A 104,867-nucleotide genomic window follows, 5' to 3' on the forward strand; every position below is an offset into this window, starting at 1 on the left:
TTGGTAGAGTGCTTGCCTCGCATGCACCAAGTCCTACGTTCAATCCCCAGCACCACACACACACACACACACAAAAAAAAACATAGAAATCCTACTCAGGGCCAACACAGGTGAGCTCTGAAAGGGAAGGGTTGGCTTGAATAAGAGGAACAAAATGTAAGCAAGCAGTAGCTTTTTATAATTAATCAGAAAATTAATGGAAGACAAAATCCCACTCATAAGGGTGACAATAACTATAAAATCTAGGAGTAACTTTATAAATTCGTAAGATTTATATTGGATGAATCAATAAAACTAAAGTCATTTGAGTCAGTTGAATGAAAAAAAAAAATCTAGCTGGGGTTGTAGCTCAGTGGTAGAGCACTTGCTTAGCATGCACAAGGTGATCCCCGGCACCTCAAAAAGTAAAAATAATAGTTTTCCATCAAAAGGAATACTTGAATAAGCAAAAAAATAGTAACTGGTTCTTAGATAAGAAGACTCTACAAAAAATGTCAATTTTCCCATAAATTCAAAGCACCCTCTAAATCTCAAAAGGATTATTTGGGAAACTTGATAAAATAATTTGAAAGTTCATCCAGAATGATGAGAAAAACCAGAACATTCTGAAACAGGAGGGAGTATGGGACAACCTGCCCTACCAAATACTAAAACATAAAAATCACAGCATGCTGGTCTTAGCACAGGACTTGCATAACCCATTAGAACAAATAGTGCAGAAATAACCCCACAAGGCACATGGGAATTTAGTACTTGTATGGTAAAGGTGGTATTGTAAATCAGTTGGGAAAATATTAATCAATAATTGTTTCTTGAATAATTAACCAGTTAGTAGGGGTGGTGTTGAAAGTCACATCTCTATCTCATTCATTAATGCCAAAAGACTTAAATGTAAAAATGAAACATTAGGATGTAGGGGCTGGGGCTGGGGCTCAGGGGTAGAGCACTTACCTAGCACGTGTGAAGCAGTGGTTTCGACCCTCAGCACCACATAAAAATAAATAAACTAAAGGCATTGTGTCCATCTACAACTAAAAAAAAAAAAAAAAATCTTTTTAAAAAAGACAAAAAAAAAATTAGGATGTAGCTCAGTGGTAGAGTGTTTGTGTGAGGCCCTGGGTTTGATTCCCAATGCTGCAAAAATAAATAAATATTAAATAAATAAATATACATTATATATGTATATGAAATTACATATATACATTATATATATATGAAAAGATATATAAATAACCTTGGGATGCACAAGGCTTTCTAAGAAGACTGAAAGCCAAAAACAAACCAAAAGATTTTAAGTTTGATCATCTTAATAATTAAAACCTCTAAGGGCTGGAGTGTAGCTCTGTGGCACAGCTTGTGCTTAGATGTGCAAGGCCCTAGATTCAATCCCCAGCACTGAAAGAAAGGGAGGAAGGAAGGAAAACTTCTGTATGGGAAAGTCAAACTATCAACATTAAACTGGGAACATGTTTCTAAGACATATAAAAAAGATTAATACAATATGTAAGAAGGGTTCATGAGTCAATAAGAAACAGAAGCAGCAGCCCGACAAATCTGGACAAAGAATATGAATAGACAGTGCACCATAGAAATGGAAATCAGGAGTAAACATGGTCAACCTGAACAAATATTAAGTAATGCCAAATAAAGCAATAGCAAAATAGACAACACTGAAAAATAGTCCTAACTTTGATCTGGTAAGCATGTATATTCCCAACATCAAACTGGCCTGAGCAGAAAACAAGTGCTCATTGTATAGATGTAAACGAATCCAATCTTGTTGCTTTGGGGGGTTGGTTTCATATTTATTAAATTTTTAGATGTGTGTGGTGTTGACTCCAGAATTCCATTTTCAGGAATGTATCCTACAGAAATAGTTACACAAGTGTGCAAAGCTGAAGGTACAAGAGTGCTAATCGAGGCATTGTTTGAAATAATGAAAACTGGAAACGGCCCCAAAGTTATCAGTGCAGCATTGACTAACGTGTAGTCACAGTGGGAAAACTGAAGCTGGTGAATAGAACGGAGATCATATAAATATTCCAAACGCAAGAAGCAGCTCACAGTGGGTGGCATTGAATGAAGCAAGGTGCCGGAAAGCATAGATAGCAAGAAACATTTTAGAAAAAATAGTTATTTCCAAGTATTTATGTAGAAAACATTCCGGAAGGCAACACGCCAAATAGTTCATGGTGATTATTGTGCTATCTGAGAAGAAAGGGGACTTACTTTTTTAAAAAAATTAATTTATATTGTTTGAATTTTTATGTGTCTATCTTAATTCTGAAATCAGAAAAAACATATATTTTTAAAGAAAAATAAGTAAATTGTTTCGGGGGAAACAGGCGATTATGGTCAGTGTCGTGAAGCAGATGTGGAGCCTGCGTGTGTGGGTTCAGGTCTCAGACTGGCACCTAGACACAATCTTTTCAGAAGCCTTATCTATAAAACAGGGATAATTAAAGGATTGCTGAGGACATTAAATAAGAGCTCAGTGCCTTCTTTGAGGTTGAAGAGAGACAGGGAGAGAGAGAGACAGAGGTGGAAAAGACTAGAACTTTAGCAGAGCTGGAGTGAAAGGCTGGGAGGGGAAGAAGGCCCAAGACCAAAGGCCAGTGCTTGGGGCTGCTTGAGCCAGGGCTGCACAGCCCTTTAAAAGAATTCAGGCGGTGCTGGAATTGGAAACCTCACATGAAGGGTGGAAGAACGCACTCTGCCTGGGAATTCAGCCTGGGCTCTGGTTCTCACCTGGGACTACCTGCCCCTTCCTAGGGTCACTAAGCTACTTCCCATGCTGACTTTCTACGTTTTGAAACTTCAACAAAGCAGGGGACCCTAGGGAAGGCACAGCCAGAGGTAGAAGGGCCTGAGGCGCTCAAGCCAAGGAGACAGGAGCTCCTTGAGGGAGAACTTCCTGGGGGAGTCGAGCCTTGGAGTCCAACGGGAGAGGAAAGGGAGACCTCAGAAACAGTACCCCACTTCAATTCTCATGGCTCATTTCGTCCGTGGAGGTGATATTTCAGCTCTGAAGAGCTATTTCTATCAAAGATTACTAGGGGCATGTCAAAGACTCAGGAGCAAACTTGAAGAGACTCTCAGTTGTCAGGCAAAGTGGTACATTCCCATAATCCTGGCAACTTGGGAGGCTTAGTCAGGAGAACTGCAAATTCAAGGCCAACCTCAGCAACTTCGTGAGATCCTGTCTCAAAAAATAAAAAGAGCTGGGGACGTGGCTCAGTGGTAGACTGCCCTGGTGTCAATCCCCTGTACAACCAGGACAGCAACAGAAGATTCCCAGTGGTCCCAAAATGAGATAATTCAAGCATCAAGAAGGGTAATGACGATAATGGATTAAAAGACAGATTGAAATCCAGGTGTTCATATGATTAAAAACAACAGCTGGCTGGGAGTAGTGGCGCACACCTGTAATCCCAGAGGCTCAGGAGGCTGAGGCAGGAGAATTGCAAATCGAAGGCCAGCCTCTACAGCTTACTGAGATCCTGTCTCAAAATAAAAAATAAAAGTACTGTAGCTGTATCTCACTGGTAAAGTGCTTGTCTAGCATGTGTGAGGCACTGGATTTGATCCTTGGCATCACATTAAATAAATAAATAGATAAATAAATAAAGGTATTGTGTCCATCTACAATTTAAAAAAAAGACAAATAAATTGAAATCCATGATTAAAAGCATATGATTAAAAACAATTGCTTGCCTCTGGGGGATGCTCGGGAGTCAATTCACTTATTTGAAAACTGGTAGGTAAATGGAAAGAACCAAGCATATCTTGGCCTTTATCGAATCATAGGGGAAGGGAAGTTTTCTTTATAGAAATAGTCCAACTAACAAGTGAAGGAAGAATTTTAGAACTGGAACCCTCACCATGACGGAATGGATCCTTGAACTGAGTTTCAACAGCAGCTAACATCACATATTACACTACAAGAGACAACCCGACATTAGGTGCCTCTTGATGGAAAGACACACCAACACCTTCGAAGAGCTCTTGTCCTCTGAATTGGTACCGAAGAATATGATGAAGGCTCTAGATGCAACTGCCACTTACAGAAAATCCAGAATAGAGGGCAACACATTGAATACCACCATGGATGCAAAGAGCAAAATGGAGACTCCGGGAGACGTTACAGGAAAGTCCTCAACAAAGACACTGCCAGGGAAAGGAGATGGAGAGAAAAACTGGAGATTGAAAGAAGCCAAAAAAGATATGTCCCAAATCGCAATCCGTAGAACTTACTTGGATCTTGATTCAATAAAACTCTTCTTTAAAAAGTTTACTTGTGGGCTGGGGTTGTGACTCAGGGGTAGAGCGCTCACCTAGCACGTGTGAGGCACTGGGTTCAATTCTCAGCACCACATACAAATAAATAAAATAAAGGTCTTTCGATACCTAAAAAAGTATTTTTTAAAAAAGTTCACTTGTTACATTTCTGAGACAACTGGGAATATGACTACTGACTGGATATTTGATGATATCATTAATTTTTTAGACACAATAGTGTGTGATGGTTTATACATGTTGAGTCCTTAATGAGGTAACGATGAAATAGTAATAGAAAAAATATTATATGAGGTCTGGGGTTTGCTTCAAATGGGGGGGGGGGAAGTGTGTAGGGGAACAAACGGAACAAGAATGGCCAGCTGATCGTTGAGGTTGTATGGTGGGGACGTGGATGTTCATTAACGGTGTTTTGTCTGCATGGGAGTCTGTTTGAAATTTTCCGCAATAAAAAGTGTTTGTTTTTTAAGTCAGTGTGATGAGTCAAAAAATTTCCTCCTTTGAATAAAAATGAGGACTGGGAGCAGATGATCTAGGAAGTCCCTCGCGGCACACACGCATTCTCTCTAATTAAAAATAACTTCTTATTTTTACAAAAGCATATAGATGCACTGTAGAAAGTAACCAAATACTGAAAAACAAAAATAAAACAACATATTTCCACCATCCAGAGGTTACCACGGAACAGCTTTCTATAGATTACAGAAATCTGTCTATGCATATATGTATGTTTTATTAAACATAACGAGATCTTTCTGCACGTGCTATTTTGAAAGTTGCTGTTTTCAGTTTCTATCTTCACCTCCCGGTGTCAATAGGTTTTCATCCTACCCAGGCCATATATACTTCCCCAAATTGTCCCCCAGACTGTCCTGGTATCTTAGTCAGCTCAGGCTGTCATTACAAAATATAAACTGAGTGACTTAAACAAAAGACATTTGTTTCTCGCAGCTCTGGAGATGGGGAAGTCCAAGCTCAAGGCGCTGGCAAACTTGGCTCTTCTCAGATTCCAGACAGCCATGACCTTGTTGAGTCCCCAAATAGAAGAGAGTGAGAACGCTCTGGTCTCTTTTCCTCTTCTCATAAGGACACTAATTTCATCAGGGGGCCACACTCTCATGACCTCACCTAAACCTAATCGCTTCCTAAAAGCCTCACCTCCAATCGCCATTATATTGGGGGTTAGGGCTTCACCATATGCATTTGAGAGGGACATAGACATTCAATCGGTGATACCTGGCATGGGGGTGTTTACTCAGCTGGGGTCCTATCCAGAAACATGCCTTCTTCCTCTCCTCTAATTTGATATGTTAACTTTGTTTCTTTTGCTTCCATAACCCTGACCTGGGGAAGAGCCTGGGCCAATTGTCCTGTAGAATGCGGAATCCCTGCTTGGTTGGCTTCTCAAGGTGACACCTACAGTTTACAGACAGCGTAAACAGAGATTGTGGTTCAGACCTGGGTGTCCCTCCATGCATGCACCTGTGGAGTGGTGGCCCACCCGAGGGTCCAGATTCCATTGCTCCTCCAGCACCTCCGAACCACCCCAGAATGGGACGAGGGGCTGGGACTCATTCTGCCCACACGCTGACCTCTGTCACCAGCTTGGGGCAATCTTTCTCTCCAAAATGGCTGGGAGCCAGAAACCACAGGCTGGAGAGTGTATCACCATCATTTTTTCAAACTTTCCACTGACCAGGTGGTGACCTTATGCTGATGTTGTTTGACATTCCTGCTTTAATGTCCAGGGATGGGTGGGACCACAATATGTACACATTCCAGAAATTTCAGAGTCATGAGGGGAAACCTGGAAAAATTAGAACTAGAAGGGAAATTTTAGACATCTGCATCACTTACTGCTTTCACTGCCCGTTCTGATCCGAAGCCGCTTTGCTCATCCAGTCATGTAAAATGTATCTTTTCATTTGGGTCATCAACTGTCACAGTTCATCTTAGAGACACAAAAATCCAAAATCTGGAGAACGCTTTTCTGTCCATTTTGAGGGTGGGGCTAGTGGAGTGAAGTGGTCCAGGGAGAAAAGCCCCTTTGCTTTCCTTTCTTCCTTTCCCACCCATATGGGAAGCCCCAAGATAAGGGAATAAAGACAGTTCTGATTAGTAACTTCTTACAGAGGCCAATCCATATGCTTGGTTTGGGAAGGTCCCCTGATAACAAAGAAGAGCTAGGGAGACCAGGTTAGCATCTAGAATTCTCTCCTGCGGTACGTGTTGTCCACCCCCTTCCCGTGACTTCCAGTCCAACCAATCCCCCTCCATCATTACTCAGCAGCGAATGGAGGATTTCCTTCCTTTGACAATTCTGAAGAAGATGGAGGTCTCTGCAGAAGACGGGACAATGACCCTGCCCGCCAACAGACCACTACTCTTTTTACCTTGGAAAGGGAGACCACTCGGGCTTTACAGAGTGTGTTGGCGGACGGGGGAGGCAGGGAGGTTATAAGAGGACAACAGGGAGGACTGCCCTTGCTCCTGGAGCTAAAGACGTGGGAGTAGCCCAGAGCTACCAGATAGGCGCCCTGCCAAGGAGGTGAACAGAGGGTGAGTGAGATGAGCCCAGAGGGCCAGAAAGTGACCTAGGGATGCTCAGTGCTCTGGGTGGGGTCAGTGGACCTGCATCCTTGTCCAGGTTGGTATTTCGTCCCAGAGGAGGCTGCACCACCCTCGAGATGTGCCGAATGGGAGTTAGAGTGTGGTTCTCAATGAGGACAGTCCCCAGAGAACATGTGGCAATATTACTGATCGTCACCACTGAGGGTGGGTAGTTGAGCGGTAGAGGCCAGGGATGCTTCTGAAAACCCTGCAATGCCCAGGAAAGCCCCCACCACAAAGAAGCTCCTGATCCAAATATCAGTAGTGTTGAGGTCGAGAAACCCTGAGTTTGATTATCTTAACCTTCAGAAAGGGCTACCTTGAGATTTCGATCATAAAACCTGACAACTGTATTCCACCCATGAGTGTGTTTTTGAGTGTTCCAGTAAGACTTTTTATTTCTGTCTCAGACTGGGAGGGGGGCCAGGGGAATCATATAAAACCTTCCCTAAATTTAATCTTAGTTGCTTGTGAATCCTTTTTTTTTTTTTTTTTTTTGGTACTGGGGACTGAACTCGGGAGCACTTAACCACTGAGTCACGTACCCAGCCCTTTTTATATTTTATTTAGAGACAGGGTCTTCTAAGTCACTTAGCACCTAGTTAAATTGCTAAGGCTGGCTTTGAACTTGGGATCCTCCTGCCTCAGTCTCCAGAGCTGCTGGGATGACTGGCGTGCGCCACCATGCCGTGCTTGCTTGTGAAACTTTTAAGTTTATGTTATCTCTTGTTGACTGATTATTGACCCTTGATGCAGCTCTGAAATCACATTTTTAAATTATCTTTATTGGGTATAACTTATATACAGCAAAGTGTACTCATTTAAAATCTATAGTTTGAAGAGTTCTGACAACTGCATATTGCTGCATCCTCATTTAAAAAAAAAAAAACACATAAAGGAATAATGTTAGAAAAGTGGACTTTGAAGTTGATCAGACCTGAGTTCAGTTCTCAGTTTGCCAGCTAAGATGGGTTTCCCACCTAAAGGGTTTCTGTGAGCTTAAAGCTGTGATACACTTGGAAGTTCCTGTCCTGCACATGGTGAAACGTTTCACCGTGATTATTCATGTTTTCTCCACTTTCACTGTGTGTCCCCTCCCAAATTCACATGGTGGAAGACTAAGCCCCAGGATGATGGTATTAGGACATGGGGGCCTTTGTGAAGTCATTAGGTCATGGTCAGGAATCAGATCCTCATCCAACATTGAGTCTTCTGGTGTCCCCATCTTGGACATTCTAACCTCCAGAACTCTGAGAAATAAACTTCTGCTGCTTAAAAGTCACTCAGAGGGCTGGGGATATGGCTCAGTTGGTAGAGTGCCTGCCTCGCATGCACAAGGCCCTGGGTTCAATCCCCAGCACCCCAGCACAGCAAATAAATAAATAAATAAATAAATAAAAGTCACTCAGAGGGCTGGCAATATAGCTCAGCTGGTAGAGTGCCTGCCTGGCAAGCACAAGGCCCTGGGTTTAATCCCCAGTACCAAAAAAAAAAAAAAAAAAAAAAAAAAAACCTCACTCAGGCCAGGCACTATGGCACACACCTGTAATCTCAGTGGCTCAGGAGGGTGAGATAGGAGGGTCACAAGGTCAAAGACCCTAAGCAACTTAGTGAGACCCTGTCTCAAAATAAAAAATAAAAAAGTGGGGGCTGGGGATGTGGCTCAGTGGTTAGGCACCCCTGGGTTCAATTCCTGGTACCAAAAAAATAAAAGTAATAGCCACTCCACCTGTGGATTTTCTGTTAATGGCAGCCTAAACAGATGAAGACATGTAGCTACAAGAGTTCTTTTTCTGTCTCTTTCTTCCCGAGATGATCACACCTTTTCTAAGGTTAAAATAATCATATATACACATGTGATTCTCAAACCAGTATTTCCAGCTTTATCATCTTTCCTGGGCTCCAGAAGAACAGGGTGGTTTGCCCTAGGTTCAAAACAGAGCATCAGCAGTTGGACTCATCTGAAATTGAACTCATTGTCCTCCTCCCAACTGCCCGCCCCGTCCTAGACTGACCACCTTACCCAGTGGCTTCACATTCGCTGTCCCAAGGCAGAAATCTCTGTGCAGAAGCACCTGGTTCCTTTCTCTCTCACACACATTCTTTATTAATTAGAACGTCAGCTTAACTGCTTCAAAAAAGACCCAAATAACAGGGGTTTAAACTAGATAGGGGGTCATTTCTTGCTCACGTGTCTAGACATTAGCAGTCCATAGCAGATATGAAGCTCCAGGGTATCAGGGGCTGGGCTCCTTCCTTTGGGTTCCCTGCCATCCCTAGGGTGCTGCCTTTGTTCGACAAGGTCTGAGTGACTTACAACCACCCTTTGTGATTCCTTAGGGTGAAACACACGCTGTGCATTTAATCCTCATACCTCTGAAGGTAGTGGTTTTATGAGGTCGAATCCTATAAATTTGACATTTGGGGGACCAAATATGGTGGGAGACTGGCTATTTTATACAATTCATTCTAATAGTATCTTTACAGATAAGGACTAACAAACAGGGAGGTCAGGTGACAAGGTCGAATCACAAAGAAAGTGAATGGCAGAGAAAGAGTTCCAATCCAGAGCCGCCTTGGAAGCTGGACCCGTGGAAGATTCTTCGGTGGATAGATGTGGCTTCTCTGTTCCCTGCGCACATATAACCTAGTTGAAGAGAAAGCTAAAGAGCAGATGGAAAGAGAAGCAATGGAAGTTTAGTACGGCTGTGTAACAACATCGTAAGGTCATGAGAATGTTAAGAAGTTCAATGCCAAATGGGTGGTAGGATAAGAATTCTTTTCCTAGAGGATGAGTAGCCATAGCAAGGGTCCCAAACTGGAGTGGCCTGGGAGGTTCCCACGAAGGGGACAGATTTCAGCTGGGTCTTGAAAGCAGAGGAGGATTCGTTAAATGCTGCTGATGCTTCTGCTGCTGGTGGTAGTGGAGAATGTCTAGTAATAATCGCATTCCCCACCATTTAACAAAAGTTGGACATGTTATCTATGACGACTTGGGTCTCTATTATTACGTCGTTGTGTATGCACACATGGGTATACACACTCCTGAATCATACCTGTGGATTTTTGGTGGGGGAGTCTCTCCACATTTCTCTTTGTGTTTATGAGTCTGGGTTATGTCTTTCTGGGTCTTGGTATTTATTTCTTTCTCTCCCCTCTATTTCTCTATTAACATTGTCTGCCAGCATCTGTCGCTCCCCGTATCTTTGCTTAAAATTGCCACATATAAATCCTAAGTATATCTTTTACTATTCATTGTGCATATTAAAGAGTTCAGTGTGCCCTGCCCTTAATTTAAAATGCAAAGGAACAGAATATTCCACCGCTCCACCTAAATCTCATTTCCATTTTATTGTTCCTTCCCCCTGACCTTTTATTTAATTGATTAGTTTGAATTTTTGTCAAGTGAGATACATACATGATTTTAAAAATCAAATCGTCCTAAAAGGTTAATCACAAAGGAAAGCAGCTCCATCTCTTTACACTCTTGACCTGTTTCTGGGATGCAACCATTTTCAAGTCCTTTAGCTGTGTCTTCTGGTATGCGCCTCCCGTTTCTAAGTAACATGCTCGTACAGCTATTTCTTGATTTTTCAGTTTTAGATATGATCTATGATTTCTTAAAAAAGAAAACAGGATTTAACTCTTACATCCCCATCTTCACTTTCCACCATCCTTCCAATATGGTCATATCACAAATTTTGGTCTGGCCAAAATTCACTGTTTATGATATTATTATATAAATATTATATAACCATGAAGATTATGATTCTATTTTCTTTTTTCTTTCTTTCCTTCTTTTTTTTTTTTTTTTGTGGTGATGGGGATCGAAACCATAACCTTGTGCTTGCAAGGCAAGCACTTTACCAACTGAGCTATCTCCCCAGCCCCAAGGAGTTTTTTGTTTTTTTTTCTTCCCTGCCCCCACCCCTATCTGAGTGTCTGGGGATTTGAACCTGGGCCCTCGAGAATGCTAGGCAAGCACTCTCCACTACAAGTTATTTCTTCAGCTCCTCTTTCTTTCTTTTTAAAGAATGCTTTACAATGTTGGGGATTGAATGCAAGGCCTTACACTTGCAAACAAGTGTTCTACCATGGAGCAATACCCACAACCACAATATTTATATTTTCTTTCTTGAAGTTTCCTTTTCCTGGAGTTAACTGTCTCAATATTTGGTCTAGTTTTTGGTGTACCTATCACAAATATAATCCATCAGCTTAATCTTTTCCTTGGCAATATCTGTCCTGCTGCCCTTATCCTGTTACTCTCTAGATGGCTCCCTCAAGGCCATGCCGCCACTATTGTCCCAGGATGACCTAGCACCTCTCTCTCCTCTTCCTGAGTTCCATGCTTCTTCTTTCTTGGATTATTCTCTCATTTTCTTGGAGCCTATCTTCTAGTAGCTTCCTGTGAAAGGGTGCTAGGAAGATTGAGTTTTTTTCTGAGACTTTTCATGCCTGAACATGTCTTATGCCCTAGATTGATAGTTTAGCTAGGTACAGAATTCTGGGTTAGCGATCTTTTTTTCTTTTTTTGTACCAGGAATTGAACCCAGGGACACTCAACCACTGAGCCACATCCTTTTTTGACTTTGTTTTGTTTTGTTTTTAATTTTTTTTTTAGTTGTTGAAGGATCTTTATTTTATTTACTTACATATGGTCCTGAGGATTGAACCCAGTGACTCACACATGCTAGGCAAGCACTCTGTCACTGAGCTACAGCCCCAGCCACCCCTGCCCTTTTCTATTTTTGTTTATTTATTTTTATTTTTAAATTTTATTTTGAGATAGGGCCTCGCTAAGTTGCTGAGGCTAGCACTGAATTTGTAATCCTCCTGCCTCAGCCTCCTGAGACCCTTGGATTACAGGTGTGCACCACTGAACCCTGCTGCCATCATTTTCCTCAGATTTCTGAAGGTATTTCTCTGTTGTCTTCCAATTATGTTGTCAAGAAGTCTGAAGTCATTCTGATTCCCTGTTATTTATTTTTACAAACATGTCGCATCTCTGCTTGAGATGTTTTTGGCTTCTGTGTTCTGGAATTTCAAGATGATACATCTTCACATGGATTTGTTATTATCCATCCTATTGGATATATATGGGGCTTCTCCGCCTAGGAATTCAGGTTTTTCAATTCTGGCTATTTTTTCTATAGTTATTTCTTTGATAATTTTCCCATATGACTTTTGCTTTATGAATCTTGGTTTTTTTTTTTTTTAAATTCTTGTAGATGGACACAATACCTTTATTTTATTTTATTTTATTTTATTTTATTTATGTGGTGCTGAGGATTGAACCCGGTGCCTCACACATACTAGGGAAGGGCTCCACCACTGAGCTACAACTCCAGTCCATGAACCTTGTATTTTGATGTTGGATCCATATCCTGAATTGAGTCTCAAAATTTTATTTTTATTTTTTTCTTTCCTATTTTTTCTGTCTTTGTGACTTGTTCTACTGTCAGGAGGCTTTTTTCACCTTTATTTTTCAACACTTCTATTGAATCTTTCATCTTATTTTATTATTTTTTAAAAAACTTTTTCGTTGTCAACGAACCCTTATTTTATTTATTTATATGTGGTGCTGAGAATCAAACCCAGGGCCTCACCCGTGCTAGGGGAACGCTCGACCACTGAGCCACAACCCCAGCCCTGAACCTTTCATTTTAAATACCACATTTTTAATTTTCAAGAGGCCTTTTTGTTCTCTGAATGTTCCTTTGTGGTGGCCTTGCTTCAGGGATAAAATATCCATTCTTATCTATTCAGCAACCAACAATATTAATTTTTAAAAGCTTTTCTTCTGCTCCTTCTCCCTCCAAGGTCACTTTTCTCTTTGTTGCATTGGCTTCCCTCTTTCATGCCTACTTCTGATGTGACCTTCAGCTCCCTATTTGTATACCAAAACCCAGCGGTCTTTCCCTTGGGCCAGTTACTCCAGAAAGGACTCCATCAGTCATCCTTGGGAAGAGGGGGAAGGTGACCTGGTTGAAGGTCTCACTCTTCCTGTGACACACCCTGCCCTCAGCTGCATTGTGTTCTCTGGCCTGGAGTTACCTTACTTAACCTCCCCCAGAAAGTCAACATGACATCTTCAGCCAGCATTGGGAGGGGTGTATCCCCTTCCTCAGAGTAGGAAAGAGGAACTAAGATTATGTTTCTTTTTATTTTATTTTATTTTTTAATTTTTACAGGCTGCATTTTGATTCATTGTACACAAATGGGGTACAACTTTTCATTTCTAAGGTTGTACACAATGTAGATTCACACCATTCATGTACTCATACATGTATATAAGATTATGTTTCTTTTTATTGGGGGGGGGGGGTGCTGAGGATCGAACCCAGGGCCTGTGCTTACAAGGCAAGCATTCTACCAACTGAGCTATCTCCCCAGCCCCCAAGATTATGTTTCTTAATAAACTTTTTAAAAATTGATAAAATATACATTAAGATTATCATTTTCAGTGCACCATTCAGTACTATGATGTATATTCACATTGTTCTACTGTCAGAAAACTCCAGAAAACTCTGTACCCATTAAACAGCCCATGGTAACCACTATTCTACTTTCCGTCTCTATGAATTTCACTAATTTAGATACCTCATATAAATAGGGGGATCCAGCATTTGTCTTTCTGTGATTCACTTCTTTTGCTTGGTGTAATGCCCTCAAGGTTCATCCATGTTGAAGAATGTGTCAAAATTTCCTTCCATTTGGGCTGGGGATATGGCTCAGTTGGTAGAGTGCTTGCCTCTCAAGCACTTAAGGCCCTAGGTTCAATCCCTAGCACTGCCAAAAAAAAAAAAACATTAAAAAACATTTCCTTCCATTTAAAGGCCAAATAATATTCCCTTGTGCGGATATACCACATGTGTTATCCATTCATCCTTGATGGGCACTTGGGTTTCTTTCACCTTTGGCTATTGAGAATTGTGCTGTGATGGAATGGGTGTACAAATTTTCATAAGCCTTTATTTGATCCCTTGCTCATCCCCACTTGGACTCCCACTTTTAGGGATACCTGTAATCTTTAACATCCAAAGCTTTAAACAGTTCCATGATGCCCATGGACTTTCTACTGAGTCCCCTCATTGACTCAGGTCTTATCTAAAAATGAACTTGCATTGCCCATGTGCCTCTCAATTTCAAAATATTTTGTTATTATTTTCTTCTTTATATCTTCTTTATCTGTGAGGGTAAAATAAATTCTCTCTTACCATGGTTTTAGTGGGTGTTTCAGGAGGGAAAAATAGAAAATGGAATTATTCAATCCTCCATATTAAGTAAGTTTCAAAACTGTATTACTTCTGAGTGATATTTTTCTCTTGTGAATAAGTGAAAGGAAAAACGTCATTACTTCAGTGAACAAGTATATGTGATTATAAAAAATAGTGGGGTAGTTCCTTAAAAAGTTAACCACTCAACAAAGAAAGAAAAAAATAAGAAAAGCAAAAAAGTGACCAAACAAAACATTCTTTAAAAAGTTACCGTATTACCATATTACCCAATAATTCCACTCCCAGCTATATACCAGGAGAATTGTAAACATATGCCCACACAAAAACTTAAGCATTCATATTTATAGCAGCATTATGTACAATAGCCAAAAAAAATTGAAGCACCTTAAGTATCCTCAACAGATGGATAAAGAAAATGTGGTATATCTAGGCAATAGAATATTATTCAGACATAAAAAGAAGTACTGACACCTGCTACCACGTGAACCTTAGAAATATTATGCTAAGTTCAAGAAGACAGACACAAAAGTCCCCGTATTGTATGACATTTATATGAAAGAATCACAATTGTCAAATCCACAGAGTCAGCAAGTAACAAGTAGATCAGTGGTTGGAGGATGGGAAGAGAGAGTAATGAAGAGTACTACTAATGATAGTTTCTTTTCGGTGAAAAAAAGTGTTCTAGAACTAGATGGCACTGGTGGTCACATGACCCTATGAATACACAGTACCAGAAACTGCTCACTGCAAACTTAAGACGGTAAAGTGTGGAATCATATCTCAAATTTTTAAAGTTTTTAAAATTTGTTTTAATTAGTTATATGTGACAGTAGAATGCACTTTGGTACATTGTGGAGGTCTCTCAACCATGTCCCATGTGGATGAGAAAAGGGTTAACTGCCGGAGGATGATGTTGGCTATAAAGCAATCAATTACCCATAAACTTATCTAATCAATAAAAAACACAAGAGCCAATACTCTTTTATAAATAAGAGGGAGTGTGATGGATCTGGCCATACCAGCTCTGGTCTCTAACAACATAGAGTAACCCAACTCTCTTTTATTTTATAGACACACAGGAAAAGGGGCCTGGAACAGGAGGAGCTGCTTCTGTGATGAGCAGGATAGGGTGAAGTTAGGGGAGCCATTTTCTGGGGGCAACTAGACAGGGAACCATGTGATTCTGCTAGATAAGGATGGTTTCCCACAATACATCATATATGATGCACTATAATTTCTCTTTCTTCAGGTTATACATGATATAGAATCCCACTGGTCATATAGTTATATATGTACACAGGGTAATAATGTCTGATTCATTCTACTATCTTTCCTACCTCCATGCCCCCTCCCCTCCCTTCACTCCCCTCTACCTAATCTAAAGTAATTCTATTCTTCCCTAGCCCTCACCATTGTGAATTAGCATCCTCATATCAGAGAAAACATTGGGCTTTTGGTTTTGGGGGATTGGCTTATTTCGCTTAGCATGATATTCTCCAGCTTCATCCACTTACAGGCAAATGCCAGAATGTCATTCTTCTTTAAAGCTGAGTAATATTCCACTGTATACATAAACCACATTTTTTTTTATCCATTCATCTGTTAAAGGGTACCTACGCTGGGTCCATAGCTTAGCTGTTATGAATTGAGCTGCTATAAACATTGATAATTTTTTAAATGTGTGTGGTTAAGAATAGGAAGAGTGAGGGGCTGTGGATGTGACTCAGTGGTAGAGTGCTTGCCTAGCACTGGCCCTGGGTTCCATCCCCAGCACCAGGGGTGGGAGAAATAAGAGTGAAAACTAAGGCAAAAGTTTAAAGGTAAAAGACATGAAAGTACAGTAGCACACTGAATTCCCTTTGCTAAGGGATTTTGGAGAGGCAGAATGCAAAGATTCGGTCCATACTGTAAGCAAAACCTCTAGCTCATTCTGTCGTTAACCATCACGTGACTAGGATCTGCGGGATGCTGGGAAAAGAAGACACTCTGGTAGAGAGGAGTAAGGCAGCAAGACCACAAATAGGAACGGAAAGGCCAGGATTCTAGTCTCAACTCTGCTCCGTGTGTCTTCCGTTCTCATCTGCCAAGTGAGGACTTTGGATGAGACCCTCAGCCCTGCCCAGAGATGGTTTAGCAGGACTAGTTTGGGCCCCAGAAGTCTGATTTTTTTTTTAAGCTCCCAGGTGATTCTGTTGCCCATCTGGATTTGGAAATCTTTTTATAAAATGACATGTTCCTATGCTAAAAAATGAACATATCAAACTTTCCAAAACTTCTTTCATGAAAAACCAACAGATTAAAAACTTCAGATGCTCCATCATCTTCTGAGTACATTCACCAATAAGAAATGTGGGTCAAAGGACTTAAAATCAGCATGCTACAGTGATGCAGCCCCATCAATATTCATAGCAGCTCAATTCACGATAGCTAGATTGTGGAGCCAACCTAGATGCCCTTCAATTGATGAATGGATAAAGAAACTGTGGTATATATACACAGTCACAGAATATTACTCAGTCATAAAGAAGAATAAAATTATGGCATTTGCTGATGAATGGATGAAGTTGGAAAATATCATGCTAAGTGAAATAGGCCAGACCCCAAAAACCAAAGGCCGAATGTTTTCTCTGATAAGTGAATGACAATGCATAACAAGGGGGGGTAGTGGCGGAGCGGGGAGAGAAGAATGAAGGAATTTTGGATGGTGCAGAGGAAAATGGGGCAGGAGGGGATGGGGGAAGGAAAGAAAGACTGAGACAGACAGTATTACCCTATGAATATGTATGACTACATGAATGGTGTGACTCTACATCATGTACAACCATAGAAATGAAAAGTTGTACCCCTTTTGTGTACAATGAATCAAAATGCAGCCTGTAAAAATAAAAAAAAAATTTAAAAAGAAAGAAAAGAAATGTGGGTCAGTCTCAGTTATTCTAGAGCAGAACTGGGCAGCATGCTACAGTGATGCATCCACGTCAATGTTCACAGCAGCTCAATTCACGATAGCTAGATTGTGGAACCAACCGAGATGCCCTTCAACTGATGAATGGATAAAGAAACTGTGGTATATATACACAATGGAATATTACTCAGTCATAAAGAAGAATAAAATTATGGCATTTGCTGATAAATGGATGAAGTTGGAAGTTGATTCACCTTGGACCCTTCCAAAGGGGTAAGTAATATGCATAGCTCCTCTTGAGCCTTCATCCTGTTTTAAGTTTCCCTACCCTTTCTTGTACCATTCCCTAGGCTTCAAATACCTTCCCAACCTTTCTGGATTATTCTTACACATCCTCTAAGATTCAATCCATTTCCTTTCCTTCAGAAAGCCTCCTAGATGCCCCCCCAAATAAAGCTGAGTGTCCACTCCTATGCATTCCCTGAACGTTCTGTCTATACCTGCCACCCTTTATCAGTTATCTTTTGCTGCATTACTAATTACCTCAAAGCCCAGTGGCTTACAACGATAGTTTTCATTTGTTCTGTCACCGTTCTATGGTTGGGAATTCAGGGCTGGCAGGATTGGCATGGCTCTGCTCCACAATGTCTGGGGCCTCTGCTGGAAAACTTAGGGCTGGAAGGCTCCAGTAACCTGCTGGCTTGACTGCACTGGAGAATCTGTTTTCCAGATGACTCACTCACCTGGCCAGCAGGTTGGGGCTGGTTCTTGGCAGCAGAGCTCAGTTCCTCCAGTATGGGCCTCTCTACAGGCTGCTCAAATGTCCCCATGACAGCAGCTGGCTTCCCCCACCATGGATGATCCAAGAGAACATGGTGGAAGCAAATGTCTTTCATGACCTGGCCTCAGAAGTCACACACCATCATTTCCATTACATTCTTTTTTTTTTTTTTTAATGAGTTGCTAAGTCTTGAATACGTTCAAGAGGCGGGGAATTAGACTCTTCCTTTGGAGGAAGGAGCATCACAGGGTTTGTGGGGCCCCCCACAACCTTCACATTAAATGTAATGTGAATATTGAATTACACGTGTCTCTGTGTACCTGATACCACTTTGTGGGTACCGCCCACATAGCAGGGCTCCAAAATGGGGCCTGGGATCTGAGGGGGTTCCCAATAGATAGTTGACTACTGCACTGGTATCAAAGAACTCAATTGTCCTGACTCTGGGCAACTGAGAATGGCTTCTGAGAATGGATGCAAGAAACTCAGATGCTGTCTGACCTCTCTTCCAAATGCCTTCAACCTTCTCTAGGAAACCTCTCAGGCTCCGTGAGGACCTTCCTGCAGTTGGGGTGGGATATTAGTTCAAATGCTGCAGAGCCTAAAATCCTATATACATATTTTAGAGACACAGAAAACTCAATGTGACCAAATCACGTGTCTTCCTCTTTATCAAACCTGGAGCACATCATTTTAGTAAGGATGTCAAAGATACGGCCGCTCAGACACCATGTCCTGTAGATGGGAAGGAATGCCCAGTTAGTGCTGCCAGGTACTTGAACCTATGCTCACACCAGGCATTGTCAGTGGACTGGATAAATGATGTGTCTCATATATGTTTCAAATTTATGTAAATAACATATTCATGAAAGTACAAACCCACTTAAAGGCACTACTGGATCATCAGAACAGTCTTCTCTGATTATGTATTTTAAAGATCTATACAACTTTCTTGCTGGGGTTCAGTGAAACTTTTTGGTGTTAAAGAGACCCCCGAAATTAATGCCACAGATGTACTTGTGCAAAATGTAAATATATTTTGTAACTTTTATACAATGGAATACCAGATAGTCATGAAAAAGAATGAAGAACCTCTCAAGAACTGTTATGAAACAATTTCTAAGACATATTAACTGAAAAACAGAGTAGCCAGAACAGAGGGCTGCAAGGTGTATATTTATTCAAACCCACCCAAGGGAAAGCTGGTAAGCGTGGTTTCCCCCAGAGCAGGGAGCTGGGACTGGAGGTCAGGATCACACCATCTGTAAATCAGGGCTAGGAAGAGAGATCTTCCACAATATGCCCTTTTATACTTTTTGGATTTTGAATCAGGTCACTGTTTGCTTGTTTTAAAAAATCGAATTTAATTGAAACTTTAAGAAAAGAGAGTCTTGAAGTGGGGGTATAATTCCATAGCAGAGCGTTTGCCTAGCATGGGCATGGTCCTGGGCACTGCAAAAAAGGAAAGCAGAGTCCTTCAGGTGGGTTGAAGTCTATGGATTTAGATTCCATCTCTAACTCACTCCTGCCCATCCAAGTTTCTCCCTTAAAATCCTCAGGGAGCTCCATTTTGCATCCATTTCAAATTCATCAGCACAGATGAACGGCTCTATCACTTTGGCCCTTTTCAGCTTTATCTCTGCCTTCTCTTCCCCAAACTCTGATTCAGGGCTGCTGAGCTCCCTCCAATTTCCTGAGGTGCCAGTTTCTCGTGCCTGCATGCTCACCTTGCCCGTCTGGAGCACCCTTCCTCCCCGAAGGGCCCCCTGCCTGCATCTATACCCACATTCCAAGATTCAATTCACGTGCTGCCTCCTCTAGGAAGCGCTTCCTGCCCTTCCTCCCAAGTGCCACTGGACACCTTTTCCTACTAATTCAGTCTTCTATAAAGATTTATCATCGTCGCTTCTGTCCAGGAACCCTGATAGATGCCGTCGATACAGCAATTAAAAGCGTGGGAGTGAATTTCACCCCATGCTGGGTGGAAGTGCCAATGGGCCAGACCTTGGAGCTGTCCTTGAGGATCAGTGACCTCAGGCCCCATGGGGAGAGAAAGGTAGTCACCCTGAGCAACTGCCCCACTTTGACCTGGCAATGGAGGTGGAGAACCAGGGCATGTTCAGCCACTCGGAGGCTCAGGATCCCTCCTCTGTTGCTGTGGTAACCCTGGAGATGATGTAAGAAGGAGGTCTAGGTCCTCAAGCCCTCCAAGTTCTTCCAGAGTGTGACCTCCAAGAACACCTGAAGACACTGACAGCATCAATCTGTCTCTCTTGGGACTCCCCACTGATCAGAATTACCAGCAGTACTGGATCCTTGTGATCTGCCGGCTGTGTGCAGGCAGGTCAGCACCCTCTTAGTGGGAACCAGCACAGACTCACCAACCCCTTCCCTGCAGTGGAGCCCAACAAGGGTGGAAAGGCTGGCCTGCGCCCCGCTGTCGGGTTCACACTCACTTCCGTCTACCCCAGCCCCCAGCTGGACCTGTCCCTTCCTCTGCTGCTGCAGAACAAGCAGGGGCTCTGAGTTCCTGTCTGTCTTCCAAAGCAACCTGAAGGACTCCCCTCACTCAGGGCACATCTGATGGTGACCAGCTCCCTTGACTCTTGTTTATCTGGTGCTGTGGTTTGAATGTGTGTCCCTCCAAAATTTTTGTTGAAACTTCAGCCATAATGCAGCAGTATTGAGGAGTGGGGCCTTGGGAGGAGTTAGGCCATGAGACTCCAACCTCAAGGACGGACTGGGTACCTTTAGAAAAGAGTGCTTGTCTGACACGCACAAGGCCTCAGTTAGATCCCCAGCACTGCACACACATAAAAAGTACATATATTAAGGAGGATGCCTGTAATCCCAGCTACTGAGGAAACAAGGGCAGGAGGATGGCACGTTTGAGGCCAGCCTGAGCAACTTACTGAGACCCTGACCCAAAGTAAAAACAGCTGGGGGTGTGGCTCAGTGGTTAGAGAGCTTCCTAGCACACACAAGGCCCTAGGTCCAATCGCCAATACTGAGAAAAAAAGAAAGAAAAGAGCTTGGAGTGCTGAATTCAACTCTTCCACCCGGCCTACCAGGTGAGGACACAGCCACAAGGAGGAAAAAGGAGAACGCCTGCCCTCTCCACGCACTGAATCGCCTGGCACCTTGTGTTCCAGACTCCAGAGCTGCCAGAAGTCAATTTCTGTTGTTTATAAATTGCCCAGTCTCAGGTATTCTGTTAAAGGAGCATAAAGGGACCAAGGCATTTGGGGATACCTCCTACGGAAGGACCCTTCTGCTGGCCATGGGGTTCTTGGCTAAACAAGTAAATATCAGTCTCCATCACCCACGGAAGCAAAAACTTCTGGAATTCTTTCTCATTATTTAAGTGGAAAAGGTCCAGGAGGCCAAAAAGTGAGACAACCACTTGGGTTATGCACAGCCATGACTGGGACATTTCTTACACTGACCTCACAAGGAGCCAGTGTGAGAGAATTTCAAATACCACCTATGCAAGGTCCTGGCTGCAGCCATTCATGTGTGTGTGTGTGTGTGTCTAAGCATAGGGAGTTCTTGGTGACCAGTTGGACTCAGTGTTTGTTTGGTGGCTTGGTGGTTTTGGTATTTTCACATGTTTTTTTTTAAATTTATGGGGCTTTTTATTTTTAGATTTTTATTCATTTTATTAGCTAGCCTTCTTAGTGTCGCTGCTGGGATGCCCAGTAAGTGTAATCAGAGCGGTGGGGGGTAGGTTATGAGAGTGCATCAGGGCCTGTAGGCCAGCTCCTCCTTTGAGGATACCCTCATGTGCCATCTGAGGAACATCAAGCAGGGCAGCTGTGCCCAGGTCCCCAACATAGTCTCATGGAAACTGAAGTGGTCATGCAAGTCACATAGGGCAAGGAAAACGTGCCCTTCATTATATACCAAAATGGATATAAAAAACACTGTGGAACACCCAGATGTGATCAAATTGTTTCATATGGTTGGAACGCTGAAGACATCTACCTTGTGCTGGAGAAGGTGAGTGGGGACAGCCACCACACCACATTCCTGAGGCCACTGGCATGCAGGAGGAGGAAGCCCAGAGCGCTCAGGCAGATCACGTGTGCCGCGCTCTGCTGCCACAGGAAGGGCAGCATGCACAGGATCTGAAGCTGGAGAAGATCTTGGTGGATGATGGAGGAAATATGAGACTCTCCAGCCTCAGCCTGGATTGCAGGTTCGTGGCTGAAGCTGGACAAGTTCTGTAGCACCTCCCCCCCCCCCATACTGTGCCTCAGGGCTGTACAGTGGGTAGAAAATGGTGGCCATCTGGAGTCTGGGTGTCCTCTGGTACTTCCTGATCATGGGGTGTCTCCTATTTAAGAGGAACACCTTTCCACAGCTCCAGGAGCAGATGCTGCAGGAAAGATATGACATTCCCTCTCACCTTTCTGCCCAAGCGCAAAGCATCATCAGGCACTTACTGACTATTGACCTCACGCAGAGGTTCACAGTAGACCAAATCCTGGGGCATCCATGGCTAAGCCAGGTGAGAATAATTGATTCACCCCAGCAAACCCCTCCCCAGCCACACAGACCCCACAACACTAAGGTAATGTGTGTCAGGGTTGTAACACATTTGATACCTATTTATCTTTGGTAAAGGAACAATTTGGTAAGTTGATGACTATGTATCTGATGCTCCAGCACCCAGACAACCTGGACTTGGCGGGGGTGGGACGCACACAATCCAAGTTCAGCCTGGACATCCAGAGGTCAGGCCTTGTCCCTCAACCTCAGATTCTTCCAGTTTCATGCTCTGTGCGGGGAGTGCCAGCGAGCCTGCTCTTTGCACCTCCCACTTCTTGCCCTGTGAGTATCAGCTGGCTGAGGACAAGTCAGGGCAGAAGGGTGGCAGAAGAGCCAGCCTTGAATGTGAAGGTCCCCATTCCCAGCATGCTCCCAGAGCAACCCCTCAACATGTCCCAGTGGCCCCCTCCTGGAGTCTTTGGATGAGCAGCAGTGGGTGGGGGACAAAGAGCAGCAAGTCCTCCCAGGGTACCTCATAAGAAAACTCCCTCTCCACTGGGACACCCACCAGAAGACCACAGCCTGTTCCTGTGACTGGAGCTGGAAGGGGATGATGAGGAGAATGCCACCTGTATTCTATGAATACACACCCTGTTGTTGTGAGCCAGCCTGCAAGACACGCTGGATTCAGAAACAAAGTGGTTCCAATGAAAGGCGACAGCTGAGACACAGACACCACCAAGCAGGAGGGGTGGTCCAGCATTTTATTTTACATATGCTTTTATTAATGTCATTTGCAACTGACAAATCATAACTGCACACATTTATAGATCTATACACTGTGGGATGATTAACTCATGCTAATTAATATTTCTACCTCCTCAGAAAGACAGATCCCTCAGGATCTCGCTTATGTGGAACAGTGACAGGATGGAGGTGCACAAACTGCCTCCGGCTTCTCCACATGGGTTCCAGTCGCAAGAGCATGTGCAGCAGCCTGGAGACAAGAGGGCCCCTCCTCTCCCACCTCGGGGAGACACCAGAGACTGTGTTTCTGGGGACATTTCCCCTTGCCCTGATCTTCTCTGTCCTTTCTTCCGTGTTTCTATGATAGCAGAGATGGTTCTTAATAAATTTGTTTCTTACAAATATTGTAATAAAACTGATGCTCCTGAAAGATGGCGGGGCGGGTGGGGAGACATGGCTCCCCATCCTAAGAAAATAGCTGATTGGTAGAAAGGGAATCCATTAGAATGAAATCAATGCCTCAGTGTGGAGTTCTAAGCCTCAGCCTGGGAAGTCAACCGAAGTTTGGAATTTTCTATCTTTTGGCTAACTGAACAGTTTCTACCCTGCTCCCTTCCCCTCCTAGGACACTGGGCACACACCAGCCCCAGTAGTATCACATTGTAATAGAGAACCCAATTGTATTGTTTATCTCCTCTACCAGACTGTGTACTCCGCGGGTAGGGAGTGGGGGGGTGGGTTCCACAAAGGAGGTGGAATTATAACCAGACCTTGAAGAACACATAATTTCAACTGGAGACTGACAGACATTCCAACTTAAGGGAACAGGGCGAGCAAAAGAGGATGTACCAAGACCGCAGAAGACACATGGCTCCCTGTGGCTAAAAAAGAAGAACCCTGTGTGTGTGTGCATATTTGAGAGGGTGACACATGAGATCTGCATTCCAGGAAAGAAACTAGGGTGGTGGAACAGAAAATGGATAAATTTGGGGATGAGACAGACAACAGGGAGACCTGTTAGGAGGGAACAGGACCAGGAAAGGGACAGTGGGGGAGATTCTTATTGGACCTTTTCCTTTTCCTTCATGATCATGTGCTTCAAATCACCACGTGCTATTGATTGAGGCACCTCCCTTCCCAACTGCCACCGTCTTAGGTCAGCCTTCCCTGTTTGGCCTCCTATCTAGGGCAGGTCATAAATCTTCATGACGCTTTCCAGTTACGCTGCCCCCAATTTCTAAAGGGAAGCAGGCTTTGAACTTTAAAAAAAAAAAAATTGGTAACAGATATATTGAGATAAAATTCACATATCATTCAATTTACCCACTTCAAGTATGTAATTCCAGCCACTCAAGAGGCTGAGGCAAGAGAGTCATGAGTTCAAGGCCAGCCTGGGAAACTTAGTGAGATCTCATCTCAAAATAAAAGATAAAAAGGGCCGGCATGGAGGCCCAAACCTGAAATCCCATTGACTCTGGAGGCTGAGGCAGGAGGACTGCAAGTTCAGGCCAGCCTCAGTAACTTAGGGAGGCCCTAAGCAACTTAGTGAGAGCCTGTCTCAAAGAATAAAAAGGGGCTGGTGATATAGCTCAGTTGGTAGAGTGCCTGCCTCGTGTGCACAAGGTCCTAGGTTTGATCCCCAGCACCACATTAAAATATAAATAAATAAAATAAAAAGGGCTGGGGATGTGACTCAGTGGTAAAGCATCCCTGGGATTTACCCCATACCAAAAAATGAATGAATTAATTAAAAGGACTGGGGCTGGAGTTGTAGCTCAGTGGTAGAGCACTTGCCTAGCATGTGTGAGGTACAGGGTTTGATTTTGTGAGGCACAGGGTTTGATTCTCAGCACCACATATAAATAAATGAATAAAATAAAGGTCTATCAATTTTTTAAAAAAGGACTGGGGCTGTAGCTCTGTGGTAGAGCATCTCAGGGTTCAATCTCCAAGGCCAAATAATAAATGAATAAGGTATACACTCCAGTAGCTTTCAGTGTATTCATACAGTTGTTTGACCATCACCACCATCAGTTTTAGAACATTTTTATAATCTCCAAAGAAACTCCATACTCCTTGGAAGCACTCCTGAAATCTTCCCAGCTCTGGGCAACTACTAATATACTTTGTCTCTATGAATTTTCCTACTCTGGACATTTCAGATATATGTGCTCATATAATACATTTCAGACATATGTGCTCACATAATATGTGCCCCTTTGTGTCTGTCTTCTTTCACTTGGCATGTTTTCAAGGTTCATCCATGTTGTAGTATGTGTCAGCACTTCATTCCTTTCTACTGTCAAATAATAATCCACTGTATGGACAGACCACATTCATCAGTCGATGGACCTTTGGATTGTTTCTGCTCTGGGGTAATTATGTATACCATTGCTATGAACATTCAGTTTTTGTGTGGACATATGTTTTCAATACATCTTCATTCTACCCATTCTTCCTAGAGGGTTTGAAAAAGTGGTATCACATTGATTTGTAGTTTTAAATTATATTTCCCTGATGACCAATGATGCCAAGCATCTTCTTGTGTGCTTATTGGCTCTTTGTATATATATTTTCTTTTTTTTTAATTATAAAAGGAAATTTATTTCAAAAGCATAAGGGAACATTTACATTTAAACAAGGTGATAAACAGGTGTCTTGCAAAAGAAAAAAATTCATGGCATGAAGTTTTTCATTCAGAGCTATGGAGAAAAAACAAAACAAAACAAAACAAAACAAAACAAAAAAGAAAGAAAGAAAGAAAAAAAAAAACCCTAAGTTGTGATCTATTGCCTTAGGAATGGGAAGGAGAAAATGAGGTGGTGAGGGAAGGAACACAGTCAACTCAGTATCAAAACTTGAGAAAGCAAGTCACTTCTGCTCAGCTTTAAGTTTACAAATATACTTTAAAAAAGAGAAGGAAAAAGTACACTTAATGTTCAAATTTATATAGCTGTATTTCCAATAGGGTTTGTCCTTGAAATGGCTTTAGGCCACTGGCTGATCTGTCTGAGGTCCAGACTAGCTGGTTAGTTTTAAATGGCAATTCAGTGTTTCTATGTCTGTTCAGATTCCAAGGGAGCTTAGGTTCAGCTCAGTCTTTGGAATGTCTAGGTTATGGCCACCACTCCACAGTTAAGCTGACCAGCTTCTTAATGATCATTTGTATCATTCTAGCCTTTAAAAAATACTTTCCTCATAAATGTATGCAGTACTTCTAACATAGGGGTTTTGCTTTTTTCCCAGTGTAGAAATAATGGTAACAAAGACACCTGCATTGGAATCACAAATTATTCCTCAAAAAAACACATCAAATTACTAGAAATGTCATTGTGGCATTTGATTTGAATAGCAAACTTGGGAAGGGAAGATTAACTGAGGAACAAAAATATATGAAACATTCAAATGCAGGGCGAAGGGTCTATGCTATTAAAAATGCCCATGACATTAGACACTCCACTAACCTCCCATCTGTTGTTTAACCTAGAGATTCTATTAGCTAATTTATACAATAATTTGGCTAATAACCTTAGAAGTTATAATCTTGAAAGTGGCAAAAGCAAACCAAGAGAGCATCCCTTACTTATTGGTACTATGTTATCAAGTCATTTTTTCCTCGGTAGCCCTGGTTATTAAATCTCCAAATCCTAAATTATACTATCTCGTCCTGTGAAATTCTATATGTACATCACATTTGGCTGTATTTCACCAACAGGGATCTCCACATTTTATCTTTGAATATACAGCCTTTATTTTTAGTTTTAAATAACAATAATCATGTAAGTGCAACTGACTCAAAATTCCTCTCTACTGGAAGTAAAACCATAGATAACAAGTGAATAGTGGATTTAGCCTCAAAAGGATAATCACCATGTCAAAGACTACCCGTTCCTGGAATTTAAAATATTGATTTGTTGTGTACTCAGTTTTGCGGCATGTATATATATACACACATACACATACATGTGCTTATATATGTGTGAATGTATATTATACATACACATTTCTATTCGAACAGTAAGATCCCACGTTCCAAAGCTGTATCCCAATACGTGGAGAAGAGTACAATGTAAGCAGTGCAAAGCAACTTACTTCCTCCTAAAAATGTATTATCATTTCTACATTTTAAGAAAGCTGGTAAGTATTTCGTGTTCATGACAGTAGGTGAAAATGCTGCACCATTGCCTAGCAGCTTTATTAAAAAAACAATGAAAAATGTCAGGATTGACCATTACTCTTCTCCATCTATTGGGCAAAAACTAAGGGGAGAGGAAAATCACTAACCTTTCAAAACTGATGATCTTTACCAGATATCAGAACGAAACTGAATTTCATTACATTTTAGACTCAGAAGCTCTCAATAACAAGTTATCAAGATGTTTAAAAGCAAAAAGATTCACAATATGAAGTCTGAATAATGATGATATTGGAAAAACAAGTCAAGATTGTGGACAAAGCATCCAAAAATATTATTGAGGTTTTACCTTGGACACAACCATGGTCTGTTACAAAAGTAGATCATACATACAAAGGTATAAAGAACATTAAGTTTTTAGCTGAAGGCAGCAGTCCTTTAGAAGGACATCCCCGGCAATCCAATGAATAGTAGAATTTAAGTATATTAAGCTCATGACAATGTTGAAGAATGTGATATCTTACTCAGTAGAGTCTTCCTCGACTACAATTTCCTCGTGTTCCCCAACCTCGGCCACCTCTACTTCCCCTGAAGGCTCCTCTCTGCTCATAATTAAAGTTGCCCAAATTGCTGCTATATTTCCCACTGGGGGGGTTATAAATCTGCCTGGCATCCCTTTTTGGTCCTGCTGGAGATTTCTTGGGCGGTGAACCTGAGGTTGTATCTTTGTTGGCTCTCTTTTGCCCAATCTCAACCTTCTGTATAGGTTTCCAGGATAATGTTACTGTGCTCTTATATGAAGGAGGAATATGGAAGAGATCCTTGATTAAAACATTGATATTGTTCGTTATTTTCAATGCAACAACTTTAATCTTATTCTCTTCTGTTTTTAAGGCCTCGCCTGTTTTACCCTGGAGAGCCAAGCGAAGTTGTCTGATATAAACCTGCAGGCCCCGTGCAAAGTACTGCAGCCTGATTTTGAAATCTTTGAGCTTTTCTGCATTCAGTTTGGCTGTTAAGAAATCTGGAAGTTTTCGGCCCAACTGATGAAAACTGTACAACAAACATTCCACATAACTGAACTGCAGCTTGGGTTCTTCATTACCAGCATTCTCCCCATTTTCTGCTTCTTCTGGAGGGAGAGGCATGTATTCCAAAAACTTATCAAATAGTTTTCTTAAATTTGTTTCTAGCTTCTCCATATCACCACAAAATGAACTCATCTCCGCCAACAATTTTAATACCTCTAACTGTATATCCAGACCCTCCACAGGGGTAGTCAATGTACTGAGGTTAGGGAGAACTTGCTCACAGAAATAAGTCACGAATCTTGTGGAATGGACATTTTTAGAGAAGAGGGATACTGCCTGCCTCGTGCACTGTAAGAGCCTGTCCACACGGTCAGGATCCGAGGGGTTGAAGGTCTGTTCTAGGTCAGCCTGTTCAGCCACCAGCTCAACCAACTGCTGTCTTCCACTCACTGTCTGTAAGCTTTTTAACCCAGATAGTATCTTCATGAACAGAACAAATTCTTCACCAGTCACATCTTCCAAGACCTTTTTAGATTCGGTTAAGATAAGCTCCTCTACTTCCTTTGTTAAGACTTCATCTGGTAGTCTTGAGTTTTGTAGAAAGGAATTTAATTGCTCGTTCCCCAACAATGTCCTCTCCTTGAAGTATTTGGCTAAACAAGCCACCTAACGTTCCTTTTGCATCCATCTTAAATATACTTAACAGGGCATTGTTTACCAAGTTAAATTCTGCAGAGTCATCTGTCTGCAAAAGTTGGGTTAGTATATCTGCCACTCGGGGAAGATTTTCTCCTGTGGCAAATTGAGGCAGCTCTTTAATTGCTTGGCGTCGAATTGATACATCTTCATCCTCACAGAGGTCTAACTGTGCATTGATAGCAGAATCAGCCAATTCTGGAAAATGCTTAAAGAATTTAGGAATAACCTGAGCTGCTAATCGTTTTTCCTTTGTACCGCCTTTCACGCCATCCAATATCACTTGATAGGCATCTTTATGCTGGTCCACTTGCTCCGTGGCATCAGCTAGGATGCCATAGTGGCGGTAAAGCTCCTCCACCGGCGGCATGGTGAGCGACAGTCAGCCCAGGGCCCGCTCCTGCTGTCGAAGTCGCCGCCGGCGCCACCGCCGCCTTGGAACTTCTCCAAGCCCACGACCCGAACTATTACGCCTCCTGCTGCCACCAGTGCCGCCTATATATATATTTTCTTTACAGAAATTTCTATTCAGATTCTTTGCCCATTTTTAATAGACTGATTTGTCATCTTGTTATTAACTTGCTCTTCTTTTATCAGTGTCTTAAAAAAGAATGGTTGATTACTGATTTGAGACCCTTCTTGTATTTTTAATGTAGGTATTTACAACTATAAATATTCCTCTACATACTGCTTTACCTGCATCCCATAAGTTTTGGTAGATTATTCATTTTCATTCATCTCCAAGTATTTTCCAAAGCGATTCCTTCTTTGACTTATAGTTTCTCTAGGAGTGTGTTACTTAATTTTTACATGTTTTCAAATCCACCAAATTCCTACTATTGATTTCTAATTTTATTTTATTGCGATTAGAAAACATACCTCGTGTGATTTCAATCTTTTTAAAAGTATTGAGACTGGTTTTATGACCTAACATATAGCCTATTCTAAAGAATATCCAGGTGCACTTCAGAAGAATTGATATTCTAAGTTGGCAGGTGGAACAGTCTGTGGATACCTGCTAGGTTTAGTCATTTTATACTGTTGTTCCAGTCTTCGATTTCCCTTTTGTTCTTAGTCTGTGGTTTCTTCATTATGGAAAGCAGAGTATTAAAATCTCCTGCTATTATTATTGAATTGTCTATTTCTCCCTTGAGCCTGTCATTTTCTACTTCATGAATTTAGGGCTCTATTGTTGGTTTGCATATATAAATATAATTGTTCTTTTTTTAAAATATTTTTTTCATTGTCAACAGATTTTTTAATTTTTTTATTTATACATGGTGCTGAGTGTCAAACCCAGGGCCTCCTGCCCACCAGGCGAGTGCTCCACCAGTAAGCCACAACTCCAGTCCCATAATTGTTTATTATTATGAAAGGTTCCTTTTATATCTAGTCACATTTTGCGGGGGGGGGGGGGGGTAACTGGGGATTGAATTCAGAGGCACTGGACCACTGAACCACATTCCCAGTTCTATTTTGTATTTTATTTAGAGACAGGGTCTCACTGAGTTGCTTAGGACCTCATTAAGTTGCTGAGGCTGGCTTTGAACTCGAGATCCTCTTGCCTCAGCCTCCCAAGTCGCTAGGATTATAGGCATGAGCCAGGATTCTGGCCATTTTTTTGTTTTAAAGTCTATTTTGTCTGATATTAACAGGACCTCTCCCTCTTTCATATTTCTATTTGCATGGTAACTTTTTCTATTTATTTATTTTTCTACTTAGACTGGGAATTGAACCCAGAGGCACTCTACCACTGAGCTATATTCCCAAGCTCTTTTTATTTTTTATTCTGGGACAGAATTTACTAAGTTGCCCCAGCTGGTCTTGAACTTGCAATTCTCTTGCATCAGACACCTGAGTAGCTGGGATTACAGGCATGCACTACCTTGCCTGGCCCGTCCTTTCACATTCCTAGCCTTGGGCTTTGATATATGGACTGATCACAGAATGACGGTACTAGGGGTTACTTATTAGAGACATTCTGAGTATGACAATGACTAACCCACCACCAGTTAGCGTGACAATAAAAAATTGAAGAGTACCAAGCGAGAGTTTGCATGGGCCATGAGAAATTCAAGAGACAGTGGCCAATTCCTAGCCCAACCTCAGATTTTAAGATTTCAAGTCCCACCCCACCCAGATCTTTCAGTATACCCAAACCATTTTCTTTCCTGAAATTTTCAGAAATATCCCTTGTTGGGGCTGGGGAGATAGCTCAGTTGATAGAGTGCTTGCCTTGCAAGCATAAGGCCCTGGGTTCGATTCCCAGCACCGCAAAAAAAAAAAAAAAAAAAAAAAAAAGAAATATCCCTTGTTTTTTGGCAAAGAAAATACCCAACTACCTTAACAAACATAAATGTTTATTCCAGCAGTAACAGAATCCCAGAGGAGATGTGGAACTAACACAGTGGAGAGGAAGACAGAGATGATAGCCTCATCCCAAAGTGGTAAGTTAGAGTCTATAGATTGCTAAAACAGTTAATGAAGTCTTGGTTTTCAGATTCTACGTCAATAGAGGGTAAACATTTGGTGGACTTTTGGGGGCACATTAAAATCATTTGGAGGTTGGATGAGGCAGTACATACCTGTAATCCTAGCTACTTGGGAGCCTGAGGCAGAAGGACTGGAAGTTTGAGGCCAGTCTGAGGAACTTAGTGAGACACTGTATCAAAATTTAAAAATAAAAAGGGCTGGGATGGACTAGTGGTAGAATTTCTCTGGATTCAATCCCCACTATTGAGGGATGGGGGAGGGAGGGAATATGAATATGAAAGGAAGAAAAAGGAGAAGAGAAGGAAGAGGGGAAGAGGAGGGGGAGGGAAAGGAGGATTATTACCTGGAACTTTAAAAAGCATGTAGACCTGGGTTGCATCCTCTGATATTCTGATTTTATGGTTCTGGGTCAGAACCAAGGGATTAGGATTTTTCAAATCTTCCCAGTTTATCCAAAGGTATATCAAAGTTGACATCTACTGCTTGAGAGATATTCTAGAGAAACGGGAGTATGAAGACAGAGTTAAATGAACATTTTTCAAAAGATGTGGTGATTTACATCACGAAATAATGGCCAGGTAGAATAAGATAGCAATATCAATTCATTCTATCAGACCTGCCGTGGAAAACACATTTTACTATTAGCCAATGCTTGGAAACCACTGAAAATTAGGTTCCTAAAGTGAATGCTAATTACATTCTACTTCAGCGCCCATTTATTTTTATGCATCCTAATTAATATGCATAATATAGATTCTTACATTTTTTCAAATATTTTATGAAATCTTTCTGCTAAATATTTTATAATAAAATGATACTGTTAGTTGCCAACATACAGCATTTACTAAGTTCACCACTATGCTAGGCTTCTATGGTTAAAATTAATATCTCGATCATCAAAGACTAAAATCTTGGCAGTTGGAATAACAGTATCTTGAGGGGACAGGGTTCACCAGTCCCTTGGGGTTCTTCCAAATAATTTCTACTGCATTCATGACTGCCGACCAAATGTGATGAGTCACCTCATAATGAGGAACAGCTGGTCACAGGAGTTTGCAAATACCAAGAAACTAAGGCTGGTGTGCAAAATCCAAGCAGGAAAATGTGATATTATAGGCAAACAATTTTTAGGGAGTTGTTGAAGAAGTAACTATGTGGACTTGAATCCTGTGGCTTTGTGATCAAGGATGACATACTAAATCTCACTTCTCCCCCTTTCTTTCTGTGTCTGTCTCTCTCCATTTCATCCCCTTTTTTCCCTTCTCTTTCTCCAGATGTTAATTAATTATACTTCTTTGTCCAGCTGACACTATAGAATTTGATGGCTCTTAGCACATCATAGGTGAAAAAAAAAAAACCAAGACTGAAAGAAAAAGGAATAATTTATGTCATCAATATCGCTAGCTGCTGCTTCCCTGCCACTTGAATCTCTAATATTATGTCCTTGTTTAGGAAACAGAAAAATTTACCAATGCTGAAAGACAATTTTTTTTTTTGGAGGGGGTTATTGGGGGATTAAACCCTGCAGCACTTAACACTGAGCCACATCCCCAGCCCTTTTTTAAAAAAATATATTTTATTTAGAGACAGGGACTCTCTAAGTTGCTTTAGGGCCTCACTAAATTGCTGAGGCTGGCTTTGAACTTGCGATCCTACTGCCTCACCTCCCGAGCTGCTGGGATTACAGGCTTGCACCCTGCTGAAACACTAATTCTTTGAGCCCCTTGTCTGGGACAAAGGGGGAAGTTTGCCCAGCCAATATTGATCAATCAAAATGAAATTCCTGACAACAATGGAAAAGTGGGAACTAGATGGTGAGACGAGAGAGGAGGCAGGTGTTATAAAAACAACGTGGGTAGACCATGCAAGTTCCGCTGCTTTGCCAGACTGACATTCTGTCGTGAGCCACACTGATGGTTGTAATACTGAAAAGCATTTCTACCAGTAAATAAATTGCTGCCAAGTGTTTCCTAAGTGGCCCCATCTCTACCTACCTGCCTCCAGGCTACCAGACCTACCTCTTATTCAGCAACTAAAGAGTTAACACCCAGAACAGCTGTTGACCTCCAGGAATTTGACTTTGTGCTAAAATCAGTGTCTGTTCTAATTGGCTGGTGGCCATTGGGCAACCAGCTGCTAAATATTTTGAATATCACCCCTAGCTGTAGCCACAAAAAAGAAAAAGCCAAGTAGGTGTGGTAAATTGGTTGCAAGAAATGGCCTAACACTGAGTTGAGGTTTTGGCTTCTGCTTGAAGCATTGGCAGGAACTAAACAGATGGGCGGGCCTGGGTTCTGCTTGATTTGTGTAGCAAAATAATTCCTTAGTTCAATGAACAAAGATCTAACTCAAGCCAGCATACTACCTACTGTCGCAGTCTTTCTGGTCATAACCATTCCTGAGTCAATTTCTAGACCCAGGGCCCCTTAAAGAGGAAGATAGGAACCTTAGAGAAAGTTCACTTCAACATTATTCAGTTCAACCAAAGATTGACAAAACTTGAAAAAAAAAAAAAATAAGAGAGGATTATCTCCAGTTTAGTGGGAATCTGATATGCTGTCTTTGATTTATGAAAATATCTTCCTCTGATCCTCTTTACCTACTCCCTTAAAAAGCTACGTCAAAGTTTTGGTAAAAATTTCATCTCTCTATATAGTTTTGCTTCTTCCAAGTTACTTCTGTGTATTTGTTTTGATTATGCATTTCAAAGAAAAGGTTTTCCTAAGAAAGACTGATGATGCTCAGGTGGGCACTTAATTGAATGCAAAAAAGTTGATTGACAGCTCCATGTGCCTGGATGGAGTTTTTCTTTTTTTTTTTTTTCTGCAGTACTGGGGATTGAGCTCAGGGGTTCCCTACCACTAAGTCACATCCCAGATCTTTTCTTGTTTTTTTGTTTTTTTTTTTTTAATTTTTGAAACAGGATCTCCCTAAATTGCCCAGGCTGGACTTGAACTTGCCATCTCCCTGCATCAGTCTCCTGAGCAGCGAGGATTACAGGTAAGACCCACTGTACCTGGCTGGAGCTTTTCTTTTCTGGGGTTCTCTGTAGTAATTCAACTTAGTCCTTTCCATGGAGAAACTCCAAAGTCCGTGTCTTTAAATCTGTTCTCTTGGCCAGTAGTATTTCCCAGGGAAAACACTTGTAAAATCTTGCCTGGAGGATATAGGTCCATGTAGCTACCAGCATCTGGCAGCTGGGGGTGGAGGTAATCTTGGAGTCTCAATATTTGGTGCACTAGCTTTCTTTAAATCCCCATATTTTTAGTAAGGTGTTCACGTCCTCCACTGGGCTTGTGTCCCACAGTCCAGAAACCCTCTGTTTTGCCTTCTCCTGGAATAAACCTCTAATTCTGTTCAGAGAAGAGACAGGCAGTCAACCAGCGGGTGTTGAATAAGGAGGGAACCTAGTGGCCTGGTGTCTTTTTTAAAAACTGAGGTGAGATTCACCTAACACACAACTAACCATTTTAAACTGTACAATTCAGAGGCATTTACTTTATTCACCACCTCTATCTAGTTCTAAAACAGTTTCATCACCCTCAAAGGACTCTTCACAGACATTAAGCAATCACTACTCATTCTCTTCTCTCCCAGTCCCGAAAGCCACCAGTATGTTTTTATGTGAAGATAAAGTGCTCTCCACCTGGAAAATGAAGAAAATCAACTGAAAAAATAGCATTATAAACAATAAATAAGCTCAGCAGGAGGCTGGATACTCTCTTAAGAGCTTCTTGGGAACCCATCAGAAATCCAGTAGCAGGTCAACTCTATCAAGTCCCATCTGTCACAGAGCACAGGATGATTTATATACTATGGAAGGAACATTTATTCTATATTAGGGTTTCCTTTTCCTGTAAGACACACCTTGGACTATTTCGCCATCTCTGGAATGGTGACTTTGCAATAACACAGGATGGTCCAGACAAAATTTTCACTTCTCAGTGAAAGAAATAAGACAGTTGGCCAACCATGGAACCATGGACCATTATCACATTTCCTATCTACCAGAAGCAGCTGGCCTTATAGTACAATAAAAATGGTCTCCTGAAAACTGATCTAGCAGTATCCAGAAGACCCCACCTGCCAGGCTGATACACTGTCTTGCAGATAGAGATACATGATCCCAATTGCACCTGAAATGCAGTCAATTCCCCCTCAGCCAGGACAGAGGACCGGAAACCAAGGGTTGGGGAGGAGAGTGGCAGTTGTCATGATTAATATTCTCTTTTAAAATATTTACTTTGCATCTCCAAAGTCACTCAGGCTCTGTGGGCTTAATTGCTCAAGAGCAAGGTATTCCCACCAGGGCACCCAGCAAGGGTTTCACCTGGTTATTTGGGACACCTCCTGCCATTAAGTAATGGCAGTGTCCCCAAAACGGGCTGTGCTCCCCCTGATTAGGAAGGGGACATAGGGTTGTGAGTCCCTGATATGACCTGGGTGGAGTAGAGGTGGGAGGATAATGAGTTCCTTGGTTGCCTTTGCAAACCACACCCAGTGGCAAAAATTAACAGAAAACTACCAGAGTATAATGAATGTTCCAGGTTTTTGTGTTTTTTTTTTTCCACTCACTATTGGTGGTAACTAAATTTACCAATTTGTTTAAGGTTTCAAGATGGGAAGAAATAAACTTTGGCTCACAAGAAACTATAGGAGGCATGGGTAACACTTGGAAAGTGTCAACCCTGAAAAAATTCAGGAGGAATGTTTAAAGAAGACTGAGAAGTTCCATTTGCATATGTGAATGTGACTTAGTGTGACCTCCTTTTAGGGATGTTGAAGAGCATTTGTGGCGAAGATAACTGGGGGAACCGAGGATTTGCGTCTGAGCCCTCTCCTATTCTCTGTCTACATGCTTTAGCTAAGCAACTTCCTTCAGTCCCACCACTGTACATAACTTCCATATACTGATGACTCCTAAATCTACATTCTCAGCTCTGGCCTCACCTGAAAATCAGGACTCTCGATCTACCTGCATACTTTATCAACCCTTTGAAGGCCTCAGAAGGATCTCGAAACAATATGTCCAAGTAATACTGCTTTCTAGTTATTAGTATCCCTTAACCTACTCTTCCTTCAGTCTCCCTCTTTAAAATAAGTGGCACCATGAACCTCAGTTGCTTAAAACAAGAATCTAGATACCTTCTCCAATAGGGTAGCCTACTAACCACATGTGGCTATCTAAATTTGTTTTAATTTAAATAGGAAATGGGAACATTGCTCAGAAGTAGACCATGCAGGAGGCCCAGATTCAATTTTAAGCATTGTAAGAAATAAAATGAAAATTTCAGTCTCTTAGTTTTACTAGTCCCAAGTCTTTAACAGCCACATGTTGCTAGTAGCTACTATACTAGACAGTCGGACACAAAATATTTCATTACAACAAAGTTTTATGGGACAGCACTTCTTTAAAGAGGTTGTCATTGGCTCTTCTTTCTTCACCTCCCACATTTGATTCATTAACAAATGTTAATGATTTTATCTCCAAAGCATTATCTGAATTGATCTAATTCTCTCCCACTGTTAAAACCACATCTTAATTGCCCCACTTCCAATATTACCTACCCAGAACCATTTTTCCTACAGTGGATAGAATGATTTTTATAAAATTGAAAATCATGAAGTCTTACCCTTGCTCTGATCCTCCAATGGCTTTTGTGGCAGAGACTGTGGTTTTAATCCCTTCTCTCTTACTCAGTATTAGAAACTCTGGAACTTATATGAACACATGGAAGTCCAAAATAAAGAATACATTTTACAGAGTACTTGAACTTAAATGTGGTCACATGACTAAGTTATAGCCGGTGAGATGAGAATGAACAGGTTGTGTACAATTTCTTCCCAGGTCCTTAAAAACAGTAGGCGGATCCTGCTACACAACAGGCATGATGGCTGAAGCTACACTACATCATTGGTGAACATGGGATGGAGGTGATGCCTGGTCCTAAACATAGTTTGAGGTTTTCCATCATTGTGGAAAACTATATTCTAACTAGATAGCTTCTTCATACATAGAAAATCCAAACTCCCAACCAAAGTCTAGAAAGTTCTACATGCCCTAGTCCCACTCCAGGATAATCCCCTCTTCTCTCCCCTCACTCAACATGCTCCAGTTACACTGCCTTTCTTTTTTGCTGCTTCAACACAGGAAGCTGCATCTTGCTTTAGGGTTGCAGTTGCTTTTCTATCTGCCTGGGATGCTCTTCCTCCTCAGATGTCCTCATGACTGACTCCATTTTGTTATTTAGGTCTCAGTTTAAAAATCACTGTTTCAGAGATGATTTCCCTCACCAACCTGCTCCCAGGTACCCAAAGAATCATTCTTTCTCAAGAATTTTAGTTATCTGCATAGAATTTATCACTAACTCATGATTCTTCAATTTGTTTTGTGTCTGCTTCTTCCCACCAGAATGTAAATTCCACAAGGATGGAGATTTTGTTTGAGTGCTTCACTGCGGTATTCCCGGCGTCTAGAATGTGCTGGTAAAATGAAAAATCTAATAACCTAATACTATTCCACCAGCATGATGGTTAAAATCAGGGTTTATAAAGGCACAGATCCGAATTCCACCCAGGCCACGTACCAGTTGTATAATCCACTGCAAATTATTTAATCTGTAAAATTAGGATCCTACCTATGACTTTGGGCAGGAATAGCATTTATAAAGCACTCTCTCCTTCTCCCTCCTTCTTTCCTCTCTTCCCCTCATAAGGCCACTTTTCTGCTTTGCGAGTCACTCTGCGAAGCCTAGAGCAAGACTTTGAAATTTGGCGGCAATTATCACCAGTCGGGGGACTCCAGTTGCGCATGCGCAAAACACTTCCTCTACCTCGCGCGCTAACTTTGAGGCCTTGACAGCCAATCAGAGTTAGCGTAGGAACCCAAGCACGGAGAAGTAGCGCAGCGAAACCGGGAGGCGGGCTCTGGTAGAAGCAGTGGCGAGAGGGGGCGGGAACCGGGAGAGGGCACGCACAGTTCTTGCAACCGGGGTCTCTGCGGACCAATGGGAGAAGCTTGAGGCCTGAAGGCAGTGGGGCGTGGCGGTAGCGGCTCTGGCAACCCGAGGCCGTCCCAGCTCAGACCAATCAGAGTGAGGAGGTGGGAGAAGACTAGCCAATCAGCGTGCAGGACAGGCGAGGCAGGGGGCGGTGGAGTCTCGCGCGGACGCCGCCGGCTCCAGATCTTCTGTCAGGGTTGCCGGGCGTGCGAAGGCGGCGGAGGCGGGAAGGTGGCAGTGGTTGAAGGAGCGATTGCTGGCTTGTGGGGAGGAGGTCGGAGGGAGGTGGGCAGCGATGGTGATGGCGGCCAAAAAGGGCCCAGGCCCTGGTGGCGGGGTCGGCGGGGGAAAGGCGGAGGCGGAGGCGGCCTCGGAGGTGTGGTGCCGCCGGGTGCGGGAGCTGGGTGGCTGCAGCCAGGCCGGGAACCGCCACTGCTTCGAGTGCGCCCAGCGCGGGGTCACCTACGTGGATATCACCGTGGGCAGCTTCGTCTGCACCACCTGCTCCGGCCTCCTGTGAGTGGACCGGCGCGGGGGGAGGACAAGGAAGCAAGGGCGGAGAACCGGCCTGGGGGATCTCGGGGACCCCCAGGTGGTCCGGGAGGCCCAGGCTCCAAGGGACGAGGGCAGCGGGGGAGGACACAGTCGCTCCGGACACCATGAGAGGGTCGTCTGCTGCAGAGGTGTTGTGGGGAAGGGAAGCGCAGGGGAGAGAAGAGCAAGCTGGAGTCGCGTTGCGGAGAGAAGGGTGGGGGCTGAGGAAGGACACCCGGAGAGGAATGGAGAAATTCCCTGAAGGAGGCAGGCGAACTGCAGGTGGGGAGAGAGAAAGTGTGGAGAATTGAAGGGAACCGGGGTGGGATAGGGATAGAAAATGGCATACACCTTTAAAGGAAACTTCTTGTAGGTGGAAGGCAAAAAGGTAGGGAAAGCTGGACTCAGGATGAAAGAGTGGCTTTTTTTTTCTTTCTGACTTGTGTCCCTCCTGAAGTATCAGATACAGGAATCAATTGAAAATAGGTGAGTTAACCCAAGTTGACTGCCTAAAGATAGTATCAGATAGGGAACCAGGGTCCAGGGTTCAGGTGCAGACCTAATCTTGCAGAGCTTTGGAATGCTACCCAGAAGGTAGACTTCTTGCGAAATCTAAAGTGTTGAGAACCAGTGGGTTACCATGGTACAGAGATTAACTTTTCCAAAGGTATGGGATGAGACATCCTTAAATATAATCATTTACATCTTTAAGTTCCTTGTTGTGTGCCTGGATCTAGTGAACTCTTTCTAAATTGGGGAGGGTTTGTAATGCTGCCCTTGACACTGACACTGTATTTAGTCATGCCAGATCTACTTTATAGCTTCAGCTGTAGCCCAGATTTCTGCTTATATAGTAAGGTTCCCCCACCCCAGGAAATTGTCTGATTAGATGCTTGATTAACATCTGATACCATTTGTAGATCTCTGCTTTTTATAAGTTTTTCAAGGGCTTTTTTTTTTCCTGTTTTTTAGTATTATTTTAATACACTGTTGTTTTGTATTTTTTTTTTTTTAACAAGGAAAGCTTTCCTTGCTCTTATACCTTTAGGAGCCAAAAAATAAGCAGTATTGTTCCTGCATGACAGATGGGAGAACAGAAGCAAAGAGGTTTAGTAACTTTTCCAGTGCCATATGGGAGTTGCCGTTTTCAGCATTTGTTGTTTGATATTAGTTATGATCATGGCAGACCAGAAACAAGGATCCAGGAATCCTAAGATACTATTTGGAACTATTTCTCTACTGTGTTTTTACCTCCTTTGTCACATTTCTATGTTCTGATCAACTTTATTCATATGTTATAAGGATGAACTTTATTTGGGTCTGAGTAAAAGCCATTGTGACTCTTGGGACTGTAATTTAGAACCCAAAGAGGAGTGTGTCATGAGATAGATTCTCAAATGAAGTAAGAGGATAGAGACTTGAGACTGGGACAAGTGCTCTGTGGAGAGAAGGAGCAAAGTTTTGGAGTATTTATAGCATAATGTAGAAAGAGAAGACCTGGTTCCTGGAGATGCTGTTGTGAAAAAGAAAATCTGATTAGAGAGTCTGGGAAGGAGAAAAGGAAAGTAGGGGGATAATATGTATGGTCCATCAGAGCTAGGTTATAGGAAGAAAATGTTAGGAAATGATGTTATCCATTCCTTGGTTAGTGGTGATGGCATGGAGGATAAAAGTCTTAATAAATGGGAAGTGCTGGCATCCTTATCATTTTCTAGATCTTTATGTAAAGTACTCTACAAATAACATTTCCCTTCTGTAACGAATATCCCTCAATCAGGACAGAAGGAAGGCCAAGGGATCTGGGCCATATTAAAAACCCTATTTATTTTGCTGGAAAAGTTAACTCCTTAAATATCCATGCACAATTTTCAGAACCTTACCACTTTTCCCCATGGTCACTATCACTATCATTGGTCTCAGTAATGAAAAGTCAGGCACCTGTGATCTGGGCATACACTAGAAGGAGATGGCTGGGACCTAAGGATTGATAGTTTAACAGGGAATTACCTACGGAGGACTGTATCTCTCTGGCATGTATGTACCTCAAACTGAGTGAAACTCCTTAGGGACTTAAATTCCCATTGGTCTAAATAAGAGAAATCAACTAACCCTTTTGAAGTTTCAAGAAATTCTAAGTCAGGCGTGGTAGCACAGGTCTGTAACCCCAGCAACTCAGGAGGCTGAGGCAGAAGAATGGCAAGTTCCAGGCTGGCCCCAGCAACTTAGTGAGACATTCTCAAAATTAAATAAATAAATAAATAAATAAATAGGACTGAGGATGTAGCTCAGTGGTAGAGCACTACTGAGTTCAGTCCCGAGTACTGCAAAAAGAAATTCTAGAAAGGACAGTTTTGCTTAGTATTTTGGTAAAAATTTATGAGAATCACTGAGGGAGTGAATTCTTGAGGCAGTAAACTTAGAGAACATATTTTAGTGGCTAGGAAATGAGAAGTGAGGCCAATCCTTTGTTAGGAGGAAGTAAGGGTTGAGTGAAGGCTCAAGAGACTGGACCAATGAATAAGGCTGAACTGAAGACATGTTGAGATAAGGAGAGAAATATCAGGGAAAACTCTAGGACAGAGGTGGAGTTTCCCCAGCTGTGACTGTCTTCCCAGGGTACATCTCATTTGCTAATTGGATTTCTAATTAGCGTGGACTAGGGCAAGGCATATAAAACTTTTACAGGGGTCTTAAAGTATTACCTGTGTCCCTACTGTGGGAAGGGCTAGGAGCTTGTTGGATATGCAGAGTATGTGAGGCAGGGGATGCCTATTACTGGCTTCCAAGTGAAGAGAAGGCACCCACAGTCCAGCAGACAATGGAGAGGCCTGGTCCATAGCAGCACATAAACCAGTTAGCATCTTAAGTTCTCATGTTGATTGCCCATAGATTAGAATTTTGTAGTAGTGGGAAGTAAAATTTATGGTAAGCCAACAGTCTGCACATTTATTCATTCAGTTAGTTGACAAATATTTCTTGAGTCCCTATTAATGCCCAGATGCTGTTTTAGGTTCTGGAGATTTGGTAGCAACAAAACTCGCATCTTCACATAGCTTGCTTCTTTGTGGAGGCCATAGCCTATAAAGAAGTCCTTCTATGTATAATTGTAGGTAGTGGTAAGTGCTTCAAAGTAAGGTAAAACTTAGTTGGGTTAGAGAGTGATAGGAGCTCATGTTGAGATACAATGCAAAGAGAATATTCTTTGTTAAAAGGAAGGGCATATTGAAGGGACATTTTTTAAATACCATCCTTAGCAACGCAGCCAAAGAAAGAAGACAGCAGGATTGGCTTTATTTTAAAGGCCAATTTTCTGTTGTCTGTTACAAATATGTCTACCTCTTAGGGAGAGGGAGTCTTCTGAGGGCAGTGAATAGAATTGCCAGGGGTCCTAGTTGGCTGGTTTGGCTAATGTAGCAAAGCTGACTGTTCCAGCCAAAGTTGAATTTCCTAAGATCTAAAGAAAAATCCACATTTTAATATTGGTGGGTGGGTATGCCTCTGCCTTCATCCCTGCATGGATAAGCTCATTCTTGCTCTCTTTTTTAATGGGAAATATTTTTTCAGCTGAAGCAAAAACCTACAGCGTTGGTGTGAGGGCCTGAGAGAGGCTGCTAGTTTCTGTCGTTTCTAAATTTACATAAGTGCTGCCACAATTGTAGGTCCCAAATTTGACCTAGTTTTATTCATTTGGTTTTCTTCCAATACCTAATTTCCTTAACCTGGATTTGGATCCTTTTAATTTCCCCATATGCTTATTTGTTTAGTTACAATTTCAACTCCTCCACTGGAGGATGAGCCTGCCATTTGATGCTTAAGATGAGATAAAAATTGCTACTAAAAAAGCATCTACTTCAAAGTAATGCTTTGAATATTCTTTCTTGTTCTGGTTTATCTGATTGCCTCTGTGGATAAAAGACTACTCTTCAGAAGGAAAATGGATACTGAGGCCTTTAGTCTTGTTGACATCAGGAATAGGCACTAACTTTGACACCCAATTTTTTCAACCAAGTATGACCCGGTTGTTCGGGTCCTCCTCTAGTCCCTTGGGTCTCCATAATGAATACTTGTCCCTTCTACTTCTGCCCAACTTTACTTTGATAATGGAAATCAAACTTAAGGCGGGCAGAGCTCCAGGCTAGGTGTCAAGAGATGTACTTGACAACTCATCATGTATGACAGATTCCTACACAACCTGTGCCTTAGTTTCCCTGTCTGACTTGTCACTAGTGGTTCTAAGTTGAAGTATTTGTATCTCCATGGAAGGAAAGGTGAAGTTTGATATTCAGTAATTCAGTGCTTTTCCATCTCTCTTGGTTGAAGAAGCACAATACACCTTGCCCCTATTTCACTTCCTCCTCTCCCCCCTCCCCTTTTATATTCACCTCTGCTGGGCAGAAGCAGACTAGGCAGTCTCACTAAATGACTGACTTAGACACTTTAACATAGGGGCCCACGAACAACTTGAAAAGCCCCAATGAAGTAATAAATTACCAAAAGATATGAAAAGAAGGGGAAATGAGAACATGTAAAAAAGGTTTGAGATTGAGACTAAAGAGGAACATAGCTTGTAACGCTATCAGGCTTCTACCGGGCTCTGCCCTGTAGGAAAGCTGTTTATTATTTCTGCTGAGGAATAATAACAAAGGAAATAGGTTGAAGCATAATTGGGATTAGGAAGAGTTTTCCTAAAATTAGTGATATTGACCCTGGAGCAGGTTAATAGGAGAACCTTCTCTTCTATTCAAAGCCCCTAATAGGGACTCTTAGTCCAAGTAAAGAGCTAAATGGTTTAACTGTCATCTGCTCAGTCAGAGGAGTGGAATCCCAGGAGCAAAGAAACCCTTTCTAGTGTGTATGGATTTGAACACAAATATTAAGAGGTGAGGAATTCCCAAGTTCAAATTTGGCACAAATTAAAGAACTTGGGCACTGGGTGGAACTGGTTTTTTCCATTGTTGACCTGGCAGAACCTTCTTATCTGAGCAGCTGAGCAGGTTTGATACTTTTATGGAGCCAGATAGAAGCAAAATATAGGCCAGTTTGAGGGTGATGACCACAGGAAAAGCAAAAGGTGTGGTATTTGTGGAAATAGTTCTATGCTTAATGGAACCAGAGGAGAGGAGAGAGAAGGAAAGAATGGCATTTACACGGGCAAGTGGCTCGACTTGCCAAGTATTTCAGAATACTTCAAATGCTGCAAGGTGCCCAGTGAAAAAGAAACTAGGTAAAGACAACATAACTAGCTTAAGGCTCAAGTCCGAATTGGAAAAACACGTCCTATTCTGGACAAATTGATATGTGTATTTGCCTAGCACGTTGGGGGTAAAAAAATAACAGAATGAATCTGCTATGACAACAGAAGGGCAGTTCCTCCTTCTAACTTTCTTTTAGGAAGAACCTGAGAGTTTTGTTAGGGATACTGGGTACACATCAGAGGGTTGGGTCTGTTTAATTCCAGGCCAGTGACTCACATGTGGCCAATTGCATGGCCCTGGTATGTACCAAACAAAATGCAGCACACCTAGACCGTTTGCTTTTGGCTGCTGGTAGGAGAGAGTTCATTTCTTAATTGCTTCTCTCAGCCAGCAATGGCTTCCCTATGATTCAGAAAGAAATACTCTGACTCATAAGCCATGTAACTAGGCCCTCTTCCTGAGCTGCAGAGTGTTGCCTTGTAGAGAATTCTCCCTGCCCCCAAACTGTGACTCTGGTTATACATAATCCAGTCTACAGACATCAAGGTCAGAGCAGTGCTTTTTGTACTGTGCTGTGGAAACATCCTGTTCCATCAGATTCATTTGGCCCAAAGCACTTAAATCACTTCTTACTTTCTCTGCCTTTCCTTCACCCCATCATCCCACCCCCTCCAAAAAAAAAAAGGCTGCAGTTCAAGCTCAGCCATAAAAAGTTCTGTTGTTCTAAGCATCCCTTTTGATTGATGCTTGGGCGAGCACCCCTCCTCCTCCTAACAAGGAAGCGCACTTCCCTGTTTATATTTTGCTAACAGTTCCTGGTTGTCCTTTCAGGAAATGTCAATGACCTTCTTGTGATAGGCTTAGAATCTGTTTTTCTAATGTAAACATAACACGTTTTACCATTCCCATGACCATTTCTCTTTCTTCTCCCACTGCTACGTCCTGGAGACACATTCTCCCTGATCTGTCAGTGTCTGACTCTCTACACCAGTGAGAAGTACCTTTGTGCAGGCTTCTCGAGACCTTCTTGTAAGCTCCTGGGGGTCAAAAACTAGGTCCTGATATTTTTGTATCCCCCAAAGTGCCTACCATAATGCCTGTGTCTGTGCAAAGCAAATATTTGTTAGTGGGAGGTGAAGAGGAAAGGACCAGGTTCATAGGCCCAGTGAGATCGACTCTGGCCAGACTTCAAAAGGCCTGGTGTTCTAAGTGAGGGAGGCCTAGTGGTTAAGGTGAGAAAAAGCAATGGAAAGAGTATACAGCAGGCTGGCTAGAATTACAAATGAAATCAGTCTGAGCTACTAGCAAGAGAGGCCTTAGGAGGAAAATCGGACTATCTCAGAAATGTGATAGTAAGAGTCTTCAGGGCAGATCATATTTAAGAGCTGTTGTTTGGTGTACACCTGTAATCCCAGCAACTGGAAGGCTAAGGCAGAAAATCGCAAGTCCAATGCCAGCCTGAGCAGCTAGCACGATTCTGTCTTGAAAAAATAAAAGCAAAGAGGCTGGGGTGCAGCACGGTGGTGAACACTCGCCTGGGATGTATGAGCCCCGGGTTCAATCCCAGTACTGGGGGAAAAAGAGCCCTGTTTGATTTGCTATGTGAGACTAAACCTTGCTTTTGGTTTTCCTGCTCTTATATTTCCTTAGGGCATCAGCCTGCTGTGATACTGCTTGTCTTTTATAAGGGCATTTTGAGACTCTTTACTTGAAAGTCTAGCAGCAGAATTGTTGAAAATGACCTCAGCTGAAGCCTCCTGTGTCCTGTCCTTTGATAGAATCCCTTAATGAGTAATTTATCACCCAAAAGAGCAGCCGCCCTTCACTGTTCACTCCGCACTGTGTCATCTGTCCCACGCCCCGCCCCTCTCCTGTCACTCACACTGACACGTTCACTGCCATTCTCCCAGACTCGGCAGGAGCACCTTTGTGCTGTGTGCACCTGTGAGCGTGAACATGTTTTCCCACCTTCTTTATGAATTTTCAGGATTTCCCTTTGGCAAATGTTGTTTTCTCTTCCACTCCCTTTCTTTTCCTGAGGACATTAGCTAGGACCCTATTCCAGTTTTACAGCCCCTCAGTATCTTTGGGGGAAACGATTCCCTACCCCTTATATAAAATGGCAAACTATTTGGGTAGAACCTACATACATCCTCCTGTATATTTTAAATCATCTCTAAATTAATCATAATACCTGATACAGTGTCAAAGCTATCTACATAAATAGTCGTTCCATTGTAGAGCTTAGGGAATAATAACAAGAAAACAAAGTCTGTACTTGTTCAGTATAAACATAAATTTTCCCTCAGATATTTTCAGTCCACAGTTGGCTAAATCCATGCATACAGAACCTATGGATATGGAGGGCCAGCTTGACTTTTAAATTTTAACTTCTTGATTTGCCCAGTTTTTTAAAGTTCAAAGAGGCCTCATCAGCTGTGACTCTCTTTCCTGCATGTATCTGTGATCTTTCACTCCCAGGTCAGGTTCATTTGTTTGGGTTTGGCTAGTTGTGTTTTAGCATAATGAGGGCAGAAGGTCTAGACCAGAGTAAAACTTAAGGTGTAAGGAAAGGCAAACCTATGACGCCCCAGATGGCTTAGCCCCAAGTTTCCCTATTAGAATACTCTAGAGACCAGTTGAGCAGAGGTAAGGAAGCCTTTCCTGCTGAACTCTCTACAGGATGGAACTGGATCTCCTGGGAGTTAACAGAAAATACAGAGCAAGCACAAAGCACCGCTACAGGATATGTATTCCTGGCCAGTGCCGTTCTCATATCCCATGGTCGAATATGACTTCTTCCTGGTTTATTGAAGGATCTAGAAGATCTGGAATATTCCTTTTCCCAAAGATGGCTTCCTGAAAGAAAGGGTCCCTTTTCATACCCCTTTCACACCAACCCAGGAGGGGCAACTGGCTTAGGGATCCTGCTTTTGGCCACCATATCTTATCTTTGTTAGTGTTATCAAGAATGGTTGTGGGCCTTCCCTCATGATTGAGGGGTTTATATTTTCATGGTCTCTGGGACCTTGGGATGTGCCATAGGTCTGAAACAATGGCAAAACAGGAAATGGGACATGGTCACATGTCTGAGTTCTTGGAAATAGCCCCTCAACCTGCAGGCTGACCACTGGACTTGTTGGGGCCTGAGCCAGGCTACAGGAAGCTGCTTCTGGAAGGCAGACTCTGTCTTCCCTCTCTAAAATGACTAGGTCACAGTGTGTCCCTGACTCTTCCCTGTCTCCCATTCAAGGCTTCCAAAACATTCTTATGTTCCTTCTTTCCTGGAATTAAGAAGCAGCTTTGGATAGGGGTTCTTCCCTCCTCCCCACCATGCTTGGGATCCAACCCACCGCCTGGCTCATGCTAGGCAAGCGCCATACCACTGGGCTCCACGGCCCCGGTCCTAGGCGAGGCTCTTCTGGTATGAGCCTAGCTTGTTTGCTGTTGCTTCATTCTTCCTCCCACCCCTCTTCCCATAAGCAGACCTGCAGTGCTAACTGCATTATACTTCTCTTGCTTTCTGGTTCTCCCCCACAGGAGAGGCCTGAACCCCCCTCATCGTGTCAAGTCCATCTCCATGACAACTTTCACTGAGCCTGAAGTAGTATTTCTACAGTCTCGTGGAAATGAGGTGAGCTGCCACCGAGGGAACGGATAGGTGATGGCAGAAGCCTTGTCTACCTGTGACGCTTGACCTCAAGTAAAGAAAACCCTATGACTTTCTTTTGGGACCAAGTTTCTCTTAATTTTTTAGTACATGAGATTCCTTGTATATTTGTATACTTACAGAATCTTAGTTATAGAAATTGTGGTTTACCCCCTTTTGAGGACTCCCCGTTTTGAGGAGTCAGGGGAAGGAACAGCATCTCGGTAGGGGCAGCCCCTGGGCACTGGGGAGGGGGTGGCTAGAGGTCTGTGTTGAGCATTCAGAGTTGATGGACCAGCCCCTCCTAGTGGAGCTGGGGTTGCTCTGCTGCCTCGAGCCTTGACTACCTGCGTTGAAGTCCACATCACTCACTTGAAAGTAAGTTAAACCCCTTCCTCAGCTAAATCTGCCAATTGGAGGTGCCTGTCTTTGGTTTAGCAGTACTTCTAACTTGCAGGTGATTGGCTTACTTAGGGACATCAGGGGCTCTGAAAATTTCTCTGACCTCACCTCCATCCTAATTTAGTTTTCCATAATTCTCATGACTATCTTCCTTTTTCATTGTGCATCACAATATGTAATTATAAATTTATTTTTATTTACTTAAGACATGACCTCCCCATTGACTACAAACTTTGTGAGGATAGAGATCATGTCTGATTTGTTAGTTATACTAGATTCTAGCACTATGTCCAAGTTCAGTAAATATTTATTGATGAAGACATTGAAAGTGGTATATCAGTGAAAGATACATCAAAAGTATCTTTCATATTTCATGCTCTTTGCTCCAATTTCTCTGCCACCTGACTCCATTCCTTCAGGTTTGCAGAAAGATTTGGCTGGGTCTTTTTGATGCTCGGACATCTCTAATACCAGACTCTAGAGATCCTCAGAAGGTGAAGGAGTTTCTCCAGGAAAAATACGAGAAGAAAAGATGGTAAGAAAGAGGAAGGAGATTGCTATGGAAATATGAGTCTAAGACATATTCATCTGACCTTCCAATGTTCAAAGTAGAATTTAGGCTTCTCCCAAATGCTAGGTTTGGTACAGTGGCACATGACTATAATCCCAGTGATTTGGGAGGCAGAGGCAGGAAGATCACAAATTTAAGGCCAGCCCAGGAAACTTAGCAAGACCCTGTCTCAAAATAAAAAATAAAAAGGACTGGGGATGTGACTCAGTGGTAATATGCCTCTGGGTTCAGACCTCATCACCAAAAATTAATTAATTAATTAATTAATTAATAGAGCTAGGGATATAGCTCAATGGTAAAGAACCCTGGGTTTAATCCCCAGTAACAAAAACAAATAAATAAAAACAACAACAAAAAGCTAGATTTGGGTTCTACTCAGATTCAATCAGGGCTAAATTCCGGCTTCAGAATAATAAATTAACATGAAAGGACAACTCGTTGCCAGCTCCCAGCCCAATCACTTCTCTGCTTTTTGGGTTGGATCAAGTATAGCTCCCGACCCAGCAGTTTTGATGGCCCCCTTAAGGGGAGGCTGTAGGCTCTGGAGAAGGGAGGTGGGCTTGTTGGAGTGTGAGCTAGCTTTATGACTTCACTGATCTGTATATGGAGAGATGGCTGCAAGCTACAAATCCTGTAGCTCTATGCTTTTAACCCATCATTTCACCCATGGCTTATGGGTATTCAGTTTTCTTGGCAAGGAAAACATCATCTCCATTCTTCCTTGCCTTTTTTATCTCCAAGTTTTCTCTTCTGTTGTTTGCTCCTTGGTCTTACATATGTGGAAGATAACTATAAGGCAGAGAAGAAAATGCAGAGAGAAAGGAGTTTGACATGGATAAAACTACATTTTGAGTTCCTCATTGGGGTGTCGCAGAATTAGATGCTTCTAGAGCAGGGACTGCTCGTGTTATAGTACAAGGGGATTTTTATCAGAAGTAACATGAGCTAGAGGACAGGATAGGTCGCTAGCACTAAAAGGATGAGAGATGGAGAAGGAAGAATCTGAAGAAGCATCCAGAAAGTAAAAAGGGTGACCTTGAATCAGAAATTGAAAAATGGGATCACCAGCCCATCAGCATTATGCATGTATTATTACTTGAAGCATGCCTGGTCGGAGATGTCAAAGGAGGAGGGGGAGAGGAGGAGGAGGAGGAGGAGGAGGCACAACCTAGAGTTAACTGTATGTTCCTGCAGAAACAATGGGCATCAGAGTGCTTGATGGGCAGTGACTCATGCCTGTAACCCCAGCAACTCGGGAGGCCAAAGCAGGAAGATTCCAAGTTCAAGGCTAACCTCAGCAACTTAGCAAGACCCTATCTCAAAATAAATAAAAAATAAAAAGGACTGGGAATGTAGTTCAGTGGTAGAGTGCCCTTCGGTTTAATCCCCAATATGCGGGGGAAGGAGGGGATGCTCAAGGACATGATCAAGAGAGAAGCAGAACTTTATTAAGTTGCTGAATTCCCTTTACCCCCACAAAGGTAATCAGTAAAGAAAAAATAAGAGACCTTTGACCCCTGTAACCTGTGCTTTCCTAAGCACCTAAGTTGAGCATGGTCCAAGGTTTTAGCTTTCTCTTTACAGTCTATTTTTCCTCAAAGGTATGTCCCCCCAGACCAAGTCAAGGGGCCCACTTATACCAAAGGCAGTGCCTCCACCCCTGTCCAGGGCTCCATCCCAGAAGGGAAACCTCTGCGGACACTTCTGGGGGATCCTGTGCCACCTCTCTTGGATGCTGCCTCCACTTCAAGCCAGGTAACTCTCAGAACTGCCCTTCAGGTTTATGCTAAGAGTTGAATCAGACAGGACAGGCTTGAGACGGGGCTTTCATTTCCCGGCTTGCATTTGTCACCTCTGGCCCTCCCATCTTTTGGAAGGCAGAACCCAACAGGAAATGGTATTTTGGGAAGTCAGTTTTGTCTCCAATCCTGACCATTCCCTCTAAGGAAACACAGAGAGGGGCAGGATACTGCTTCCAGTAACTGGAAAGATCAGGAGGTAGCAGCTCCAGGGCACTGTTGGACACATTCCTGTTTTGCAGGGTTACTTGACTAATAACTCTAGAATATGTGGTTCTTGAAACAGTTGTACTGAGAATAAGAGGATGATTTGAGTTATGAGAGGAGCTGAGGTTTTTCTGCCCAGGAGGCCTCTTGGTTGAGGCAGGTACTCACTCTCTGCTCTCTCCACTTGCCTACCTGGGGGCATCCCGGGGAGTCATAGAGGGGTCTGGGTTCTGTCTAAATGCCATATGCAATTCTTCTCCAAGTCTGTCAGCCAGTCTCAGGCTCGGCCAGCCCAGGCCCGGAGCTCCCAGCCTCCTCATTCTTCCACCAAGAAAGCCAGCACTGACCTGCTGGCTGACATCGGTGGAGACCCTTTTGCTGCTCCCCAGGCGGCACCTGCTTTTGCTGCATTCCCAGCCTTTGGGGGTAAGTGGGACCTGTGATGAGAACCTCCTATCATATATACACCTGTAACCAAGACATTTAGTCCCTTGGGGTGCCCAAGTTTCCTGTGGTTCCAGACCTTTCCACACCAAAATGTGTGATGGTTGTCCTGCAGCAGCCTCAATTCCACCTGGATAGAGGCATTCAGGTGGAAAGGCAGGCAGGGATTACATCCAGGAGTGTAGCCACAGAGCATTACAGCTGGGGGCCTAGCACCTCCTGCAAACACTGGAGGAGCCTTTTTGTTCCTTTCTCTTTATTAAAATGGGAGGAAAGGGATTAGCATGTTCCTTTTCCCTGCCCTCTTTCCAGACATCAGCAATAGCCAATAGAGGGTTGAAGAAAGTGATATCTAGTTTCCCTTTTTATTTTTCAAGCCCCTTGTCCCACCAAAAAAATTTTCACATGATCATGCCATAAACCAGGCCCTTAAGAAAACATCATTGGGCCAGGCGTGGTGGCGCAGGCCTGTAATCCAGGGGCTTGGGAGGCTGAGGCAGGAGGATTGACAGTTCAAAGCCAGCCTCAGCAACAGCAAGATGCTAAGCAACTCAGTGAGACCCTGTCTAAATAAAATACAAAATAGGGCTGGGGATGTGGCTCAATGGTCAAGTGACCCTGAGTTCAATCTCTGGTACCAAAAGAGAAAAGACATCATGGAGTGAGGATAGAAGATGGCAGGGAATGAACTTGGAGGCCTCTGGGTGCCCCTTTCCCTCATGTGGGTCTGGTTCTCAGCCATAGACTCCTGCCATTTCCCTCTGAAGAGGACCCTGTGGAATGACAGATGTCCCGAAAGAGCAGACTCTGGTCTTTAGAATTAGCACGTGCATTATGTAGATATGCATATACATTTTCTTTATATAACCTTTATATTCCCTCTACCTAGTCCAGACACCTTCCCATGGAGGCTTTGCCAACTTTGAAGCCTTTGGCAGCAGCCCTGGATCTTCTGCCTTCGGAAGCCTCCCTCCAGCTGGCCAAGCCTCGTTCCAGCCCCAGCCAACCCCAGCAGGTAAACTGTCCCACCGGTTTCCTTCCTGTCTTCCAACAGCATCAGCTGTCCCCATCCATACCACCCTTCATTCACATCCCTGCTGACAGAAAGAACTGTGCAGAGGAAGCACCACAGAGAAGCAGCGTAGGAGAGAGTGTGTGGTCGACACAGCCTGTCGGGGAGGGGGTGCTGTGATTCTGTTCTTCGCGTAAGAACAACTGCAGGGGCTGGGCATTTTCTACCCTGGGAAAGAGCCGACTGTGAAGTATAGACGACCTTAGTTGAAGAAAAATTGAGCAGGGATAGGAGCTTTTCTCTAAAGTGTTCTGATTCTCTGTGCCCTATCCTGCCCCAAAGGGTCAAGGGCCTGGTCAAGTTCACTTTCTTATAAGTACCATGTGTTGATTATACTACTGGAGTGCTGTGTGGATCATTTTCTTTGTGATAAAAGATGTTGTAAATAAACAAGGCATGAAATGGACAGGGAGAAGCTATAACATGGAAAATAGACAAAAACACTTCCCTCCAGAAGTCCCCACCCATTATTCTAAGAGCAAAGGACTGTAAACTTTGTGTTGTATTATGCAGAAGACTCTCAAGACCTCTTTATAGCATTTCATTCCTCAGTAAACCCCAGACATCAGTCTTTGTAGCCTTCAGACTGCCTCTCTCCTTTTAGACATCCTGGGCACAAGGGAGGGCAGCTGGGGCACTGCAGAGACCAGATGTTGGGGAACAAGCTAGTGACACACCCTCTCTTTCTCCCTTCCTCTGCCCTCCCTTCCCCTGGTCCACCCTCACTGCCAGCCAGTCGGATGCTAACTGGAAGCTGCAGCTTTGGTAAGTTGTTCTTCCCACCCCATAGCTATAGGGCCCTCTGATCATAGAGTTTTGAAGTCTGAGAGGGTCCCTTTGAAATTTAGCCAGGTGGGTATAGCTCAATGGCAGAGCACATGCTTAGCATTCAGGAGACCCTAGGTTCAATCCCAGCACCACAAAAACCCAGAAGTTATAACACTGAGCCACTTCATAGATAAGGCAGTTAAGCCATTTACCTAGCATGGAGCCTGCAGAGTGGCAGAGCTCTGACTTCTTGACTCTCACTCTGCCCACAGCCTTCTCACTGTGCCACTGAGAACTGGTGTATTGTTTTTGTGTTGATTTTATTTTTATTTTTTAATGGGGACATTTTATGTTGATAAAACTTAAAATTGTTGTCAATTAAATTAAAATTCATAAAGAAGTTCTTACAGTCATGTCCTTAAAGTAACTGACAGAATAATCTTGAGATTCACAAAGCAAAAACTATTAGACACATGAGAATTTAATAAACCAATGCACTGTGAGACTATAATATACTCTCACAAGATAGATAAAATTTATAAATAAGCAAGCAAGAAAGAAAATGATCTGAATAATTGTTCAGCAAGTGTGACCTAATAAATATGTTGAACTTTGTAACCAGTAGATAACTTTTCTTTTTTTTTTTATAGTGGTGCTAACATGTGCTCTACCACTGAACTGCATCCCCAACCCCAAATATACTTTATTGTTAAATATATGACCCTTTTATAATTTGACCATGTACGAGGAAACAAAAATGTCCATAAATTCCAACAGAGAAACTGTATACGTCACTTTCTTATAAGTACCTTGTGCTGACTACCCCACTGGAACTCCACGTAGGTCACTTTCTATGTGATAAAAGATGTTCTAAACAAAACTTCAAGGCATGGAACAGACAGAAGATATAACGTGGAAAACAGACAAAAATTCATATCTGTGAAGTATTTGTTCAGCTCCTGTAAGAAAGAAAGAATAGGATAAGGGATAAGATATACAAGCAGACGATACTAGAAAAAAAAAAGCAAAGAAAATAATCCTCAACTACTCAGAGATATGCAACAAGGATAAGATAATTTTTCATATTATATTGGCAAAATTTTTAAAGACTGATAATGGCCAGTGCTCTGTGGGGAAAATGGACCCTTTGTGCCCTGTTGGCTACAGCATAACTGACCTAGGAATATCTAGTTTAGCAAAAGAAGGTCTTCCTGAGAGTGGGAGCACTCCATGTAACAGCCTAGAGGAGGTGGTTTCTTGCTTTATTTATCTTTATTTGTTATTCTAGTGGTGCTGGGGATTGAACCCAGGACCTCACACATGCTAAGCACATGCTCCGTCACTGAGCTACACTCCTAACCCAAGGTTATTTTTAAATTGGCCCCTTCAGAAGAAATGCCTTCCTAGCATAATTGATTGCTTTGAAGACAATCAATGACAAAGTTTATGGGACAGACCCAGAGAGAAAGAGGACCTCAAATCCCAGACCTTGAACCTTTTGTCCAGTGTCTAGTTGTCTCAAAAAGCACACACCTGTGGCCAAACCCGGAGCCAGTCAACATTTTCAAAGCTCCTCATGGCCTGAAGCATTCACATAGTATGTCCATGCGGAAGGAAAGATTTATACTTTGCTGTTGAGAAAATTAGCTCACACTGGCCAATGACTTTGCTAAAATCAAATGCTGATAAGTGGCAGAATCCACTCACTTTCTGCCAACCCCCGATTACGAGCATGTTCCTATGAATGTGACATAAAGAACTATTGCTCTTGCCTGCCTGTATGAGGTCCTGAATTCCATCCCCAGCACTGGAAAAAAAAAAAAAAAAAGATTGGGTCTGAAGTAAGAAAGGAGATTTTGAGAGGTGGGTGTCTCTTCTGACAAGCCTGGTTTTATTTTTATATTTCTGAGGAGCAGTATGGAGAGGTGAGGTTTCTAATACTGCATTTTCCCTAAAACACCTCTAAGGCCAATGTGTAGAAGTCAAGCTGCATGGAGTAGAGGCTCTGGGAGTGTATAAACAGTGTGTGCAATGTTCACAAGGGCTCTCTGTTCCTTTCAGGTGGCTCCTTTGGTGAGAATGCCCCAGTGTGTGCAGGGACCTGAGGACACCTGGGTTAGGGTCAGCTCTGCCCCCTAGTGTCCATAATGAGGCACAGCAAGCCTGCAGCCTGGTAGGAACCCTCCCAACCTGGTAGGGTTGAAGGCCTGGTCCTCACTGGGGAAAGCTCCAGGAACTTGAGGACCCAGGACAGTACCGAGGACTGTGACTAATCTGAGGAGAGGGAGCTGGGTTTGCTGGGAAAGTTCATTTCCTCTGAGTCTGTCAGGCTGAGGCCTGGAGAATCAGCTGAACTCCACCTGCCTGACTCCTGCGGTCAGAGGCCGAATGGCCAAGTGTGTACAGTGGCATGATAGCCTTGCACAGGAGGAAGCTGGGAGCCAGAACCTGTTCATCTAGAAAGCCTGGGTTTTGGGGAGGGAGGTGGCAAAGGAGGGCACTGACTCTCTGTAAGATGAAGCTGGTCTTCAGGACTGGTAGCAGGTAGGCACAGGCATCTCGTCACCCCTGCTGCTTTCTGAGCTGCCAGGTGCTGTCATTTATGCCGAATGCCTAGCACAGGGAATGCCTAGCACAGATCCCCCAAAGGCTAAATACAGCCTTTAGCAGAGGACGAGCATGGAGATGCAAATTACAGTTCTGGGGCATCAGAAAAACTCAGCACATTACTGATGAGAAATCAGGCTGTGGTTTTAGGGGCCAGGGAGCAGCGAAGATTTGACCTCCAGCCTGGCTTTGCCTTTCCCTTGCCTTGAGTCCTTATTTTTCCCTTTCCCTCTTTCTTCCTCTTGTCTCTCAGGGAAAAAAAAAAAAAAAAAGGTGTCTTCCGTTGCAAATATTACCCCTCGTCCTTTCCCACTTTCTGCAGGGATTTGTCAAATCGGCCATCTTACCTGAGTTTCCCCATCACTTTCTCTGATAATTTCCTTTTTTCCTACAGATACTTAGTTTTCCATCCTACAAAATACTTCTACAGCCTTACCTATGCCATCTCTGCATTCTTGCTTGCTTTCTGTAACTGTGCCTCTGGAAAGAGTCTGTAGCCTTATTCATTTTTTATTTTCCTGTTTTCCCAGTTTTTATACATTTGAAGGCATAATGTACATAGTATTCTGCACCTTGATATTTTTTAACCTAACAATGCTATTAAATCTTTTTTATCAGCACATTAAGAATTTCCTTATTTTTTTACTTTATTTTATTTTTTTGGTGGTGTTGAGGATTGAGCACAGGGTCTCAAGCATGCTATGCACGTACTATATCACAGAACTACATCTCAGACTTCTTATTTGTTTTGGTGAACTTTATTTTATTTTATTTTTTGGTGCTGGGGATTGAACCCAATATCTCATGCATGCCAGGCAAGCACTTTACCACTGAACTACATGCCCAACCCCTCCGTGTTCTTTTTTATAACTGTATAATGCTCTATTATAGTATGTATATGCCATGTTTTGATGAATATTTGTGATGTTTTTGCTGCTAAATAGTGCTACACTTAATAATCATGCTACATGTGTCATATTTTGTACGTTTGAGGTTGTATTTCTAAGAAAATTCCTACCAGTGGAATTGTTCTAATGAGGAACACAGTTGATACAGAAATAAACAAATCCATATCACTACAAATATGTCAAGTGCTACAAAGGCAAAGAACAAGGTTCTTTGAGAAACCAGGTACGTCAGGAGGCTGGGGCAGGAGGATCATGAGTTCAAAGCCAGCCTCAGCAACTTAGCCAGGCACTAAGCAACTCAGTGAGACCCTGTCTCTAAATAAAATACAAAACAAGGCAAGGGATATGGCTCAGTTGTTGAGTGCCCCCGAGTTCAATCCTTGGTACCCACACACACAAAAAATGGTTCTATGAGAAGAAAACCAGGATCAAACCAGGTGTCAGGGAAGGCCCATCCGCAGACAGGCTTCTGTTGAGCCTAGGGTGAGCAGGAGTTTGCGACCATGGCCATGGGTGGGGCCTGCCCTTGAAAGCCTAGGCTAAAAGCCGAAAGGTCCAGGGAGGACCTTGTTCTCTTGGATTTTGACCTGAAACAGCCATCATGTGTTTCCTTTGAGACCTTGTCTTGCCTCTGCCCCTGGAAGTGGTCGTTTCTATCACAGGTATGATAGATAGTGACTTGTGTTTGAGTTACACTACACAGGTTCAAAATCCTTTCACAAGTCTCAGAGGGTCTTTATAGCCACTCCATGAGAGGGCAGGAAAACAAATGGCTCAGGAGAGGGGGACAGTTTGCCAGAGTCACAGTAGGTGGCAGAGCCACAACTAGACTCCAGTTCTTCTGACTACCTTATAAATATCCAGTCCTCAACTACTGGACACCGTCATGCAGTGGACACTAGGTAAAGTGACTTCAGTAGTACGGAGTCTTCCAGCACACTAAAAATAAAGCTTTTTTGCAGTGTGGCCTCAGTTTACCTTCACAGCAGCCCACAGCGATGGCCAGGGTCCCACGGTGTAGATGACTCTGAATACAAAGAGGTTTCTGTGATATTACAGGGACTTGGGCTGTGGGTCTCCCCTGAGGTGAGAGAGCTTGGAATTACCAGGACTCTTGGTCCTCATGCTGTTCTGAGGTTTCCGTGTGGGCCTTGCCCTCTGTGCTGCTTCTTGTTGCTGTGAAGATGAGGGGGCAGGAGAGCCTGTGGTTGGCCTGGCCCTGTTGGTGAGCAGGGCACCCGAACTCAAGGCATCAGTCAGGGGCCTTCTGCAGGGGCAGCTGGGTGGGAGAGAGCGATGGCAGTTGGAGACTCCGGCTTATAGCTCTGGTGGCATGTGTGTAGTCCCTGCACAGCTGCCGAGTGTGCTCCAGACTTGCTGTCCTTCACAGTTCCTCTGCCTGCCCCTTCATGTGACATGTCAATAAAGAAAAATGCTGGTTTGAAGAAAGGACAGACTTTTCCATCTGGGATGTGTAAGCCGAACGAGAGGAGGAGAGGAAGAGGAGGAGGGCGGCCTGACAGCAGGACCAATCACTTTCTCCTCACAGTGGAGGCGTCAAACTAGGGAGCTCGAGGAGGGCTGGCCTGCCACTGCCTGGAATGCTCAGTGGGAGACAGGCCCTTTCAAGTTGGGTGGTCTGTGGAAAATGGGCTGGCTCAGAGGAGTTAGGGTGCCCTCCTGTCATCCCTCCATCCCACCGCACAGCAGCCCATCTCCATCCCTTCTCCTGCCCTTCCCTCCTCACCCAAATCCTGCATTTATCTCCTATGGTTGCCCAGGGAGCAGCCAGTCAGCTCCATTTGCTGCGGCTCCTCTTACAGCTGCCAGTCAGCCCAGCAGCCTCACGGATGTGGGCAGCCTCCTGGGACCTGGAGCGTCAGCTGGAGGTGTCCCTGGCAGGTAGGTCAGACATGCAGGGGACTCATCTTAGGGCTGGCTGTGCTCTTCAGCCTCATTGCTCCCCTGGCCCGCTCGCCTCCCCTCACACTCCCTTCTGGACTATGAAAGCAGTGGGTTTTTGTGCCCTGGTCCCCTGCTCTCTTCGGCCCCTGGTCCTGGAGGAGATGCATCCTGGCTTTTCTCCCTACACGGCAGCATCTTCGGGATGGCTGGTCAGGTCCCTGCGCTCCAGTCTGCCACACCCAGCAGCAGCAGCGGCAGCACAGGCCTTGCCTATGGAGGTGAGTCCTGCCTGTGGGGACCAGGGCAGGGTCCACAGCCAGGAGAGTGGGGACTCTAGACGGGAGGGAGCAGAGAGATACACATTCCAAGATTTAGAGGAACACTGTCATCACTGGCTAAGGCAAATGAGAAAAAACGATAACTGTCTCTTTCTCCCACCCCTCCCGGTTCTACCTGGGCAGCCTTCACCAATCCCTTCGCCACCCCTGCCCAGCTCCAGCTGCCTTCCACCAATCCATTCCAGGCCAATGGCCTGGCCCCAGGTAAGCCACCAGCATTGTCCCCTGCCTGTTCTAGACTCTGCAGAGCATCAGCCCCCTTGCAGCCCCCAGCCCCTTGCCTCTCACTGCCTCCCCGGGTCCTGCTGAAGCCACTGTCCACCAGCCCAGCCCAGGCCCATCTTCAGTTCTAGTCTGTCTAGCAGGACAAAGAAAAGCCATGTCACAGAACTGTAGGATGGGGTGGGGCACAGCCAGTTCTGAAAGTTGCTTCAGGTTGACTCACGGTAGCGGTGGTTCTCCATTGTCCTGTGTCCCTCTGGGCGCCCAGCTTCTTTCCCTTTTGTGTCCCAAGCCCAAGTCACCAGGAAACTCAATGAAGCTGCACTCCTTTTCTCTGCCCTCATTGAGGCAGGCCCTGTACTCCCCACCCTGGCCCTCCACAGCCTCTGCTTTTGTCCCCTCAAACTTCTGACCATCCCTGCCTGCCCTTGGCTCACGGAAGCTTCAGGCCAGGAATGAGAAGACCGAGTGGCTCACAGCGGTCAGTTCTCACTGCAGCCCTGTGAGATGCATACTGTGCCCATTTTAGAGGTGAGAGAATTGAGGAGCAGAGCAGGGTGAAAACTCACTCCTGTGTGCAACTTAATAGTCACAGAAAACTGCCCCAGTTCTGTGCTGTGCCCATGTTCATAACGACTGTGCCCTCCGTGCCACAAGCCCCACAAGCAGGAAGAGCCAGGTTCAGAGGCTGCAGGAGAAGCTGCAGAGTTCTGGGGCTCATGCAGGATCCTGTGCCCCACTTCCCATCAGGGGGGTTGGGCAAAAGTCATTCTCAGCGCACCTGCCAGGAGCTCGCTCAGTCAAGCCTCGTGTCTCCCTTCACAGGGCCTGGCTTTGGGATGAGCAGTGCCGGGCCTGGTTTCTCCCAGCCAGTGCCACCCACAGGGGCCTTTGCCAGCACCTTCCCACCAACACTGTTTCCCCCGCAAACCTCACTGGCTCAGCAGCAGAATGGTAAGAAATTCCCTGCCCCTTATTCTACGTGGACTTAATCCTCTAGTATCCACAGGGATTGGTTCTAGCACACCTCAGAGGCTCAAGTCACCTTATATAAAATGGTGTAGTAGCTGCATGGAACCTCTAGGTGGTTTATAAAACCTAATATAATGTAAATGTTGTATAAATAGTTGCTTTACCATACAGTGTAAAACGTAATGAACCCAAAAAACCTATGCCTGTTCAGTACAGATGCACATTTTTTTGAGTATTCTAAATCTTTGGTTGAAGCAGGATGTAGAATCCACTGTACCCACCCACAGACCTCTGTGTTAGTTTCCTTTTTAACCAGTAGGGGGACCAGGGGAGCAGCAGAACGTCCCCTGACGGCTTTATGTTCTTTATGTTCTTCATTTCTGAATTCTGGAAGGGTCCCTCTTGCTGTCACCTTGGATTGGAGCCTTTGTCCTCCAGGACCCTAGGGTGGCAGCATGAAGGGCCAGACATGTTGGCTGAATTACTGCTCTTGCCTACCAGGCTCCTCCTTTGGGGACTTAGGATCTGCCAAGCTGGGACAGAGGCCACTGAGCCAGCCAGCGGGGATCTCCACCAACCCCTTCATGGTGAGTGCCCCAGTTGGCGCTGGGAACAGAATCCTTCCAGAAGGGGTTGAGCGCCCTTCCTCACGGAGTTGTGTGTTGAGATGAACTGCAGGGCCTCAGCTCTGGGCCCTTCTCCCTCACTCTCCCACTACCTCCAGCACAGCAGCTTCGAGAGAGAAAGGGGTCCTGAAGTACCTGTCTGCATTTCTTCTGTGACCTCCAACTGTTCTCCCCTGATCTAATAACTTTCTTTTTTTTTGTGTTTTTTTTTTTTTTTTTTTTTAGACGGGAACCTCATCAAGTCCATTTGCCGCCAAACCTTCAACCACGAATCCGTTCTTGTAGCACTGTGTCTTGGGGGGCCTCTTCCCTGCTTCCTGGGGCCCCTCTGCTCCCTAGAGCACTTGCCTGTGGACCTCTCTATGGGTTTGAGACCAGAAAGAGTCTGGTTTGCAGGGCAGATCTGGGGAAGGTGGAGGTGCTAATGCTTTGCTTGGGGCTTCCAGATGAATCTGTCTCGGGTCAGCCACCCAGAGGCTTCCTCCCTTCTCCCTCTGCCAGCCCCTTCCCAGCAGGAGGCCCAGGAGGACCGAAGGCAGGGCTGGCTTGGAGGAGCCACAGTGGTGTTTTTTTTTTTTTTTCACATTATTATTTATGAAGACAACCCTCCTCCTCCCCTGCCCTTGGCATACACATACATGGCGCTCCCTGCGGAGGAGGTTATGGGTGTGTCCTGGATGGCCTTCCGACACCGGGCTCTTTCTGGACAGAAGTGCAGTGGAGAAAGCAGGGTAAAGATGAGGCAGCCAGACAGCCGAGTGCCCCTGGTGCCCTGGTGGCCACGCCTGCTTTTCTCCAATTCCTTGTTTTGCTTCCCCAGCTCCCCTAATCCTGGCTCTCAGGAGGCTAGTTTTACCTGCATACTGACACATGCCCAGCTCCTGTCAAGCACTTTAGTTAGCCGTTGGTGTCATGTTTGGATACCAGTGTTTTATATTTATACATAGAGAGAATTTTCTAATATAGCCTATTATATATATACACACACATATATATATGCACATACATAGACACACACAGCTGTGCTTCTCTCCCAGACAGCTCTTCAATATGGGGGGTGGGATGAGTCCCATCTGTGCCTGGGACACTGGGGTCCCAGGGAATGGGGGGAGGGCAGCCATGTGTTCTGACCACCCCAGAGCCTGGGGCTTTGCTTCCAGCAATTGACTGGGGTTTGTTTTCTGTTTTCCTTTCTTTTTCCACATGCCTCACCCTCTACCAAATCTCTGCACCAAAGCTCCTTGCAGGCAATGTTAGAAAGAACTGCATTTGAAAGTAAAGAAAACGGCTCTTTGGTCTTGCTTTGGGCCAGCTTGAGGGACCACAGGTCACCCAGCGTGACTGATTCTCTACTTGGCTCCGCTGGTCTGAACTGCCTGGGCTGATGATCAGGCTGTGTTAGCAGAGGACAGGACTCACTACTGGGCAGAGCCAGTCTGTCTGAACCTGAGTCCTGTGTTAGCACAGGGAAGGAGTGCGTCTTGAGTCAGGGGCAACCCCTGCAGATATTGGGGTTTGGTGGATAAAGTAAAGGGGCAGTTCCCACCAGAGGGGGCAGGTACCACCTGCAGATGGAAGTGGACCCAATGAGAACACCAGCCTCCCTCCCCACCCCCCAGCTGTTATCAGCCTCCACTAGAAGTTTCTACCCCAGGCTGTTGTGTCAATAGTCAGATGTCTGGGCTGTTTGTGTGGTGACAAAACAGTCACTGGGTAAACACCTCGGAGGCTGAGGCCTAGGACCCAGCCTTTCTGTTTCTAACCCAAGGCAGGAGAGGTCCCTCCTCTCCTACCCTTGCCTTGGCCCTTTAGCTCTCATTCTTGGGATTACTATGGGTCTTCTGCTGAGAGCAACAAAGAAATGTAGGGATTGGGTCATCAGTTTATTTGCTTTGCCGAATTTGCTGGAAAGACCTCTAGTTACTGCTGTTTGCCCAGCCAGGCATGGCCTCCCGCTTTTCCAAAAGTCAATTTCCATGCGTCTCGACTGTCCCCACTCGCCCAGCCTCTCCCCTCCCCCGTCCTGGTGGGGTCTCCTGGGGGACCATCCTTTACTTCCCATGGAATTCTGTTCCCCTTCTCCTGGCACCTTTCTCTACCAGCCTTGGTTATCATCCCCTCCCTATTGCTGTTTCTCATCCTTTCCTCTCTGCTCAGGGCCAGGAGAGAGACGCTAAAATCTGGAGCTTATTTTCCCCCAGCTTCAATCACCTTTTCCTAGCCCAGAGCACCGAGTCTTAAAGAACCAGGAGCTAAAAGGCCTTCCGCATGTGTTTGGGGCCCAGCCATGCTGTCCCCAGGTTTTTTCTTCCTGCCTGAGTCCTGGACCTCCCTGTAGCTCTCCCTTTCTCCAGTCTCTCTGCCAGGCTCATTGGCCAGGGCCAGATGACCAATCAGAAATTGTGCCAGGTCAGCCCTACAGCCCAGGGCAAAAAAAAAGTCAAAAGTTCCTGGGCACTAGTGAGACAAGGACCTCAGCCGTGTCCCTTGCGTGGCAGCCCAGCCCTCCTCCATCGAACCTCCTTTCTCAGGCCAGTGGCAAAGGATGGAAAGAGCCCTGGGCTGACAAAAAATGTCTGAAATGACCAGGCTAAGCTCCTCCCTGCACAGCCTCCCTGGTGGCTGCAAATCTCAACCCTCCATGCATACGCACACAGCAGGAGGCTCGAGTGACACCCTGGCTCCTCTACACTTCTGGCCAAGTCCTCCCCCTGACATGTGCTCCTGGCCAATACCGTGCCCCTGCCCTACAGTCCTCTGGTTTGGACCCAGCCTTCAGTGGGTCACCTGTGGGTGAGGGCGCAGGAGCCATTCCCCAGAATTCTCTCCACCTGGGAGCCTGCCCGGTCAGACTTGGGAGCAGGGTGGAAGGGAGGGGCTGAGTCTATGGCTCCCACATCCACAGAAGGGTAAGACCCCCATGGAACTCTTCCCAGTGATTTCCTCCCCCTGGTAACAAGATTCTTCCACAGAGATGTGAAATGTGGCACCCTGCACCTGGATGAAGGCACAAAGGTAGAGCCCACGGGTTGGGAGGGCACTCCTAGTAGAGCTGAGGTCTGCCACTTCTGTCCCTGGGGAGCAACAGGCTCTAAGGGATTTTGTCTGGGTAGGGCTAAGGACAGTGTTGTTGCTAGGGCAACGGATGTAGACCAGCTGGACTCCAGGCTTTTCCTGGTACCCAGCAGGCCAACACACCTGGCACTGATCACCACCCCAGAACCCCACCACTGCCTGTCCACACTCAGACATTCCGACTGCTGCTGCTTCCTGTGCTGTCTTTACCTAGCACTCCAGGGCTCAATGACACAATGTGGTTTGGGGCTGTCTGTGTGACAGCCACTGCAATTTCACAAGGACAGGTGTTGCAAGATGACCTGGCTGAGAGAGGCAGGAAGAAGGCATGAAGGGAGCCTCCTTGGATATGCATGCAGCAAGCACAGAGGAGTTGGGCTCCCAGGCCAGCAGCACGCAGGGGCACAGACCCTGAAGTGGCAGCAGGACTGGGAAAGGGAGGAGTGTGCAGACATCTTTTGTGACCCTGTCACTTCTCACGTGATACCCACGTCAAGCCCCTTGGCCTCACTGGAGCCTCTAGCCTTGAACATGGTCCTGTTTGGGTGGCTGCCTAGGGATTCAGCCCTCCCTGGCCAGCACTCACCTCTGTGCAGTGGCCACTGCCCCCACCACACCAGCTGAGCTGCAAGGGCCTCTCCTGCCCCTTTGGCTGACCTGAGCAGGCCCTGCACACCTGGCCAGAGGCCCACCTGCCCCTTCTTGTAATGTTGGTTGGTTCCCTGTGTCTTGCTCTCAATATGACCTTTGAAAAGATGCTCAAGGATTCCAGTACCACACACATGGCATGCTGGCTTCTTCAGTATTCAGCTCAAAAAAGGGCTCCATTTTCAGGAAGCCCTGCCCTCCTCTGCTCAGACTGCCTTTAAGAACTAGTCAGAGCTGGGTGCGGTGGCCAACGGCTGTAATGCCAGCGGCTTAGGAGGCTGAGGCAGGAGGATCATGAGTTAAAAGCCAGCCTCAGCAAAAGCGAGGTGCTAAGCAACTCAGGGAGACCCTGTCTCTAAATAAAATACAAAATAGGACTGGGGATGTGGTTCAGTGGTCAGGGCCCCTAAGTTCAATCCCCAGTATCTCCCCCTCACACAAAAGCAGAACTAGTCTGAGAAAAAGAACCAGGTTCCCTTGCTTCTGTTCTCTCTCTGTTCTGTATCTGAGGGGGTCCTTCCACAATATCGTATTTTTTTTTTTTTTCTTTTTATCCTGGTACTGGAGATTGAACTCATGGGCACTCAACCACTGAGCCAGAGCCACACCCCCAGCACTTTTTATTTTGAGACAGGGTCTTGCTAGGTTGCTTAGGGCCTCACTAAGTTGCAGATGCTGGCTATGAACTTGCAATCCTCCTGCCTCAGCCTCCCAGATGCTGAGATTACAGGCCTGCACCTTTGTGGTGCTGGGGATCGAACCCAGGGCCTCATGCTCGCAAGGTAAGCACTCTACCAACTGAGCTATCTCCCCAGACCCCCAATACCTTCTTAAACGGGGGTTACAGCTTGGACTCTCCCCCATCAGCCCTCAGTTTTCCCCTGCAGTAATCTTGCTTTCCCATGGGAATGAGATCATGCGCTCCGATGAAGTCTGATGAGGCCCAGTCCTGTGTCAGCTGGGCTTGTCTGACGGCGTCCGCCCGCCAGCATTATCCTTCCTCAGCAACTGTGCAGTGGTCCTGGTATCCGAACTGAGGCACAAAAATGTCCTATCCTCAGCCCCAGCCAAACTTCTCAGGATGCAAAGGACAAAGAGGACCTCCACCACGGGGTCCACGCCTCTGTGAGCAGTGCTTTCAGCTGGTCCAGGGTAGCATTTTGGGGATGTGGTAGTGAGAAGATGCTGAGAGCAAAGGAGCAGTCTGGAGGTGTCCCTGAGAGATCCTCTACAGGTCCTTCAGTGGCCACTTGACAGGGATTCTGGTGGATATGGTCTGTGCACAGGTCCAGTCCAGAAGTTTACTTATGCCAAGACACCTCCTCTCACTCCAAACCCACGGAAAAACTGAGCCTGCAACTCAGAAATCGGACCAGCCCGCCGTTCAGCAGCCATGGCTTTCGGGGGGTGACTTGCAAAATCGCCCCTGAGTGGGAAGAGTACACAGTGGGGTAATTAGGGCCGGAGGGGATGCTGCCGTAACGATGGCCCCCTTGGCCACGATCTAATCGCCAGCGCCATCACCTCGGACTCCAATCACTCCCGCCTCACACGTTGCTTTCGCATAGCTCCCGCGGGCCGCAGGCGCTGCCCTCCTCCGCCCCCACAACTGGTCAGTTGATTGGCTGAAACGTCCGCACACTCCCCGCCCCTGCTAAGGCATCGTCCCCAGGGGCGCAGGACCCCTGGCCTCCACTCTCGGACTCCAACTGCTGCGCCCGGGCGCGCGAGGGTAAACCTCGTGGGGGTGGGGATTCCCGCAGCGGCCGGCGGAGGACTGGAGAGAGGAGACCCAGCCGGGTCAGCCTCGGAGGCCCTAAGGAGCGCCCAGTGTCACAGGCTACCGGGCAGACACTGAGACATACGCTGTGTTTGTCCCAAACGTCAAGTCGAGAGTCGGGGAGAGAAGCTGGGCCCCTAGACGGTCGCAGCCTGTCAGGTCGCTGCTCTCCCTCCTGGGCCTGCCACCTCAACCCTACCTCTTCTGGCCTTTCTCTGCGGCCCAGGGAACGAGACCCAGCGCATCAGCCTTTCCTCGGCCACTTTATTGCCTTCGGCTCGAGATGAAGCCCGCAGGCGGCGGCCCCACAACCACCCAGGAGCTGGAGGCAGCGGACCTGCCCCTCTGCCCGCCGCTGCCCTGGCCCTGTCCCGCGGACGTGCGACTCTGCGGCCACCTGCGGAAGCAGAAGTCTCAGCGCCGCCGGTTCTTCGTGCTGCGGGAGGACCCGCCGCGCCTCGAGTACTACGAGAGCGAGAAAAAGTTCCGCGCCGGCTGCAGAGGTGGAGTGCGGCCCCGGCGCAGCGTGAGCCTGGCGGGCGCGTGCACCATCAGCAAACGCGCGGACGCGCGCCAGCGCCACTTGATCGTTCTCTACACGCGCGACAGCAGCCTGGGCGTAGCGGCGGCCAGCGAAGCGGAGCAGCAGGTGTGGTACGGCGCCATGCTCGAGGTGCGCGCCGCCGCCGCTGCCGCCGGTGAGGCCGGAACCCGGGCGGTCCAGTCCCGGGCCACCGGGAGGGTTGGGGCGGGGGGCGGATTGCAGACTTCATTTATCCGAAACCTGTTCCTCTCCCAGGTCAACTCCCGAAAGTTCATTATTAAGCGTTTACGTGTGTCCAGTCCTCCGGGGACCGTGACTCCAACTTCCTACCCCCGGAATCCCCTCTGATCAGCCCGTTGTCCTTCCAGATCCCAGCTCCCACGAAGACCCCGGAGCCTGGATCCTCGCTCCGTTCCAGGACGTCTGGCCCGTGACGCTGCGGCCAAAGGGGCTGGGGCGAACCCGAGGCTTGGGCAGCGGCGACTACCGCCTATGCCTGGGTTCCGGGGCCCTGAGCCTACTGCGGAAGCCCGGGGGCAGAGGATCCCGGGACATCCAGGCATTGCCGCCGCCCGCCCTGCGCCTGTCCCTGCTCAGCGTGCGCCGCTGCGGCCACGCAGACTCTTACTTCTTCTTGGAGCTGGGCCGCTCAGCGCCCACGGGTCCTGGGGAACTGTGGCTACAGGCACCCGACGAAGTGGTGGCCCAAAGCATCCACGAGACAGTCCTGGCCGCCATGAAGAGACTCGGAGGCAGTGGTGCTGGTGGCAGAGCTGAGCCACTGTCCAGGGACTCTTCGACCAGCACCTCCAGACCTCCTGTCCCCCAATCTTATGAGTCCCCGGCCTCTGCAGCCCAGCCAAGAGGCCTGGTTGAGAGGATGGAGCAAGCAACCCTTAAGACTTTGGCGAGGCTGGGGGTGGCAGCCTCGTACTCCGAGGGGTCTGATCCGGGCGCGGGCTACATCACCATGGGAGTCAGGAGTGACTACGAGCATATGGGGGTTAGCGAGGCAGACGGTTATGTGATAATGGGGCCCTCGGGTCTTTCTCTCGCCGTCAGCACGACTCCCCACCAGCCCCTTCAAGACTGGGGAGGCACCGAGTACGTGCCCATGAAGAGCTTTCCACCAGGGCCCTTTTCCGACAAGTCCAAGGCCCAGAAGCCTGGATCAGGGCAAGGCAGCACCAGGGACGGCTGGGGACATGCAGGTGATCCGCCCTGCTCTCTGCCGCCATCAAAGCTGGCTGGGGAGTACGTGTGCATCAAGTATGGGGCCCCAGACTTGGTAGAAACAGGCATTGCTAGGCTGGTGCCCCGCGACAGCTGCCTCAATTACGTCGACCTGGACCTGGTCCCTCTAGAGGCTCGTGGCCATGGCCCCGGGGCCGGCCCACACAGCTACGCGCGCATCGAGTTCTAGAACCTTTGGGAGGCGCCCGTGAGCAGACGCGGGCACTGGCCAGCGGCAGAGATGAAACCCAGCAAAGTTACCGATGTCCCCCCATCCTGCTCATGCATTCTAACACCCCCTACCGCGACTGAAAGGCCAACTCCTGGACCTCCAACCCAAGACTTGTAAGGGGCACGGGGCTGCCCCTTGGTCAGCTTTGTCTCATTCAGTTTCTCTTAAGGGAGAAAATTCCAGAACCTCTTCTACCTCCTCCCAACCCCACATCTACTCCTTCCCAAAATTACACACTTCTGAACTTTATCATTTGAAACCCTGATCCTGTTTCCCTGCAGAATTCCTACAGAATCAGACTCAGGTGGGCTTTGCTTATGCCAGATGAAGATTCCTATTTGGCCTGGTGTTCCTGCACACACCTGTAGCACCTTTGTGGGTCTCCTCTGAGCCAAAGAATAATCCCCATCTAGCCCTCCCCTGCCCAGCCCCAGGGCTGAACTCCCGGGGCCCCAGCTCAAGAAGAATGGGAATACCAGGATCTTAACCACTGGGCCTCCTCAGTCTGCCTCTCCCTGTGCCAAGAACAAGCCTGGCAGAGCTAACCAAGTCCTTGCTTCCTATAGGTTCAGCCTCAACCCTGTACTGTGGGCCACCACCCACCCATTAAAAGCACCCTGCTGGGTAACTGTCTTAGATTGGTGGATTTCCCTTCCCCATGGGGTTGGGTCAATGAGTGACAAGAATTCCAGGGAAGGACAGACAATGCAGTGGTAGAGGAAGAGAGCCCCCTGCCCCCATTCTGCCACCTGTCATAGGGAGCCTGTTTTGCAAACCAACACATTTTATTGTCAACAGAACCTGCCTGGTGAAGTGGGAGGCCTACTCTGCCGCCCCCTCCCCTGAGGGGTTATGGACAATGGGTGTCTGGAGTCTGTGGGAGCGATGGGTCAGTGTTTCCAGAACAGCTTTGGCTACCACTGGGGCCTGGACGGTCAGAAACAGGAACAGGGGCTGTGCTGCTGGCAGGGGGTGGGGAAGCTTCAGAGGAGCTGGGTCTCGGCTCCCCCTGACTCATCTGCAGCAGGCCAGTGAGGGCGATCAGTTCTGGCCCACTAAGCCAAGCAGTGGAGCAGCCCTGGGATGGAGAGGGGCAGACTGAGGGGGACATGATGGGAGGTGGGAGCAGCAGCTTCAGCGAGCCCATGGCCTGAGGAGAAAGAAAGGAAGTGTTTACTCCTAGGCTCCAAAGAAAGGCTCAGGGAAGGGTGTCAGGGTGGGACAGGGACAGTCACTCTCACCTGCTGAGGAGCCTCAGACAGGTACAGGGGTATACGCTGCCCAGGGGGCAGCAGAGGGTCCAAGAGAAAGACATCTTCAGAGCACATCACGGGGAGCCCTGAGGAGGAGAGCCTGCTAGGGTGGCAGCAAAGGGCTCCCAACCCAGCACCATGATTTCTGGCAGAGTCTGCTCACCACTTCTTCTGAGTAGAGGGCACTGGGGAAGTACCTGCATCCCTGGGCGGCGGCTCTGCATCCTGATGCGCTGGAGTGGGGGCCGAGGGCCTGATACCCCTGCCCGAGACCTCGTACATAGGCCAGAAGGAGGGATGACACAGGGTCCGGCCTGAGAAAGAGGTGCCTGACCCACAGCTGGCACCCTGTGGAGCAGGAAAGTCACTAGTCCCTACCCAAGACACCCCCACCACCCTGAGCCAGAACCATACAGTCTTCCCAACTCACCCACAGCAGCCGAGGTCTTGCTTTGGTCTCATAGTTGGGGTCCCAGGGTGACAGCAGGGTCATCCTTGAGGGAGCCACCTCCCAAGTCACCTGAGGGGAAAGTGGGACTGGGGGGTGCAGTTGAGGTTAGAACAGGCTCAGTCAGGGAGCCAGTCTTGGGGGTAAAGGCAGCAAGACCCTGTGCCTACCTGGGGTTTCTGGGGACTGCTCAGTAGACTGGCCTGGGGGCTGGCGGGGCAGGGGCTGCTCTCTCCTGGTCCAGGAAGGACGTAGGGCCTGGAGTTGCCCGCTGGGAAAGTGAATGAGATGCTTCACTCACTCACCTTCCCCTGTCCAAACACTTCCTTGGGCTTAGTGGCAAGGCCAAACGTGCCTGATCCGGGGGAGATTGAATGTAAAGTGCAGGGCGAAGGCACAGAGGGCCCCCAGTCCTATGTCCCCCAGTGGCTCCAGTCAAGCCCTCACCTGTCCTGTGGGGGTGTTTCTGGCTCCCCCAGGGCTTCCTCTCCAGAGTTCCAGGCCTCGCCTTGCTCACTGCCCGCCAAGGGGCCTGGTTCCTCCTGCGCCTCTTCCTCCTCCTCCTCCTCCTCCTCGCCTGTGCCCCTTGGCCGGGGCGGCCAGGGCAACATGCTGTGTCTGGGGGAGCGCAAGGCAGCGCCGCCGTGCCCCCAAGTCCGCTACCCGCCTGACCCTGCTGGGCCTCCCTCAACGCACAGCCCTGGCCTGCGCACAAGCCTAGGTCCACGGCGCACTTCCGAGGCCTCGCCGCGACGCCGGCGCCGCGTCTCCCCACCACGTGGCGCGTGCTCCCGCCGCGCTCCCGCGGGTGCCCCCTGGCGGCAGGGTTCACAAGCCCGACCCCGCCCTCGGCCCTGCACGAAACACGCACTGAGTGGGGCACTTCAGGCCGGGCCTGCAGAGGAGGGGATCCAGTTCCTGTGACGCCCGCGCTCCCTTAGACACACTCACACCTGAGGGCCAACCGAGAGGGCTTCCAGCTTCTCTTTATTGCGCTTGACACAACATCATGTCGGGTCTTCCATCCAGACCCTCAGCTGCAGGAGGTGGCCCCAGGGCAGAGGGGTGGCCCAGGTCCAGGGTCAGGCCAGAGGCCTCCCTCACCAAGTCCTTGTTAATGAGGTCTTCTGTTCCGGGGTCAGGCGGCCCTGCACCCCTACCTCCACCCCTAAGGCCGTTCCAGCAGTGCGTGGAGGACAGCAGCGATGTGGGGGAGACCCCTTCCGGGGGCCGCCTCCTCTTCCAGGATATGGTGGGGCTGGCACAGGGACTCCTGGGGGGAGGGGCCCAGGTTAATTTCCCCCTGGTGGTCCCCTCCACTCAGGTTCCCTGTCCAGGACAAGGTATTAAGAAGTGAAGGGGCATCCTGGTAGACACTGTGTTCACAGCTTGGGGACAAATGATGCACATGAAAGCCGTCAGCGGATAACAGAGAGGAGGTGACGTACAGGACCAAGGTTCAGGGGGCAAGGGAGGCCTGTCATTTCCAGAGGGAAATGTTGGAACAGGCAGGCTGGCACACAGAGCCCAGGGGGCCCCACCAGGAGGAGCAGATGCAAACACACACAGAGGCGGCCACAGTCTGTACAGTTTATACAGAACCAGGGACCCAGCCTGGGCCCCCATATCCCCTACAAATATAGAGTTCTCTCTACAAAATAGAGATAATTTAGTCCCCCAGAGCAGCCAGTGGGGGTAAGGAGGAGGAGGGGAAGAACAGAACCAAGCTCCTGCCGCTCCTCTGGGAAGCAGAGGGCTGGGCCTGGCTGGGACGGGAAGGAAAGGGCAGGAAGGCACCATCAGCACTGAGAGGGTGAGGGGCAGTGAGTGAGGGGCTACAGGAGGGGGCCCAGAGGCAGGGAGCCCAGGGTCTGGGGACACCAGAGTGGGGCCTCTGAGGTCAGTGTTTGTGAGGGGGGCACACTAGTGTCTTTGGTAGGGGCTGAAGGCACCACTGGTGGGGATGCGGTTGAGCAGGAGTCTTATAAATAGAAATGGGGGAGGGGGTGACTTCAGTCCTAGGAACCCAGGAGCCAGGTGTAGACGACACAGAGCAGCAGCATGAGGACCATGTAGAAGAAGACGAAGCCACCCAGACCAGAGGGGGGCCAGACAGGCGGGGGGGCCTTGCCCCCCACCCGCCTCACAGCCTCTAGTGTGGTCCACAGCCCCTGGGTGGTGCCCTGGAGGAGATCCGAGGGCGAGCACAGGTCAGCCTGGGAAGGGAGGGTAGGGCAGATGGACAAGGACAAAGGACAGATGTCAGCAGCAGCAGCAGCCAGCCCTTCCCACCCCTGCCCTCACATGCCAAGGCCAGAGCCATGCCAACAAGCAGACATGCAGGGCTGGGAGACGTGTGGGTGAGGGTATGCGATGTGCTTCCTCCAGGAGCAGACACCCCTGTGAACAGAACCCTGCCATCCATGCACTGTGACCAGCTGAGCCCAGGGCACTGCCACCCTCTATAGTAGACAACAGCCCCCATACCTCAGGCACCCCCATTTTTCGACAGGCTTCTAAGAAACTCTCCACATTCTTCCGAGATTTAAGGGCACTGAGCTTTGGCTGAGGGTGGGTAATGAAAGAAAGGAGAGTAAGGGAGAGGCCACAGAAGTCCCTGACCCATCCCCTACTTCCTCCCTGCACCCCAACTGACCACAGCAGGTGAGGGTACATGAATGAAGGGCACAGAGCGAGGCCGCAGCTGGTTGGCCAGCTGACAGAGGATGACCCCATTGGCCAGAGCCTCGCCCAGGTCCTCTGGCAAGGGCTGCTGCAACCGGGACTCAAGGACCTGGGAGTAAGGGAGAGAGAAGCAGATGGGGTCAGATAGCAGGGAAGGCATGCCTGCCCCTTTCCTACAGGAGCACCAGGGTGGGAAAGAGGGCGCTGAGGGAGGGAGGACACTGGACACTCAGCACCATGCTGAGCCCAGGCCCAGCCCTGCAGCTCCCACCTCTGCTCACCTGGCGCACTTGAGAAATTAATTCCTTCTCATCTGGAACCTGGGGTGCTGGCCGAGGTCTCAAGACAGAGTCTGGGGAGGAGGGGCCTAAGAGGAAGAGGAAGGCATGGGTGGTCTCCTCTACACACCGTTGACTCAGTAGCCAGCTGCCAGTGTCCAACACCTACACTTCTTGTCTCTCCACTTGTGAGATTTTTCAACACAAAGGGACAACAGACCCACAACGCTTACAGGTCAGTAGTCCCGTGGTCAGGGCTTGCTAAAGGTAGGCAGTGCAAGGGAGAGCGGGAAGACCCACCTGAACCACTCTGAGAGGAGGAACGGAAGAGGAAACTGTTTGGTCTCTGAATGGAGCCCAGCGGCCGGGGAACAGGTGCTGTTCCTGGGGGCCAGAGCCAGGGAGAGGGACAGGTGAGAAAGACATTCCCTCAGTGTCCCACTCTTCTCTCAGGCCACCAGGTCCCAACCACCTCCATCTCTTCCTACCTGCTTCAGCCACAGGCAGGGGCTCCTGGGAAGCAGGGGCAGACACAGGGACTCCCTGCCCTCCTGAAGTTCCCAGTTGTGTGGTATTGGACTTAGGCAGCCCGCTGAGGGACAGAAAAGGAATTAAAGGGGATGGTCAAGGAACTGGTGTGTGGGGAGAGGTCCCAGGGAGGAAAACCTACTTGTAGGTAGCCTGAGTGGATGAGATGGCAGCACCTCCCCCGGCAGCCCTGATCCCCAGCTTCAGGAAACTGGAAGAAGGAAGAGAGGTGGAGTCAGCTGGCCAGGCATGCCACAGACCCAAGGGGCAGAGCAGCTCAGGAGGTGCCTGTGTCCACCCATGGCCCAGGCCCACTGTCCAGCAATAGCCCCAGTCTGCCCTGAGCCCACACCTGTCCTTTCTGGGGGCCCCCCACCCCCCACTCTGTTGCTGCTGCTGCTGCTGCTGCTGCTGCTGCTGCTGCCGCCGCTCCCGCTCCTGCCACAACTGCAAGGTGTCAGGGCGCCGCCGTTCCTCCCCTGCAGGTTCCTCCCGCCTGAGGATGAAGACAGGGTAAGAAAGAAATACCGATGGTCAGGGAAAGGAGGGGGTCCCAGGACTGCAGGCCCAGGGCAGTGTGGGCTCAGGAGCTGGGCTACCTGCTGCTCAGGGTCCTCTCTCCATCCCCTGCTGCAGGGCTTAATTCAGGAGGCCGCTGCTCCTGAAGAGAGAACACAGGAGCTGAAGGAATCCTGATCCCCAAGACTGCACCACCTCCCTCCCTCCAGCTCCCCTCCTGGAGGAGGGACATGGCTGGTCCTCACCTCAGCGGCACCTCGCTCTTCCTCTTCCCCCGGGAAATGGCTGTCAATGAAGTCGATCTGCTCTGGGTCTCCATCAGCTGGAGAGGCAGGGAGCATCAGTCGGCAAGCAGACTTTGGGGCCTTTGGTCTCGTCCTCCCTATACCTCCCTGGCCCCATCCCACTACTCACCAGAGCCATCCTCCCTCCGTTCTTTGGGGACCCGAGGTTCCCGGGCCAGCTCCGAGATCCGGAATGACAGCTCTGAAAATTCATCTGTTGACTGTAAAAGCAGAAGCACATGGGAGGTGGGCTCTCTGCAGTGCTGAGGGCTCACATGAGGCCAGCCCTGGGGGATCCTGTGAGGGACTGGGATTGGAGTCTGTTGCTGAGCCAGCCCCCCTGGGATGGTGGGGAGAGGGAAAAAGAGCTCCAGTCACTGCCTGTCACTCTGAAAGTCAGAGGTACAAGGCAAAGTGTCCCAGTGCACAGGTTCTCTTCCAGGGCCTCCGCCACCCATCGCCCTTGGAAAAGACCCTTACCTCATTACCAGACCACCTCTTGCTGCCGCTGTCAACGCTGTGGAAACCTGAGTCCAGCCCGCCATCGTACCGCCGTCCCGGAAATAAATCCTCAGCAGGGCTGGGGCCAGCCAGGGAGACCTGATCAGCCCCATGCTGACAGCACCCACATCCTCCTACAGGAAATCAGGGGGTCTCTGGGGCAAGGAGGGGGCGTGAAGTATCCAAGGACTTCCTTCCTTCCTACCGGGACTTACCAGGGACTGAAACTTGGGGGTCGGGAAGGGACCAGGTCCCCCAGGGCAGCCCCACGACGTGCAGCCTCTGTTGATAAGTACTTAAAGATGTGGAGCTTCCCCTTCAGGCAGATCTGCGTGAAGAGGCACAGGAAGGAGAGTGAGGGGGAAAAGCAGCCCTCCAGATCTGGATACCAAAGATGCCAGAGTAACAGCCCCACTCCTGCCTAACCTCATCCCTGTCCCAGGATCTACCCAGCACCTCACCTGAGCAGGCGGGCATTGCAAGGGGTTGCTGTCCAACAGAATGACCTGCAGATGCCTGAGGCGGCAGAAGGAGACCGGGATGTGGGACACACGGTTACAGGAGAAATCCAGGCGGACCAGAGGAAGGTCCCCCAGCTCTGGGGGTGGGTGAGGGAAGAGTCAAGAGCAGGCCTGAGCCTGGGACCTTGTGCTCCCTTCCTCACCCTCTGTTCTGGCGGTTGGTCACCCGTGGCTCCATCACAGCCTCTACCCTGGCTGCCTCAGGTCAGCCCCCAGAAGCAAGTTTCCTGTTCCTCTTCCCATTCACTTCTGGTGCCTACAAGGCCTATCTAGACTTGAGTTCCTGCCCAGCCCCCACCTGTCTGTTCAGATGCAACTGATCCTTCACCCTCAAGTAATCGGCACAAGACATAAGTCCATCTGTCACACCCACTGCTCAAACTCTTCCTGCGCCATACAGCCAAGTCTGCTGAGGCTGTGTGAGCTGTGCCTGCCCAAGAGCACACTGGCTGCAGCCTCATCTCTCCTGTGCTAGCCAAGACCTGCACTGGGCTAGGCTCTGTCTATCCACAGGGAGGGTGACTTTTGTTAATTCCTGAAAAGGCACAGTCTGGATTTGTGGCAGCTCTAGACACATGATAAAAAAACACAGCCTCAAGCCCAAGCTTTCATGATCTGGCTCCACTCACATCTCCCACCTTGCTGCCTGCCCCTCTGGACCCTCAGCTTCTGGGCCTTTCCACATCCTGTACACTCAGCTGGGAGTGAAAACATTCTATCTTAATGTTCAGCTTAAGGGTCCATGAATCTTTCTGGACAGCTCAGGGTCATGGAACTCACTGCTCCTTCTGTGTGTCCCCAAGGCATTTTGCTTGGATCTCTTTTGTGGCCCAGGCAGAGCCCTGAACAAATGTTTATTTATACCCCTACTGCTATGTGTTGAATGTGTCCCCCAAATTTCATGGGTTGAAATTAATCCCCAAAATCATATGTAATGGTATTTGGAGGTGGAACCCGTGGTAGGCGACTAGGTCATGGGAGCTCTGTCCTCATGAATGGACTAATCCACTGATGGATTAATGGATTAATGGGTTGTTGAGGGAGTGGTTTTGTTTTAAAAGCAAGCTCTCTGGCATGCTTACTGTCTTGCCACGTGATACCCTCTGCAAACTATAATGCAGCACAAGGGCCTTACCAGTTGCTAAGCAGATGCTGGTGCTCTGCTCTTAGATTTCCCAGCCTCTAGACCCATGGGCCAAAAATTGTTATTCTTTTTTGGGGGGGATGGGTACTGAAGATTGAACCCAGGGGCACTTTTACCACTGAGCTACATTCCCAGTCCTTTTTACATTTTTGAGATAGAGTCTTGCCAAGTTGCTGAGGGTCTCACTACATTACTGAGTCTGAGTTTGAACCTGTGATTCTCCTGCCTCAGCCTCCCAAGTCACTGGGATTACACTTGTGCAACACTGTGCCTATCTAAATTTCTGTTCTTTACAAATTATTTGGTCTCAGATATTTTGCTACAGAAAAGGAATATGATTTAAGATGCCTACTGACTTATAAGAAAGAGGGAAGGTACGGAAAGGGGTGGGGAAAGGCAAAGAAAATGAATGACCAGCTGACTCCCCTCTTGTTCTTCAAAACTAAGGTCAATCCCAGCAGCTCAGGAGGCTAAGGCAGGAGGATCATGAGTTCAAAGCCAGCCTCAGCAAAAGCAAGATGCTGAGCAACTCAGTGAGATCCTGTCTCTAAATAAAATTAAAAACACAGCTGGGGATGTGGCTCAATGGACAAGTACCTGAGTTCAATCTCTGGTACCCACCCCCCGCCAAAAAAAAAGATCACACCCTTAAGGCCCTTCCTGCCTTGGCCTGGCTTGCCCTTCTAACTGCAACCACCTCCGTGCTGGAGCCTGCTCCTTCCCACCTCCATGCTTTGCACATGGTGGTTCCTCTGCATGGATAAAGGATGGAGAATTCTCCTTCCAAAGTCAGCTTATGCTGTGCCTGAGCCTCTGGGAAGAAGGTCTACTGAGGTTGCCCAAGCAGAGCCCTGCCTCCCCTCTAGCTCCTGGGGCTTCAGCATCCTGCTCTAGTGGTTCCCTATGAATGTTTGTCTTTCCCCATTAAAGTCATTAAACCCTTGACAGTTGGCCCCAATCTCAGTCACATCACCCACATCCACCTGGCTCTCACATCTACCTGGCTCTTATGTAAAATGCAGGAAGGACACACACATACAAACAGTGCTGCCAAATAAAAGAAGGTGTGTCTGATCCCAAGCAGAGTCAATCAAATGTTGGTGTGTCACAACTAGCTCGCTATGATGGGGCCACTTGGGCTTGAGCATGACTCGTGACTCAAAGCCCTGGATGCAGAGCAAGGTGGGGTTCATGGTGATGCTGGGTGACTGTGAAGGTCCCTTCTAACCTTGAGATTCTACATGGAGCTAACCCACTCACCTACTCCCCTTTCTGTCCCTGTTCCCATATTTGTAAAATAGAGATAGTAATCTATGCTTTAACAGTCTGAGGGTTACTATGTTGAAGGACAAATAAAACCATTTACAGTTTGCTTTAAATATTGTAAAACCCTGTACAACTAAGACATGATTCTTCTTTAAAGATTCCTTGCCTGTGACTTCTTCAAAGGAGATGCATTATTTCGAACTGAATGCTTGATTCCCCAAAAATTCATACCCTTGAAATTGTAACCCTCAAAGGATGGTGTGGGGTCTTTGGATGTTAACATAGGTCATAAGAGTACAGCCCTCATGAATGCATCAGTGCCCTTATAAAAGAGACCTCTGACAGTCCTCCTTCCTGCTCTCCACCAAATGAAAAGTTGGCAATCCCAGAAAACTTGGCAACAAGAAGAGGGCTCTTACCAGAACCTGACCACACTGGTATCCTGATCTTGGTCTCCTAGCTTCCAAAACTAAGAAATAAGTTTTTGTTGTTTATAAGCCACCCAGCCTGTGGTATCTTTGTTATAGCAGCCTGAGACAATGGAGACACACACATACAAGCCCCTCACCCAGTTCTTCATTTTCCTTACCATCAGGCAGGGTGCTGATCTGATTCCTTCGAACGTTGAGATCCCGCAGGGAACGAAGGCTACACAGTTCCACGGGGAGGGATTGCAGCTCATTGCTGCTTACATCCTGGAATCAAGAAAGCAGTAGGGAAGGGGCCATAAGACTAGCATCATCAGAAACTGTCCTCTTGTCTTTCCTGGCTACTGGCCTTTAGTCCAAGCCTTTTGCCAAGGGTGCTTTCTGCTTTCCCCAGTTTTTCCCCAAACAGTCTCTAATGCCTGGCTCGGTAGTCTTCTAGCCCTGTTCCCCATCCTCACAAGCTGTCGCAGGCTTCCCAAGGTGCCAATGTCAGGAGGCAGGGCTCCCAGCTTGTTGTTGCTGACAATGAGCACTCGCAGCGGCAGCTGGCAGATGTATGGTGGCAGCGATGACAGCTGGTTTCGGCTGTGGAAGGGAGAAAAGCAGCAGGCTTATTCCCCAGTCGTGGCATCCTAGCTCCGCCCAATTTCAGGGACAGGAAGGGTCATTCAGGGTACTGGTCCTTTAGGCCAGTAGAGACCAGCTCCTTCCCTACCTGAGGTTGAGGTAGGTGAGGGCTGTGAGATTCCCCAAGGCTGGGTTCAGGCATCTCAGGCAATTATGGTAGAGGCTCAGGCCCTCCAGGGACACCAGCTGGCATGCTGCCTCAGGCACCTCGGGAAACCGGTTCCGGGACAGGTCTGGGGAAAGCAAGTGTCAGAGGAGAGCTGTGGAAAGCCCTGCACAGGGGGACTTTGAATGTCCCCTGAATCAGTCACATAGCTGTCCATCCCCAGCAGACCTAAAGAATCAGGCCCATAAATCTGTGCTCCCTGGAGAAACAACAAAGTCTTCCGCAAACTGGAGTACACTCCAAGCATGACCAGAATGGCAAAGGGAAGGCAAAGGCCTTAGGATTACCAGGCTGGAGAAGCCCAGATTTGGGGCAGGGTAGGGATACACCATGAACACCATCTTCCATCCCCAGATGAAGAGCTCTCCTGGAAGGGTGGCTGAATTTTGTAACTCTGTGGTCCCTTGTGTTCTGAGATGCCAGGAGAGGTAGAAGGCAAAAGGTCATAGGAGAGGGTTGTGCTCCCAACACAATAGTAAGGTGGGGGCTAGGGCATGGTAGAGCATGTGGCTAGCATACACAAGGGCCTGGGTTCAATCCCCAGCACCAAAAAAGTAAAGAAAGAAAGAAGTAAATAAAATAGTAAGGTGATAGGCTGAAAAGCTCAAACAGAGAACATGAAAAACATCTGGGACTACTAAAAGAGTCCTTCTAACTCAACCGGTTTTCAACCCAGGGGAAAACCAGGGGTCACTATATCCTGGCGTTAGAGATTAAGACCTGTGACACTGAATACAGGTTTTTGTTTGTTTTTCACCAGCCCCAAGACGAAGGGACTATGAAGTTTCATATTCTCAAGGACAGAGATGAAAAGGGAGAAGGCTGAGACAGAGCTGGGAGCCAGTGTCCTAGGTCCTTCCCATCTCGGCTCCCTTGCTTCAGGGTTGGCCCCCTTCTCACCCTCTTCTAGCCCACTGGCCTTCCTCTACTTCCCCTCTGACTGACCCAGGTCTCAAGAGTTCGGGCACCTTGCATGTATCTCAGGCATGTCAAAGAGCAGAGGGGATAGAAGGGGAAGAGGATGTGAGAGGAGGGAAGGGGCCGTTACCTACTCTTTATCTCAAGCAGTGGCTTGCCGTGGCAGTGCCAGGAGGCGGGACTGGAGAGTCCCTTCAGAGTGGAGACACTGGCTGCATAGACCTATAGAAGTCTGTGTCTGTTTGCCCAGCCCAGTCCACACTGGGAGGGGCCCAGGCCTGCTGGGGAAGTCCCAGGCAACAAAACTTCGAGGGCCTTCTGATGGAGGGGGGTTGGTGGCGGGGAGAGCCAAAGCAAGGGGTAGGTGGAGAAGCTGGGACATATTCCCCAAGGAAATGAGTCTTGTGAAAGGAAATCAAGTGGAAATTATCCATCAGGTTGTTTCTCTATATTAGCCAGGGCTGAGGACAGCCTGATGTCCCAAAAATCACTCCCTTTCCCACTCTGCTCCAGCCCTGGTGCACAAAGACAGAAGACCTAGCACCAGAGAAGACAGTTCCGGAGAGGGTAGGAGGACAGCATCTGTTTCACCCACCCGCACTCAACACCTGCCTGCTTCCTTTGTGCCTACTAATGTATTTTGTGTGTGTGCGTGTGGATGAAGGGGGTGGAAACCAAGTTCTGATGGGGTAAGCTAGGAACGGAAGGGAGCCCAGGCTGGAGGAGGGCAGGGCCCAGGGGGCACAGGATGTGGTCTAGGAGAGAATGAGCTACACTTCTCCTTTGCTAGAGTGGCCCCTCCTCCCCCACCTTAGGACTCTTCCTACTATGGGGTGCGGGGAACAGCATGGGGTTTTAGGGGCCTAAGCATAGGAAACATTCAGGGAAAACCAACAGCCCAAAAAGCAGGAGAGAGTTCAGAATGATTTGGCAGCAGACTGCTGAAGCAGTATTCTTAGTTAGAAGATGAGGAGATGAAGAGGACAGGATAAGGGCAACTCTATGTTTTTGTCACTTCCCCTTTCCACTCCAGGCTAGGAGAACTCTGTTTGGGGAATGCAGACAGAAAAGAGAGATCTGGATGAGATGGAACCTAGCTGGCCTAGAACCTAGGCCCTGAAAGGCCTGAGAAGGGTACACAGGGGTTCTAAGGATCCTGGGATTTTCCCACTTCACTACACAAGGGGCCCTGGCTGCACCCTGAGCGGGAATGCTGGGGGAGGAGGCTGGGAGGGGGGCAGGAGCTGGGAGGAGCCCCGGAGTTCTTGGTAGTTTTCCCCAAGAGTCCACTCACTGAGACAGAGCCCTAAGGAAGTACAGAATAACATTTGGTCTTTGTCAAAAAACAAGCAAGGGGAGGGGAAAGGGAACAGACGGCGAGTGTCACACAGCTGCTGAGGTCAATCTGGAGCTTGGGGGTTGGAGGGGGGCCTGGGAAGGATAGGAAGGGCTTGTGGGGCTCACTCATTTCCTGAACTCACACACAACACAGTGGACAAGAAAAGCAAAGAGGTTTAAACTGGTTCTCCCCAGAATGGTGGGGGGAGTGTGTGCCTGAGCCAGCCTGAGTGTTTACAGGTGGTCAGTCACCTGTTTGAAGAAAAATACACTCTTTCATCCAGTCCCAGGGCCCCGGCCTTGAAGATAAGAAGTGGAGGAGGCTCCGCACACCCCAGCCTAGACTGGGGTGGAGCTGGGGAATGCAATCCTCCCCTCTTCTGATCCCCACCCCCAGCTGCCAGCACAAGGTCACAGGTTGCCTCCTGAGCAACTGAGGCCTGACTCACCTGTCAAAGTAGAGTCCCCCACCAGCTACCATCAATAGACACTAGGATGCAGAAAGCGTGATTAGAGGGATTCTGAGGACGGGGAGTGAAAGAAGAGTCTCCAGGGGCCAGTACTCTCAGCTAGGAGATAGATTTCCTTTCAGCATGTCCCTCCCCCAGAGAAAGCAGAAATTGAAAAGGGAATTCTAGGATCCCTATGAGGTCACAGGCTCCAAAGTGACTTCACAGACGCAGGAAGGAGAGAGTCTCAAACAAGGGGATCAGGGTAATGAGCTGAAAAACAGGGAGAAGAGTTAGGGGAGGTAGATTTGCTTCTTTCCCATAGGCTGGCTGAGTGAACAGTGGAGAGGGCCGGGGACGTTAGGGGGCGGGACTACGGCAAAGCAAGCAATAATTTCGCGTTGTTAGATGCGACCTCGGGAAGGGGGTGCCTGGGGCTGTTCGGATATCGGTGGAACGGGGGAAGGAGTTGGAGACAACGAGAAGGGAGAGAAAGTGTAGTTAGAAAAGTCCGTGGGGGCTGCTTATGGAACGATCAGAACTATGGTGGAAGAAGTCATGCAAATGATCCAACCAGGTGAGGGGCGGGATCACTCTACAGGTGCGCAATATGCAAATAAGAGGGGAAGTGTCTCACAATGCTCGACTAGAGACTGAGTGTTCTGTGCAAACTAGAAGTGCGCTCATTGTCCGGTGTTTCTTACAGCGGGGTGGGGGTGGTCGCAGTTTTATGCCAATCAGGAGGGGCGTGCACCCCCACCGCCAGGTGAAGGGGCGGGTCAAACTCGCAGGCGGGGAGGGGGAACAAGAGGGGGCGGGGTTATGCAAATGAGGGTCGCAGTTGGACCCTGGGCCGGGCGCACTCACCAGCCTGGGTGATGTCTGACAGGTCGTAGCTGCGGGCCGCGCCCCGGGGGAAGTGCTTCAAGCGCCGGTTAGACAAGTTAAGGGTCCCGGTGGCCACGGCCTCCTCTAGGGCCCGCTCTGCGCTGCGGCTCCCGGGCAGACCCGGAGACCCTGGCACGGAGATTGTGGCCGCCGACTCCTCACCCCCGGCGGCGAGAGGGGCCGCTACCGCTGCCGCCATCCGCTCCCGGCGGCTCCGGCTGCCTGACTGACGGGACCGGCCGTCCCTCCTTCCCCCTCCCCCTCCTTGGAGCCGCCGTAGTCGCCTCAAGGGGGAGGAAAAGGGGTCAGGGACTCCGCGGACCAATCGTGATCCGGAGAAGCGTCGGAGGCGGCTAATCAGAACCCGCCCGGGGGGTGGAGCCTCCGGCGCAGGAGCCAGGCGAGAGGTGGGAGGGGGTGAGAATGGAGCGCTCGCCAACGGCCGACGCTCCGGGCCGGCCCACGCCGCGTAGCCGCATCCAATCACAATGCTCAGAATTGGAGATGGAGCCAATCAGGTCCTACCAGGAGGCGGGGACACCGGTGCTCAACTAGAAGGGATAGAGACTGAGAGACCGCAAGCCGGAGACGCTTGGTCCTCTTCTACCGAAGACCAATCGCAAGCAGATACAGACGAGTGACTGTCAAGAAGGCCAATTAGCGCCTCCGGAGGGAACCTGGCCCGGCCTCTTTGAGGGACGGCTCTACCTACCAATAGCATGGGCGAGAAGGCGGTCCCTACGCTAAGGAGGAGGCGGGTGAGCTAGAACTTTGAGACTGAGGTAAAGAAAGTGAGCGCCGCGCGCTGGGCCGGATGGGAGCGCAGTGCAGGGGCAGGATAGCGTATGCAAGCAAGCTGGACGTGTTAGGAAGCTAGCCGGCGTCGAGGGCGTGAGAGAGGCCGACTGGAGCCTGAGGCCGGCGCGCAGGGGTTGGTCATCGCAGCTGTAGAGGCCGCAGGGCCATTTCCGGCTGCGGTGTCTGAGGACTCCCCCTGGATGCCCGGGCAGAGGGCAGCGGCTTCCCCGAGCCTCTTAGACGCCCAGCTCATGGAGAGGGAATGGCCTGACCTGCCCTCTTCACTAGAGGAGCTCCCCTGGGCAGGAATGGTGACTACCCGACCTGAGGATTTTAGAGGCTAGAAGTGACCTCATGGTGTAGAACAAGACCTTCGTTTTACTGATGAGGAAACCGAAGCAGAGAGAAGTTGATGAGTTAGCAAGAGCAAACAGCAGGACCCTGACTGCTGGCACCAGAAGCCAGGTCTCAGTCCTCTACGTGGGGCCCTTCCTCACTTCCTCTGCTTCTAGAGTGGACATTGTCTATTTGAAATCTCTTGTTTACCTCTTGGAGTGAAATGAAGTGGAGAAAGGGAGCCAAATGCCAAAGGCAGCAGCAAGTGCTTCTGCTGTCCCCTTGAAAAATTATAACATCCTTTACAGCCACTTAAGACCTTAATAGAGTCCCCTTCGTATGCTGCTGGTTGCCCGACCACCATTAGCTGAAGTTGCTTTCTCCTAAGTTTCATCTCATGTTGATATGCCTAAACATTTGTTAAACGGTTAAGATTCCTTCTTGGGTGTCCCAAAGGAGCAGCTTGCTAGTTACCATAAATAAGGAAGTTGGAGTGGGTGGTGAACAGTCTGTTGGTTAGCTAGTCAACGAGTGGATCTATAATCCTCTGTGGTGCAGACTGGTTGTCTAACAGGTCTGAGTCCCTGGAAGAGCCAGCTACTCTTTGGATTTATTGTTTAGACCTGCCCCTGTATCTGGTCAGATACAACCTCAGCTCCTGTTATTTCTCCTGAATGTCTCCCCCCACAGAAGAAGCTAAGAGCCTAGTCTCTGGAAGATGATCTAAGCTTTAAGAGCAAATCCATCTGTATTTCCCATGTTAATAGCCTGTCCCTTTGTACATGCAGTGATGTTATTGGTCCTCAAGAAAGCAATCTGCTTTTGAATGTGTTTTCTTGAGATTGTAGAGTTTGTGCCTAATTGTTCCCATGTTCATCTGGTACGTGCCTTTGTGAGCAAAGTAGTCAGAGCAGCGTCCCCTTTCCTCCACACCTATAAAACTGAGTTTATACTTTTTTCTTTTTTTTTCCTTTTCTGAGTTTATACTCTTAAACTACAGTCCCTGGAGGCCCCAGCCTGCTGAGATGTGAAGGATTCACCAGTGTTTCTCTACAGAGATAGTACCGAAAGGGTGTCAAGTGGGAAAATCTCCTACTATTCCCTGAAAGTCAAGGCCTCATCTACCAGTAGTTCACACTTTATTTCTATAGTAAAATGCATCTCCCATGAGCAGTTCAGTAGCTAGAGCTGAGCTGGAACCCAGGAGCGAGGTCTCCAACCAGGTTTAGGAAAATAGGTCACAGTGGCTGGACAGTGAGGTCACAGAGAGGTTTGTTTGTCCTAGACTCCATGGGGGAGGGGCCTAGGAGGTAGAGGGGCCCCAGAGGTCCCCCAAGCCCAGGCAGGGGACATGGTGTGGGAAAGACAGCCAGGACAGGGGCCAGGGAGCTGAGTACGGGGGGCCAAGGGGCCCGGAGAGATGAGGGCAGGAGCAGGGAGGGGACAGGCAGGATGGTGAGGAGAAGCCGGAGACAAAAGCTGCAAAAATGGACCGGGCTGTGCGGACGGGAGGAGGGGCTCAGGGTGAGGGGGGTGGCAAAGCAAGGGAAGGGCAGGGAGATGATGGCAGCAAGAGATCTGGGGATGGGTTATGTTAAGGAACAAGGCAGACAGGGAGGGTTGGCCCATGGAACCTGAGAGAGATGGGAGGATTTGACAGTACAGAGCAAGACAGGTCAAGAGCAGTGAGCAAAGAGGTGGGACTCTCACAGGACCCCCACACTCCCCCTTTCACTCTGCAGGTGAAGCGGAGCTGTCCTTCCTGTGGCCCAGAGCCTGGGGGCCAAGAGAAGAAGGGAAGAGGAAACCCTATTTCTGTTCAATTGTTTCCCCCAGAGCTGGTGAGTCTTTGGAGCTGAAGGACTGAGAATGCAGGACTGGGGGCCAGACCACTGAGGGGCTCCCAATGACCTCCACTTCCCTCCTCCTGCCTCCAGGTGGAGCATATCATCTCATTCCTCCCAGTAAGAGATGTCATCGCCCTAGGTCAGACCTGCCACTACTTCCACGAAGTGTGCGATGCTGAGGGCGTGTGGAGACGCATCTGCCGCAGACTCAGTCCACGCCTTCGAGAGCAGGGTTCTGGGGTCCGGCCCTGGAAGAGAGCTGCCATTCTTAACTGTACACCTTCCCTAGCACCTGCCCTCTCCTTGCTTCTGTCCTTTCTTATTATGGGAACCCCTCTCCTCTGTAAAGTTACCTGCTGACCTCTGCACTCCCTGTCAATCTCCCAGCCCTTTTCTCTGAAAGAAATTTGTCAGATTCAAACGTAGTCCACTAAGTGTCCTCCAAGGCTCTGGGGCCAAACTCGTATAGATGACATCCCCTGCTCCCACAGCCCCCATTAGCATCCCTGCCAAGTCTCCCTCCATATACCAGCTCTTCTAAATCTGTTCCCCAAACTTGGAGTTTTCCCTCCTTTTCTAAACCAGGGTTTCTGAACCTTGTCACCACTGACATTTTGGGTGAAGTAATTCTCCATTGTGGGGCTGTCCTGTGCATTGTGGGATATTTAGTGGCAGCTCTGGCCTCCACCCACTAGGTTCCAGTTGCACTTCCTCTAGTTGTAACAACTGGTATCTTCCAAGGGACAAAATCACCCCCAGCTTGAGAACCATACTGTAAACCTCTTCAACTCCAGGAAGCACCTATCCAGTTACTTCTTTCACACACAGGGGGATTAGGGGAGAAGACTTATCCAGAAAGCAGATCCACAGCTGGGGGTGAGGGAAGGTTACTGGCCTCCCTTGGTCATTCCTTTTCATTCCTCTTTCTGCCTCATTTCTATGGACTTGTTCTTATGTTCCCTTGATGACTTTGATGCAAGGTTGGACCAAAGAGGTGCTTACTTAAAAGCATGTGTCTGCCCCTGGGCTGAGGGTCTAATCTAAGCTTTTCAGGTCTCCTTTAGAAGGAGATCTGTTCCCCAATCCTGAGGATGAGGAAAAGCTAAATATTAAGGTGTCTGAGAAATCTAGTTTTCCCAAGTTCTGACCCATCCACCTTGTGTCAGTGCCACTCTTTAACTTTCTATCTCCTTCCCTTCTCCAGACACAAAGGGCCTGTATTTTCAGGCATTTGGTGGCCGCCGCCGATGTCTCAGCAAGAGCGTGGCCCCCCTTCTAGCCCATGGCTACCGTCGTTTCTTGCCCACCAAGGACCACGTCTTCATTCTCGACTATGTGGGGACCCTGTTCTTCCTCAAAAATGCACTGGTCTCCTCTACCCTTGGCCAGATCCAGTGGAAACGGGCCTGCCGCTATGTTGTGTTGTGTCGTGGAGCCAAGGACGTGAGTAGCTAAGAACCACGGCAGCTAAGAACCCGCCCCCTCCTCCAGGGCCCAGAGGTCCCAGTCCTAAGGTGTCCTTAGGACACCTATTTCTCGTACCAGGAACCTGAAAACAAGTCTTCATTTCCCAACCCTGAACGCAAGTACCTCTTCTCCCACCCCAGGATTTACTTGCTCCAGCCTCATCCCTTTCCTGGGCCCTAGATCCCAGGCACCCTTGTCTGTCTCCACAGTTTGCTTCAGACCCAAGATGTGATACAGTTTACCGTAAATACCTCTACGTCTTGGCCACTCGGGAGCAGCCAGGAGTGGTAGGCACAACCAGCAGCCGGGCCTGTGACTGTGTGGAGGTCTATCTGCAGTCCAGTGGGCAGCGGGTCTTCAAGATGACGTTCCACCACTCCATGAGCTTCAAACAGATTGTGCTGGTTGGTCAGGAGACCCAGCGGGCTCTTTTGCTCCTCACAGGTATGGCCTAAAGCGATGGTTTGTAAATGTTTCCTGCAGATTCTTCAGGACCTGCTGCAGGGAACAGGGATGAGGCCTCTCAGACAGGATCTACATGCCACCTGCTCTGGCTCTCAATCCAAACAACTCTGCTTTTATCTGACTCCCAGTCTAGAATTCTGCATTCTATTTTATATGAATAAAGGGCCCTGCTGCCAAAAAATAAGTCTGGAAACCAATGCTCTAGTGAATGCCTGATTTTTAAAATTCTAATCTCCACAGCCTCCATGCCAGGTACCTCACTTTATACCCCAAGCTTCCCTCACTTCCCAGGGTCCTTTCTGCTTGACCACACCCTCAAGTCTGAACTCCCAAGGACTCCTGAATGGCAGGAAGGGCCCTAAATCCCCAGACTTCATTCTTCCCAACACGGAATGAAATTAGACTCTGCCACATCTAACTCTTAGGTTTTCTCTCCGTTTCTCCTGCTGAAATACTTCCTGATTTATTTTTGCACTTGGTGCCTGGGGAACTTAAGGTCACTCTTCCCTTATTTTGTGTCTATCCTTTTTTGTCTACCCCCATTCTGGGGCAGTAAATGTGTCACCCTTAGGGTGTCTGTTGAGCATTAATATGGATATTGGTGAGTCCCCTCCCCATGTAATTGTATGACTACCCTCATTTCCCAGAGGAAGGAAAGATCTACTCTTTGGTAGTGAATGAGACCCAACTGGACCAGCCACGCTCCTACACAGTTCAGCTGGCCCTCAGGAAGGTGTCCCGTTGCCTGCCTCACCTGCGTGTGACCTGCATGGCTTCCAACCAGAGCAGTACCCTCTACATCACGGGTAAGAAGCATCTCACTTCCTCTAAGATCCCAGCCTTGTATAGCCCTTCCAAATACTGACACCCCTTACCCATATGCCAGCTCTGTGACATGAACCCCTTAGGGCATCCTAGTGAAAAGATACGTCTAGGTTCCCAGGCATCAGAGCTGATGTGTTTCTAGTGGGTGTGAGACTCCCCAGATCTTGCAGCTTTCATCCCAGGTGGGGTCTTATCCCTAGGAAACGGGTGCCCAAAGCTGCTGAGCTGAGGGCTCCCGACCCCCCAGACCAGGGGGGAGTGTATTTTGAGGTGCATACCCCAGGGGTGTATCGTGATCTCTTTGGGACCCTTCAAGCCTTTGACCCCTTGGACCAGCAGATGCCACTCGCTCTCTCACTGCCTGCCAAGGTAGGATCCTGGAGGATTGGGACAGACCAGAGGGGTGGGGCTTTAAGGATTGGAAGACACCAAGGGCCTGAAATATGAACAGACCCTTGAAAATGAAATAATTGATCAGAGAGGGACAGAGGGGACTTAGGGAGTGGGGTAACATAGAGGGCAAGGCCAAAAGAGACATCAGCTGGGGGATAGCAGGTTAGCAGTTGGAGCTCACAGTTCCTTTGGAGGGAGCCCAAAGCCCACCTGCTCTTTCTGTCTTACCTCCTAGATCTTATTCTGTGCTCTTGGCTACAATCACCTTGGCCTGGTGGATGAATTTGGCCGAATCTTTATGCAGGGAAATAACAGATATGGGCAATTGGGAACAGGGGACAAAATGGACCGAGGGGAACCCACTCAGGTAAGATTGTTCCCCAGCAATTCTCATCCCGACCCTCTTCCTCCAATTCCCTGACCCCCTGCATCTATCCACTTTTCCAATTCCCACAGAATTCCCTTTCTCCTCCCCAGGAAAGTTAAGCCAATCTTGGGTAATGCCTGTGATATTGTTGCATAAGCTTAACCAGGGTTGGCGCTAGAATGTCCCTTCTGTTTGGTGCATACTGTCACTGTAATGGGAATTTTCACTGTAACAAAGGTGTGGGCTGGGGGACCTGGGTGGGCTAGAGTAACTAGAAGAAGTGAGATGGGAGCAGTCTCTTGTGGGTTAGATAGGATTCAGGTTGGCAAAGGGGAAGGTGCTTTTTGTGAGGATGAGGAAGGGATGAAGCCTACACATACCTGGGACAGTTGAAAGACTGGCCTGATTAAAGGAGGGTGTGCTGAAAATTAGTGAGATATGAGGTGGTATCACTGCAAGCCTGGCAGATGTGGGGAGGAATCCTTGTAGGTTTTAAAACAGAAGGTGGCCACCAAGGGGTGACCAAACAGGTCAGCTGACCATAGTGCAGAGGATATCCGGAGCAGGAAGCCTTCCAGGAGGCTGGAAAGGAACAGCAGTGCTTGAGACCAGGACCTGGGCTGGTACGTGGCAGTGAGAATGGAAAGAAATGGGAGGGCATAGGAGATGTTTTAGAAGAAAATGAACAGGGCCTTGAAACTGATTACTGCTTTGAGGAAAAAAGAATGTGAATTTAGCCTTTTTTCAGTGAAAGTAAAGCATTAAATTGGAAATGTCTAGTTGGCAATAAGATTCCACATTGAAACAAAGTTGAAATGACAAACGCAGGGACAGAAAAGCAAATGTGGGCAGTAATCACCATCGTAGGCAGGGAAATGAAGAAAAGGACAGGAGGCATGCCTCTCTAATGCCACATCCCAAAAGCCATGGAAGCAGAAAGTTTCTTTTTAAATGAAATATGGGAGAGGGTAGTAATGGTCACAGTGTGACAATACAGGAACGCATTCACTGATGTGGAAAAATGGTTATGCTATATTTTTAGGTAGAAAAAAAAAGTATGAATAGCTGGGTATGGTGACACACACCTGTAATCCCCATGAAGCTGAGGCAGGAGGATAACAAGTTCAAGGATAGCCTGGGCAATTCAATGAGACCCTGTCTCAAAAAGGGCCAGGGATATAGCTCAATGGTAAAGCACTTATCTAGCATGTGTAGGCCTGGGGTTCAATCCCCAGTGCCACAAAAAATATAAAATAAAACCTTTGTGATATTGATTACATACAATATACAATTCTATTCTTGTTCAAAAATATGTCATTTATGTGTTTGTTCAGCCCACAGTGAAGAATATCCAGCAGATGCTAATAGTTGGCAGTGGGATTTCCAGTGATTTAAAAGTTCTTACTTGCCAATACATTGTCATTTTCCTTTAGTGACCCTAATTACTTACTTGTGTCTTTGGAATTAAATTTCTAACAGTCTCAGGAGAATGAGCATATAGATGTCCAGGGATTTAGCACCTGGGAAGCTAAGTGCCTTTATTTATTTATTTGTTTGTTTATTTATTTATTTTTATTGCGGTGCTGGGGATTGAACCCAGGGTCTTGTACTTGCAAGGCAAGCACTCTACCAACTGAGCTATCTCCCCAGCCCTGCTAAGTTCCTTTAGAAAGAGCTTGTCAGTAGTGTCATAGGGAAAGAAGCCAGATCAAAAGGAGGTTCAAGAAAGACTAGCCGAAAGACTAGCCGTGGTAAGAAACAGGAATGGTCAACCTCAGACTGGTCATATAGCCAATTCTGCATCATAGAGATAGAATGCAACAGAAATCAGGTGATCTTTTTTCAAAATAGTGTGGCCATTTTGGAAGATAATGATGGGACAAATCATTATCATGGGGAGGAGGGATAGTAGAAGAAATATGTCCATGGGGCTAAGATGGAATTGCACAGGGAGGAAGAGGAGGCTTCAACTCTTGGAAGGCTAGTCCCCCCCTTAGGCTGGAAGGCTGGACCCTGAAAATGAGGGACTAGAGCAGATAGCAGGCACTAGCTTCAGGCAAGAGCTTATTTTCTGGGGAGCAAAAATGAGGTTCCCACAGAAGTGCCAGACACCCCATATAGTTAGATTGTTAGAGGCTGCAGGGGTAACAAGAGGGGACAGATTACTGCTATTCTGCATTTGGCAGTGCAGACCTCTTCAGGGGGAGGAGAGCAGACTCCCATTTCTTCCCTCCCTTAATTATATTCAACCCTAAGCCTCCCAGTTAACCTTCTCTGATCTGGGCTCCCCAGCCCCCTGATGTTCCCCTGTCAAGGACCCTGGCCATGTGTCTTCAGGTACATTATCTGCAATGCCCCATTGCCCTGTGGTGCGGCCTCAACCATTCCCTGGTGCTGAGCCAGGGCTCCGACTTCAGCAAGGAACTTCTGGGCTGTGGCTGTGGGGCTGGAGGCCGCCTGCCCGGCTGGCCTAAGGGGAGTGCCTCCTTCGTCAAGCTCCACGTCAAGGTCAGAGCAGAGTGAGGCAACGGGCAACAGGGAGGGCAAGAGCAATAGAGCCAGGTAGCCCATAGGACTATAGCTGGGACTCCCACAGGGACTCAGTGGTCTCCTTTCCCCAGCACCATCCACCTCCCTCTCCAGACACTACATGGCTCTTTCCCCTAGCAGATCCTGCTGGCCTTGTCCAACCTTGCATACCTTGGCAGGTAGCCCGCTATGGCTCACTTACTGGCTCAGGGCTGGTCTGAGAGGGCAAATATAACAGCAGCTTTCTGGGAGCCCCAGCAGCATAAGCCATGCCCCATCTTTCCTCCTAGGTTCCTTTGTGTGCCTGTTCCCTCTGTTCCACCAGAGAGTGCCTCTACATGCTGTCTAGCCATGACATTGAGCACTACCCTGCTTATCGGGACCTGCCAGCCAGCAGGGTGGTGGGGAGCCCTGAACCCAGCCTGGGGACTGGAGCCCCCCAGGACCCTGGGGGGGCAGCCCGGGCCTGTGAGGAGTACCTCAGCCAGATCCACAGTTGCCCCACATTACAGGACCGCATGGAGAAAATGAAGGAGATCGTGGGCTGGATGCCCTTGATGGCCGCACAGAAGGATTTCTTCTGGGAGGCCCTAGACATGCTGCAGAGGGCTGCTGGCAGTGTTGGCCCAGGCCCATCAACCCCTGAGAGCTGATTCCCCCTCTCCTAACCTCACCCCTGGAGGGAGTCCAGCCTGGGCCAGGGGCTAAGGAGAGATGGAGTGGTGGCAATGAACACTGTGTGTGCATGTGGGGATGGGTCATGGGGTGGGAACTGCCCAACATGGCAGGGTAGGGCAGGGAACTCTTTTATAAAATGTTCAGGGGGCTGCCCAGGAGGGGCCTCCAATCTGACTATCATGGACAAGAGATTTGATGGACAAATAGAATAAAAGACTGAAGCGAGGCCCCGTTTGGAACCCTGGAGCCTGGGGAGATTGGGCAGAGGAGGGGGACAGTGCCCACCCAGTGATCATCAAAGGAGAACAGGAGCAGCTTAAGCTCTGTTGCTTGAGAGCTGATGGCACCTGAGTCCTCCGGCTTACTTTCCCCTTCCCACTTTCAAGACCTCACCAGGTCTTTTTTGACTTTGAAGCCCCGGCCCTGCCTTCTGGAACAACTCCGTCAGCATACGCTACTTGGTTCCTGGGTTTGGATCCTCTGTGTACAGGTGTTATCTCCATCCTGAGGGACCACTTCCTTCTGACTCCAGAAAGCCCCCTACCCATGGCCCTAGTTCCAAGGATGTCAACCCCCTTTTCTCTTCCTCCTGCCTGGTCTCCTGTGTCCTTTCTGTGCCTTTCTGCTCTTTCAGACACTCTATGCTCTCCTCTTTGGAAGAGACAGTGAGTGTACAAATTCCTCCTCCCTGGCCTGGTCTGGCCCAGGGAGAGAGGGAAGGCCAAAGAAATGTGTGGTAGAAAGCAAGCTAGGGCAGGGGCTGGCCAAGAGGCTAGAGAAATGATGTGGGTGGAAGACACAGGAAGAACTCTGGATGCTGAGGAAGCAGGGTGTGTGGTGGGCTAGGATCGGCTAGTGTCCCTAGAAAAGTCCAGAGCTGTGCTCATAAGGTGCTAGGACATGGGTCTGTGGGGTTCCAGATGACATTACTTTATGCCTGGATGATGCTCCCTCTGCCCCTCATTGCTCCACCTCCTCCTTAGGTCATGATGTGTACTAGATCTAAGAGGCCCCAGGACTCACCACTGTCCCAGCTGTCTCCCTGTCCCGCCTTCCTGCCGCCCGCCCTGCTGGCCAGTCCCCACGCCCACACACCCTGCGCTGCCTCATCTGGCACTGTTTATCCTGCTGCTGCTGCTGCTGCTGTTGCTGCTTCTGCTGCTGCTGAACTCAGCTGCTGCCTCCGGCTGAGGACCCCAGCTCACTTCCCCCTGCCATGCTGTCCGCTGCCCCAGCCTCCCTTCTGGGGCCCCTCCTTACGGCCTGGGCCCTGCTGCCCCTCTTGCCTCTTGCTCAGGGCCAGACCCCCAACTATACCAGGTAGGTCTCTGCATCTTCCACATGGCTTGACTGAGCTTCAAAACCCTGACTCCTCTAGGGGTCCGGAGGCACGGTAATGCCTGTGGGTCTTGCGGGGGGTTCTGCTAACAGCCCCTCAGGTTTCCCACCACTACCACCCCACACCTAAGTCCTCCCCCTCTGCTGCAGGACCAGTCTTCCACTCCTTCACCTTCCTAAGTCTCCCCTCCAGCCAGATCCATGGCCCCCCATGAAGCTTGAAGGCAGAGCCAAGACCATGGACTTGCCTGGTAGCTGACATCTGGATTCCAGGAAGGAATCAGATTGTGGGGGGCCAAGGGGGCAACGAGCAGAGGCTGGGTGTCAGATACTTGTAGTCAGCTGGAGCAGGAGCAGGGCAAAGGTGGGAGTGCAGGGAGCCTGGTCTCCAGGTCCAACTGGAGGCCCTTGCTGCTGCTGCTCGGCAACTCCCCGCCCCCTCCCCCTACAGCCTCGTGGCTTGTCCACATCTGGAAGTAGTTAGGCGGCTCCTGTCCCGGACTGCCAGGCAGGGTGAGGGGGGAGTAGTGAGGAAGGGAGGCTGAGGAGGATTCCGGGAATTCCTGTTGGGGTGGGGGTGGGGCCTCTGGGGGGTTGGAGGGATGGTCCAGTTGCTGTTCCCACTTTTTTCTCACATCTGCAGGAATCGGGAATTGGGAGTCAGCCTGCTGAGGCTTTCTCAGGGTCCCTCTGGCCTCCCTCATCACCCACATCCCATCATTAACCCATGCCTCTCTCAACTACTTCCCACTCCTGACACCTCTTCTGTTCTCCAGACCTGTGTTCCTGTGTGGAGGGGACGTGACTGGAGAGTCAGGTTACGTGGCAAGTGAGGGCTTCCCCAACCTCTACCCCCCCAATAAGGAGTGCATCTGGACAATAACGGTGAGAAAGCCCATCTGGTCATTGTCCCCTTATCAAAGTCTCCCAGGCAAGGAGCGCCCACTGCAAAGCACCACCTTGCAAGCTCTCTCTGCCCACTGAGGGCATCAGTCCTTATGATGATAAGTGCCCTGCACTTTTTTCCCCCTAGTTGTAGATGGACAGCATGCCTTTTTTTTTTTTTTTTTTTTTTTAATGTGGCATTAAGGATCAAACCCAGTCTTACACGTGCTAGCCAAGCGCTCTGCCACTGAGCTACAGCCTCAGCCCCTGCACTTTATTAATCTGACCAGAATCCTGATTCCCTCCCCACTTCCTTTCTGCCCTCACTGCTATCTCCAGAGACCACAGTCTGTGCAGCGCTCAAATCCTCTGCTCTCTACCTGAATGCGGTCCCTTTCTAGCTCAGGTCATTTCTGTAGGAAATGCTTGTGGAAGGGGAGACGCTCTCTCTGGGTTGTGTGTAGTCTGACTCTGGGTCCCCTGCCCCTGTCCCCATCATCAGGTTCCTGAGGGCCAGACTGTCTCTCTCTCCTTCCGAGTCTTCGACTTGGAGCTGCACCCCTCCTGCCGTTATGATGCTCTGGAGGTCTTTGCTGGATCTGGAACCTCAGGCCAGCGGCTTGGACGCTTCTGCGGGACCTTCAGGCCAGCACCCATTGTTGCCCCCGGCAACCAGGTCACCCTGAGGATGACAGCCGACGAGGGCACAGGAGGACGAGGCTTCCTGCTCTGGTACAGCGGGCGGGCCACCTCTGGCACCGGTGAGCGTCCCTCACCTCCGCCTTCCACTCCCGGCCCCGCCCCGGTGCAGGTCCCGCCCCTTCCCTAACCTCAACCCCCAGAGAACCCAGGGCCTTGAGCCTAGGGCTACCAATACTCCCTTGCCCTTTCTCCTCACTAACCGCCCCTTCAGTCCCTCCTCCCGGTCTTTTCTCCCCCTCCCGCCCCCACCCACCCCTCTTCCAGGCCCCCCCCCAGGCGCGAGGCGGAAATGGGTCATGGACCCGCGGGTGGAATGGGCGGCCTGGGGTTACTGGGACGGTGAGTAACTGCCCGCCCCCGTCTGCAATCGGGTTCCTTCAGACGGGCGCGAGGAGGCATCCAGAGCTTGGGGACTAGGCTCCCCCTGACCTGGAGTCCCCTACACCCAGCCCTGGGCTCCCGATTGCGGTCCCATCACCCCCTCCTGGCAGCAGAAATCTCCCTGGAAATGTTTCAGGCAGGGACCTCCCCGAAGAGGCCAAGTGGAGGGCACCCTCACAGCGTGGGGGCTCTCCAGCCTGCAGAGGGGACTCTTCTGCCGGGTCGGGGAGATGGGATCTCCCAGGGGAAGAGGCGCGGTGTGGCAGTGGGTAGGGGAGGGGCAAGAAGGGAGCACATCCAGCCAGTTTCTCCTCCCCACCCAGGGCCCTGTGGCCCAATACTGTCGCGCTCCTCGCTCCTCCAGGGCCCCCTCTGCTAACCTGCCCCTCTCTCCTGCCCTGCTTCTCCTCCACTCATTCTGAGACCCAGACATCCGAGCCGGACTCCCAGCCTAGAGCTTTCCTGGAGCTGACTGAGGGTTTCCACTGCCCCCCACCCCTGCCCCTCTCTCCCCTCCCCAGAGCACCAGTTTTGTGGGGGGCGGCTGGAGAAGGCACAGGGAACCCTGACCACGCCCAACTGGCCAGAGTCCGATTACCCCCCGGGCATCAGCTGTTCCTGGCACATCATCGCACCCCCAGACCAGGTACCTAACCCCAGTCCTGGCTGCTCACAGGGACCCAGGCAATATCCTCCAGGATGCATCCAGCAAAGATTTAACATCTTCTGTGTCTTGAGCCCCAAGCTGGGGACCAAAAACAGACCCAGATCCTGCTTGCATTCAAACAAAAGCTAAAATTACAACTGTGATGAGTCTTAGGAGAGTGAGGTACAAGGTGCTAACAAACTGCCTGGTGCAGTGTGGGTGGGAGTTTCCCTTGTGAGCCACAGGGATGGACCCCTGCAGGGTACCATGGGAGTGTGTGACCTTTCAAGCAGGAGTGGTGTGAATGTCTTCAGGCACAGGTCAGAGGGGTGCAGGAAGTGGAAGGGACTGCAGCAAGCATCTGGGAGGCGACGCTGGTGGGGGCAAGAGGTGCCAGCAGTAGTCCTGCAGTGCAGCTTTCTCTTTCACCAGGTGATCTCCCTGACCTTTGGGAAGTTTGACCTGGAGCCGGACACTTACTGCCGCTATGACTCGGTCAGCGTGTTCAATGGAGCAGTGAGCGATGATGCCAAGAGGCTGGGAAAGTTCTGCGGCGACACATCCCCGGGGTGAGGGTGCGGAACCTGGGTGGGCGGTGGCCAGGGCATCTTCACTTCACTGGGTGAGAGTCGCTTCTCTGGGTGAGTCCACTTGGCTTGGCCAGGGCTTTGAGGGTTGGGACTCAGCTGAGGGCATGGGATCTGAGCTTCTGGGCGCCAAACCAGTGCAGAACAAGTAGTGGACGAGGAGGAAGCTTGGTCTGGGGTCTGTAGACCCAGTGACAAGGAGACCAGTGGGGATTCTGTGAAGTCAGGAAACTGATGCAGACAACTGAGGAGCAGAGGTCAAAAGACCACCAGACTGGGAGGGAGAGGGGTGCACAGCCTACCCTAATGCCTCCTGAATTGACCCACTGCCTGCAGCCCCATCTCCTCCGAAGGTAATGAGCTTCTGGTCCAGTTCGTCTCGGATCTCAGCGTCACTGCCGATGGTTTCTCAGCCTCCTACAGGACTGTGCCACGGGGCACTGCTGAAAAGGGGCCAGCCCCAAGCCCTGGGAAGGACACCAAACCAGGTTCCCCACCCCTGGGCCCTGGCCCTAAATCTGGAGCTGGGCCCAAAATCAAGCCACCTATCAAGCCCAAACTCCAACCTGGGGAGAAGCCAGAGGCCTCACCTGAAGCCCAGGCAACTCCATTGAGCCCTGGTGAGTCTAGAAAAGGCAAAGAGGAGGATGTGGGCTGAAGAGAACTGTTTCAAAAAGTTCTTCCTTAGCTGACCTATAATGTACGTCTATAATCCCAGCTAATCCCAGGGACCAAGGAGGATGAGGCAGGAGGACTTGCAAGTTCCAGGCCAGCCTTGACAATTTAGTGAAACCCTGTCTCAAAAATAAAAAGGGCTGGGGATGTAGTGCCCCTGGGATCACTCCCCGTTACCAGCTTTGGGGTGGGGGAGTAACAAGTTCTTCCTTGGCTCGTTTATTCACCACTCGTTGTAGCCTCCTTCCTGCCAACTGGCTGATACTGGGTGCTGGGAACCACAGCTGGAGAGAGCTCTGAAGTGGTTCAAATCAGTGGTGCTGTTATGGGGAAAAGTGCTCCTTCCTACCTGCTGGGTAGGTCACCTTCCACAAACAATACCCCTCACTCCTAGATGTACCCAGTGTCCCTTGCCCAAAGCAGTGCCGGAGGACAGGCACATTGCAGAGCAACTTCTGTGCCAGTGATCTCGGTAAGAAGCTCCATTTCCCTGCTCTGCCCTTCTAGCTCCTCTAACTATAGTGCCCTTCTGGTTCCAGACCTGCCTGACCTCCCGTCTCCTCATCTCTCACCCCCATTCTCCCACAGTGGTGACTGCAACAGTGAAGTCCATGGTTCGGGGCCCAGGAGAGGGTCTCACTGTCACTGTCAGTCTCATTGGTGCTTATAAAACTGGAGGACTAGACCTGCCCTCTCCACCCACTGACACTCCCCTGAAGTTCTATGTGCCCTGCAGGCAGTGTCCCTTCATGAAGAAAGGTAACAGAGATGGGAGGTGGGGTTGGGGGGGATGGCACTGAGCCACATTAAAATGATAGGCATGGAATCTGAGAATATGCCTTGACAGGGTCTCAGAAATGTTGAGTTCTCAATTCCGTCCTTCCTCCTCCAGGACTCAGTTATCTGCTGATGGGCCAGGTGGAAGAAAACAGAGGTCCCATCCTTTCTTCAGAGAGCTTTGTGGTTCTCTACCGGCCCAACCAGGACCAGATTCTCACCAACCTAAGCAAGAGAAAGTGTTCCTCCCAACCTGGGCAAGCTGCAGAGTCTCAGGCCTAAGAGACAGGCCAGCTCCAGTCCCAGGCTCGAGGGCCCTCTTTCTTCTCCAATAAATGTTACTCAACTGAAGAAGGGCTGTATGTCAATTTCTATCGCTTAAGGGCTCACCTTTGAGATTTCATTCATTCATTCCACAAGTTTTTACTGTATAATCTTTTAAGAATGAACTAGGCATGCTGGGGATATGACTTAATGGTAGATGCCTGCCTAGCAAGTGCAAGGCCCTGGGGTTCAATCCCCAGCACAAAAAAAAAAAAAAAAAAAGAAAGAAAAAGAAAAAGAATGAGCCAGGCTTGGTGGCACAGGTCTTTAGTCCCAGCTCCTGGGGAGGCTGGGTTCAGAGGATCAAAAGTTAGAGGCCAACCTGGGTAACTCAGTGAAATCCTATCTCAAAATAAAAGGGCTGGGGATGTAGTTTAGTGGTAAAGTGCCCGAGTTTGCTCTCCAGCACTACAAAAATAAAAAAGGGCTGGGCATGTAACTCAGAGATAGAGCATCCCTGGGTTCAATCACAGGGTGGGGGTGGGGGTAGGAGTAACATTCCTTTGCTTAAAACTCTCCCCATGGTTCTCAGGATAAAATCCAAACTACTGCCCTGGATTCTAAGTTTCTTGGTACTCTACCTCCTCTCTCCCACCTCATCTCTTACCACTGTCTCCCCTGAGCCCTACTGTTCCTACTTATTTATTTTTCGGTACTGGGGAGCTATATCACTGGGCTCCATTCCCCAAGCCTTTTTATTTTTAGGCAGGGTCTCACTAAATTGCTGAGGTCAGCCTCGAATTTGCAATTGTCTCAGCCTCCCGAGTCACTGGGATTACAGGCTTGCACCACAGCGCCCCGCTTTCCTTGCCCACTTCTAATACACTTCTTCAGGCCTTTGCTGTACCCTTTTTCCAGAATTCTCTTCCATAGATATCTTAAAGTTCTCTTTTTAAGTCCAACGAGATTTCTGATCAAAGTTCATCCTAGTTTCTCATTCTTCATTTATTCATTCCAAATGGCAGAAACTGTTTTTAAAATGCTGAAGATACAAGAGAAAACAAAACAATTCCTAGCTCTAATAAGAACAGCATCCTATTGGAGAGGAGAGAAAATATGATGTCAAGTGGCACTGTAAGTGTTCAGAAGTATAAGGGGACAAAGGGGGTTTCTACAAAGGTGCTCCAGGAAGGCTTTCCCAGAAGATCAACTTAATTTTTCCTCCACTAATAACTGAGTGGTGTAGAGAGAAATTCTTTACCTGTGGAGCTGTGTCCTCGTCTGCAAAAAGGAGTTAACGATTCGATGGGATGACGTAAGCGGCAGGATTTGGCGAGACTTAATTCCCTGAGCAAATATAAGTGATTTCCCAGGGCAGTGCAGGAACGAGCCCCGGGAAGACACCTAGCGATCTGGGAGGTCTGAGTGCGGAGGAAGCAACAAAGCCCAGCACTCAGCCCCGCTCCGCCTCCCGGAGTCACTTCCGGGCTCGAGTTAGAATGAGAGACGCCCGTAAAATTCTTACGTCACCAGATCAATCCAATCCACTGCGCCAGGAGGGAAGTATCTGTGTGGCTTTTAACGGCACCAATCAGTGTAAAGTTAGGCGGAAATGAGGCCGTCCTGGCCAATGAGAGAGGTCGTACGGCGGAAGTGCGAAAAGGGACTCTCAGGAAGATGGCGCCCTTAGTCTGGCCACAGCTGATTGGCAGGTGCTTTGACCACAAGGTGATCATCACAGCACGAGCGGCCGTTCGGAGACGGAAGCTCGACGGGCTCCTGATGAGGTCAGGGAGGGATCGTAGATACAGGTGTCCCGGAGAGCCGGAGGTGTAAAGGGCAGTTCCTGATGTGGCCGCTGCGGCAGGAGGAGTCTGACCAGAGAGACTGGGCGGGAGCCCTGAAACGCCCGGAAGAGGCGGGGTCTGAAGCGGGGCGGGGATAAGAAGATCGCGGCCAGGTCCCTTAAGAGAAAGACCCGATTGGGAGCAAAGAGGGGCAGGGTTTGGTCAGGTGGGCGTGGCCGTCGAGGTGAAGCTTGGGGGCGAAATCTACAGGAACAGCGCCAGAACTGTGAACGGGAGGCTTGGGGGGCCCAGGCCTGTGTCTGTGACAGCTGCATCCCGCGGGCTTTCGAGCTGACAACGGCATCAGTCCAGGCCCTACCCAACGATCTAATCTTGTCCTCTTTTGTCCCTCGCGCCCCCCAGCCGTAGACTACAGGCCCTGCCCCCTGAGCTCTGCCCTCGGATGTCCGACCGCCAAGAGCCTGCATGCGCCGTGGGGCGCCCCAGGACCAGGAGCTGGTGGGTCCGGGGGCCCCTGGGCGGGGGTCCCGGGGTGCCCCTCCTCCCTCAGGATCCGTTGTCCCGGTCCTTGTCTTTCCCCCGGATCTAGTATTCAGGGCGGACCAGAGGAGTGGACCCAGGCAGCTGCTGACCCTCTATAACCCCACGGGAACCGCGCTTCGCTTCCGAGGTGAAGGAATGGGCATCTCGTGCTTGGGATCCAGGGGCTGGTGGCAGGACACTTAGGGGTTGTGTGGGCTGGAAGAGTCAGATGAGTAGGGCTGGATGCTCATCCTTGCGACTAGAAGAGTCATAAGTAGCCCTGGTTGCGATACAAGGCAGGCGGGACACTCGGTACACCAGGGCAAGACTCCTATGGGGTCTCTTTGTGTCTTTATCCCACAGTTCTGTGTACAGCACCTGCCAAATACACGGTTTTTGATGCAGAAGGATATGTGAAGCCTCAGTCCTGCATTGACATGTGAGTTGGGAGATGGGGAGGCCAGGGGTCGCTGCCACTTATTAGGTTTGAGACCTTGTTTTCTTTAAGCGATTTCCCCCACCTCCTTTGTCCCTAAGGGAAAGGCTCCTGGGGAGGACGCCTGGATTTACTTAAATTGGTGCTTCTCACTCACTTTCTCCCAATGGGCTTCTCTCCTGTCTTGGAGCTAGTGTGATTCGCCATGTGGCCCCCATTCCCAGCCACTATGACATCCAGGATCGCTTCCGCATTGAACTTTCTGAGGAGGGGACCGAGGGCAGAGTGGTGGGACGCAAAGACATCACCTCAGTTCTGCGGGCCCCAGCCTATCCCCTTGAACTTCAGGGACCGCCCCAGCCAACACCCAACCCAGAGCCTCCTTCCTGGACAGCACCACCCACGACCAGACACTTGCAGGAGAGTGAGTTGGGAGATGGGGATTCTTTGAATTCAGTCTAGTGGGAGGAACTAGCATTACTGTAGAAATGAGCTAAATCGAATGTGGAGAAGTCTCCTGGTTCAGTCTTTTTTTTTTTTTTTTTTTTTTTTTTTTGTGCTAGGAATTGAACCCAGGGCCTTATGCATGTTAGGCAAGCACTCTACCAATTGAGCTATATCCCCAGCCCCAGTCTTTTGCCTTTTGATGAAAACATTTCTAATTGAGATTTTATATCAAGGGGAAGAAAGACTTTATAATTTCCTTGTTTCTGGTTTCTGCTTTGAGGAAAGAGTTCTTCCTTAGCTCTGTCATACTTCCTGCCAGGTACCAGCTCAGTTCAGTTCAGTAGTAGACCTCCATGGAGTAATTCTGCTGTTCTCGTTGTCTGCTGGGTATGGAAAATAGCAAGAGGGCCCTTCCTGTCAAATGGGTGCACAGAAGACCATAATGAAGGCAGAGGGGAGAGAGGAACCAAAGGAGAGAGGGCTAGGGGACTGTCAGTGCTAATGAATCTTGTTTCCCAGACCCCCGCCAGCAACTGGCCACCAGCTCCTTCCTCCTCTTCTTGATGACGGGCATTGTCTCTGTGGCCTTCCTGCTGCTCCCACTCCAGGATGAACTTGGCAGCCAGCTGCCACAAGTCCTGCACGTCTCCCTGGGACAAAAGTTGGTAGCAGCCTACGTCTTAGGTGAGCACAGTAGTGGTATGACCCAGGCCCATTTCCAGAGAAAGCGGAGCAGGGGCCTGGTGAGGGCTGCTCCTGGGACCTGCTCTTTTCTTTCTCTACCTCCAGGCCTCCTCACCATGGTGTTCCTCCGGACCTGAGCTCCCCGCTCAACCCCACCCTCCCCTCTCCTCCCCAGGCAGGGACCTGAGGCAGCCACTGTGACGTGTATACCTTGCCTCAATCTTCTTCTTCCCACCTGTTCCCCAACTTCCACCAAGAAAAATACCCAGGGATTTGTACTCATTTTACAAGTTGAATAAAATGAATTTTTAAAATTAAAATGAGAAATATAGGGTACTTGCCCCTAGCTTTCCATCCTTCCTTGATGCCCAAACAGCCTCCTGTTCCTCCCACCCCCATTCCCAGGGAACCTAGGAACCTGGGTAGTGAAGAGGTCTAGTGAGGATTTAGAAGACCTGGGTTAATTCTGGTACTGTATCCAAAGAACCATGTGACCTTGAGCAAGTCATTTAGTTCTCAGAGCTTTGGTTTCTGTACCTCTAAAATTAGGGTATTGAGCAAGTTGTTTCTCTTGTGTGTAAGCATGTGGTGCTAAGAACTGAACCCAGGTCTTTGTGCATGTTAAGCATGTACTCTACCACCTTACCAAGTTGATTCTTTTCTTTTTTGGTACCGGGAATTGAACCCAGGGACACTTAACCACATCCCCAGCCCTTTTTTGTATTTTGTTTAGAGGCAGGATCTTGCTGAGTTGCTTAGGGCCTTGCTAAGTTGCTGAGGCTGGCTTTGAACTTTTGATCCTCCTGCCTCAGTCTCCCAATCCTCTGGAATTACAGGTGTGTGCCACCCCACCTAGCCCAAGTTAATTCTTAAGATACCCTTTAGGGTGGAGGTTTTGTACCACCAGCACCAAAAAAAAAAGAAATCTTTAGCCCTACATAGGATCCTGTCCTTTGAGCCAACCTGCCTAACCTAACCCAAAACAAACAGAAATGTCACCTAATCCTGCTTCATCCAAAACCCACATCTAACCAGAAGGATCTCTTACAATCCCCAGAATCTTTTTCTGCCTCTGTGACCTTTTTTACAGTTCTCTCCTTAAGACTTCAACTCCCACAAATAAGAAACACCAAGATCTCTGCCAAGATGGTGGGAAATGGCATTGCCTGAGATAACCTCACTCTAACCAGGCAGGGGAAACTACAGCACAGGGAAAAATAAAACAGGGTCCTTGACAGGTGGCTTCCAGCCCACCTGCCCTCCTTCAGATGCCGAGGGAGGGGGAAAAAGGGAAGAGGGGGAATTCAGTGACACTGGGCAGATTGTCAGTTGGGGACAAAGAATCAGTAAAACAATGTTATTAGACAGACTGAGTCTGTTACACCCCTGGAACGTGATCTGTTGTTCTAGTTTTGCCACAGAAGTCTTGTCCCTCCCATGCCCTGAGTTGGCCACAATGGGGTGTGGCCCTATAAGTGTGCAGAAAATGGACCCAGCGTGTGCCCAGGAGCACTTGACATGGCCCAGGAAACCCCTCTCACCAAGTTACATGCATGTGGACGATGGCCATTTGCACCACACTTGCTGTGCCTGGGTCCCCAAAAAGCAGTTGAGCTACTCCACAGGTTACTGATCTTTGTGTGATTTGTACCTGCTGTGAAGAGGCCTTGTGGCCAGTGGAGCCCAGAAAGCTTCCAAAAACGCAGCTGTGAAGGGATGGATGGAGGCCAGAGGGACTTGGGACTTAGCAAACTTTTTAGAAAACAAAACTGAACTTGTAGCTGTTGGAACAGGAAGATGTTCATTTCCCATAGCTGCTGTTACAAATCATGATAGTGGCTTTAAACAACACAAATTGGGATTGAGGGTGTAGCTCAGTGCAAGAGAGAATGCTTAGTGTGCCTGAAGCCTTGGGTTCAAGCCCCAGCATCACCAAAAAAAAAAAAAAAAAAAAAAAACACATAAATGTATTTTCTTGCAGTTCCAGGTCAGAAATCCAAAATGAGTCTTCTGGAGCTGAAATCAAGGTGGTCGCAGGGCTGCATTTCTCTGAGAGGCAACAGGGAGCATCTATTTCCTTGATCTTTTCCAGCCTGTAGAGTCCACTTGTGTTCCTTGACTTGTGGCCTCTTCCTCTATCTGTGTGTGTGTGTGTGTGTGTGTGTGTGTGTGTGTGTGTGTGTGTGTGTGTGTTTTGCTGGGGATGGAGCCCAGAGCCTCACCTGTGCTAGGCACATGCTCTACCTCTGAGCCCCAGCCCCAGCCTCTTCCATCTTTAAAGCCAGGAGTGAAGCTTTTTTTTTTTTTTTTTTTGGCGGCGGGGAGGTTGCTGGGGATTGAACCCAGGGCCTTGTGCATGCGAGGCAAGCACTCTACCAACTGAGCTATATCCCCAGCCCAAGCATTTTTAAATCTGTCTCGGACTCTCTATTTCTTTCATCACATTTCTCTCTGGGTGACCCTCCTGCTGCCCTTTTTTAAGGTCCCTTGTGATTATATCCTCTCCCCCACCAAAGGATAATCTCTCTGTGTTAGTTTGCTAGGTCTGCCTGCTGGGGTGTGTCTCAGTGGTAGAGTGCTCATGTGTCTGACCCCAAGTTGAATCCCCAGC

At 48.1% G+C, this 104,867-nt stretch overlaps 7 protein-coding genes, 1 long non-coding RNA gene and 1 pseudogene across 19 annotated transcripts; 5 read left to right on the forward strand and 4 right to left on the reverse strand.

The window, feature by feature from the left end:
• Positions 1–26,598: 26,598 nt before the first annotated feature.
• Positions 26,599–29,303, reverse strand: LOC306649680 (apoptosis inhibitor 5-like; annotated as a pseudogene). The gene has a single exon. The product of its transcript is annotated as an apoptosis inhibitor 5-like (transcript).
• A 9,291-nt stretch (positions 29,304–38,594) lies between these two features.
• On the forward strand, positions 38,595–61,117 carry AGFG2 (ArfGAP with FG repeats 2). Of its 4 annotated transcripts, none has more exons than XM_079122038.1 (13): positions 38,595–38,943; positions 47,697–47,790; positions 48,627–48,742; positions 50,380–50,533; positions 51,048–51,210; positions 52,118–52,243; positions 53,033–53,065; positions 58,365–58,485; positions 58,681–58,766; positions 58,950–59,030; positions 59,874–60,002; positions 60,522–60,607; positions 60,872–61,117. In XM_079122038.1, exons 1-13 carry the CDS (start codon positions 38,723–38,725, stop codon positions 60,929–60,931), a joined length of 1,470 nt encoding a protein of 489 aa, XP_078978164.1. In that variant the 5' UTR covers positions 38,595–38,722; the 3' UTR covers positions 60,932–61,117. The 4 variants fall into 4 exon arrangements, with proteins under 4 accessions (XP_078978164.1, XP_078978166.1, XP_078978165.1 ...); XM_079122040.1 differs by having other exon boundaries at positions 58,407–58,485; XM_079122039.1 differs by lacking the exon at positions 53,033–53,065 and having other exon boundaries at positions 38,596–38,943.
• Positions 61,118–65,819: 4,702 nt separating this feature from the next.
• Positions 65,820–68,796, forward strand: LOC306649799 (insulin receptor substrate 2-B-like). The gene is made up of 2 exons (XM_079121106.1): positions 65,820–66,847; positions 67,062–68,796. The coding sequence occupies exons 1-2, from the start codon at positions 66,433–66,435 to the stop codon at positions 68,114–68,116; spliced, it is 1,470 nt and encodes a 489-aa protein (XP_078977232.1). The 5' UTR covers positions 65,820–66,432; the 3' UTR covers positions 68,117–68,796.
• Positions 68,797–68,876: 80 nt separating this feature from the next.
• On the reverse strand, positions 68,877–70,673 carry SAP25 (Sin3A associated protein 25). Its single transcript, XM_079121102.1, has 6 exons — positions 70,307–70,673; positions 70,030–70,130; positions 69,842–69,948; positions 69,609–69,759; positions 69,400–69,497; positions 68,877–69,308 (listed from the first exon to the last, which is right to left on the reverse strand). The coding sequence occupies exons 1-6, from the start codon at positions 70,468–70,470 to the stop codon at positions 69,009–69,011; spliced, it is 921 nt and encodes a 306-aa protein (XP_078977228.1). The 5' UTR covers positions 70,471–70,673; the 3' UTR covers positions 68,877–69,008.
• A 153-nt stretch (positions 70,674–70,826) lies between these two features.
• Positions 70,827–82,677, reverse strand: LRCH4 (leucine rich repeats and calponin homology domain containing 4). 3 transcript variants are annotated; one of them, XM_079121096.1, is made up of 18 exons: positions 82,379–82,677; positions 78,729–78,873; positions 78,472–78,598; positions 78,175–78,280; positions 75,116–75,252; positions 74,870–74,982; positions 74,634–74,733; positions 74,284–74,374; positions 74,115–74,191; positions 73,950–74,011; positions 73,703–73,846; positions 73,493–73,561; positions 73,311–73,414; positions 73,123–73,206; positions 72,826–72,911; positions 72,516–72,653; positions 72,347–72,424; positions 70,827–71,132 (listed from the first exon to the last, which is right to left on the reverse strand). In XM_079121096.1, exons 1-18 carry the CDS (start codon positions 82,596–82,598, stop codon positions 71,028–71,030), a joined length of 1,986 nt encoding a protein of 661 aa, XP_078977222.1. In that variant the 5' UTR covers positions 82,599–82,677; the 3' UTR covers positions 70,827–71,027. The 3 variants fall into 3 exon arrangements, with proteins under 3 accessions (XP_078977222.1, XP_078977220.1, XP_078977221.1); XM_079121094.1 differs by lacking the exon at positions 70,827–71,132 and adding an exon at positions 71,436–72,075; XM_079121095.1 differs by lacking the exons at positions 70,827–71,132; positions 73,493–73,561 and adding an exon at positions 71,436–72,075.
• Positions 82,678–82,689: 12 nt separating this feature from the next.
• Positions 82,690–93,045, forward strand: FBXO24 (F-box protein 24). 4 transcript variants are annotated; one of them, XM_079121098.1, is made up of 10 exons: positions 82,690–83,157; positions 85,276–85,374; positions 85,471–85,654; positions 86,585–86,823; positions 87,057–87,291; positions 87,960–88,118; positions 88,385–88,506; positions 88,766–88,897; positions 91,235–91,405; positions 91,717–93,045. In XM_079121098.1, the coding sequence occupies exons 1-10, from the start codon at positions 83,119–83,121 to the stop codon at positions 92,077–92,079; spliced, it is 1,743 nt and encodes a 580-aa protein (XP_078977224.1). In that variant the 5' UTR covers positions 82,690–83,118; the 3' UTR covers positions 92,080–93,045. The 4 variants fall into 4 exon arrangements, with proteins under 4 accessions (XP_078977224.1, XP_078977223.1, XP_078977225.1 ...); XM_079121097.1 differs by lacking the exon at positions 82,690–83,157 and adding an exon at positions 83,345–83,508; XM_079121100.1 differs by lacking the exon at positions 82,690–83,157 and adding an exon at positions 84,826–85,057.
• On the reverse strand, positions 85,529–99,846 carry LOC306649800. Its single transcript, XR_013760715.1, has 3 exons — positions 99,621–99,846; positions 87,099–87,345; positions 85,529–85,628 (listed from the first exon to the last, which is right to left on the reverse strand). It is a non-coding gene; the product is annotated as an uncharacterized lncRNA (long non-coding RNA).
• On the forward strand, positions 93,189–99,405 carry PCOLCE (procollagen C-endopeptidase enhancer). The gene is made up of 9 exons (XM_079121101.1): positions 93,189–93,424; positions 94,219–94,327; positions 94,830–95,088; positions 95,932–96,056; positions 96,489–96,625; positions 96,980–97,263; positions 97,713–97,790; positions 97,907–98,077; positions 98,211–99,405. Exons 1-9 carry the CDS (start codon positions 93,321–93,323, stop codon positions 98,375–98,377), a joined length of 1,434 nt encoding a protein of 477 aa, XP_078977227.1. The 5' UTR covers positions 93,189–93,320; the 3' UTR covers positions 98,378–99,405.
• A 145-nt stretch (positions 99,847–99,991) lies between the features above and the next one.
• On the forward strand, positions 99,992–102,592 carry MOSPD3 (motile sperm domain containing 3). 3 transcript variants are annotated; one of them, XM_079121104.1, is made up of 6 exons: positions 99,992–100,087; positions 100,570–100,837; positions 101,053–101,128; positions 101,320–101,549; positions 102,092–102,256; positions 102,362–102,592. In XM_079121104.1, the coding sequence occupies exons 2-6, from the start codon at positions 100,633–100,635 to the stop codon at positions 102,391–102,393; spliced, it is 708 nt and encodes a 235-aa protein (XP_078977230.1). In that variant the 5' UTR covers positions 99,992–100,087; positions 100,570–100,632; the 3' UTR covers positions 102,394–102,592. The 3 variants fall into 3 exon arrangements, with proteins under 3 accessions (XP_078977230.1, XP_078977231.1, XP_078977229.1); XM_079121105.1 differs by having other exon boundaries at positions 100,034–100,146; XM_079121103.1 differs by lacking the exon at positions 99,992–100,087 and adding an exon at positions 100,199–100,372.
• Positions 102,593–104,867: the final 2,275 nt, after the last annotated feature.

This window comes from Sciurus vulgaris, assembly GCF_902686455.1.
Source record: "Sciurus vulgaris genome assembly, chromosome: 18".
NCBI classification, from domain to species: Eukaryota; Metazoa; Chordata; class Mammalia; order Rodentia; family Sciuridae; genus Sciurus; species Sciurus vulgaris.

Excerpts from the sequence above, each read along its gene's own strand:
- AGFG2 (XM_079122038.1), top strand. The coding sequence starts at position 38,723 with ATGGTGATGGCGGCCAAAAAGGGCCCAGGCCCTGGTGGCGGGGTCGGC. Across the intron at positions 48,743-50,379 it reads AAATACGAGAAGAAAAGATG|GTATGTCCCCCCAGACCAAG; the intron begins GTAAGAAAGAGG and ends TTTTCCTCAAAG. Across the intron at positions 58,767-58,949 it reads CACAGGCCTTGCCTATGGAG|CCTTCACCAATCCCTTCGCC; the intron begins GTGAGTCCTGCC and ends CTACCTGGGCAG.
- LOC306649799 (XM_079121106.1), top strand. The coding sequence starts at position 66,433 with ATGAAGCCCGCAGGCGGCGGCCCCACAACCACCCAGGAGCTGGAGGCA. Across the intron at positions 66,848-67,061 it reads CGCCGCCGCCGCTGCCGCCG|ATCCCAGCTCCCACGAAGAC; the intron begins GTGAGGCCGGAA and ends TTGTCCTTCCAG.
- SAP25 (XM_079121102.1), bottom strand. The coding sequence starts at position 70,470 with ATGTTGCCCTGGCCGCCCCGGCCAAGGGGCACAGGCGAGGAGGAGGAG. Across the intron at positions 69,760-69,841 it reads CAAGACCTCGGCTGCTGTGG|GGTGCCAGCTGTGGGTCAGG; the intron begins GTGAGTTGGGAA and ends CCTGCTCCACAG. Across the intron at positions 69,498-69,608 it reads GCCGCCGCCCAGGGATGCAG|GGCTCCCCGTGATGTGCTCT; the intron begins GTACTTCCCCAG and ends TCTCCTCCTCAG.
- LRCH4 (XM_079121094.1), bottom strand. The coding sequence starts at position 82,598 with ATGGCGGCAGCGGTAGCGGCCCCTCTCGCCGCCGGGGGTGAGGAGTCG. Across the intron at positions 73,207-73,310 it reads CCTGCCTGTGGCTGAAGCAG|GAACAGCACCTGTTCCCCGG; the intron begins GTAGGAAGAGAT and ends TCTGGCCCCCAG. Across the intron at positions 72,912-73,122 it reads CTCCTCTCAGAGTGGTTCAG|GCCCCTCCTCCCCAGACTCT; the intron begins GTGGGTCTTCCC and ends TCTTCCTCTTAG.
- FBXO24 (XM_079121097.1), top strand. The coding sequence starts at position 83,398 with ATGCCCGGGCAGAGGGCAGCGGCTTCCCCGAGCCTCTTAGACGCCCAG. Across the intron at positions 87,292-87,959 it reads GGCTCTTTTGCTCCTCACAG|AGGAAGGAAAGATCTACTCT; the intron begins GTATGGCCTAAA and ends CTCATTTCCCAG. Across the intron at positions 88,119-88,384 it reads CAGTACCCTCTACATCACGG|ACCAGGGGGGAGTGTATTTT; the intron begins GTAAGAAGCATC and ends CCGACCCCCCAG.
- PCOLCE (XM_079121101.1), top strand. The coding sequence starts at position 93,321 with ATGCTGTCCGCTGCCCCAGCCTCCCTTCTGGGGCCCCTCCTTACGGCC. Across the intron at positions 97,791-97,906 it reads CTTCTGTGCCAGTGATCTCG|TGGTGACTGCAACAGTGAAG; the intron begins GTAAGAAGCTCC and ends ATTCTCCCACAG. Across the intron at positions 98,078-98,210 it reads GTGTCCCTTCATGAAGAAAG|GACTCAGTTATCTGCTGATG; the intron begins GTAACAGAGATG and ends TTCCTCCTCCAG.
- MOSPD3 (XM_079121104.1), top strand. The coding sequence starts at position 100,633 with ATGCGCCGTGGGGCGCCCCAGGACCAGGAGCTGGTGGGTCCGGGGGCC. Across the intron at positions 100,838-101,052 it reads AACCGCGCTTCGCTTCCGAG|TTCTGTGTACAGCACCTGCC; the intron begins GTGAAGGAATGG and ends TTTATCCCACAG. Across the intron at positions 101,550-102,091 it reads GACCAGACACTTGCAGGAGA|ACCCCCGCCAGCAACTGGCC; the intron begins GTGAGTTGGGAG and ends CTTGTTTCCCAG.